Source organism: Arvicola amphibius, chromosome 7 (genome assembly GCF_903992535.2).
Source record: "Arvicola amphibius chromosome 7, mArvAmp1.2, whole genome shotgun sequence".
Taxonomy (NCBI): Eukaryota; Metazoa; Chordata; class Mammalia; order Rodentia; family Cricetidae; genus Arvicola; species Arvicola amphibius.
Window position 1 is genome coordinate 67,959,193 of NC_052053.1, and position 142,528 is coordinate 68,101,720.

Genomic DNA, 142,528 nt, shown 5'->3' on the forward strand with positions numbered 1-142,528 from the left:
TACATGGCATCCTCCAGTATCTCTAACGTCCATGAATCTTGGAGCTCAGGACCCATTGAGTGGTCCTCCTGAGCCCCATGCCCACCTAACCTTCAGTATCCCTCCAGAGAACACCCGCCCGACTGGCCCTCAGCTTACCTGGGTGACCTGTCGAGGTGGGCCCTCCTAAGGCTCCCTGGGAGTTTCAAAGAGCCTTTGGGTCCTTTTGTGTGAGTCCTTCCCTGCATCCCTCATAGGGATACTCCGATTCCTATGGGGGGGGGGGTCTTTAGTTTGGCCATCTTTGTACATCCTAACTATCCTCCCATGAGGCAGGCATGTTCCTGAACTGCCAAGACCTTGGTGGGCCTCCCTTCTCCCTTCAGCTGAAATTGGGATCACATAAGCCTCCAGCCACAGACATACCTCCACTCCCCACCCCACCCCCACACCAGGCATGCTAAGAAGGAGGCCTCTGTGGAGGAAGCCACCTCTTTGTAGCATCCAGAAGCATTTATGACTATGGGTTTGCCTTTGTGCTCACCTAAGGTCTGTGGAGAGTGGGATACTTAGACAAAACCCCAAGGGTAGAGGATAAAAGGTGGTGGTGCCCCTGATGGAACCCTGTCACTGCCATAGTTCGGGAGGTGAGGAAGAGCTGATTGGGGCTCTGGTTGAGTCTGAGCACTGTGGGTTACTTTAACAGAGAAAGTCAATGGCTGTCAAAAGTTGGTGTCCTGTTTAGGTGCATCCTCGTGGAACATGGCAAATGGAGCTCAGGAAAGCACTGTAGACCCTTCTGTGAGGTTTAGGTGGTAAGAAGGTCAGGGCTGACACACCACTGTACATTACTAGGCAAGAAATCTGCATGACACTTGGACCCAAGCGAGGAAGGGTGTCAAGGCCTATGCCACCTCCTGTGTGCTGAGAGGAAACACGGGAAAGAAGCAGATATGGGTCAGGAACTAGAACCACACAAACCTGCTGACAAGGACCTGGGAGAAGGTGGGCGGGGGACAGATAAGCCAGGTGCTTGCATTCTGTATGTCACTGGAAAGGTTTAGAGAGAAGGGGAATAGAGAACAGATAATAAGGGAAGGTGAGAGGCTGGTCTCCTATGGGCCTACCTCTAGTGTACAGCCTGGGGGCTCTGTACCACTACCTGACAAACTGGCCAACAGAACTACCATAGGGCCTGGCATGGTGGCACATGGCTTTGACCAAAGCACTCAAGAGACAGAGGTAGGCAGATCTCTAAGTTCAAAGCCAGCCTCATCTACATAGTGAATTCAAGGACGGCCAGGTCTATATGGACCCTGTCTCAAAAAAAAAAAAAAAAAAAAAAAAAAAAACCCGGGCAATGGTAGCACATGCCTTTAATCCCAGCACCTGGGAGGTAGAGACAGGTGGATCTCTGAGGCCAGCCTGGTGTACAGAATGAGTTCCAGGACAGTAGGACTACACAGAAAAGTCCTGTCTTGAAACACCAGGAAAGGGGCTGGAGAGATGGCTCAGAGGTTAAGAGCACCAGCTGCTCTTCCAAAGGTCCTGAGTTCAATTCCCGGCAACCACATGGTGGCTCACAACCATCTGTAATGGGGTCTGGTCCCCTCTTCTGGCCTGCAGGCATATACACAGACAGACTATTATATACATAATAAATATTTAAAAAAATAAATTAAAAAAAAAGAAACACCAGGGAAAAAAAACACCAAACAAGCAAACAAAAAAACCCAACAACAAAAAATTGCTGCCAAGTGGTGGTGGCAGTGCACCCCTTTAATTCCAGCACTAGGGAGGCAGAGGCAGGCAAAGCTCTGAGTTCAGGACTACACAGATAATCTCTTTCTTGGAAAACCAGGCAACAAAAGAAAAAGAAAAAAAAACTAGAAATGAAAAAGTCAGGCAGTGGCTCATGCCTTTAATCCTAGTACTTGGAGGCAGAGACGGGGATCTGAGTCCAAGGCCAGCCTGGTCTACAGAGCAAGTTCTAGGACAGCCAGGGCTACACAGAGAAACCCTCTCTGAAAAAAAAAATAACAAAAAATATGAAAACTCACAAAACTATCAAATAACATCCCAGTCGTAGTTCCGAGGGCATAGGACTGGCATACTCTGAAGCATCTCCACTTGCCTCTGCTCCAGAGGTAGATAACCAGAGCATAGGTGGTCACGGATGACTTCTCTGCTCTCCAGAGCTAAGGATATTCCTTCCGAGTGGAGTGCTATGTGCCTCAGAAGGCAGCTCAACTCACTGCCTTTCTACAGGCCAGAGAAGGTAAATGACCTAGCTCAGAGGCCAGCGGAGGATCTCAGTGGCAAAAGGGACTCAGGAGAATGGATCCAGTTAGTAGCAGAGCCGCTAGACAGGAGTGTTGCCTGTACAGTGAGGAAGGCTGGCTTAGGAAGTGGCGAGGTGAGCACATCGGGTAATTTGATAGGAATACCTTTCACAAGGGAGGCACAGAGCAGGTGAGAATCCAGCAGAAAAGAAAGTGCAATAGGAACAACAGAAGAATCCCTCACAGGAGTGTTCTGCCTTCTAGGTCCTAGCAATGTGGAGGCAATGGAGGCATCAGATGCTTGGTGACAGAATGAGGGGAAGACTGTAAGTGTCACAGCATGCCTCAGAGGCAAACTGTTGAACTAGTAAGAGGAGTAGGTCCACATTGCTAGGACCTAGAAGGCAGAACACTCCTGTGAGGGATTCTTCTGTTGTTCCTATTGCACTTTCTTTTCTGCTGGATTCTCACCTGCTCTGTGCCTCCCTTGTGAAAGATATTCCTATCAAATTACCCGATGTGCTCACCTCGCCACTTCCTAAGCCAGCCTTCCTCACTGTACAGGCAACACTCCTGTCACATCACTTCAGGAGAAGACAAAACTATCAAAACCATCAATGGAACCCATTCAACTGACTTTCTTAGTACCTCTTTGATGCTATAAACAATATCAGACACTAGTGGTTCACACAGTCTCTCTGCCTTGGGGAGTGGAGAGAGAAGCAGAAGGTAATGCCATGTGATAAGTGGTCTCAAAGCAGTAGAGGAACATTAGTGAGAAGGCACCATTATCTCATGAGCGGTCAGGGAAAGAGGCATGTGAGGGTCCTCTGCCGGTGAGCAAAGGTCCAGAGATGGGTACCCGGGGCCACATCCCATTTCAGGACTTTCTTGTGTTGTGAGATTTGGGTTTTGCCTCAGGGTGCTCTGATGACCTGCGCTGATCTGTTAAAAGCAATGCCTAAAGTTGCTGCCGATGAAGGCTAGTAAAGCTCAGCCTATGGCACCTAGTCCTAGAGGCAGGAAACTAGAAGTGTTCCTAGAACACCTAGAAACTAGAGTTAGGTAAGCTGCAAGAAAGTCCTCCCGAAGCCTGATCGGGAGAGGTCCGTGGCACGCTCCAGCACATCAGTGCAGCCCCAGTCATCTGAGGCCTGTCTTACGTGTTATTGAACTTTAAAGATTACTGAACCACTTTTCAGAAAAAAATATCACAAACAAGGACAAAAAGCAAAGCAAACAAAAGAGGAGCACTATGCGTGGTGGCGCTCACCTATGATCCCAGCGCTCTGTGAGTTTAAAGCCAGTCGCAGCCAGTGCTCTGTACAGAGACAGAGACTCTAGCTCAAACTCCCTCCTCCCTCCGTGGTCTTAGCTGACTTGAGCCTCCTGGACAAGCTGTGTTTGCTGGAGAGGTGGGCTTCACAAGCTTTCTGGAACCCAGAGAATCCGGAGTAAGTTCCAGATGTCAGATTTGCACACTGTTTGGTTTTGGTTTCCCTTTATTATGGTTATACTTATGCCCTGGTTCTTCACTATTGGAATAAGAAAGTATTTAACATAACAGGAGCCCACAATTAAGAAACTTTGGATTTTTAAAGAGAACTTTGATTTTAAAGTGCTGAAAATTTTAAAGATTGTGGGACTTTCAAAGTTATATGTATAGTAACATGATCTTGAGGACAAACAAGAAAGATGTTTTGTGTTGTATTTGTGTGTCAACTTGACAAGGGGTCATTTGTGGGATTTTTGGGTTTTTTTTTTTGTTTTCAACTTGACCCAAACAACTAGGGTCATCTGGGAAGAACCTCCATTGAGGAATTGCTTCATCAGATTAGCCTGTGGGCATGTCATTAATGAGTGATGTGTGAGGACCCAGCTCACTCTGGGTAGGGTCATCCCTGGAGGTGATCCTGGCTTGTACAAGAAAACAAAGAGCAAGCTAGTAAGCAGCATCCCACCATAGTCTCTGTTTCAGCTCATGCCTTCAGGTTCCTGCTTTGAGTTCCTGCCCTGGCTTTCTGTGGTGATGGACTGAAGGATGATGTAAACCCTTCTTCCTCCCTCCTCCCCCACAAAAAATAGAAAATTGACCTTTCTCTTTCCTAGCAGCACTCAAAGCATAGAGAAATAGTTCTTAAGAAGAAAATATAACTCACAGTTTTTTACCCAGACAGATTTTCTTGCATATATAAAGCTCTCAAGAAAACATTTCCAGACATACAAGAATAGGAAAAAGCAGGGCTGGAGAGATGGCTCAGAGGTTAAGAGCATTGCCTGCTCTTCCAAAGTTCCTGAGTTCAATTCCCAGCAACCACATGGTGGCTCACAACCATCTGTAATGGGGTCTGGTGCCCTCTTCTGGCCTGCAAGCATACACACAGACAGAATATTGTATACAAAATAAATAAATAAATAAATATTTAAAAAAAAAAGAATAGGAAAAAGTTCTTTAAAAACTCAAGCGGCCAAAAGTGGGCAGAGGAAAGACCAGGGGAATCTCAACCCTACACAAAGAACTAAAGGCAACTACGGAATGCTGAGAGTAAGAGGCATACTCTTCCCCAGGGAGGGGCACACTATTTGGTTATCTGATACCAAATAGCCAGTCCTGAAAATACAGATACAAGTCACATTATACAGACTGAGTAGGTTATACTTAGAAATATGTATGTGTGTGTATACATATATATGCATGTAACAACAATCAATGCAAAAAGAGGTAATGAATCTGAGAGAAAATAAGGTGGGATATGGGAGGGTTTGGAGGGAGGAAAGGGGAGGAGGAAATGATGCAATTATAATATAAAAAAGAAAACAACTGGATAGGCATGGTGATACACACTGTAATCCCAGCACTTGAGAGGTAGAGACAGGACAGAACACCAGCTACGTAGTTTAAGGCCAGCCTGGGTTATATGAGACCCTATCTGAAAGAAAGAATTTAGTAGGGCAGTGGTGGCGCACACCTTTGATCCCAGCACACAGGAGGCAGAGGCAGATGGATCTCTGTGAGTTCAAGGCCAGCCTGATCTACAGAGTGAGTTCCAGGAAAGCCAGGGCTACAAAGAGAAACCTTGCCTCAAAAAACCAAAAAATAAAATACAAATAAAAACTCAGGGACCTGGAGATATGGCTCAGCACTTGCTGCTGTTTCAGGAGACCATGGCTCAGTTCCTAGCACCCATGTGGCTGTTACAGCTGTCTGCTCCGGGAATCTGGTGCTCCCTTCTGGCCGCCTTGGCCACTTCAGTCCACGGTACACACATATGCAGGCACTGTACACATAGCATAAAAGAAATAAAACTTAGAAGCTGACCTTAATTTCGGCTAATTAAAAAATACAAAACAAAGAATGCAGATGGCCCAAGTTCTGGAGTAAGCTGATTATAGGAGGGCAGGGCAAGGGCTGGGGAGTTGGAATGGGAGGTAAATATAATGGGTCTTGCTTGCATGAACTGGCCGAGGAAAAGCCAGGACAGAGGAGAGAAAGACCATGGCACTCATTACCAAAATGAAATATCAGTGCTTTCTACATTGAAAAACAAGTGGTACTCATCCCCTATTGTATGGTTTCTAAAATTAATCTTACATTTTTTTGAGACAGGGTCTCACTGTGTAGCTCAGGCTAGCCTCAAATGTGCACCCGTCTTCCTGCTGCCGCCTTGCGTGCTTGGGTTACAAGCACTCACCATCACACCTGCCATCTTACCGTCTTTCCACTGAGCTTTTCCAGCTTAGTGGTTTCACTTTTCTCTTTAGCACAATGTTTTTCATGTATGAGCAGAAGCTGCATGCTTCAGAACCCCATCATTTCACTCCCTCAGATGCCCCAGAAATAGCTGGGACGACCTGATGTGAACAGTCCTTACTTTAGCAATCAAAGTGCTTTGTTTTAAAAGAAAACCTTGGTTAATTCTGAGCAAGTGTTTTTGTAAACCAATGAAGAAATCTCTTACGTAGGGCATAGATGGCTGTGAAGGACAGCTTCAAAGGGCCCCAGCAGCCCTGCACTGAAAGTCAGCTGCTGTAGGCCTCTGTCTGTTCCAGGTATCCAGGCTGTGCTGCTTGGTTGTGTGTGTCAGTTTGACACAAGCTAGAGTCACCAGAGAGGAAGGAGCCTCAGATGAGGAAAGGCCTCCATGAGATCCAGCTGTAAGGCATTTTCTCATTTAGTGATCAATGCGGGAGGGCCCAGCCCGTGGTCCTAGGTTCTAGAAGAATAAGAAGGCTGAGCAAGCCATGAAGAGCAAACCAGTAGGCAACCCTCCTCCATGGCCTCTGCCTCCAGGATCCTGCCCTGTTTAATTCCTGTCCTGACTTCCTTCAGTGATGAACAGCAATGCTGAAGTATAAGCCAAACAAACCCTTTCCTCCCCAGTTTGCTCTTCGGTCATGTTTTGTCACAGCATTAGAAACCCTAAGACACAGAGTGTCCTCTGCCACCGACTCAGAGCCAGAGTATCAAGCTGAGACAGGTGCTGAGTGTCCAGTGAGATCCCGTGGCTGTGGCTAGCTCAAGAAAACTTGAGGCTGCTCTGTTGCGGGAGGATTTGCCCAACCTGACCTGCGTCCCCTTGACTAAGGTGCTAGGGACCTTTCCCCGCAAGACCTTTCTGCTCCTTCTAAGATTAGCCAACCTGTCTGTGCAAACCCCTAATCACCCCATCTCCTCAGAGCTCCTCACCACCTATACCCTTCTCTGGTGCAAGTTTTTCCCAGTAGAGTACCTGGACCCGGAACCTGGTCACTTGATTGTGGGGAGCTGTCCTATAGACCTTAGCAGCACCTAGCCCTCTCTACCCATAGGGGCCAACGGCATCGAGAGAAGATGCCATGCTCCCCTCCCAACAGGGGGATCCTTGGGCATATGCTGATGGAGCAAAGGAAATCAAGTTTACGAAGTCTGACCTTAAAACTGGGAGGTTTTCCAGGTCCTCTGGGTGGGCCCAGAGTAGTCTTAAGGGTCCTTAGCCATAGGAGCTGAAAGAGGCGGCAAGAGGGGTGAACACAGAGCCAGTGCTGTGCCTGGCTTACCCCTGGCAGCTGGGAAAGGTGAGCTGCGGCTCCTTGGAGCCGCCATCCCGCTCCTCCATCCTGCTCCTCGTGTACTGAGGCCCTCTGCAGAGACTACAGAACTTAGTGCATCTGTTCTCTTAGAGCACTGAACCTGTGACCATCAGCTGTAGCAGCCCCTGGAAACTATGCACTGCCCCAGTGTTTGGGCAGCAGTGCTCTCACGGGCACTGCCAGGCTGCATTCCTTGCTGAGCCGCATTAACTGTCACAAGCGGCCAGTGTGTGGGGGCCAGCTCTGGGCCTCAGCCCTGGTGCTCTAAATGACGTGGCTTGTGTTGTTGTGATGGGAAAGATTCTAAGAGGAGCTGACCATCTCAGATTCCATCTGACTACAGACTTAGGTGCCCAGGCAAGCGCACAAGACCTGGAGAAGCCCTGCCAACCCTCAGCCATGAGCGGAAGTCAAGTAACATGGAGTCCTTTAAAGCCACTCAGAGCTGAATGCACATAGCACCAGGCACTGGTGTGGTGACCTTTGGCCCTAGCCCGCCACATGCTGTGCTCCAAGTCAAGGTGGTGGAAGGGTTACAATATGCCCAGGGCCCTGTCCAGACTCCTCCGCACTATCCTTGCCCTAGTCCATGTGGCACCATGTCCTGCCTTCTCTTTAGCCTTTGTACCCTGAAAAATGTAGAGACCTCCTAGGATGGACAAAAATTACATCAAGGGTCAACTGGGAAGGGATACCCAGTAGGGTGATGAAGGCAGACTTCCTGGAGGAGAAGGGATTTCATGGAGTCTTAGGAAGGGAGGGAAGCAAGGGCAGGGACTTCAAGTCAGCAGGTAGGGACCCAGTGTTGAGCCTGGGTAAGTCTGTGTTTCAGCAATGGACTCTGGCCAGGGGCAGCTGGTGCTGCACTAGCAAGCGGGCTGATTCCCTCGTGGTTAGTGCACAGTTCTGACTCATGCCCATACTCGAACCCAGGATTTATCACTTCCTCTTGACTCAAAATTCCTTGTGCCCAGCCTTATGCACATAGAAGCCCAGGCCACCGCTACCAGTCTCAGAGTCTGTGGTGCCCCCCCTATAAACACTCTGATAGACTGGGGTTACCACACTTTTACTGCCACTCCTCCAGCTTGATGTCCCCCAAATGTGTCTTGTGTTACCACCCCAGTCCTAAGCCCTCTTCAAGGCTTCCAACCTCAAGACAGAGTGAGATACAGGGCTCCTTATATTACCTCAAACCTACTGTATGGTGCACACTGCCTTCCTAGCCTGTCCAACTCCAGTTGGAATGATCAGTTACCTGGAAGTCTGCCTATGTCTAGAACCTCACTAGGTCCCTCTCCTTGAGCTGTCCCCATAAGCCTCATAGTATCTCCCAGGTCATATATCCCTTTTGATCTTGAAGCTAGATCCCAGAGTCCCAAATGGTTCATGACATGAAAACCCTACTGGCGGAACTGGACATGGCAGGGATCTTACACCTCCTCGGGCAGCTGCTCAGTAATGAGGCTAGCAAAGCAGTCGGTGGTCTGTGTAGCAATCGAACCTCCTCAGAGGCCCACAAATGCTGGTCACCATTATGCCCCACAGAGCATGGGCTCTTTTGGAAAGTTACTCTATCCGACTCTCCCTTCCATGGCTCTCCTGTAGTTAGTTCCCAACCAGGTTCCCAAGAGGAGCCGCTCTCCTGAGTCCTGAGACCTTTGTCCTGATCTGTTTGTCCTTTGTGGGTGGGTCACGCCCAAAGAGGGCACAAGGGGTATGGAAGTTGTGTTCTGCCACAAACAAAGGCACTGAACAACACACACTGGGCTAAGCAGGGATCCTTCTTAGGAGGGTGGTGACCTCGAGGTCTGGGCCTCGTAATTCTCACTCTGCCAGAGAGGAGTGCCCCGGGCCAAGAAGTTCTGGAAGGTGTTGTGGTACACAGTGGAATGTTGCGGATGAAGGAAGAGCACATCCCTCTCCACACCCTCAGACACCAGCTCGGCCACCATCTGCTCAAGATCCTGCGGGTGACCAACCATGGCTTCAGGGACCTGGCTGTGCGAGGTTGGGGTTGATCGAACCGGGAGTTGCAGGCCCAGAATGTCTCTAGATGGGGCCCTGGCCGTGTTTGTTCTGCCCTGCGCATGCAGCATGGCCAGACGTCTGCGCTCGTCGATGCTGACACTCCAGCGATTACCCGGGCTCCTGCGCTCTGGAGGCTCACACACCTGTGGGGACAGAGCGCACAGTCACCTCCAAACTCGGTTTCTTACGTCTGAGCTAGGTCTCCAGCTCCTGTTGTCTCACTCTGAAACCCAGGCTGGCCTGATCCCCTCACTGTGCTTCAGGGAGAGCTGCTGTGGGGAAGGCAGTGCGCTCTTACACACCCACACTGGCTTACCTGAGCACTTCATGGACCCCCCAGGTGTTCATGGGTACTGTTATATCTGTCCATGGACTATGCAGACATTACAGTGGTTCTGACAAAGTACTCCAAAGTGGAGGGTGGGGTTGGGCCAGAGGCCCCCCAAAAATCAGCTCTCAAAGATCAACCCTGGGCATCCTTCCTCCCTAAGAGCCCTAGAAAGTGATCTTAAAGGCTGGGTTCAGTTACAAACTAACAAAAAATAACAGTGTCTATAAAGAGATTTAGGAGGAAAACTAACACTCTGAACACACATGAACAAAGTTTTAAAAACAGGTATAAACTGAAGAGGGTCATCAATCACACCACACAGGAGATTGGAAGGGGGTGACTTGCAAGAAAGCTGGCATAGGCTGTAAGTAAAGCCCACACATAACAGCCACAGGATGCCCCTGCCATGGTGGGTGGTCTGTGGAAGTCCCTCCAGATTGCCCACTTAGGGGACACACCTAGCTACCATCTGGATGGAAAAGCAGGATGAGACACCAAGTGAAGGACCTCCTTACTCCAGAAACCTTGAAAGAATTAATGCATAACAATCCAATGGTTCCATTTCTGGGGACAGACCCAGACGAATTTAAAGCCAGGACTTGGAAAGGTGTGAGAACACCCATGTCCACAGCAGCTTCATTCTCTCAGTCAAAACGTGGATGCACGCAGGGTCCCAAGCCAGCCATGAGGAAAGCTGCCCATATTCAATAGCATGCCTCCTATTCTGAATACTAGGTATTTGGGAGGCAATGAAATAAAATCACTCTGCATTTGGAGAAAAAAAAAATGTGGATGCAATTCGAGTGCGGGTGGAGGGTGGATCTACCCAGACAACGGAACATGACTGACTCAACAGAAATAAAAGAAAGAAAGAAAGAGAGAAAGAAAGAAAGAAAAAGGGAGGGAAGGAAGGAGGGAAGGAGGGAGGGCGGGCACTTGGGGCTAGATAGCTAGCTCAGCAGTTAAGAGTGTGTTCTGCTCTTGCAGAGGACCTGAGTTCAGTTCTAGCACTCACGTCAGGCAGCTCACAACTGCCTGTAATGGCAATTCAAAGAGATCACACACCATTCAGCTTCTGTGGGTACCTGCATGCACATGGTGCACATAAATTCACACATATATACACACACTTTTTTTTTGGTTTATCAAGACAGGGTTTCTCTGTGAAACAGCCCTGGCTGTTCTGGAACTCACTCTGTAGAGCAGGCTGGCCTCAAACTCACAGAGATTTACTTGCCTCTGTCTTCTGAGTTCTGTGATTAAAGGCATGCACCACCGCCTGGCATAAATTTTTTAAAAATTAAAAAAATTAAAAATTTTTCAATTAAAAAGTTTGACACTCGGGGGCTGGAGAGATGGCTCAGTGGTTAAGAGCATGGCCTGCTCTTCGAAAGGTCCTGAGTTCAGTTCCCAGCAACTACATGGTGGGCTCACAACCATCTGTAATGAGATCTCGTGCCCTCTTCTGGCCTGCAGGCAGACACGATATTGTATATATAATAAATAAATTAAAAAAATTTGATACATGCTGTTGTGTGGTTGACTGTGAAACAGCAGCCACCAAAGCACACATTCCATAACTTCTATGACCCTGCTGGTCTAGGAATAGTCGAACTCACACTCACTGAGACAGAAAGTAGAGCAGAGCCTCTGGGGACTGGGGATGGGACAGGAGATACTTAATGGAGATAATGCAGATTCTGACAGTGGAAGAGACCTGGAAATCTGTTTCACAACAAGGGTATATTCAGTAAGAGGCTGGATGGGCTCCATGATAGAATGCACCATTAGCATGTGCATGACCAAGGTCATGTTCATGTCCTTGGATCCATCTCTAGAATCCGCATCAACACACACGCACACACACACACACACACACACAGTAGCTTTGATGACAAAAATATGAAGGAAAAAAGTGAACATTTGACTCCAAGGCATGTACTGGGAGAAGGTTCAGAGAAACACAGGAGATGATGGTCTATAAGTCAAGTAGGGTCCCCCTGAAGGTCCTCCTGCAACCCTCAGAAGCCAGGCATCCAGATGTGTGTCCCACAAAATCCACAGGCCAAGGTCTTCCCTTCAAGGTGCTGGACAAGGAGGAAGACTTCAGGGGAGGGGTTAGGTGCTAGCGCATCAGAAAGAGATCCACAGAGCTCACTCACGCCCCACACATTCAAACACAGGGAAAGGCAACTTCTGTGAACCAAGGGGTGGGCCCTCTCCAGACCTGAATCTGTGAGAGACTTGGCCTTGGCCTGGACCTGCCAGCCCCTAGAATTGAGAAGCACCACTCTATACTGCTTAAGCTACTGTGGTTTGTTATGGAAGCCCCCAACTGATGGCAGTCCAAGAAGGATAACATCAACGTTTCTGATTCCTCCTCTTTAGAGACCTCTGTATTCAGAAGTGTAAGACGATACATTCCTGCTGTTTACATGGGGGGGGAAGGGTGGAAGTGCACAGGCCCTCATCCCATCCTGCAGCCTATTTACTCTATTTTCCCTAGCCTACTCCATACAAGTTCCTTTCTGTTGAAAAGCAGGGGCCTGCAGTCACTGAAAGCCAGATGCCTACCTGACCATGCCACAGCAAAGTCACCCGCTAACAAAGGCTATCTGAACACCTACACATGCAAAGCCGCCAGTATCACAAGCCCATGGTGAGAGCAGGACGGAGCTGCTAGCTAGCTGAGAAACAGCAGAGTCACCTGCTAACAAAGGCTATCTACACATGCAAAGCCGCCAGTATCACAAGCCCACGGTGAAGAGCAGGACGGAGATGCTAGCTGGCTGAGAAACAAGAGAGATCCCAGGTCTCCACTCTCACTGTGGCCTCTGGATGCAGGATACAGCAATGAATGAAGCGAGCAGAAGCACGTGGAGAGGGGTCATCCAGAGGACAAGAATGACCCTGGGTATGGAGAGTATGACTTGGCGAGACGGATATTCAGTGGGAAACTGGCTACAGCTGTTTCTGTTCTTAAGCCACTTTGTGGGGGCTGCACACCTCCTGTAGCACTATGCCGGCGCAGTACTTCTTGCTGGAGTAGCTCTTGTTCTGCTGGAGACACTGGCTGAGGACCTATGCGCTCTACACGTGACACGTAGACATGACACCACATGCTAGGCTCATTGTATTTATGCGGCAACCTCAGGAAAGGGAGGATCAGAAGACCTTAGAGAGTGAGAGGCACGCACTGGACTATCAACCCACGTCTGACCAAGAAATGAGAAAACATGAGTTCAGGGTTCATTTGGAAAGACTCATTACATCGCCGCCACAGTACTAACTGATAGAGGACCAAAAGCAAAGCACAAACATGCACACACTCTGTCCCCAGAGATGGAGCAGACAGCCTTAGCAGAATATACTATGCTGACATTTCAGAACACTGGCAAGAAGAAAAAGATCTTCAGTTTTTTTTTTTTTAAATGAAGCTAGAGAGATGGCTCAGTGGTGAAGAGCACTTGGGTTCAGTTCCCAGGACCCGCATAGCGACTCACACCTGTCTCTTAATTCCAGTTCCCAGAGATCCAAAGCTTTCTTCTGGCTTCCACAGGCACCAGGCATGCACATGGTGCACAGACATATATGCAGGTAAAATATTCATACATATAAAATACATAAATCTTAACAAAAAGCTTTCAAAAATAAAAATGACACAGGGGTGGTGCTATATAGAGATGCCTGGCAATGCACAGGAAAACCAGAGCAAGTACAGAGAATCAGATATCTACGTGATCTCTGGTGTTACACAGTAGCACCGGAAGCTGGCAGGGAGACAACGGCAAAGGCCTGGAAAAAAATTCTCTCCTAGAATTTTTACCTAACCAAAGTGCTATTCAAGGGTGCAAAGTCATTTCCACACCTTTGAGGTTTTGGTTGTTTTTTGTTTGTTTGGTTTTTGGTTTTTCAAGACAGGGTTTCTCTGTAGCTTTGGAGCCTGTCCTGGAACTAGCTCTTGTAGACCAGGCTGACCTCAAACCACCTTTGAGTCTTTAAAGCCCCAAAACTTCAACAGGCACCCACAGACACATGCATACATACATAAACATGAGCACATGCAGGCACACAGACAAACAGGCACACAATAGGCAAAACCAGTATAATATACCTCTCCGGGAATATGGGGAAAGAGAACAGGTGGGAGGTAGAGCACCAGGCCCCAATTTATATGACAGAACAGCAGCAAACTCTGGAGTGCAGGAGGGGGAGGAGCAGTATTAACTTCATGTGTACACGTGTACATATGAACACATGTACACGTGTACAGTATTAACTTCGCGCGTACATGTGAACATGTGTGCAGTATTAACTTCATGTGTACATGTGAACACATGTACATGTGTACTGCATTAACTTCATGTGTACATGTGAGCACGTGTACATGTGTACAGTATTAACTTCATGTGTACATGTGAACACATGTACATGTGTACAGTATTAACTTCATGTGTACATTCTGCAAACGCTGTTGGCGAGACCATCAGCAAGAGAGCTGACAGCAAGGCTTTAGGTCACCGCCCAACAGCACACATGAATGTTTTATGGACAGTAACGCAAAAATTTAAAGCTAAAGATTAAAGTAACTAACATAGGAGAATATGCTCAGAGCTCTTACCCACCTTCTCACCAAACAGGTGGAACATTCACACAAGTTGGCCACAATCTAGGCCCACAAACAAATGGATCTGCACCAGACCCCCGGAATTCATAACTATGAGGCCACAGAACAATACGATTGAAAGTACCGCCCAGAGATAACATACTCCTATCGAAATGGGCATCCCTTTCTAAGTCAACATGTGCGGACAAAGAAAGTTGAGATTGAAATGTGTATCTATTTAGACAGAACATGAGAGCAAGATCCACCAGCATGCCAGAGTGTGACCAGAACTGCCCTCTGAGGACAATGTGCAGTTTAAATCCACCATTGGAAGAAAGCTCCTTAATCCCAATACTGTGAGTTCCAGGCGAGCCTAGTCTACAGAACAAATTTCAGGACAGCCAGGAAGCTAGGGCTACATAGCTTCTGTCTCAAAAGTCAAAGAAGAAAAGGAGGAGAAGGAAAACATTCTAAACTCATATACTCTGGCTAAACAATTACATAAGAATTTAACCAGAGTCAGGCTTGACAGTACACACCTTTAACGCAGCACTAAGGAGGCAGAGGCATGTGGAACTCTGAGTTCCAGGACAGCTAGGACTACACAGAGAAACTCTATTTCAGAAACTAAACAAAACAAAAAACAAAACCAAAGCAACAAAACAAAATAACCCAAGAATTTAACCTAGGAGCTAGAGAGATGGCTCAGCAATTAAGAGCATTGCTGTTCTTGCAGAGAACTCAGGTTCCGTTCCCAGCACCCTTACCTTGTTCACACTGTCTGTAACTAACTACAATTCCAGGGGATCCATGCCCTCCTCTGGTCTTGAGGGCACCAGACATACATGTGGTGCACAGACATACATGCAGTCAAAACATCCAAACACATAAGATAAAAATAAAAAATGATTAAAAATGATATTAGGAAAGACAAGTAAATGAAGTTAAAAGAAGAAAATAGTGGACAATATTCACAAACGGGTCCTTGGAAAAACCAACTGACAGAAACACTCTCCATATGCGTTCATTGGTCCCAGGCACAGCCACTGACATCACTTCTCCCAGTGTATTCACGCTCAGTGTTCACTTAGGTGGGTCTTGTTTGTTTGGGGACTAAAAGCCAGACTTCACTCACCTTTTTTTATCTCCATGTTTGATGTGTGGTGCTTGGGATCAAACACAGGACCTTGTGTGTACAAGGCAAATGTTCTACCAGTGGCTACATCTTCAGGCCACTACTCCATGTAAAAATAAAAGGGGGGGGGTGCTGGAGAGACAGCTCAGTGGTTAAGAGCACTGGCTGCTCTTCCAGAGGTCCTGAGTTCAACTCCCAGCAGCCACATGGTGGCTCACAACCATCTGTAATGAGATCTGGTGCCCTCTTCTGGCATGCGGGCATACATGGAGACAGAATGCTGTGTACATAATAAATAAATCTAGAAAACAAAAAAAGAAAAGAGTGTCTGCTTGCCTGTGTGTATGTCTGTGCTGGTGGATGCCAGAGAGGATATCAAAACTCTTGGAACTGGAGTTATAAAAGGTACATGTGGTTGCTGGGAACTAAACCCAGGTCCACTGCAACAGCAGCAAGTGCTCTTAACTACCAAGCCATCTCTCCAGACCCGTACCATGCAACTTTTAAGATAGTTTTCTCGTTGCTGTTGTTTTGTGGATAGAATTTTTTGGCGCGTAGCCCAGGCTGGTCCTGAACTCACAATCCTGCCTCAGCTGGGATTACAGGTAAGGGCCGCTATGTTGGCTCCTCAGTTTTAGCATCTCTTCATAGATTCTAGCTAGTAAATACTTCAGTGATGTAAATATTATAAACATTTCTTCCCGGCTGTCATTTAACATTTCCACCTCTGCTTACACGATACTTTCTAAATCTGTTGGGTTTTTCCTTCAGGATGTTTGAATTGAGAAAAGCATTTCTCATTTGGGATTCTAAATACAGATTCTTCCAAAGCAGTTTTCAGTTTAAGTTCAGTGTGTGCACATGTGTGCTCAAAGGCAGGGCTGCATTCTACTGCCCTAGAAATGGCCAGCAACCACTCCAAAACCGCCTGTTGAAACACTTACTTCTGCTTTGAAATTCCATGGTAAGCAGAAAGTAAGCCCCTAGAGTTACTCTGAGGTCAACTTCTCAGCATTTGTCCTGGGTGGCAGGTACGTCTATCCAACTCCTGATTCCATATCACCTTTTTGTGTTAGGGTTTAGGGCCAATAAAGCCCTGTTCTTTTCTTTTTAAGTGATGCACAGCTTCTTTTCAATGTAAAGCTTTGAAATACCTTTGTGTTTCAAACTTTATGTTAATGAACATATCAGCAACAGATTGCCCTGGAACTAGCTCTTGTAGACCAGGCTGGCCTCAAACTCGCTGGCCTCGAACTTGCAGAGATCCACCTGCCTCTGCCTGGGTTTAAAGGCGTGCGCCACCACAGCCCGGTTTTTTTTGTTTTGTTTTGTTTTGTTTTTTTGAGACAGAGTCTCACTGAGTAGCCCTAGGTAGCCTAGAACCAACCTTATACTTACGTGTTGAAGCAGTGCCGTGAGCCTGCCTTGGATTCTGACGGCCTCCCCTGCAGTTTACCTGTCCACTTGCTTCCTTCTCATGTGTTCTGAGATACTTCCTGGCTCTGAGGTGTGTTCTCAGAATTGAGGTGAGAGATGGGATTTTTTTTTCTGTTTATTATTTTATTTTTCTTCATGCCACAGATTTTTTTTTTAAACTGGGCATAAAATTAGAAGTAGACTGCTGGGCTGGAAAGGTGGCTCAGTAGTTAAGAATGTTTACTGCTCTCCCAGAGGACCTGCGTTAGGTTCTGAGTACCTATATGGCAGCTCACAACTCCCTGCACTTCCAGTTCCAGGGAAATATAACACCTTCTCTGGCCTCTATGGGCTCCTGCATGCATGTGGTACACGGACTCATACAGGCTCACATACATTCACTTAAAAATAATTTTTTTAAAGTTGACTGTTGATTTATTCCTATCAATACATCTGAGCTACTCTTCTCTATAACGATCAGCAGCAGCAATGGGTAAGGTGGCTTCTGTTGTGTCTGCCTCATTGCTTCTCAGATCATCTCTGGCATTCTGTACTTCCACCATGATAATACAAGGTAGATGGTCCTTCTGTTCATCCTGCTTGGGCCATACTTACAGGGTTGCTCTGTAGCTTTGGAGCCTGTCCTGGAACTGGCTCTTGTAGACCAGGCTGGCCTCGACTCACAGAGATCCACCTGCCTCTGCCTCCCAAGTGCTGGGATTAAAGGTATGTGCCACCACTGCCTGGCCAAGGGCCCTACAGACATTTAAATTAGTGTACATGACAGTCAGCCTCTAGAATGGTCATACCCAGTGACAACCAGCAGCTCCTGGTGATCATACATACTCCTATTACCCGCAACTCTCTCTCTCACACAAAGTAGAAATGACTAATGCAGCCTCCTCCACAAAAACAAACAAAAACAGAGAAACTGGGACGTGACTCTCAGGCTAGAATGTAAACATCTTAGCAGCTTCTACCCTGTTCCCTTTCCACCCTCTCACTGGGAAGCCAGTGCTGGCTGCCTTCCTGAGGCTACTCAGCTACCCTGTGGAGATCTCATCCTGTGGCAAGGGTCTACAGGCTCCCAACAACCCCCTTTACTGTGTACCACTGACTTCTGTGGATGGGAGCCACTGTACAAACAGTTTCCATTTTGCTTTCAGAGGACTGTGGTTGACTGAACCCTTGACCGTACCTCCTAAGACCAAGTCAGAGTCACCTAAGCAAAGCACCTACCTTACAGGCATGGTGGTACAGTTATAATTCCTGCACTTACAAGGTAGAGGCAGGAGGACCAAGAGTTCAAGATTATCATTGGCTTAAATGGCAAGTTCAAAACCAGCCTGGGCTACATGAGACCTTGTTTCAAAAACCCCAAACCAATGACTCTCCCCATAGGAATACCACTTAATTATTTTGGGGCAGACTGGCAGATTTAAAACATTATATGTGAGTCAGCAGTGGTGACCCACGCCTTTAATCCCTTTAATCACAAGCGGATCTCTGTGAGTTCGAAGCCAGCCTGATCTACAGAGTGAGTTCCAGGACAGTCAGGGCTACACAACACAGTGAAACATTGTCTTGAAAAACCAAAGCCAACCAAACAAACGAAAATCATCTATGTCCACACAGTAATAGGATCTGGTTCCACAGGAGATCTTGGTATTATCTGGCAAAACTTTTCAGTATTCCTTGAAACGGATAATCTGAAGGACCTTGTAATTTGTTGCTACAGTGAATGGCAACTTTTCATGATATTTCCTGGTTCAGTGTATTGAAACAAGGAAATTATAATAGTCATATAACCAACCTTCATCTTTTATTTTTTAAGCTGGTGTATGTAGATTTTCCAGACAAACAATATATTGTTGCCAATAATGATTGTTTTCTTCCTACTTGGCTATTTAAGCTACCTTTTCATCTTCACTATGGCAAAGCCTTATGAATCTCCTAGGTTAAACCTAGCCCAGCTATTCTTAATTTTTTCATATGCGCTTAGCTGCAAGACAAGAGAAATGTAGGGATGATGATGATGATGATGATGATGATGATGATGATTTTGCTTTGTTTTGACTGGCCTGGAAGTCTCCATGTAGAGCAGCCTGGCCTTGGACTCAAGGCATATCTGCCTACCTCTCTATGTGTTACTTTCATTATTAATAAAGATACTGCCTTGGCCCTTTAAGAGACAGAAAATTAGGTAGGCGGAGTAGACAGAACAGAATTGTGGGAACAAGGAAGCAGAGTTGGGGAGACGCTTCAGGCAGTCACCATAGTGAGTCTCCATGCTTTTCCTCTCCGAGATGGACGCAGATTAAGATCTCTCCTGGTAAGCCACACCTCGTGGTGCTACACGGATTACTAAATATGGGTTAAAGGAAGATGTGAAAATTAGCCAATAAGAGGCTGAAACTATGGGCCAGGCAGTGTTTAAAAGAATACAGTTTCCGTGTAATTATTTTGGGCAAAGCTAGCCGGGTGGCAGGAAACAGCTCCGCCGTTCTTTCTACAGATTGGCGCTCCAACGTGGTGACTAAATCCACTTAAAAACCTAAGAGGGCTTGAAATAAAGGAGAGAGAGAGTTTAACACAGCTTTTTGCTGTTTGCTAGGACTGCTGTAGAGATTTCCTGTTTCGGCAATAGCGACAGAGAAAAAGCTGAGTCATTTTAAAACACAGCTTCCTGCGGTTTTCAGACTGCGGTGCTCTGCGTGTTAGATTTTATTGTAACTTGGATGAAAAGAATTTCTGTGCTGCACGCTCAGTCTCAGAATTAAACTGCTGATTGTGGCTCCAATGTGGACTGCTGAGTGCCTGGAACTGTGTGCGGCTCAGGGGCACCAAATGACTGAGGCAGGAGCGGCTTTGGCTCTGCTCTGCCATGCTGAACTGTGCTGATCTCAGGCAGGACCTATCGTAATTACCATGATAATAGCGCAGTTAAGGTTTAGACTTGGCTGGAAACAGGCAGGTACCGTATTACCTCTACATGGCGCAACTTAAGTTTTTAAGAAGTGCTTAACCTTTTAAGAAGTGCTCCTGGATAGTAAAAAAATTACAGATTCACAATAGGACAGATTCAGACAGAAAAGACTTTTAAATGAGTCACAATGTTGGATGAACATATGTATGCTTGAGAGAGAGAAAAAAAATATAAAAAGTAAAGTTAATGTCTTAAAAAAGGGTAAAGTCTTTAAAGAGACAGAGTACAGATAGTTATAGATTAAAAGAAGTAAAGTGATAGAGTAAAAATAAGCCACGTAAAAATGGAAAATTCACAGAGAGTCTGGATTATGTATTTTGTTGTGTTTTCTTTGATTTTTTTTGACTGTAAAGGAGCTAAGTACAGAGAGACATTTCATTATATGGGCTGCCAGGTTAGACCAGAATGGACATCTTAATGGTATGACTTCAGAATTTGGATCTAAGAACATGATGCTTTGGAAAAGAGTTTCTTCTTTTGTTTTCACAGAGGATGAGACTCTGTGGATTGCTTCTATTCCAATATGGTATGATAGACCACGCCCTCCTGAAAGGTTGCTGTGAACACCCTCAAAAAATTACTTCACTCAACTGCCGACTGAGAGGAACCTGGCACACAGGTTACATCATAAAAGATCTGATTAACAGCGCCCCCATTCAGCAGGAAGCAGTTTGGAGAGAAATAACTGCGCCCATTTTCCCGAATATTGTTTATAAATGTTCTTTTACATTTAAAGGGGGATATGATATAGAGATGAATAATTTGTATTGGTATGGATTTTAAGGTCAATTTGTTATATGTATATGTATTTCTGATCTTGATTAAGGTATTGTAATTGTGTAGTTCATTTAAAAATGTAATGTATAATTAGGAAATATAAGTTGTTAATGAATAATCATTGATAATAGTTAAGCTTGTAGTCATGTTATTAGATTTTCTAGATATGTAGAGATATATTTCAGTTAGATAGACATTCTTCATATCTTTCAAAGACTGCAGAATATGGCATTTAATGTTTTAATAACTTAGGGTTTTTCATGACAATGAGACACGTCTGCTCCTGGAAGCACCAATCTACTTCGAGAGGAAGATGGGCATCGAAGAGGCTACTTATGGAGTTTGATAGCCATTTGGGCAAGAAACTGCTCTTGCCTGGACTGTTGCATAAACTGGACACAAAGAACCTGCAGAGAGAGGACTGCTAAACTTGCCTAAAGGTGAGATGGTCTTTCTGGGTTCCTAATTCGTGAAAGAGTCTGTGAGACGTTCTGCAGGACACAGCAGAAAGTGACTGAACTGTCTTTGGAATTTCCTGCTTCATGGAAATGTCTGCTGAATACTATGGGCCTGAAGCCCGAAGATGGATGCCCCAACGGTACAGAGGAACTTTGGGTGACTGTCCAGGCAGTGAGTTGTCTCTGTCATTTCTAGAGTTTGAAAGTTGCATATGACTTGTTTACTTAGGTAATATTATATCCTTCTGGAGTCTTTGATGGAGTTGAAGAATAAATAGATAGTTATAGCTTTCCTTAGTTATGATAAAAGATAAAATAGATTTAAATATTGTAACTGTAATTCTTGCTTGATAACTCTTTTGTTACATGTAATTTTACTATGTTAAAGTTAAAGCCTTTCTTTTTTTGTTTAAACAGAAAAAGGGGAAATGATGGAGGAGTGTCTATGTGTTACTTTCATTATTAATAAAGATACTGCCTTGGCCCTTTAAGAGACAGAAAATTAGGTAGGCGGAGTAGACAGAACAGAATTGTGGGAACAAGGAAGCAGAGTTGGGGAGACGCTTCAGGCAGTCGCCATAGTGAGTCTCCATCCTTCTCCTCTCCGAGATGGACGTAGGTTAAGATCTCTCCTGGTAAGCCACACCTCGTGGTGCTACACAGATTACTAAATATGGGTTAAAGGAAGATGTGAAAATTAGCCAATAAGAGGCTGAAACTATGGGCCAGGCAGTGTTTAAAAGAATACAGTTTCCGTGTAATTATTTTGGGCAAAGCTAGCCAGGTGGCGGGACACAGCCTGCCACTTCCTTTAACACCCACGTGCTGGGAAGTTGTGCACCACCATGCCTACCAACATGTAGCATTCATTGTTAGTGACATGCTGGATGATGAAAGCCTTGGAGAGAACCCACCAAATCTGACATTGTTCTCCAGGAACACACTTTTTGAAATCCTTTGGGGGAGGGATGGGTAAAATTCATCTCAAGCAGGTTTTGCATATTTCCTGAGTTTACTGCTGTCATAAAAAGTGAGAACTATCTTCACTTGCTGATCCTGTCAGCTGTTGTGGCTACAGAGGCTACTGACTTCTGAACACCAGGCTGTGTAAGATTCCAGAAGACTCTTTTTCACTAACTAGGACAATCACAGGGTCTCAGCATGAGGCTGACTTTGCATGTCTGGTGCTCCTTAGCTGGCCACTCACAGTTTCAGAGTGGGGTGGGGTAGGGAAGGTGTCCTCCTGCCGGCTCCTCTCCAATGTTCAGAGCACACTGATCATCAGAAAGTACTGCGCTGTGGCTGGATGCCTGAGGACCCCTCTGCCAGGAAGGCTTTCTCCAACCCTTGCCTCAGGCCAAAGGTCCCTGAGTTCTATGAGGTATCATGTGTGGCACTGTGGGCTGAAGACAACTTGCAGAGAAAATGACTCGAAGGTCTGGGAAGCGAGGAACAAAGGACTTTTGTTAGCCAGGTCAGGAGCTCTGTGGGAGGTAACATGAGACACAGCCAGCGAGGGAAGAACCAGGGAAAGCATAATCTATACCAAGGGAGAGAACCTGACACGGGACAGGGTTAGGGAATGCAGCCTGGGCATCCTTCAAGGTCACTAGCAGGGCCTGAGAACTGTGGAAGGAAGAGGCAGAGGAACTTCAAATTGGAGCTGATCCCAAAAGGAGCCAAGGTGCAGCAGACATTGAAGGGACTCACTGTCCCTAACCTGGATCCTGGAGTCCCGTCAGCCACAGGATTCTGTCCTTCCCCATTACCTCACCATATAGAATCCCTACAGCTGGCCCTCTTCCTGTGCAAACCTCACCCAACAGACACTTCAGTGGCTTTACAATCTAGCGTGCCCTATGGAGACGCTGGCCTCACGAGAGCTGAGGGTCTGTTGGTTAGCATTGTAAAGGTCAGGTCTTAGCACCTGTCACCTTTGTAGGGGCCTCAAAGCACTGGGTCCTGGAGGACATGCTGAGGAAGTCAAAAGGTAGTCATGCTGGTGACTTTGGGACCCCTCTTTTTCATTGTTGCTAGTTTTTTGAAACAGTGTTTTGCTATATAGCTCAACCAGGCCTTCTACTTGTGATCCTCCTCAGTGTGTCAACCATGACACCAAGCTTGGGAGCCTACGTTCCTTATCTGACTGACCTTTTATCTCAGCGCATACACAAGTAGACAGACACACTTCAGCGCCTGGCTCTGTGGCTGGCTATACAACCCACACACTGCTTGAGCTTGAGCTTGGCCACAGTCTTGCCTGATGTGGTCTGGCTTTGAATTCTTTCTCAGCAGAAACTATACCCACAGATAGTATGACACCCTCTGCTCAGAGAGTGTCCTAGGGGTCCGTACAGTTAGGCCTATTTCTTCTACTCACAATTCAGTGCTTGCTATCTGGTGACAGTTAATCAGGGTTTGCATACTGTTTGAGGCTGTCACAAATACAGCCGTCATGTACATTTCAGTGATGACCAATGTCTATCCAGAGAGGACCCTTCCTTGCTGTGGGGACCTCATTCTCCCTCCCACTTAGTGATACTCCCTTGTCCAGGGTTGAGGGACGCTGGGGAGGGTTGAGATGGGTACGTGTGGCACCCTCTTCCTGACCTCAGGCAATCCCTTGTTGGTGTTCACCAGAGGAAGCTAATGGGTTTCAAGTCTACCCCCAAGCCTAGCCAGAGTGATTGGAAAAAGAGAGCCCTGGAAATTGAAATTGCATGTTTCTGTCAGTCCCATTCAGTCCTCTCCTCTTGTCCCAGAGGTCTCCATGGCCCTTCCCAATCAGTTCATCTTAAAGCCTGGGTTTTCGGAAGAGCCTCCTACTGCTTACCCAGTCTTGGGTTTGTAGGTCCTCCTGAAGATTGTTCTTGGTGTCTGGCTGGCTGGAAGTTGATGAAGACCCGTGTGGAGGAGACTGGTGCCCATGCTCTTGAGCGAGCTGCCACTGTAGCGTCTTCCTCTGGGGGCGCTGCTGCCTGTCCATCTCTACCAACAGCTGGCTGCAGTGCGCACTTCTAGGGTTCTGGCTGCCACAAGCTCTCCCAGGGCCACCTTGTAGCCAGTGACTACTCTTGCCAAATAGCGGGGCCCCTCACGTGAGTTTCTCAGCTCCTGCGGCCACTGCCTTCCAGGCCAGCAGTCCCCCCAGAGACATCAGTAGCTCCGTAGAAGTACATGCTTTTCTTTTCTGCTCTCACTGGACCGTCTGGTAGTGATTGACTGTCTGCTGTCCTGACAAGCTCTCAATCCTGCCCTCAGCCCGCCTCCCTTCTGTCACTTTGATGACCCGACCACACAGGGCCCAGCCTGAACTCGGTTTCTCTCCCTCTCCGCGGGCTTAAACCGTGGAATTCAGTTGAGGGACAGGGGTAAGATGTGGCTAATTGGGTAGCCCGTTCCCACGCAGGAGCAGAGCTCGTCCAGAGGGGTCCTGAGTGGGCTCAGTGGGCACCAGGAAAGGAAAGGTCCGGAGGATCCCGGACAAATGAGGCAGGCTTAATGGGATCCAGTTGACAACGAATCAGCTGGTGGTTGGTTCGGGCTCAGAAGGGTCTGCATCGGGAGTGGAGGGTTGCGGGCTGCGAGATCTCAATTGGGTCCAGATAAATGGAGCAGCCAACTAGTAGAGTGGCAGTGACCTCGGACTAAAGAGACACCGACTCTGGAACCTACTCGACTACAAAAACCTAAGAAGAGGAGCGGAAAGGATCTGGAGCTTCCGTTCTACAGAGCCCGCCCTCCGCTGCCGTTTCCGCCCCTCGTTGCTTGAGCCCCAGCGCGCTCCAGTCGCGTGGCCCCAATACATTGAAAGAAATCACACCAGTGGGCGGCCTGAGCGCCGTCAGTTTATTAGTGTCGCTTCAGCACCTTGAAATCGTCCACATGGTCGCATGGGACAGATCAGCATCTGCTCCCAAAAAGCTATTTACATGAATCCTTTCCATTAAAAACAACAAACTAGCAACACATACACACACCCTAGAAATCAGTCACAACGCGCTGGACCGTCTTCAAAAGTGGACGGAGTCATCCTCACGCAAGGCCGTCAGCCTCTGCTGACCCCTCTCCAGGACACAGCAGTCTCCGGAGGCGTGGGGGTTTGGAGAGCAAGTGAGGGTCCAGTACCCTGGCTCAGGGAAGAAGTGCTGGGACATTTTTATAAGGAATTCATTTGAGATGGAGGCTAGAGGCAGAAGTGAGGCCTTCAGGGTAAGGCTAGGACAAGCCATTGCACAGGAACCAAGGGCCAGCCCCTCCTTTCCCAGCTCTGGTATACAGTGATACCCAGCTGCATACTCAGAGGGTAGTGGCACAGACTAACTTGAAGGTAGAGGCAGCGTCCCCAACTGACAGGAATGAGACCTTCCCATCCACACAGGCTGTGTGGCCAGGCCTAAGAGGAACCAGTGCTGACAGACAGTGACCTAAGACTGGGAGGCTCTAAGGGCCTCAGGGCTAAGGCCTGTGGGATATACACACACACACTGCTGTCCTCACCTGACACCTGTCAGGGGGCTTTGGTGTCTAGTCATCCTTCAAAGGGACAAAGTACTTCTCTATGAATCCTCATTACAGCTCCACGAGGTAGGCAAGGAAAATGGACATGTCTCTTTAACCAAAGGGGAAACTGAGGCTCAGGGGATCACTGCTATAGTGGTGGGTGCATGGTACTCAGGAACGAGGCTTTACTGACTTGGACTTGTATAAAGTCAGACCTCTGGAACCAATCAAGAATGCATGTAAAGAGGAAGAGTTCTCCAGAAAGGGGCTGCCCCAGGCATGAGCTTGAAACCCTGGCCCCAAGGCCTCTAGGCAAATCTTTTCTAGCAAGGTTGACCTTTGGGAAGAAACTCAAGGGGTCGGTAAGCCAGGCTCTGCTCTTAAGCTCTAAGGATCACAGTGGCCTGACTCTAACAGAATCTTTCCAGAGCACTCTTCACCAGGGGCTCCACTGTCACTGAGCCCTGAACCCAAGGATCTAGCGCCCAACCCAGATCCCAGCAGCAGTACAGGGCCTCACCCTGGACAAATGGACTCTTTTCAGCAAGGTGAGGCGGGGAAGTAAGTAAATAGAAAATGGGCTGTTTTTTCATCCCAGGGAAGGTGAGGAGCCCTCAAACTCAGCCTGCCCTATTCTTGGTAATTTTCTGAGCATTTTCTTAGAAGTTCTCAAGGTTAAGACACCACCAGGATGCCTGGGAGTGCCAGTTTCCAAGGGGGGCAGGCACTCTTCCATCTGACACTTCAGGGAGAAAGGTTTCTTGAGAAAATTAGGACTGAGGCTGTGAACCCCTTCATGAATCTGGTGGGGCATGTAGTCAGGATGATCCTTGCTGCAGGCCAGAACATCCCTCTCCTGCTGAGCAGGAAAATGGTGGAGGATAGAGCTGCCACCAAGAATGGATCCATGTGGCTTTGAGGAGCATGGTTTGGATAGATCCTTGGACAGCCTTTGTAGTTAGACCAGCTGCTGGAGCCTTCACTGGCTACACTGCGCGCGTGCGCATGTGTACACACGTACACACACGTACACACACACACCCCTCCAGCTGCCTGTTTCCAGTTCACAACCTTGATTTTCAACTCAGACCCCAAATAACCAGTCCTAGATGTTCCTGTCCAACAGGCAGAATAGAGGTGTAAGGGCATGGTAGCCAGGTCTCAGACCCCAGCAGTGTCTCTCATTCCAAGATAGACACTGGGAAATTTGCAAGGACCACCTATCTGATCAGCAGAATCTGCAGATGCCTAGCAGTGCCTCTGGAACTGCAGCCAGAGGGGCAGGGGTAGGTATGTAGCTCCTGTTGGCTCTCCACCCAAGGGGACTTCACAAGAAAACATCTGCTTGGCAGCTACATCGTCAAATGTATAAGAGCATCAGAAAGATCTGCTACTATAAAACCTCCGCCATAAGGCTGGAGTTTTTTGGGAACCACACATGGAGTGCCAGGGGCCACCATCCCATGCTAGGAGACCAAATATGCTCTTTACCCTCAGCTTTTGGCCACTAAACTCCAAAGACTGTACCCTGCTCCCTGCTCCCCAGGAAAGCAGAATCCTGACTTCAGGAACAGACAGAACACAAAGGCAAAAACACTTCTCACGTGTAGTTCTGGGGTTTCATAAGACCAGAGCTCACCTCTCTTCTTACCAGCCTTTCCACTGCCCACATATTCTGGTTAATAAGCGGAACAAAGTTACTCGGTGGCCCACAGGGAGCTAGCTAGCTTCCCCTTAGTGTCTGGGCTATGAGCACATTCATACTTAAGACTGTTTCTTTGTGTTTTTAAGAGTCTGTCTCTCTAGTAACCACATGTTAACAGAAACACAGCTGTCCCTCTATCAATGGCTGACACAGAGCAGGACATGGGCCCTGACATGGGCCCCTTCATCATCCTGTGCCAGCCCTTCCATGGGTGGGGCTAGAAGGTGGCCTTGGAGTGTCCAAAGATGCAGATGGGGAAGTGCTTCACGTGGGAAGACCACTGGGCAGCCAGCTGGAAGAACTTGACATCGCTGCATTCCACGCCATCGATGAGAACTGTGGGAGAGGACCACCTCACCATCTGCCTGCCTGGTGAGGCAACCACCTAGGATGGTGGGCTGCTACCAGGGGTAGGGTAATCCTGAAGCTGGAGGAAGCCATGCTTACCAGGCCCTTTCTACCACCTGCCCTCACAAGACTCATTGCCATAGTGAGTCCACTTCCCAAGGGACTAGTGGCAAAGACAGTCTAAGCCATATTTCAGCCAGGCATGACTCATTTATGCCACCTCCACCTCACAGGGTCTTACTTAAAATAGCTGCATTTCCAGAGAGCCTGAGGAAGACTCAAGGCTCAAGAGTCCTACACTCTGAGTGCACTACTTACAGAACAGCCTCTGTAAGACACTGATATACAAACTATCTTTAAAATGAAGAAAGGAAGGGCCGAGAATATAGCTCAGTGGTAGAATATCTGCCTAGTATGTATGAGACCCTAGGTTCACTCTCTAACAACCCTCTACCAAATCTTCATCAATAAAAACACAGAAAAGGTTGAAAAATTATTTGAACTTAAAGGCTGTCAGATGTATGCAAGTCCCTTATCAAAATGTGTTTCAAGTATGAATCTGTAAGCATGCCTTTCATAGAAAAACATCGGGTTTCTGTGCTGGGTTTGAGAAGCCACCCATCTGTTTTGCTCTGCATTCCCATTTTACAGGAAGAACCTAAAAGGATCTGGGCCATGGACTGATTCCCCCAGCACCCTGTGGAGTCCCCTGGCCCATGCTCACCCCGAAGCATGTTCTGTTGGTGTTTAGCTGTGCAGATCAGCCGACTGATGCCTTCGATGCACTGGCTTTTAGATTCCACATCTTTGTCCTTAGTTTTCTTGGGCAAAAACATCACTGGAAAGAAAAGAGCCCTGCTGTTGATTCACTGCTCCTTCAGGGCCAAGCTGGTCAGAGCCCCAGCAGCAGGCAGGATGGGAGAATAGTAGCCATGGGGACTTGGCTGGCCCCTGCTCACCTGGGATTCAGTTTCTTGCTGTGACCACATACAGCACCCTCCTTCCTGATATTCCACCTGAAGCCAGAAGCTACCCAGAACCTCAGTATCCTCACGGCTCAGGGGCCACAGCTGTCAAAGCATGTCTGACTGCCGACCCCTTCTGAGGTGAGGTGTGTGCTCATGACAATGAATTTACCGGAAACTTGCTAAGGGGTGGGAATATCCCCATCACCAATAGTTACCACAGAGACCCCTCTCCCATTGTCCCTGCTCAGTACATTCCCACCTCACCCTTCTTGTTCTTCTCCTTGGTGACCACGGTCATGGACATGGTGGGTGTGGCTGCAGCCTCGCCACTGCTGGGCAACCTGCTGACCTGGAGGGACCGGAAAGTGCACTTGAGCGTGTTTTTGGTGGTGGGCAGGTCCTTCTTCTCGGCATCTCTCTTCCTGTCCGCAGGCTGTGCTGCTGTCCAGTAGTCCACCTGCAGCCCCATGAGCTCAGCGCCGGTGCCCTGGCTGTGGAAGGCAGAGGGAAGTGCTCACACTCATGATGTCACTGTGCCACTGTAGGCAAGGAGGTGTGGCCAGTGCCAGGGAACTATGAGAAGCTCTGCAGAGCTGACTGCCCACTTGTCTTCCGGGATAATACTGTTAGTGCCTGTGGCCCTGGCAAAATTGCCATGCAACCTGTACACCCACTCTCCTAGGGCCTATATAAATAGCTTCATCAGAGGTGGAGTGGCTGGTGATATCAGGTGGCTAGACGAGCTCTGACAAAGAGCCAGCAATCTCAGTGAACCTTAAGGCCATGCTCACCATGGACCCAAAACTCCCCAGTTTCAACTTGGTTGTCTGAGTTCTGCTCAAGACTCAGATGGCTTGGTAGGACTCAGTTTACTTGTGTGGGGCCTAAGGAGCTGTCGCCTGCATTTCCTCTTTTAACAGCCCACCCTGTGCTAAGGTACTTTCAGGCTCAGTGACTCCCGTCCTTAGGAGTAGTCACTGAAAACATCAATTACCTCCTACACTGCTCCCGCAGTTGCTCTACAGCAAACTGGACCCAGCCCAAAGGGTCCCTCACAGGATCTCTACCACTCCTTCACCAAGTCTGCCCATATTGCTGACAAGACAGTAACACGAAGGTTGGATGTCATGACAGAGAGCCATGTTGTTTACCTTGGGGAGGAAAGGCCTCCGCTTACTGAAGGGGAGGAGGGTGGAGTAGGTGAGGCCTCCTTGGCCGCAGGAGATGTAGACACAGACGGTGGGGTAGAAGAGAGCACACTGGAGCCTGAGGGGGCTGCATCATCCGAGTCTCCTTTAGGGAGGAGTCACAGGTCAGTAGTCAGACCGCCTTCTGGTCGGGCCCCACAGCTAGCTGGAGCCTGGACCAGAGCTAGAGAGGCAGCTCTTGGGGCAAGCAGAGTAGGCAGAGTACTTATGTGGAAGGCAGACTATTATCTCTATTGGCTGGGAGAACTGCCTAGTTTGCCTTGTTCTGAGGCTTTGTTATAGGAAACTCAGTAGAAATGTGCTGGTCCTTAAGACCAGAGGGACCACCAATTCAGAGGGCTACCTGAACAGTTCTCAGAGAGGGGTGAAATTACCTGATGTGGCTGAAGATGGTTCCACAATTCCAACCTTCACAACCTGGGAAGTAACAGATGCTGGCTAGAGGCAGGTGGGGAGGTCGAGTGTCCTACAGCTCTGCTTAGACACCACCTTGGAGCTCATCTAAGAGGTTTCTACGTCCCTGCTGCTGCCCAGAACGGGAAACAGGTCCCAGCATCCTCCCATCTATGGAGCATGGCCTAGCTCTGGGCAGTGGCAAATCCCATGTGCATGTGACTGGCCAGTTCAGACACCCATCAGAGTCAGGTGCTGGCAGGAGAAATACAGATGCAGAAGCAGGAGCTGCTTCACAGTACTGTATGGGGCAAGGGGAAGAGTGCTTCAGGCTTGAACTGTCCAGTACAGTGGCCATTAGCCATATGATGCTGTGTCAATTCAGAGTGAATTACAATGTCAGGTACCCATAGGCACTTCTGTCACTACAGAAAGCGCCCTGAACAGAATGCTACGGAGATAGCTATGGCTGCCTGGAATCAAGGTTCGTGTTGTCTAGCAAGGAAAACCTTGCTAGAGATGAAAAAAGGCTGTGCAAACAGAACTGGGGATAAGTCTGAAACTCCATATTTGGTTATGCCTAGCCTATGCCAGGAGGCTCATCCTTATCTTGCAGACAGGGCTGAGCCTCCTCGTCTGTGTGTTAAGTTGACAGCCTGATACATCTCTCCCAGAAAAGGAACTTATACTCCCATGTATTCACTATGGGAACCAAAAGCTCCCAGACCAAAAAATGCAGGAAGGAAGCAAGGGGGTTATATGGCAAGGAATTAAGCAGCCCTCGCTGGTTCACACGGTGAGGAAGGTTCTTGTGTGTGTAAGCTAATATAAAAGCACTCTGTTTTGACAGGAGCCTTGGCAGGCTCAGGTTTCCAGTGAATGAAGCTGATGATACTCACCCCAACAAAGGGAATGAACCTCTGAGAGGATTCTTCATCAGGGCTGGGAGCAAAAACAGACTGTTAGACTCCCTGCTGGAATACCCCAATCTCGGCTGTCCTTAAGCCCAGGGGCCCAGCCGACTCATCCCTAACCCCTACCCACCATGGCCCTCAGCCATATCGCCTGCCCACAGGTACTTTGTCACTACAGAAAGGTCCCTGGATGACTTGGCTAATACTTGGACTCTTTTTCCATATGTCAATATAATGATAAGCAGAGGATTCCTGCACCCCTGCAAGGAAGTTGGTGTGTAGTCTTGCAACTGGGGAGAGACCACTAGAGCTTGTGACCCTTGAGAGAAATTGTTTTTATCACAGGTGCCTGCTCAGTCCTGTCCATCTGCCTGTTTCCAGGCCTACCAAGCCAATTCCCTGCTCCATGTGCATGCCCCATGGAACTGGGCCTTCTCCAGAGACTGGGTTGCTCTTCCCAAAACCAGTACATGAAGGTTTCCTCCTGAGTCTAGGTGAAGTTACTGCCATCTCTAGAGGCTACAGCTTTGACCAAGGTGCTCAAGTGGAGAACTAGGTTCTAATAGTAACATCTAAGTGTAGCCTGAGGCTTGAGCAGGGTTCTTGGAACAAGTCTGAGTAGCTGATTGGATGACATATTGTCTGGACTTAACTCTGTATAGCATTTGGCAAAACAGTGGCTTGTCCTGGAAGTCTTGGCCCATGCGCCATTAAGATACCAAGGGTCTGAGGTCAGGAGCTGAGATGAAGAATGCTGTCCTCCTTCCATGCACTGCCCACTAGGGGAGGCATGTGGTGCTTCTCTGAGGAGGCTCAGCTTGGAGCACATGGTTCCACTAGCAGTCAGAGTGTGTACTGCATTTTTGGAAGGCCTGATGGCAGGGCTAGTCCTATTTCTTCCATGACCTTCCTGCCTGCCTTCCCACAGTGATTCCCTGATCTGAAGAGCATTTTAGCAACTGAAGTTACTTCTGCATGGTTCTCTCAACTCTACCTTGATTCCTCATACTGGTATTGGATGGGCTTCTCCCTGTGTCTAGGCTTCAGGGTGTCCCTCAGGTGTTGCACTGCAGCAGGTACTGCCTAACACAGTTTTCAGTGACAAATCTTGGTGGGAAACAGAACTTGGGTGGTGTCTAGGGCAGTGATCTGTAGTTTTCCCCTTAAACAAATAACGCTTTTATTATTGGTAATTCTGAACTGGTGTGGGATTGTTTTGTGACTTACATCATCAAAGGAGGGCAGTTTTGACAAGAGAAACCTCTTCACCCTTGTTTATTCCAAATGACTTGACTCCTAACCCCAATCTGTCATACTCTTCTTTGTCCACTTCATATAACACCTCAGGCCCCAAAGCTCTAAAAAGCAGACAAGCACAACGGTTCCCAGTGTGGAGGGCTGTAACCCACTGGCTACCCGTACTCTGTGGGCCCTCTAGGACCATGGCAGAGCAGCCTCTTATCTATGGTCTACCCTAAGATATTTGAGGACAGAGCAGGGCTGACAAGGCCATGTGTGACAAGACACAAGAGACACTGCAACATGGAGAAGCTACCAGAATTCAAAGCCAAGCTGTATCTGGGACCATGCAGACAGAACCAGCATAGGTACAGCAATTATGACACCAGCGCCATATTGCATCCTGGGCCATGCAGACAGCACCAGCATGGGTGCAACAGCAGTGACACTAGCTGGCTAACCAAGAGCCTGGATGCAGAGGCAGCCAGGGCCTGCAGCACAGGTACACAAGGAAGTCAAGTGGTTGGCAGTCTAAGAACCATGCCCTTGATCTGTTCCCAAGATTGCCATGATGCCAAAGACAGAGTGTAGGCCCAAGGACCATTCCATTCATATACACCAGAACAGGGGCCTGGAGCATGTGTCGTCCCAGTATGACCCGAGGACTCAGCTGCCATCAGAGGACAGGCTCCATCCCAGTTTCGGGTAAGAGGCAGGCAAGAGCAGGTATACCCTGCCAGAGTTCAACATGGAAGGCCAAGCAACATTGGGTCTTCACTGGTTCCTGGCTGGTACCCGTGCCTACCTAGTGCTGGTGTCACTACTGTATTATAGGCAGAGGAAGGTCTGGGGGAGAGAGAGCGTCTCCTCAAGCCTGGTTTTTTACTAGATATAAGTACAGCACAGGAGAGCATGCTGCAGGCTCCTCCTGTCACAGCTGGTGGCACAGGCCAAGCCTCAAGGCAGGAGAGAGGATGAAGGCTGGTCTTTCTCTAACTTGGGGGGTGAGCTTGTTTAGCAGGGCAAACTGGTATTCAAGGACCCTCCTTTTGTGTTCTGCTGGTTTGGATAAAGGGTAGCACTACCAGCAATGAAGACCCTGGACCCATGACTCTGTCCTGAGCACTTTTCCCAGGACAGACACCTTGAGGCAAGTGTGGCAGACAGAGGGTAGGACACTCTCTGCAACAAAAAGGGTAGCTCTGAGGGTACCTGAGAGTAGTCAAGTTTTCAGAGTGTGAAACCTTCTTAGGGAAGAAAAGCACTTTATCCATACTTGGGGTCCTCAAAAGCCTGGCTACCTTCCCAAAGAAACTAGAAAAACCCTCTCTGTGGCTCTGGCGTCCCTGGGAGCTGATTTTATAGTGCAGAAAGTGGCTAAGGCACCTGCCATACTATGCCAGCTCCTTGACCTCCTACCTCCACACTCTTAAATTTAGGACCAACACTGGTAGTGCCACACCCTTCTGAGGCTGTATGTGGTCAGATCACTGCTACTGTTAAGTGTGAGGAGCAAAGCCAGCATGGGGAGTCCGGGTGCCAGCACCATGAAGGTTTAACAGAAGCACAAACTCCTTGAGGTTGGTTCTGTGGGCTAAGGGTTCATTCCTGCTCCAGGAACAGGAATGCTGCCTGGGTCATCAGAGGGGAGGCACTTGGACGATGATCCTGCTAAACAAGCCCTAAAGACCAGCCTAGAGACAGATAAGGGTATAGGCCAGAGAGATGTACCTCAGGGTAAAGTCAAAGTGAAAGTGTTTTTTCCTTTTTGGGAAGGCCACCAAGAGAGAAAACACACATTAGGACTCCCTGGAGCAGCAACAAGTCCTCTGCGCATTGAGGCAGGAGCAGACTGGCTCCTGGTGGTCTGGCTGAATCTTCACCCACCTGGATCTGGAGCAGCAGCTGAGAGGGGATGAGGTTCCTAGAGGATCTGGCCCTGCTACCAGGCAGTCAGCAAGCAAGGCTGGAATTCTTTGCTGACCTACTACATTGGATTAGCCTTCAACTGTCTTTGAGTTTGGGGAAGGTATTGTGTGGCATATACAAGAGATTTGTTGTCATTGGCTGCAGGGTCTACCCCTCCTGAGCAGGGTGCTGGGCTCACCTTAGACACCAAAGAGGAGGTTTCCTTAGGCTCTGTGCACTTAACTCTTCTAGAAGGGTAGTGTGGTAGTTTGAAAGAAAATGGACGCCAAAGAAAGTGGCATTATTAGGAGGTGTGGCCTTATTAGAAGAAATGTGTCAATGTAGAGGCAGGCTTATAGGTCTCATACATGCTCAAGCCACACCCAATGCCTCAGACCACTTCCTATGGCCTCTGGATCAAGATGTAGAACTCTCAGCTACTCCTCCAGCCCTATGTCTGCCTGTACACTGCCATGTTCCACCATGATGATAATGGACTGAACCTCTGAACTATAAGCCACCCAATTAAATGTTTTCTTTATAAGAGTTGTCATGGTCACAGTGTCTTTTCATAGCAAAAGAAACCCTAACTAAGACAGACAGATTTTTCAGAGGTCTGAGCCAAGAAAGGTGTGTTCAGTTCCCTAAGATCCAGTGTTGAGGAGGCCCTGCCCAGGGCCCCTCAGCTTCTTGGGAGGAAGGATCTAGGTCCAGGCCGAGACCCATTCTGTTCAGTCCTTCACACACAACTCCTGAGCGCTGCGCAACTCTGGGCAGATGGGAACATGATCTGAGTGTTCACTCAAAAGCCAAAGTAGGGTCAGGGGACCTGTGGGGAAGGAGCCATGTGACCAGAACATAACCAGATATGAGGACTATAGGAACAAGTGCCTTCCAGTACATCATTGAGGATATTAACAAGCACAAAAGTAAAAGCTCTGAAAATCCAACCAGGCATTCTGACCCGATACGAATTTACTGTAGGTTCATTCTAAGCAAGCACACTCAGGTTTTTTTATTCTGGCCCCTTGAGTCTATCCCATAGGCTATAAGAAGCAGAGGGGCCATATACCTGCTCCAGGGCCCCAGCCCTGGTCCACCATGTTACCTCTTCTGCTTGTAGGTCAGCATGGCCTCGGCGATGGGGAGCTGGTGAGCACAGTTGGCTCCCGAGATGTACTGGGTGATGCGTGACACGATGTCTGGTGTGTCCTGCACTGCACAAGGCAGAGGCGGCAAAGAGTCAGCATGGTGAATAGGTGGGATCTGCTGGGGCCTGGGCTGTGTCCCAGGCACTATACTCTAGCTCTTCTCTATCTCTGCTTTCTGCTAGCTGCCTCTGGCTCAAGTGCCCACCCACAATGGTCCCAGGTTGGGTCATCATGGTTTCTTCTCAAATCCTGAGGCCGGTTCTGGAGTTTGTGTATGCCCCGTCCCAATGTCAGGCTGGGTGAGGGAAGCCCTATAACATCCCCTCCTGTCCCACAGCGGACCCTGAGAAATATGGTCTCTGTGATGGGAAGTCCCCAGGAGAAGGGGCCTTTTCTCCAATGCAAGGACTGTAGATGCATGGGGCAGCTCCCCTCACCAACACAGTACCCAGGCCTCACCACTGCTCTGGGCTTCCAGCTTGTTGAACAGGTCTCTCCAGGCCAGATCCTGGAAGAAGTTGTTGTAGCGGTAGTCCACAGAGCCCAGGTACCTGGCCACAGGGTGGGAGCCTAGAAACCCCAGGAAATCCATCACCACATGGAGTTGCTCAGCCCTAGACAACCCAGGTGTCCTGAGCCCTCTGCTGTAAGCCTGCAAGGGAGCTATGACAAAGTCCCTATTGACTGTTGCTCTACCAGGGAAGGCAAATGAGATGGACAAACGCCAGCCGAGACAAGGGCCCCAGGTGAGGCGCTGCCTTTAAATTTCACTACTGGTGAACAAATGTGTTTTATAGAACTCCAAATGGCTACTGGAATTCAAGTGCACAGGGTCATAACCTATAAAGACTGCTTTGTATTTCTGGTGACAGAAACCAAAGCTGATGGAGTGGTCTGTGGTAGACCACTAGTTTGCCAGGTAACACATTCTACACAACTAGGACATTTGTCAAAGAGAAGAACAGAAAGTGACAGTAGACTTAGGTCTTACTATATAACCTGGCTCCAGGCTGATTTGAACTTGTGATCCTTAGCTTCCAAGTGCTAGGGTAATAGGCATAATACTATGTCTGACACACATGACTTTTCAATATAGTGAGAATAACTGTGAATTTTTAAACAAAAGAAGTATGTCATATTGGTACCTCTACCCTAACCAGGCTGTGTCCCTGTCTCTGAAGTCTCTCAGGGTTAGTCACAGGTGGCCAGTAGTCCAAGGTCCCTCACCCAGTGGGATGATGAGGAAGCGCATGTAGCCAAGCCAGTCAGGCGTCTTGTGAGACAGCTGCTCCACGAAGAGCCGCAGGATGGCGCTGAGGTAATGCTGTGCTCCCGCCACAGCGATCTTCACAGGGGTTGGTGGCTGAGAATTGCAGTTGCAGCTGCGATCCCAAGAGGGTGGGGCAGAGAGGGACAGATGCCTCACTGTCTCTGGCCCAGGATCACCCTGGATAGTTCCTAAAGTGCAGGAACTATCAAACCCAGGATGCCCCACCAAAAGGGAGATGGGAAGCTAAATGTCTGCCTGGATCTGCCTGGGCCAGGAAACTGTGCTCAAGACCTCTGCTGGCATCACTGTAAATGGAAGCTGTCCACCAGAGAAGGCCAAATGAGCTTCAAGATACCCACTGGGGATCAGAACAGAGCTGTGGGGAGTTTATGGGCAGCACATCTGGAACCATCATGATTCTCAGGATCAAATATCCCTTGTCTCTAAGTAGCAGGCAGGGTTGGGATACAAGGCCCCAGTAAAAACCCAGGCAGAGAAGCCAAAAGGTGGTACCCGGGTAAGGAAGGAAGGATGGTGGACTCACTATCGCTGTATCCGAGAGACAATGGTGCTGAAGGCAGCTTGCACGTCAGCAGCAGAGCATGTGCATACCACAGGAAGGGTATGCTTCTGTAGGACATCCGAGAGGAACTAAAAGGGACAAGCTGATAATGACCTTGGCGTAGCACCTGGTAGTCCCTATCCAACCCTCACCACAGGTCCCAAAGGGTCCACAGGAACAGCTGATCATCAGCTTCCCCACTGCCCCAGCATGACTGGTGTTCTTCAAGGTCATATGAAGCCTCGATTTCACAGAAGGGCACACAGCTATACCCCTTACCTGTCCCTGCCAGTCAGAGGTGTTGACAAGAATAATATTCTCAGGGAGTTGGTCATCAGAGATGAGGATGTGGTTCAGTTGGTCGTACACAGTTTTCCTGGGAATCTAGAGACAGTGAGGTGTCCACACAAGGAGATGCAGTACCCAGGCCTTTCAACTTCCAGCCCTGGGCCTCAATATTCCATACCCTAAAGCAGGCATGGACACTGGAAGCAAGTAAGGAAATACCTAATATGGAGGTTCCTTAGTCTGGAGTGGCAACACTTTCGGTGGCTCTGATTCAGAGAGATCAATAAGATGGCTAAAACCAGCTCCAGGGTAAACAGGCTTCCTGACAAGAAGACTTATGACTGTCTTCCTGTCTGCATGGAATTTCATAGTAAACCTTCCAGGTTTGCCAGTTCTCAGGGCCCCTAGGCTTCTCTATTCTGCCTGTTACTTGGCGCATCCTTCCTCAGCTCCCACCCTAACCTGCAGCTGGCTCCTCGTGTCTGGACAGCGCTCATTGTCCAGGCTGTTGGCCCGCTCATTCTGTGGTCGAGCTGGCTGCCGTTCCTTCAGGGATGTGCTCCGGCCCCGGCGGCCTGCTGGCTTTGCCTCTGACCTGCTAGAGACCAGGAAAGGCATAGAACATCTGGAGTGGTAGGCCAAATGCTCACTGCAGGCTGCAAACTGAACTGTCCCACAACAGCTGTCACACTTCCACCCAGCAGACCCTGGGATACGATACTGCAATTGTCCCAGCACCATGAACCCTCAGCAGTCTCTGGGCACACTGGGTTGCAAGCCAGCAGATGGCCAGAGACAGACTGGGTAGGGGACCCACATGCAGTTCCTGGAGTTGGCCCACAGGCCCCCCAAAGGGGTACACACTCCCTCAGCACAGGCCCACACCTGGTGGAAGGGATGACAAGTGACTCAGTCTTGGTGATTCTCCCACTGGGTGGCAGCTTCTCAGTGAAGACATCCAGGAGAGAGGTCTCAGTCTCTGGACTGTCATCAGGTTGCCCTGATGGCTCTCGGGGGGCTGGTGAACTCTGATGGATTGAGAAGGAGCCATATGCACTCACCCTGCCAGAAACATTTACCACGCCTCTCCTATGTATGTGCTCTTGGTTTAAGGTAAGGCTCTGGGCTTCCTCTGACCTAAGGTCTTGCTGAGGCTCAGGCACATGGAGGCAAGAGGAGAGGTGCTTCTCTCCCACAAGTAGCTCCTGGTCCAACTACTACTAAGAGATCAGGACCAAACCTGCTGGAAACCATATCTGAGAGACTCCATGAGGGCCTGGGTCTGATAGCAAGGCTAGGAACACAGCCATCCACCTGAGCTACAGGTCATCCCTGAGGGTGGTGCACACACTTTCAGAGTATATGAACACAAAGACCTCCATGTGGTGTTCACTGTACACTTGAGTTCGGCTGCACATGGATGCTCCCATGACTGCTTACAAGAGCTACCGTGTCAGAGATGCTGTCACTTGGCTGCGGGCCTCCCAGAGATCTCATCTTCTCAGGTACATCAGCCTGCAGGTGACGAGACAGGAATTGGGCTGTGCTGCAGAACAAAGATGTCTACTTCTGGACAGGAGGAAGCCTAGAGAGACTAGTTGGGAATTTCACAGACTTTTAGCTCAGGATTACATTAGAAGAGTCATCTTTTACTGGGTGGAACTCTGAGCCCAGGACACATCACAGCCCACAGTACATGCTGGCTAGGCATTCAGGACTCACAGGGGCAGGAAGGAAGAAAAGGCCCAGACGGGTCTAAGGGTCTCACCACTGCACAGCATGGCCCTACTCACCGGGCTTGGAGGCTCTCTGTGGCTCCGGGCACTGTGGATGCTCCCTATCTCTGTCTGTGAGCTGGAGTGTGACAGGCCTTCAAAATATGGCCTGGATAAAGAAGGAACAGATGTTATTTCCCACGATCCCCAATACACTGAAAATGAGGTTCAACCCACTGCACACAGAAGGGAAGGCAGCACAGAACTCAACAGCAGAGAGAGCTACATCCAAAGAAGCTCCACGTGTGGAAGACGTGTGACTAGACATCCACTGCTGAGGGGACCTTACACACATGGTAGGATGCTGGAGCGATTAAACTCCAGGTGGGCACAGCTCCTGCACTGGCTATGAAGTCAGTTGCAGAAAATGTGTGTTCCAGGGCTGGCGAGATGGCTCCTTGGGTAAAGGCACCTGCTGTCAAGCCTAAACACCTGAGTTTGATCCTTGGGACACACATAGTGGGAACCCTAGCAATTTGTCCTCTGACCTCCACCCTCATGCTGTGGCACACATGCCCCCTCCCATAATAAAATTTAAATTAAAAAAAGAAAACCCTATCTGCTCGTGTTCACCCAAGTTGGGGCTGCCAAAAACACAAGGAGATTGGGTGTCAGCACAGAATATCTCATGTTCTTAATGGGGGCTGGGCGTGATGAGAACCTTGATATCTGTAGTCAGGTAACAGAAATCAGAAGAACATTCTCAACAGCATAAGGTACCATGGGCAAGTCCAGAACATCTAAAGCCATTCTAGACACAGTCTGACTATTCCAGACCAACACAGATGACTTGACACCCCCTAGGCCATAAGAGACCAAGCCTGACAAAGCCATTTCAAACCAATCCAGCATAGCCATTAGACCACTAGCCACTCCAGACCAGCCAGGCCAACTCCTGCCAATCCAGACCAACCTGGACCAATGTATCTGACTTCAGCAGGTCAAGTGTGAGTGAAGAAATAGGAGACAAGGAGGTAGAAAACCAAGAGATGTTAAAGAAGTCAAGCATAAATACCGGACAGGATACCTGCATGGCCATGTGGGTGATGAAGCTATACAGAAATCTTGAGATGCAGGGTGTCAATTATGCATGGCCACCCGGGATCACAGCCCCAAAGTAATCACATATCACCCCAAAACTACAGGTATGAGCTGGCTTGGGACTATGCCATCATAGTTAATGTCATGAGGCTCAAGAAGATCCAGACTCTCTGGGTAGACCCAGAAGTCACTACAGACATGAGGCAGAGGACCAGTGTTGAGCACAAGGGGAACTGAAGTGGAAGAGAACAAGGAACACTAGTTTGCTTGACCTAAAGGGCATTCCCCATGCGAGCAGTTCGACATGCTGACCTGAGCCCAGCAAGACGTAGGCAGAAAAAGAAGCCAAGGCCTGAGGATGCCACCTCAGAATGGGGAGCATAATAGATGTTGGAGTTTATTTATTTAATGAACAATGTCTCACTCTATAGCCCAAGCTGCCCTTAAACTCAGTAATCCTCCTGCCTCAGTCTCCCAAATGCCAAGACTACAGGCATAAGCAATCGAGCCCAGCAGTAATGAATGATTATTCATTACTGAGAATTATGGTTAATTAATTACAAGACACAAGAAACCCAATTTTTTTGTGTGTTTCTCTCTACTGTCCAGATCAGAAACTTAAAAAGTGAAGGGTCTTTAACTTTTTAGAACTTCCTGAGTCTCCCTGTTCTTAGTTACTATACCAAGACCTAAGTCTATAAACTACCTGTCCTGAGGGCTAAGCCTCTCCAGGTCCCACCAGTCCACAGCACATGTGTGTGTACTGGCCTGCTTTCCTTCTTTTCTTTCTGCCCTAGGCCAGGCTGGTCAGCTGTCCTCCCAGCGAAACCAAGGAGAGGCACTCTGTTGCCTATACAGTAGACTCCTGCAGTTTCCAGTATACCTCAAACTTGAGGACAGTGGGGACACCTTGGGGCCATTCATTCTTCTGCAGCCTGCCTCAAGGACCAAGCTGTGGCATCACAAAAAACCTTCCAGCTTAAATTCTTTCCCAGATGCTTCCCTTCCCACGTCCAGATGGTTCTGCCTGTCTGTAGTTCCCAATGCACATGCAAGCATAGTGGTCTATTTACATGGTTACTACTCACCCTGAGAAATACTCCGCCCAAGCTCCAATGGGTCAGGAGCAGTTACACCCTCCCACACAGAAGTTTTCTTTTCTTCTGGTCATCAGGAGAAAGCTACCTGGCTTTGTTCCCCACTATAACCTTGGACTCACCCCATATTGTCTCCTCTCAGGATGTCTCTGCTGGTCTACCCTAAGAGAACCATGGAAGCCTATGGTGCCCCAGGGTTAAATATGGGTCACAATCACAGGGCAACTCAAACCAACCGAGATCACTCCAGAACAATAATGTCAGGCCATTTGGAATTCCTTCTAGGCTCAAGCTTATTAGAAGTAACAATTTCAACCTGGCGTGGCTTACCTAAGCTTGGGCTTGGGGGTGCTAAGGACACTGTCATCATCGTCCATGTCAGGGCCACTGTCGCTGGGGTTCTCCACGTCCAGCGTGTCATAGAGAAGATCGAGGTCCTCCTCCACCTCTGGAACATGTTCTGCAGGGTCTTGCTCCGAATCTAAGACCTACAGCAATGCTGACATGTATGAGAGCCCCACAGGGCCTGTGCCACTGCTTGGCTAGTAGTTGAAGGCTAACAAAGGGGGATGTGCAGCGACAAGACGAGGAGGACAAACAGTGACACAAAAGAACACTTGACTGCCAAAACATCCTATTTTGTTAGCTTTCTTCTCTCTCTCTCTCCCTCCCTCTCTCTCCTCTCTGTGTGTGGTGTGTGTGTGTGTTCACAGGACAGAAGCTGATGTCAAATATCTTTCTCTTAAGTTGGGCATAGTGGCGCATGTCTTTGATCCGAGCACCCAGGAGGTGAAAGTAAGAATCTCTGAGTTCGAGGCCAGCCTGATTTGCAGAGTGAATTCCAGGAGGGCCAGGGCTCTACAGAGAAACTCTGACTTAAAAGAAAAAAAAACAAAACAATGCACACAAATAAACAAAAAAAAACCCCTCTATCTCTTTGTGCCTTATTTTTGAGATTGAGTTTCCCACTGAACCTGCAGCTTACTACTGTTGGTTACACTAGCTGGACAACCAGCGCCAACGGCAATTCTCCAGTCTCTACTTACCCAAGCACTTGTGGTTACAGGTGTACATAACCATATCAACTTTAAGAAATGCTGGTGAAACCAGGTGGTGGTCATGCACTCCTCTTGATCCCAGCACTCAGGAGGCAGACAGGAGAATCTGTGTGAGTTCAAGGCCAGCCTAGTCTAAAGAGCCAGGGTGGAGCCAACAGGCAAGGCTACAGAGTTGGTTCTAGCCATGCCCACTTAGCGTTTTTTTTTTTGTTTGTTTTTTGTTTTAAAAAGTGCTCTTGGTCAGAAAATGATACAAATACACAATAAAAAAACGGATTCAGATGAAAAGAACTCTAAAAGGCTCACATTGTTAGATAAACGTATATGGGTTTATGACAAGAATACAGAAAGCCATAGATTAAAGGAGTAAAGATAGTAAAAAAAAATTAAAAAGTAATAGAGTAAAAAAAATAAGCCATGTAAAGATGGAATATACACAGAGAGTCTGGATTATGTATTTTTTAAATTTTAATTGCTGAAAAAACATTTGATTCTGGGGGCTGCCAAGCTAAACCAACATAAATATTTTAAAGATATCTTCACTTCAAAAAAAAATTTGAGTAGTATAAGGATATGCTACTTTGGATAAGAGGTTTTGCTTTTGTTTCTACAGAGAATAGGAACCTGTGGATTCCAGGCTAATGTGGTTTGATGAAACAAACCCCCCCACCCTGAAAGGTCTCCAAGAACCCTAAAAATATTCCATCCAACAAACATCAGGAAGCAGTTTGGAGAAAACTATGCCTAAATTCCCAAATGATTGCTTATAAATGTTTGTTTTCATTTAAAGGAAGATATGATATAGAAATGAATACTTTGCATTGGTATGGATCTCTTGTCTATTGATACAAACTTAAGGTAGATTTATTACACTGTGTATATGTATTTCTGTTCTTGTTTAAGGTATTACGTGCAGCTCATTTAAAAATATATAATGTATAATTAAGAAATACAGATTAATAGTCATCTGTAACAATCAAACTTTTAAATACGTTAGTTAGGTTTTCTAGAAATAGAGATATATTTTAAGTTAGATAGATAATCTTCAACACTTCAAAGACCTACAGAATATGGCATTTAAAAGGTTTTAAGAACTTAGACTTTTCTCAACAACATGTCTGCTTCTGGTTACACCAATTACTTCAGAGAGGTTGGTGGGCATTGAAGAAACGCATTATGGAATTTGCCTTAATATGATAAGGCTAGCCATTTTGGGCAAGAAACTGTTCTTGCCTGGACTGCTTGATGGTACGCTGTATGAATTGGACATGCAGGACCCACAGAAAAGTGTCTGTTGGACTTTCCAAAAGATGGGTGGTCCTTCAGGGTTCCTGCTATATAGAAGAAACTGCTAGACATTCTGTAGTACACAGGAGACAGCAACTGATGATGTTCTGCCATTACAAGGCAGAAGAGATCTTCAAATTTCCTGTTCATGGAAAAGTCTGCAAGATACTATGGACCTACACGCTGAAGATGGATGCCCTAACGTTAGAGAAGAACTGGTTTGGGTGGACGTCCAGACAGTGAGATGTCTCTGTCAATTCTAGAGTTTTGGAAGTTGCTTATAATGCACTTCTGTTAAGTTAGGTAATATTATATCCTTCTGGATCTTTGATGGAGTTGAATGAGAGCAGGCTGTAGTTTTGCTTAGTTAAAAAGATAAATTAGATATAAAACTTTAGACTCACAAAAGAAATAGTGTTAACTGTAATTCTTACTTGATAACTGTTTTGCTAAATATAATTTTACTATGTTAAAATTAAAAACCTTCCTTCTTAATTAGATAGAAAAGGGGAGATGATATGGGATGTCCTTCTGTGTATGTGTTGCTTTTATTGGCTAATGAGTAAAGCTATTTAGACCAATGGCTTAGTAGAGTAAAGCCAGGTGGAAAATCTGAACAGAGATAGAAAGAAAAAGTAGGCGAAGTCAAAAAGACACCATGTAGCTGCCGAAGAAGAAAGACGCCTGCCAGAATCTTACCAGTAGGTCACAGCTCATGGTAATGCACAGATGAATAGAAATAGGTTAATTTAAGATGTAAAAGCTAGCTAGGAATACGCCTGAGATATCAGCCCAACAGTGTTGTAATTAACATAGTTAACATGAGATGATCCAAGGATGCTTCCATGCTGAGGTCCTGAGGGCAGTATGGTTTCAAGTGGTTGCTCCTGAGGCACAGAGCTGTGTCTTCATGGGGTCCATGTGTGGTCAGGTTGCAGGAATGGCCCCTTAGACAGCATAGGAAGCCAATGTGTATGGTAACTATAGGTGCTAACTCTTCAAAGTTTGTAGAAATATGGCCATTTCAAATTGGTTGCTACAGGATGTGCTGTCCCAGGCAGAGGCCTGAGATGGAAGCAGGGCCATGTCTAAAAGAACCCTCTCCCAGGAAATACAGAGAAGTGATGGCAGTGGGGTGCTCTGAGAGGCAGAACTGAAGTTTCTGGTCATAGTGCCTGCTCAAGTGCTATAAGGCACATAGCTGCTATCTGAGACACTGTAGGGTGCAATGCCAGGTCCTAAAGCCCTGGCTCCAAATCAATGTGTCCTGAGAGCAGAGTACTGAACCAAAGAAGGGTTTTCTAGCCTTAAGACTCAATGTTTGGGAAATGGGAAGACGAAAGTTCAGCAGTTCAGAGCACTGGCTGCCCTTAAAGAGGAAGGGAGTTTAGTTCCCACATGGCGGTTCACAACCATCTATAACTCCAGTTTCCCAGGGGATCTAATGCCCTCTTCTGACCTCTGTGGGCACCAGATATGCACATAGTGCACAAATGTACATACAGTCCAAAACACTCATATCTATAAAAATACATCAACTTTTTTTTTTTTTAAATTTAAGATTCAATGCTTGAGGCAAGTTAGAATAAAGGAAATTTCTACCAAGTCTAAGGACCCAAGTTTGATTCCCGAGTCCTCATATGGTGGAATGAGAGAAAACAGACTCCAGGAAGTTATCTTCGTGATCTCTACACCCACACAGGCACACACCCACCAGGCACACGCACACACACACACACACACACACACACACACCACCACACACACACACACAGTACAAGAAACTGTGCCCTGCTGGGTTGTGGACTTACTTGGGAGCAGTTACCTACTCCCCCCTTTCTCCTTTTAGAACAAAGTGCCTGCCTTGTGCTGGTCTCATAATTTCCTTTGAAAGCACATCCTTTGGTTTCATGCTCACGCCTGGACAAGTACTGGTGCAGACAGCAGTCAGACACCAAGAGTCTGAGTTTACGTAGAGTGTACTCAGATTTTAAGGACTGTTGTGACAGAATGAAAGTATTTTCTGAGAGAAGAAAATGAATTTTGAGGTCTAGAGGCAGAATGTTTGCTCTGAAACTTTTTTCTGTGTAGACCAGGCTGTCCTCCTGAGAGCTGGGATTAAAGGGCATGTGCCACCACTGCCTAGCTTCCCTAAAATCTTATGTGTGAAACCTAATCCACAAGGTGGTCAGTAAGAGGCCTTGGTCTTGTGCTGCTGCCATCCACTGTGTGAGGATGTGAAGATGCAGCACTGTCTATGAAGATCTAGCCCTCTCCAGATATGAATTTGCCAGCACCTTTGGCCTTTTAATCTCCAACTATGAACAGCATCCTTGGGATGTACACACATGCAACTCACCTGCCATTTCTTTTTGGTTTTTCAAGACAGGGTTTCTCTGTCTATCTCTGACTAGTCCTGGAACTCACTCTATAGACCAGGCTGGCCTTGAACTCATAGAACGCACCCGCCTTGCCTTACTGAGTGCTGGCATTTAAAGGCGAGCACCACTAACGCTCCGCACCATTTTCTTTTTAATTATTATTATTCTATTTTATGTGTATAGGTGTTTTGCCTGTATGTATGTCTGTGAATCACATGTAGTCTGGTGTTGGTAGAGGCCAAAAGGGGGCACTGGATCCTATGGAGCTGAAGTTACAGATGGTTTTAAGTTGTCATGTGTGTACTAGAAGTTGAACTGAGATCTTCGAGAAGAGCAATAAGCCAGCACTCTTTTCTGCTGGACTGTCTCTCCAGCCCCTGTATTTGGTTATAAAGATCAGCGAGTTTAGTTCTAGCATAATAATGACAGTTTAAGATAATCGACAGCACCACACTGGTGCGGGCACATTCTAGGACTGCTATGTGGTCTGTGAGTTGGACAGGGCCTGTGCATAGTTTCTAGTAACTGGGGGTACGAAGACAAGAGATGGAGTTCTGGCTAGATGGTCTTCTCCTCATGTTTAAGGGAACAGCACAGAACAGATTAGGAACAGATCACAGGCTTGATAACTTTGTAAGAATTCTATACAATGTGGGAGATTATTCCTATGAAAAAAAAAAGTTCTTTTCCTGACCAGTGTCCATGATATTGAACTAAACTTTCCAGTTTAGGCTGAGTCTCGAAGCAAGACAGAAGTTGAGTATGACAGGTTTATTTTGAGACTAAGCCCTGTTGCTTGGTGAACATGAAACTCAATGGTCAAGATCCAACTTCCTCCACCTGTAAGCCTGCATGGTCCTAGAACAGGTAGCTTCCTTGTAATATGCACACTTTCAGCTGGCTGTGCTTGTCTCACTATGAGTTGCAAGCTTCAGGATTTAGGGCCTAGAGGCTATTCCACTGAAACAGGCCAGTGATGTTTTAGAGTGGATGTTGGCCCTACAGAAAACTCTATGGCTAAGAAGAGCCACCTTCAATACCTGCACATATGAAGAGCACCTGTTAGATGTTGGTGCTAGAGCTGAATTGGGACCCTGCTGCTAGTAAGTGTTGGACCCTTGCACACATGGATGTAGAGGGATCAAACATTCAAGTGCCCTCTCTCCTACTGTGGGGCCAGAATCTTGATTCTGTTTTTATGATTTTTCTTTTGATGTGACAAACTCAATACCTAAGACTGGGGGGGATAGAGAAAAACTAAGAAACCAAAGATTTGTGACATGTTGAACTACAGAACATGCTGTACACGGCAGAACTAGGGGTAGGGAAACTACTGCACCTTCCATTTACTTTTTCTATGAACCTGAAACTGCTCCCCCAAATAGTCTATTTATAAGAACCATGATAGACCTCTGCTAGTCTTCCTACAGGTGCGCCATGACTTGGGAGTTCAACAGAAACCAGTAGGCAAGCCTGGTTCTTTGGCTGGCCTCTCACAGCTGCCATCCAGGCTGGCAGGCAGAGGGCATACCACACAGATGGTAAGTACAGAGCCAAGATCTGGTCTAGAGCTTCACTGGAGCACATTTTGCCCAGCATGACACGGGTGCAGTTCAGCAGCTATGCAAAGAAAAGTCCTGACCCACTCACCTCCTCTGACACTTTAAACCTGCGCAGTAGCGCCACCACTTTCTGCTTGAAGTTCTGTTGCTGAAAAGACAAGAAGTACAAGAATCCCACATTAGGAATGATAGGGGAGGGAGGCTACATTCCTGAGACATAGCAAGGAATTGCACTCTGGACTCAATAATGAGGGACAGGAGAGATACAGCTCATAGCTATGAAAGTGGTGAACTGGGTATAAAATACAGCCATGAGCCCAATTTTAGTGTTTGAAAGCACAAACTGATGGTCAGACTGAGAAACATGGGTGGAAGGGGGTAATCCACACCCACTGAGGGGGCAACCAGGAAGGGCACAGGGTGGCTCTTGCAGTTCTAGAAAGTTTCTGCAGGTCTATTCGGGCTCTCTCTAACACTTCCACAGCTCCAACACTCAGAAAGGGCCCTGACCTCATCTTCAGAAGGAGAATGCCACCCTGTGGGAGGTACTCAGGAGGCACAGGGTTGATGAGACAATGGGACCTGTACACTATGAGTTCAGTGAAGCTGCTCACGCTGTGGCTGCAGTGCCTCTGCTCCAGCCTTTGTCCTCCAGGTACTCAGTCACCCTTATAGAGCTGACCCTAACAGGAGGATGCTTCCTGCACGGTCCCTCAGGCTGGCCCATGAGCTCCAGATGGTGCTGCCTGTATTCAGGGGAGATCCAGTTTGTATCCAGAGCGGCTTCTGTACTGTGGCTACTGTCTGCCCACAACCTCTTTTCACATCTATCAAGGCTGACAGTGCTCTACCTGGTCATGACTGGTAAGAGGCTACCAATCCAGCCAGTCTTACAGGCTAGTTCTGAACTCTAAGGTGTTCCAGGGGCCCATGGATGGTCACTGTACAGGCTGAGAATGGGCTGAAGCCTATCCCAAGTTTTCTCCCTGGAAGAAGCCTAACACCAAGTCTCTGTGCTGGCAGACAGCCCCTGCCCCACCCCCAAAAAGAAACTGATCCCACTCATGGTGAGTCTGAGTACTGTGTGGTGGGGAAAATAGATCTCCAGGGCTCCACAGCCATGTAAAGTTGGCGTGGGGCATGAGAGGAGGGCAGCCCGAGGACACCCCAACTGGCTTAACGTTCATTTGGACTGACGAACAGTCAGGCACTAGCTGACAGAATTCTGGCCTGAGGGCAAGTGGAAACTAAGAATCTCTTTGGGTCATGTGTCATGTGAAGCTAATGCCTCAGGAGAGCTGTCTGCCCTCTTGCTCACAGTCACCCGTGAGCCTTCCAGCCATTGCCCACCCTCCTCACCCTTCCCCAGTGTTAGTAAAACTAGTTTCCACCGACCCTGGTCATGGACGTCGTTCTTACTATCGAGCGCACGCTGCTTCTTGGGTTTTCCCACATCAAAGTCATCCTCATCAAGATTCCTGTGTAGACATGCACAGTGCCTGAGGCCACAGCGCCTGCACTGCAGGCCCACCCCATGAGAGTGCCGACTGAGGCCATCACTTGCAGTCAGTTCCTAACACTACGAAGCCCTTCAGGGCTGCCTACAGACATATCCTAGCCCCAGGGAGGAAGCAATCAGGTGCCACACATCAGTTCCCTGCCCTTCTCATCCCTTACGGCACTTGAGACCCACAGACCTCATACGGCCTAGCATAGGGAAGTCCCCTTCAGTCCCAAGTCTCTTATCTACAGAAGTAGAAGGGGGTTGTCAGGTGCCTCTCCCACCTCAGGCTCAAACTGTTACCTGCCCTTGTACAGCATCATCACTGGCTTCCTGCTCAGAGGAAAAGCTCTCATACTCCTCCTCAGAGTAGTTAATCTGTGGAATGAGCACACAGAAGGAAGAGTACCTTTAGATTCCACCTGATGTCATGGCAATGAGTTGGCAACAGAATGTCCCCCGGGAGCAGAGGGGAGCTATAAAGAGACAGTTCCTGGTAGACCAGGGAAACTTGGGACACCAGAACTGTAGCCCTGGGCACCAAAGAGCCTAAGGACAGGCATGCCACATGGCTATGGGGTTGGTGAGCAAGAGAGCAGGGCAAATACAGTGACCCCAGTAGTGATGGCAGCAAGAGATAATGGCTGCTGAGCACCTGCCCCACACCAGATCCCAGGTGTTCAGAGCACCAAAGGTACTGCACAACAAACCCCACGACACCTACATATTGTAGGCACACAGAACTTGTGATTTGAACTTTAACAGCACACATGACTTTCCCCAAAGGTTCAACTAGAGAGAAATTCAAGAGATACTGCCAGGCGGTGGTGGCGCACGCCTTTAATCCCAGCAATCCCAGCACTCAGGAGGCAGAGGCAGGTGGATCTCTGTGAGTTCGAGGCCAGCCTGGTCTATAAAAGCTAGTTCCAGGACAGGCTCCAAAGCTACAGAGAAACCTTGTCTTGGAAAACAAAACAAAAGAGAGAGAGAGAGAGAGAGAGAGAGAGAGAGAGAGAGAGAGAGAGATCACATCCTATCCTAGAACTGGGACAGCCCTCCTACACATGTGGGCAGGAAGTGGCATGAGCAGAACAAGGCAGAGGAAAAAGGTACAGTGACTTACCTGTGGACTTGGCCTTGGGGCCAGCCTGCATTGCACTATCCTCATGGTCGATGGGCTGGCTGGACAGGGAGATGATCCAGATCTCAGCCACCTTGACAGAGGCCTCTTTGATGCTGCTGCAGAGGCTCAGCACCTGGCCACCCTCAGAAGGGTGCTGCATCACCTGGGGGCATGGTTCTAGACATCAGGAGGGCTACCACCCCAGAAAGCTCCAATACTCAGGAGCAGCACACACCTAGAAGAAGGCTGAGCAGGAAACCAGAGGAAGCCCAGGGACCAAGAAGATTGGCTGAGTGGGAAGGTCAGTGGCAGGCTTGGTATTTCTCTGACTACAGCAGACATAGGAGTGTATCTTTAGACCACCCAATTCTGGCACCCCTGCTGCCCCTTGAAAGTCACTCAAATAGTTCCGGGCTCCCACTCACCTCTATCTAATGTAGCCTGGGAACCTCAGTAGCAGGTACAGTGTGAGACTAGGGGTCACCCAACACTGGAAAACTAGATGTCTAAGTTGTATTTATAGAAGCCAAGAAAGAATATATACAAACATGGACCATGTCTGTAATGGCATAAGAAGCCCACTAGGCTTGCCTCACTGGAGTGCCAAGACACTGGATAACTGCTGTAACAAAGTCGGGAACCTAGCAAGGATAGGTGGCAGACCTGTCCCTGAAGGGCCTTTGCATGTGCAAAGCTGCTTTGGGGTCATTTGATCAGACCCAAATGTTAAAATTTTATAAATTTTAAAAAATTAGTACCTGGAGCCAGCAAGATGTCTCAGCAGATAAAGGTATCGCTGCCATACAATGACCTGAGTTCAATCTCTAGTAACCACATGGTAGGAGAAAATCTATTGCCACAAATTGTCCTCTGACCTCCACACTCATCTCTCTCCCCCCCCTCTCTCTCATACACACACACACACACACAAACATATAGTAAATCTTTAAAATTGGAAACTAATTTAGGATGACAATCAGGGAAGAAAATAAATTTGAAGGACACTTACATTTATTTTTACCAACATTTCAGAAACCAGGAAGGCAGGCCAACAGCTCCATGCCAAATACTGGGGCCTTCATGTGCCGAGTGCACATAGGAGATACATGGAAGAAAACCTCTCTTACCCGATTCTATAGATGCATTAAGTGCTTGCCCCTCCCCTAAGAGTGCCCTCAGATTTGAGAACAGCAATCTGTTCAGAAACTAGTATCTAGTTAGGAAGCTGACCCCTTGCAGCACCAGTCAGTGTTGGAACACAGGACACAGGGGTTGAGGGACACCCAGGCTTGTGTAAAATGGGATGGGGGGCAGGGAGAGTTCATGAGCGTGAGTGAACCAGGATAAAGGTGGATTCTCTTTACCTAGAAAGCCTGCTCTCTGGCCTCCTCTACTGGGAGGGAAGGGAACAAAAAGGACTTCTGCTAAAATCAGGCCTGTTTGCCTGCTCTGATCACAGCAGACTACTGCTCTCTGGGACATCCTGAGAAAGGCTGGCCCCGCCTAGAAATTCAGAAGCATATTCTGTACCAGTTCCTTCACCTACAAAGTACCTTTTGGACCAAGTAGGACCCCAGGTAGATGGGCACAGACAAGGCCCTGCCAGGAGGCTTGTGCCTAGCTCAACCCTGTTCTGCTGCCAGCCCTTTTCTTCATGCTCCCTTAGCTTCCCTGGCCCAGAACTCCTGGCCCCTGGCTACAGTTGGGCTTCTGGGAACATCCTGAATTGGTACTGGCTGGCTAGGCGCAGTCCTGGATAGTAGCAGCTGCCATTTCAGCACCTCTGTAGCTCAGCACTCAGGAACTCTGACCACCAGGAGCTGGTGACAATGAGTTACCACAACAAAGGGCTGAAGCCAGATCAACCTGGGGGCAGCCTCTTCCTCTTAATTCCCCATAGCCTCTTCGTTTTCAAAGTTAAGGTAGCTGGAGAGGGTAAGAAACAGAAGAGGGCAGTATGAAAGGATGAAAAGTGGGCTTTGGGAACTACAGCTACTGAGTGAGCGGAGCCTTAGGAGTGACAGGATACAAGAGGCATGCCATTCTTAAAACCATAGGTGCTACAGCAAGTATACCTTTGGGATGGTCATTTTGTCACAGCCTAGGAAACTGAAGGAAAAGCCTTTGGCCAAGAGGATAAGGAAGTTCCAAGTGACTGGGTTGGGTGCTTAGGCCAGAGCAGAGGAAGAAGAGGAAGGGGGACATGAATGCACAAGTGGCTGAGTAGACGCTGGTAGCCCAAACACCTTGGGTAGTTCAGGTTGGGGACAGTGCCAACCTCAGGTGGCCACCAACACAGCTGCACTTGCCCCAGACACTAAAAGGAAATCCAAAAGATGAAAGCTCTATGACCTAGGGATAGAGTGGCCAATGCTGAGCTGCCCCTTCTCCCAGGCCATTCTTGTAGCTAATGAGAGTCCAGCTGCTCAGCTTGGCGGCTTCATCTGCCTAGGAGCCCATGTCCTCTCCTCGGTCTCCCCAGAACACAGGGCCTCCAAGAGACATGCGAATCTGCAGCTGTTGTCCTTCTGAGGTACTTTCCTGCTGCTTATCTGAGCTGCTAGGGCGGAGTGAAGGCTAAGGGGGCACCAGGAGGAGTCCAAGCACTCTTCTGGGAAGCGGAGTACACCTAGCTACAGGTACAGGAGTAGCCACACTGTGCAGCCTGTGCAGCATAGGGCTGGGGACTTGGGAGGTATCCAGAGTGGCGCTCTCCCATTACAATGGAGCCCAAACGTGGTGGATTCTCATGACGACTTGGAAAATGGTCTATTCAGATACATAAAAGAAATCTGTTCAGAGTTCTGGAGCCCTGGACACCAGCCCAGAAACCTACCTCAGCCATGTTGATAGAGCCTGCAGCCAATGTTTTATAGCCGAGGATTGTTCTGTTCTTGTATCGCTTTCTGCGCTGCAGCATGATCTGGAGCTTGTTGCCTTCTCTCTTCAGGAAGTGTGGGTACTACAAACACAGGTAAGCTTGTTTGAGGCCCGGTGCAGCATAGCACAATAGACCACCCTGAGGAACACCTGCTGACACTGTTAAGGCCTTGCAGTGTCTTGGTCCTTACAGCCCTTCAGCAGCCCACGCTCAGGAATCTGCAGTATCAGTGAGGCCACCTTCTGCTTAGTGTCAGGGGGTCCATTTCCACACTAATGGAACTTATCTGCTAAACTATTTGGGATGGGTTTACATGTTTAGGGACATTTGAAGAGATCCTGGCAGCCTGTCAGTACACAATTTCCCACATGGTCCTAAGCCTCTGGTACCCTACCATATGTGGGAGTAGCTGGGTGCCTTCTGCAGCTGACCCTGTGTACCCCTTGGCTAAACTGCCAGGCAACATTCCCGTCTGCTGTAGGTTACCCATGCCTAGGACCCGCACTTGTGAGAAGGGGCTTCACTCGGAGAAAGCAGTTCCCACAGGATTCTCAGAGCTCACAACCAGAGCCTGGTGTACATTCTGGAGGCAGGGTCTCCAAGCAGGCTGGTCATCCATACACATTTCTCAGAAGCCATGGGGGCCATGTATTTGACACAGGTGTGTTTGGTGAATTATATTTCAATAATCTGGACTCCTTGCAGCTGTGCACAATACCCAGAAGCAGATGGTCTGGGCTGACAGTCTACATTCCCCACAAGGCACTCAAAGGACTCTGAATTTAAGACACTGAGTTTTCTGAGTTTCCACATAGTCCTGCCAATCTTTGCTAAGCAAGGAAATAAAATAACCCTACTTGATAATTTATTTGATCCTTGTCATGCTTACTATTGATTGTGACCTTGAAGAATCTAGAATTGTCAGAGAAGGCAGTCCTTAGGGTGTTCCAGTCAGGAGTATCTATATTAGCCTATCCTTTGAAGTGCACTATGAGGGATTATCTAGGTTAGGTTAACTGAAGTGGAAAAACCCACTCTAAACATAGGTAGTTCCTCGGGTTCTAGGATGCAGGAAGGGAGCTGAGTATTAGCAATCACTGCTCCCTGATTCCTGACTGTGGGTGCAATGTTACCAGCTACCTCAAGCTCCTGCACAGCCTGGACTTTTCCCCCATGATGAACTGCACCTGAAACCATGAGCCAACAGAAACCGTCCTTAAGTTTATGTCTTACCAGGTATTTTGTCACAGCCATGAAACAAGCACTAACACAGACCTCATTATCCATTTTTCCGTATTATAAGCGGGGGTGGGGAGAGAATCAGTAAGATTTTCTAATGTTTTTTTCCTTTTTATTGATATTTATTGAGCTCTGCTCCCCTCCCTGCCTCTCCCCCTCCCCCAAGGTCCCCCATGCTCCCAATTTATCAGGAGATCTTGTCTTTTTCTACTTTCTACTTCCCATGTAGATTAGATCTATGTTGTCTAAGTTCTCTGGGATTGTGGTTTGTAGGCTCGCTTTCTTGCTTTATGTTTAAAAACCACCGATGAGTGAGTACATGTGATAATTGTCTTTCGGTGTCTGGGTTACCTCACTCAAAATAATGTTTTCTAGTTCATTTTCCTGCAAATTCAAGCTGTCGTTATTATTTTCTGCCGTGTAGTACTTCATTGTGTAAATGTACCACATTTTTCTTATCCAGTCTTCAATCAAGGGGCATTTAGGTTGTTTCCAGGTTCTGGCTATGACAAACAAAGCTGCTATGAACATGGTTGAGCACATGTCCTTGTGGCATGATTGAGCATCCTTTGGATGTATACTCAAAAGTGGTATTATTGGATTTTCTAATTGTTTTAAGAATAAACCTTGGCCAGGCGATGGTGACACAAGCCTTTAATCCCAGCACTTGGGAGGCAAAGAAATGTAAATCTCAGTGAGTTGGAGGCCAGCCTGGTCTATAGAACGAGTTCTAGGACAGCCAGGGCTGTTATACAGAGAAACGCTGTCTTGAGGGAGGAGGGGCAAAAAGAATAAACCTTGATCAAGAGAAGATTAAAGTAAGAAAGGACACAGGTAACTCTGACAAGGGTATAGCCAACATTCAGGACACTGAGAAGGGTGTATCTCTCACTCAGAGAACTGATGAGGAAACATGCCCCTCACCCCCAAGGAATTAACCAGGGTGGGTCCTATCACTCTGAGCTCTGCCAGGAACTGAGTCCATCACCTCCTGGGCACTGAACAGAGTGTTGCTGTCACCCTGCGCACCAAGGAGAAAGAGTTCATTATCAAAAGCACTGACAAGTGAGGGTCCTCATTATGGAGGTGTCAGACTCACCTGGAGAGAGAAGGTTAGCGCCAGGTCTGTTTCCACCTGTCCACTGGGAGGCAGCACAATCTCATGCGATCTCAAGACACGTTTGGAGCCCTGGAAGGAAACACCCTTCTGATCTAGGGCATGTTAAAGAGAACTAGCTTAGAGCATCCTCACACCAGCACTCTGAACTAGCCTCAATGCGTGGGGATGGGCTGTGTGGGTGTGAGCAGGAATATTTGTCTTGACCCTGAAAACCTGATTCCACTGCTGGGTTCTTCCCAGGAGATGGAAGGGAAAAATCAAGAACAGCTACTGCCTAAGGAACAGTCACCAAAGCTCAGCACAGGACGCTGATGGCTTCTGTAAGGACAAGGCACAGCTATGGGTGTGTGGGCCAACTAGGTACGCCACTTTAAACACATACTGTCACAGGGACAGGAAGGACAGCAGATGTTTAAGACATATTCAGACTGCGCAGGTGAAATAAGGGTAAAGGCGCACAAAGCCAAACGAGTGGAGACTTGCCTGCCTCCTTAGATGCCAAGATCCCATAGCACCTCAAGGGAGAAGTGGTCTCCTACACCTTTACCATAAACAGAAGCCAGACCTCCTTGAACTCCAAGCACACATCCCAGGGGAAAATGGAAGAGTCCTGCATGGATGGGAGGGTTCTGTGTGACAGAGGAGACCCTGAGTGACAGATGAAAGTCTTACCGAGGACCAAGGCTCAGCACAACTGTTACAACAGGTCTAGGATGTGTCCAATGCCACAGTAGTGTGGGTGGGGTCAAACATGAGCTACTTTATCTGGGCGGTGATGGCACATGCCTTTAATCCCAGCACTTGGGAGGCAGAGACAGGCGGATCTCTGTGAGTTCAAAGCCAGCCTGGTCTACAGAGTGAGTTCTAGAACAGGCCCAAAAAGTACAGAGAAACCCTCTCTTGAAAAACCAGACAACAAACAACCAAGCCCCTGCAATAAGAACAAGATATGGGCTACTTCAGCAGGACCCAGGTACTCCCTGGAGGAGGGTCACAGGTCAGTAGCACACTGGTGTCCCCCTCACCCAGGCACATACAGGCATGCTTGGTATGAGGCTGCCTGACACCTGCCCTGCATATGCCACACAGCTGTGAAGGATCATCAGTAGACGGCCACCAGGAGCTCCATCTGAGCAGCCAGGAGTCAAAATCCACATTCTGCCTCCTGAGAGTGGATCTGGAACCTGGCAGTCCTCAACACAGCAAAGGCAGCCAAAGGGCCAGTGCACGCATCTGGAGGGCCAGTGCTGCTCTCCCCAAGAAGGGTGGGATCTAAGCCTATCCAGTTACAGGCTGCTCAAGGAACTCGTGAGGAGTGGGCAAAACACTGGGGTAGGTTCTAGTCCAGAAAGCCCCTTGTCCTGTCTCCTCTTCCTCTTCCTGTTCAAGCCTGTCACCCTGGGAGAGGCATGAAAGAAAGCTCTGGGTGGGTGGCTCAGTGTAGGGAAAGGGTCTTTGAGAATAGTCCAGGGACCACGTGAGAGTGAGGCTGGCCACACTTGTGGGTGAGTGCTGAGGGCTTACCTGCATCTTGACAGCGATCACCACGGACAGGAGCTCCTTCTCCAGCTCCCGGAGCACTGCCAGTTTCTTTAGGCGTCAGGCCTACACAACCTGCAAGACACAGGGCTCAGCCTTGTAGCATGCTTCCTATTATGCTGGCCAGTTGCCCAGAAAGCTGCAGGTCTGGCCCTGGTTATTCATCTACCTTTGGGCATCCCTGTGAGGGGCACGAACCAGGAGGGCTGGATGAAAAGGTAAGGGAAAATACATCTGAATGCCAAGCATGTGAAACTGAAGAACAGGGAGTTTTCTAAAGGCCAGGGTGCTGGCACCAATGGGACAGCTCTTAGCTGTGGGAAGACAGTTTCCCATCCCAGGATGGCTGCCCATCCCATGCTGTCACCTCCATGAAGCAGGCGTGAACTCACCTCGACATTCTGCTCTAAGGCTTCTGACCTACATGGAGACAAGTGCTACCTACTAAGGGGAGTCTGCTGACATGCCCAGGATCCACTGCAGCTGTGCAAGCATTTGCCAACCAGTGAGCACATGGTCTCTGGGTCACCTTCTGCAGAACTCTTTGTCTGACTCCTTCCCAAGTAAGTGCACACCTTCCCAGAGTTACCTGTGTCACCCACACCTGTGCACACATTCTAACACACACATACATACATGAGCCCCTGAAACAACTTCTTGAAGACAAATAGGCCCACCAAAGGTGTGGGAACTGCACACCTGCCCTGGCACTTTCCAGAAACCTCCATAGCAATTTATAAATACTGATAGCTTTTCTACCTAAATCCTGCTCTTGATATTTGTCCAATGGGGCAGCATAATAAACATGCAGCTATCTAAATTAAAATGGCACTGATACCAGGTATGGTAGCTCATGCCTTTAATCCCAGCACTTGGGAGGCAGAGGCAGGCGGAACTCTTTGAGTTTAGCTTGATCCACACATCAAGTTCCAGACCAGTCAGGTATACACAGAGAGACCCTGTCTCAATCAAACCAAAAGCACTGCTTCACATTCAAGACAAACACGTCCTTAGAAGTCTAGGTTGGGCCCCAAATGGTAGGTCTGAAATTCTGCTTCCACACTTGAGCTACCACAGGTCCTCAACGTGACAATGAAGTAGCAAGAAGACAGGAGGCACAGCGCTGGAGCTTGGCTTCCTCTCACATGAAAGCAACACGCTTCTCTCCTGGTGCCTGAAAACTATGTGTGGGTAAAGTGCTCCCTCAGCTGCCCTTCCTACCCTGGCCACAAGAGATGTCAAAAAGCTATCTGTGTCACAGGAAGTGTCGATCACTTTCATGGAAAAAAAAAAACAGTGACCCACTTAAGAAAGAACCCTCTCTATCTGGGCTTTATGACTAGGACCCTATTCTACTCTATGTTTAAGATAGGGATTCCATGTTGTTCTGTGTCCTCACTGACAGGGTGACTAAGACGAGGCTGTCTGCACTGTACCACGTTCAGATTAAGAGAAGGAACAGGCAAGGGTCTCCCTCACAGGATGTGCCCTGACTCAACACCAGGAGCTGCAACCTGGAGGCAAACGCAAGTATCCCAGACAGTCTGATGCCAGAAAGCCATGGGAAGCTCAGCCATAGGTGGGTGGGAGTGTATTTCAACACCTATGGTCACCAGACAGAGCTACACACAAGAGCAGCTCCTAATGGGCCACCAAGGTCATCAGCTAAGCTGTGTATGCAAGTCTGGGAACTTGCAGGACTTCGACTCACTATTTGGGAAACCATACAACTGAAAACTTACAAGCTATCTCTTTCTGGAATTTTCTATGTAACATTTTCATACCACAGCAGAACTTGGAAAAGTGAACTATGGGAAATAAAACTGCAGTTGAGAGGCAGCTGATCTCGCGCCTTCTTTCCTCCTCTCTCTCTCTCTGTCCACCCTTCTTCTGAAGAGGTAACTACTGCTTCCCCCGTTCTCTTCCCCCCATCTATCTCTATCTCTTCACTTCATAATCCCCCTACCCATTAAATAACCTCTATACCCAAGCTCTCTCCACATGGCGTATGTCTATCTCCCACCCACCAGGGTCACACCACCGAGTATCTTTCAACTGTGATAGCAAGGCAACTGGAAAGCACACAGTTACCTGGGAAATGGCTCCAAGGAGACAGAGTCTCTCAAAGGGAACTAGGAAGTATCAGGAATGGAATAAAAATGAAGACAACATGTCACAATTTGTATAAGCATCAATGTTTCTGTTGTAAGAAAAATTCCAGAAGTACACTAAGCTGCACAAAAAACAAAGAACCAGGAGAGAAAGAGAGAGAGAGAGAGAGAGAGAGAGAGAGAGAGAGAGAGAGAGAGAGAGCGCACAAACTAAACACAGAAAGCATTAGGAAGGAAACAATAAAGATAAAATCAAAAACAACTTGAAAATAGAGAAAATAAAAACCAGATGCTAGTCCTTTAAGAAGACTGAAAAAATTCATAAGACCTCCAGTCAAACAACGGATAAAAAGAAGACAGAAAATTCTCTTTATCGGCCGATAAAAGTGCACTAGTGATCTCAGACTCACTCCACAGCAGACAAATAAAACAATCCTTACTGCCGCCATCCTCCAAGCTTATTGAGCTGAAACTGGTACTGTTAGTAAAGCCAATGAAACACAAATGCTCTGAAGAGAAAAACACTGGCAATTCAGAGGCGTGGAGCAGCGCTTGCCAAGCATGCAGGAGGCCTGGGATTCCATCCAGAACACAGGAAATGCAAGCGGAAGACAGGGAAACAAATCTACATACGTCTCTAGAAACACAGCGAGAAAGAAATGCCTCAACTCAAGATCATCATTGCCTTCTATCAACAGCAGACAAAAACAGCTCAAAAATAAATTTACAAAAGCTAGGTTTTGGTCGCTGGCACTCACCCACAGTCCCACCACCCAGGAGGCTGAGATAAGGTGATCTGGGCCACACAGTCAGACCTTGTGTGAAAGAAGATCCAGGGTGAGGAACAGGAAGAGGAAGGGACTAGGGAAAGAATACTACAGTCTTGTCATGAAGATAGATGGAAGGCTCTTCTGGCAGGTTATTTGCAAGCTAAATCTAGCAAAACATAAAGATACTCATTATTATACACGCCAAGTGGAGATTTGTTCTAGGAATAAAATGCCAATTCAGCATTTGAAAACAATTTTAATTGACTATTTCAGCAAGCTAAATAAGGGGAAAAAAACAACAAAACAAACCCACATGTACTCTCAATCAAAATACTGTGGTTTGGTTCAGTTTCCTCCTGGAGTCATGCAGGCTTGGTGCCTGTGCCACTATTGGGTGGTAGAACGTTTAAGGAGGAGGACTCAGTGGAGGAAGACACACCCTTAAAAGGGACCACGGGATCCAGACTCCTGGGTTTGTTTGATTTTGTTGCTGGCTGTCATGTGAGTAGCTTCATTACACTCCACCACAGACTAAAAGCAATCTCTGTAAACTTGGAGCCCTCTAAGTTGGTTCCTTGGATGTTTGCTATCATGCCAGAAGTAAACTGACACAGAAAGCTGGCACCAAGTGAGGTTGCTGTGGCAACAACTGAGGATGCGGGGAGTCCCTTGGGCTGTGCAGGAGGAATGTGGTAGTTTACAGAAGGCTGGAAAAACTCCAGCTCACTGGGCAATTCTGACATTAACCCTAAAAACTCCCAGAAGGCCAGTTAGAGAGGGAACCCGTTGGTCTGCACCGTCACAGCAGAAGCAGAGCATGTTCCCCTTAAAACAGATGGAGGCTGGCCTGGCTGCTCTCACCTGTGTTTCGCGAAGCCGGCTCCTGCCCAGGTCAACATACAAAGCAAGATGACCGAAGACACAGGGTCAGAAAAGTAAAAAAACAAAACCACCACTGTCTGCAGACAGCAGGACTGTGAATGAAGAAATCAAGGAACGTAGGAAGAGTGAGGACAAGCTCCTAGGGCACAGGCTTACCAGGGAGACTATAAAAAGCACCCACAAGCCACAACCTGCTCCCAGTAGACAATTGGAAGTCAAGTATTCCAAACATTCATTTATACTACTTCCAAGTAAAGAAAATATTTAAATCTAAAGTAATGCAGGCCTATGCTAGAAACTCCAAATGCTGGGCTGACACGATGTCTCAGTGGTAAAGGCACTCGCTGCACAAATCTGGCAACTGAGTATGATCTCTGGAACCCACATAAAAGCAGCAGGAAAGAACTGACTTCAACAAAATTGTCCTCTGACCTCAATGCATGCGTCTGGCCCAGTTATTTACATAAACACATTAATATAATAAATAAAATTAAAGGAAGCTTTGATGCTGATGAAAAGAGATCAACAATATTAGGAAATTGAGAGCCAGGCAACGGGCTATGTCTTCCCAAAAATAGCCTATCGATTTAGTACTAATCCAGTGAGACCACAAGAAGGGTTGTGTGACTCTTGTCAAGATCAACACACTAAGCTAATTTTAACTCTCACATGTGAAGGAGCTAGTACATCTAGAACACCTCTGAAGAAAGGGAAATAGAGGCTAGTTCTCCTGCCCTAAAATCAAACCTGCACACAATGTGATGTCCACAGAAGGGAAAGCAGAGGTGAGTGGTCAGAGAAAGGATTATGAATTGGAATCCACCAAAATTTAGGACTTTGGGCCCACACTTTAATCCCAGCACTTTGGAGACAAAAGCAAGCATCTCTCTATGAATCTGAGTCCAGCCTGGTCTACACACTGAATTTCAGGCTAGTTAAAGCTACATAGTGAGAACCTGTCTGAAACAAAAAAGACTTTCTTGGGGCTGGAGAAATGGCTCAGAGGGTTAAGAGCATTGCCTGCTCTTCTAAAGGTCCTGAGTTCAATTCCCCAGCAACCACATGGTGGCTCACAATCATCTGTAATAGGGGTCTGGTGCCCTCTTCTGGCCTGCAGGCATACACACAGACAGAATATTGCATACATAATAAATAAATAAGTAAATATTTTTTTTAAAAAAGACTTTTTTCTGCAAAAATCACTGTTACAAGACAGACTTTGGAAATGGAGAGCTGGCTCAGCTGGCAAAGTCCTTGCCATGCAAACATGGGCATCTGAGTTCCATCCTCAAACTCCATGTAAAATGTAATGCCTATAATCTCAGCACTGTAGAGGCATAGAAGAATTTCAGGGGTTCTGTAGAAAAGGCAGTCCCAGAACAACTGGTATATACGCCAGGATCAGTGAGAAATTAATCACACACACACACACACACACCACATACACACCACACACACACACACCACACATACACACACGTATGTATGTACGTATGTATGTATGTATGTATGTATGTATTTAGATAGAGAGAGAGACTGGGGAGATGGCTCAGTGATAGCTTCACTAGCTTCTCTGATACCCTCTTTGGCATCTGTGGCAAGGCACACATGTGGTACACAGACACACATACAGGCAAAACATCATAATACATAAAATAAAACATAAACAAAAAAAAAAAAGAATGAGCAAAGTGTTTGAACAGGACCCTCCGCTGGGATGCAGCCCAGGACGATTGCCCAGCATCACTAGGCACTGGTGAGACTAGAGCAGAGCTGCTCACAAAGAGAACAAACGCCAGCGTCCCGCACCGGTCAGAAGGAAGAGCAACTGGAACTCTGGAATCATTCTGTAAGTTTCCATGAAGCCACACACAGCTCTCAGCACAGCACACGCCCTTGGAATTTAGCCAGGGAAAATGAGTCTATTCACACCAAGATCTACACATGACCACTCACAATGGCTCTTGTTCGCAACCCGGATGTCCTTCCTACAAATATTCAAACCACAGTCAAAGGTCACAGTTAAGAGCAGTTGTTTGCTTCCAGAGGACCCAGACTTGATTCCCAGCATCTACAAAATGGCTTACAATCATCTGTAACTCCACTCTAGAGGGCGTAAGAGAAGCTAGTTCCATTTCCAACTGATACCCTCTGTGGCCTCTCTGGGTGACAAGCAAACATGCAAACAAAACACCATAACATAAATGAAAACAAAAATAACTTTAAAGTATGTTTTTAAGCTGGGCAGTGGTGACACATTCCTTTAATTCCAGCCTTTAATTCCAGAAGCAGAGGTAGGAGGATCTCTGTGAATACAAAGTGAGTTCCACGACAGTCAAGGCTACACAGAGAAGCCTTGTCTCAAAAAACAAACAAACAAACAAAAAATATGTATGTTTAAAGAAGGAGATTGCAAAATCAGTTATGGTTAACTATAGGGGGCAGGGCACCTTTGGGTCATCATGATGGAGAGCTCAGTGTGAGGAAGGTAGCACTGTATCCATCCATTCTGAAAAGAATACAACTGAAAAGAGAGAGACTGGTGGCATAGGTGGGCCTATGGTCCATTCTAAAAGGCATCGGGATTCAACTAGACAGGGGGAACAAGATGCTAACACGTGGCACTTAGGAATAAAGACAATCCTGAGAGAAGACGTGTCAGTGAAGAGATATGCATTAAAGGCAATGCAGTTCCCCTGACAGGTGGCACACGTTCACATCTGAAAGTGATCTGCCAAGTATCGAGTTTACCATCTCCTCTTTTACTGCATCCATTCAATGTGTGTGAGTAAAGAAGCAGCTTAGGGGCTGGAGAGATGCTGGAGAACCCACGCAATGCTAGTGAGAGTGACAGGCACCCAGTGTCCTGGAGGCAGAGACTGAGGATCCCTGGAACAAATGGGATAGCTGCAGTAGTTAAAGTGGTGAGTTCTGGGTTCAAATGAGACACTCTGCCTGAATATGTAAGATGAAGAGTGATCATGGGGACACCAACATAACCTCTGGCTTCCACATGCATTTGCACAAACATACATGCAAAAACCACATGTGAGAGGAAGGTGGCAGAGGTAGCAGGGTGGAGGCGGTGGTGGCGGTGGTGGCAGCAGCAGTAGCCAGAACAGAGTTCAAGGTCAAACTGGACCACAGTGTGAGATCCTGTCTAAAAGAACTAAACCAAAACAAAAGAATCAGCATGGTGCCCAATCCTACAGAGCTTTCTTTGGTTTCGGGAATAGTGTGAGGTAGCAGGAGTCAGAGCAGCATGCACCAACATGAGCTAGCAGGTATTCTCTGCAAAAGAGTAGGGGGTTTTCTCAGAGACAAAGCTCATACTAGCCCTGCGCTCATTACAGCTTTTCCTGTTGTCCTGAGGAGGTGGTGCATATGCCAAAAAGCTACTCTATTCTTACTATGAGGGTTGACTCCCATGCTAGCTAGATGATGGCTTCCCTCTTGTGGGAAGCTAGTTAAAGGTATGAACAGGTCAGCTCTGGGGAAACCTACGCATGGGTGTCATGTCAGGTGGCAAGTCCCTTGCTTACTTCCTCCCTATCCAAGGACAGAAGCCAATTTAAACCTAGAAGAGGAAGTCAGCACCAAGAATGAAGTACCACATGGCCATCCCTGCAACAGAGACACCTGCCACGCCACATATCAAAGAAGGAAGCACAGCTAACTCAGCACTTCATCTTTGGCTTCCAGTTACCACCAAGGTTGGCCTGGGTAGGCATGCTACCTAGAGCATGAGACACAGTCCACTGTTGGTTGGGCTGGATCTTGATCTAATCTGACCATCTCATGAAGTCAATGCTGGCTAGGGAGGCTGTGGGGTAGTTAAGTAAGGGATGTTTGTTGTCTCCTCTCACTCCCAAGATGAAAGACCTAGGAGTCAAGGAGGTGGAGACCTGTGCGGGGCGGGGGGGCTCTTAAGGAACCTGGCTGTAGCACTGTTCTTTCTGCCAGGTGAAGATACAAAAAGATGGCTAGTGATCCAGGAAGTGACCCCAATGACACTGAGTTTGCCAAATCCCCGATCTTGGATATGTAAGTCTAGGAGGGAGAGGACTGATTCTAAGCCTCCACCTATAGCGATCCTCTAACATTAAAAACACTGACAGTCCCTCAGCCGACACAGACCAATTTGTCTTCAAAGCAGCATATTTATTTCATACACATTCTAGAACTAGCTTGCCAGAACTTAAAAGAAATATGAATAATTTTATGAGAACAAATTTCATGTAGGGACAAGTGACACTTACTGACCCTGAGTCTTTGCTTCTCTGCTTCAGGCCTCAGATGTCTCCCCTAAGTCTTTTTTCTTCTGTGTGCATCCCAACCGAGGCATGCTCTGTAAACTGGTCTACCACTGAACTCTGCCCTCAGACCTTTTTATTTTATATTAAGGCAAAACCTCACTAAGTTGCCTGGGCAGGCTTTGAACTTTCAATCCTCCTGCTTCAGCCTCCTGAGTACCTGGGTTTACAGACATGCTTCATCCTGCTTTCTTGTCAGCAGGTAAATCTCTTGAGTTTGAGGCCAGACAGGGATACACAGAGAAACTCTGTCTTGAAAAACTAAATAAATAAACCAATGAGGTTGCCTGATTTTGTGTCTCACTGCACTGTCCCATATTTCCAGAGTAGTTTTGATAAGAACTGGAGAGATAACTTGGTGGTTAAGAATATGTCCTGCATAATCCTAAGGACTAGAGTTCAGATCCTGGCATGTGTATAAACAAGCTGGGCATACACGTGGATATAATATAAATAGCATGTGTGTAAACATTTTATGCACATGGGTATAACAGTGTGTATATATATAAATGTTATATACATGTATAAACAAGCTGAGCGTACACATGGGTATAAACATGTGTATAAACATGTTATATACATGTGTATAAACAAGCCTGTAATCCTAGCCTCGAAAAGCTGATGCTTTCTTCAGGCCTCCACAATGCAAAGGCACGTGCACCCACACAAACATGTGCACACACTGAGACACACATGAAGGAAGGAGGGAAGGAAGGAGGGAGAGAGGAAGGAAGGGCTTCAAACTACAACTTCTAAAGCCTGCATTGAGACTGTGTGCTGATGCTACACTACCTGGAATTTTCTGCAGGGGGACTAAAAACTTTGTTAGGAATTGGAAAACAAATTATATGAGTTTCTTCACAGACAGACACACAGACACACATGTATACACACACAAACACACACACACCAAGAGCTGGGGAGATGTTTCAGTCTTTAAGAGAACATACTGCTTTTGTAGAGTTCCCAGCACCCACACAGTTTGACTTACAACTGCTCATAACTTGAGCTCCATGAGACCCGATAATAACTTCTGGCTTTTGTAGGAACTTGCACTCACATGCACATACCCACACAGAAATAAGACAAATACACATAATTTAAAACCAAATTTAAAATTTTTATTTATATATAGGGCAAACATCCATATGCCACAAAGTGCATGTGGATGGGTCAAAGGAAGCCTCCAGGAGTTGGTTCTCTTTCCATCAAAGAAGTCCCAGGGATTAAGCTGGGGTCGGCAGGTGGTAGCAGGTCCTGTGCCCGCTCAGCCATCTCACTGGCCCTATTTCTTTGGCCTTAAAGACACATTCAAAGCTCAGCAGATGCTTTTCCTCAAACTATAATTGACTAAAAGACCTATGGCCAGTGTTCCAGATTATTTTATACACACACACACACACACACACGCACGCACGCACGCACGCACGCACGCACGCACCCATCTTGAGGATGGCACTCAGGATCTTATAACACATACACTGAAGATAATGTGTACTGCATTTTTACTGAGACCTACCACATAAGGTTAAGAGTGGAATTTTCCACCTGAGGCATCAGGATGTTCAAAATACTTTGGACTCTGGAATATTTTGGACTTTGGATTATAAATTTTTCAACGGATAATTCACATTTTTTCTGAAAAATTATCAAATTTTCATACTTACTGACAATGCTATGCTTGATATTTTGGTTTTTGCTTTTAGTCAGGGTCTCACTATGCCAACTGGCTGGCCTGGAACTCTCTGGCCTGGAACTCTCTCTGTAGACCTGCTTCTATCTCCCAAGTGTTGGGATTAAAGGTATGTTACATTACATTCAGCTAGTACTGTTGTTTTTGTTTATTGTGTATGGTGTATGTGTATATATGTTTATGAGTGTGCACACATACACAGGGAGGCCATAGATCAAACACCAGCTATCTTTAATTGTCTTCGCTTCATTTTTACAAAAGATTGTATTTATTTATTATGTATACAGTGTTCCACCTGCATGTATGTCTGCAAGCCAGAAGAGGGCATCAGACCTCATTATAGATGGTTGTGATCCACCATGTGGTAGCTGGGAATTGAACTCAGGACCTCTGGAAGGGCAGTCAATACGCTTAACCACTGAGCCATCTCTCCAGCCCCCCTCACCTTTTATTTTGAGTCATTGCATCTGGAGCTCATCAGTTCTTCAGGTTCATGCAACTATGTGTCAGAAGCTCTATGAATAGTGTAGATATCTATCTAGATTGTTATCTGTCATCTGTCTGTGGCATGTGAGACCTCTAGCTGCTGTGAATGTCATGGTTATGCTTTAATTTTTTAAGAAATGGAACTGCTAGATCACAGAGTAATTACAGGCTTAATTCTAAGCCATCTGCATACTATCTTCCACAGCGCTTCCCCTGCCTGTTTATATCCCCCCAACAACTACGTACACAAGGGCTGAATAGAACATCAATGAATATCTCTGTGGGGCTGGAGAAACAGCTCAGCTGGTTAAGAACATGAGCTGCACAGGGTAGTGGTGCACACCTTTAATCCCAGCACTAGGGAAGCACAAGCAGGAAGATCTCTGTGTGTTCAAGGCTAGCCTGGTCTACAAGCAAGTTCCACTAAACCAGGGCTATTATACAGAGAAATTCTGTCCCCCAAAAATAGAAAAATAGAATAGAATGGGAGAGCATGAGTTGTTCTACTGTGCCAATTTTGGTTGCCCATATCAAGATGTTCACACTTGCCTGGAACGCCTGTTCCAGAGGATCTGATGCTCTCTTCTAGCCTTCATGAGCACCTGTGTGCACACGCTTACACAGATGCACACAAATGCATATAAATGAAAGTAAAAGCTATTAAAAAAAGAAAGAAAGAAAGCCTCCTGTGTTTTTTTTTTTTTTGTTTTTGGTTTTTGGTTTTTGGGGTTTTTTTTTTTGCTTTCTGAGACAGAGTTCTCTGTAGCTTTGGACCCTGTCCTGGAAACTAGCTCTTGTAGACCAGGCTGGCCTCAACACTCACCAAAGATCCACCTGCCTATGCCTCCCGAGTGCTGGCGTGCGGTCACCACTGCCCGGCCAGAAAGCCTCTTGTGAAAGCCTCTCAGCAGCCCCTCTGTCACCCTCCTTCTGTGTACCTCTGACTAGCCAGTCTTCCTCAGCCCTCATTCCCTACAGCCCGAACTCTCACCAGTGAGTACTTTACAGAATATACAGACCAGGATCTCCTTTAATCGAAGTATACTCAGGACAATGTCACTACCAGAGAATGTCCTGGCCCAGAGCAGGTGACAACTGGCTACTTTGCACCACCCTACTAGCACTATGGAAACTAAAGGCATAAATGTACTTTATGGATTCCTGAAACCACACTAGCATCTTGGCTGGACTTCTAAAAACACTGATTTCCACCCTTTTCCTTCAGGCATGTGATGGCACACAAAAGGTTATGACCTCTGCCTAACAACAGGACTAAATCTGGGGGCCCCCAAACCTGCCTGACCATATTGTTTGTTGGAGGGAAAAAATTGAAGGACCTTTGTTCCAGGCACAGCCCCCTCTCACATGCCTGTCCACGTGGGAGCCGGGCCAGGGGTGGATGGCTGGCCATTTGTCTCTCATGCCCTGCAGGCAGAGGAAATACACATGCCAGAACCCTGGAGGCCAGGCAGGGTGGTGCCTACTCCTGCTCAGGTCCAAGTGTCAAGGCGCATATGCAACTCTGCCAGTTCTCACTGCAGTGAGCATCTGAGGAGAGACTTGTTGGAAGGCATACTGTGCACAGTCTTGGAGGAGCAGGGTCTACGAGAGGCTCCAGGTTCATTCAGTGCACCATGAGTATCTGCTAACCGCTTTGAACCAGAAATGTAACTATGTGGCCGAGAGCAGCTGCCAGTCCTCACTGGCTGAGCTCAGTTTTCTCCAGTGCCTAGCCCTTATCTGGACATGGGTGCTCCTGGTAATGAGGAGAGAAGTCCTGGGGTGCCTTCTCAATGTCCCCACTGGCCAGCACTCAGGACTAGGACAGCTACTATAGAAGGCAAGGTCAATGGACTGATACCCTTCAACCACTGGACCTCTACAGTATCTCCACCTCCCCATCCCCTCAGTGGTCAGCCCCATCAAAAAAAGGGTAATAGAAAGGGAGGCCACTCAGTCCTGGGACCAGGGAAAAGAAGACAGCACAGTCAACAGAGAGGACCCATTTGTGTAATGTCTGCTTGGGGGTGCAGGGAATCCTCCAAAGGGGGTCTGTGAGAGAGTCTAGGAACACGCACACAACTTAACTTGGGGATGCACTCACCATGCGCTCCATCATCCCACCCAGGAGCCGGCATCACCTATTCTGGAACCTGCCACGGGAAGAGTCTATCCGCAGATCTACATGGCCTGATCTTCCAGCCCTATGACCCAAAGGCCCCAAAGGAACACCCCCTCCATTCTCCCATTATAGCCCAAGAGTCCCAGGTACACATGTGTGCTATGTACCCGACAGATGAGAGAAGGGGAGTCCTTCTCTACTCTACTCCTGCCTCCTGTGTCACACACGAGCATGCAGCTGTGAGGGTGTGACAGGTGATGGAGCTGCTAACCTGACTGGACTGAGACGCCTAGGAAATCACCAGAGCAGAGCTCCGGTGTGTCTGTGACGTCATTTCCAGGGATAGCTAAATCATGAGCTCTCTGACCTAAGCAATGAACCACTGGCAGGTTCAAACCTGCAACAGATTATTGGAAGATGATGGGGCTCTGGAAGTTGAGGCATGGTTGATGTTTCGAAAGCGGTCACCCCGGAGAATCTATCTTGATTCTGGCCCTTTCTTGTTTACCATGAGGTGAATAATTTTCTTCCACCATGCTTTTCTGTCTTTATGTTCTGCTTCCCCACAGGTTTAAAAGTCAGCAACCATGAACTGAAACATCCGAAACTTGAAAACAAGTTTCCTCCTTAAAAATGTTTTTGTCGGCCAGGCTGTGGTGGTGCACACCTTTAATCCCAGCACTCGGGAGGCAGAAGCAGGTGAATCCCTGTGAGTTCGAGGCCAGCCTGGTCTACAAGAGCTAGTTCCAGGGAAGCTAGGATTGTTACACAGGGAAACCCTGTCTCGAAAAACAAAAGGTAAATAAATAAATAAATAAATAGTTTCTGTCTTGGGACATTGGTGGTGCACTCCTTTAATTCTAGCACTTAGGAGGCAGAGACAAGAGGATCTTTGTGAGTTCAAAGCCAGCCTGATCTACAGAGCGAGTTCTAGGTCATCCAGAGCTACATAGAGAAACCCTGTATTGAAAAACCAAAGAAAAAATGTTTCTGTCAATTATCTGCCACAGTGGCACAGTTAACACAGGCAAAGCCACCTGTGCTCAACTTCAACTAAGAAAATGAGAGTCTGGAGCCACCAGCCCTGGGAATATCTAGGCCTCTAGACTTAAATGCCAACACCTTTTACCTCCTGTCCCTCACATAGTGGTTCACAGGACAGAGGGTGAAGCCAGGTCCCAGTACTAAGGACTATTAGGAGTTCAAGGCCAAGCTCAACTACATATTCAGTTTCAGGCCAGACTTAACTAAGTGACAGCCTGTCTCAAAATCAAACAAAAAGAGTGGGACATACTCTGGGTAGGTGCCGATGTATTCACTTTTCCTGTGCCTTCAACCTTGTGACAGATAATCTCCATTATCAACTTGACTGACTTTGAAAAACACCTAAAGAACCAGTATCCTTCTAGAATATGAGGGTGTTGAGAGCAGAAAGACACACCCAGAGTGCGGGGGCACCATACACAGCTGGAAGCAGATGGAATAAAGAAGGAAAAGGAGATAGCCTGTAGCCAAGGCAAGGCATGCTCTTTGTTTCCTGCTGAGGTAAACAGCTGTGCTCTACCAAGGATTGGAACCTCTGAAACTGTGAGTAAAATAAACCCCTCGTCCCTTAAACTGCTGCTCTCAGGTTTTGACTAATTCAAATGATCAGCTCTCTAAGGAGAACCCAGGTGTGTCCCGGGCTGTTTTGCCAATCCCTCCACAGTTGGCTGGCACTAGTAGAGGCAGGGCACAATGATAGTTTCCACAGGGCCTGACCAGCCCTCTCAGCTGACTACAGTGCATTGTTCCACACTGTAACTACCAATGCGGTGCCAAATGGGAACACCACCAATGAGGCAGGATCCTTACCTAAGACAGACCCAACACCTACTGGATATACAACACCTCTAGAGGACACAGTGGGGGGCATCTCCAGTTATCTGATGACACAAGTAAGGGTAAGAGGCAAGCCTCAAAGGTACAAGTAGGGAGGGCAAGAAGCAAACTAAGCTTTAAGAACAGGGAAGGCTGTGCATGCGCATGTGTGTGTGTGTGTGCATGTGTGTCTTCCAGTCATTTTCTAGGAGTCATGGATCAACAGAGGGAAGGAACTGCAATGCTGCCCTGCCCACAGGTGTGGGGTGTGGCACTGGACCAGAAGGCAACAGAACAGTGCATACTCCAGGCATCCCATCCCCTGAAGATAAGGGGAATGGTGGAGTGGAACCATGAGATTGCCTTGGATCTCTTCCTGATTCTATAGCAGAAAAGACATTTAGAACAGACATTGTTATGACTTAGAACTGCTTCTAATTAGAACCCCTGGGAAAGGAGTAAGCTGTTGGATGGGGTGAATCACTATGCAGTAGAGGACTCACACACTAGAATTCACCCAACATGCTCAGACTCCAGGACCACCTGGGAGAAAAACGCTGGGCCATAACTTCCCATGTGTCTGTCCTAGGCTGAGCCATGAGGCCACATGTGGAGGGAAGTACTGGAGACCCTTACAATCAACCAGGGTTCAGCTAGGCCCTATACCCCCCTGCACCTCTAGCCTCAGCTGTTATAGCCACAACGCAGGGTCCATACAGTAAGAGCTTCACAGCAAATGAAGCCCTGGGCTTCCTTTTAGGGAGACTCCAATGCCCAGCTGCCTCCTCATAACCTCTACTCAGGCCACACAGGCAAATCCTAAATGTGGTAGAATTAGGGCACATTAGGGCCTCCCACTAGCCATGCCCATAGAGCCAAGAGTCTCACATCACAGAGCCAGCTAGCAAAGCCACCTGTGCTAAGGATGTGGAGAACAATGACCACGCTTATAAAGCACAGCCCATGGGGACAGATAAAACAACTGCACATAACAGCTGGACACCAGGGCTCAGAGGGTGAAATATGCAGCCTCATAGACAGATGGTCTGACTGGGATCGATGCTGGTGCAGCCCTCGAAGCAGCCCAGAAACCGGAGGGAGGACCAAGCAGTCTCCATCCAGGAGGAGACTAAGCAGCAAAGGGAAAATGTCTGAACCAGAACAAGGAAAACCATGTTCATATGCCGCAGAGTCCCAAGGAGAATAAAAATATTATCAGTAATAAATCCTATCTATTCAGACTGAAAGGAAAGCTCTTTAGAATAACAGAGACGATACATTAGCCACACGGAACAAGGGGCAAATTTATTACAAGTGTCTCAAAACCATAAAAAGGTAAGTCGGAAGGCCAAGTACAAGAGGAAAACAGACACACAGCCTCCACTCACAAGACGAAAGGATATGCTCCAGGAAAATAAAGTCACTCCAGCAGGCAGGAGTGGGAGGCACCAGCGAGCAAAGTCAGGGAGCTGTTCTGTGCAGTGGCTGCGGCACAAAGACCTGCTGAGGAGACATGAAGGCAGCTGAGCCCACACAAGGAGTCTGCCTGTCAGGGTTCACTCTGTGTAGAGAAAAGGAAGGGGTGCTGGTCCTTAAGAGCTAAGCTTCATATTTTAATGAAATTTTAAAAAGATAAGTGACTCAGAAACCCAATTTCTTTTTATCTTTTAAGATTTATTTATTTTTATTTCATGTCTGATTGTTCTGCCTGCATATGTGTGTGTACCGCATGCACGCCCAGTACTTCAGCGTCTAGAAGAGGATGTCAGATCCCCTGTGATGGAGTTACAGAGGGTTCTGAGGTGCCATGTGGGTGCTGGGAACTGAGCGTGAGTCCTCTGTAAGTACTCTTAACCACTGAGCCACCTTTCCAGTTCCTAGAAACCTAATTTTTTAAAACAAATCGATTTTGGTAAACTTTCAATTATTTTTCAGAAGAAAATGAGAAAAAACTATCAAGGAAAAACAAAGTATAAAATAACAAAAAATAAATGCAAGTATATCAGTGACCATACATACAGGCTATTCATGTCAGTTAAAATCTAGTCCATGGACTGTGAAATAGTTCAGTGAGTAAAGACCCTGCCACCAAGTCTACTACTTGAGTTCCATCTGCAAGGATGATATGGTAGACAGAACCAACTCTTTCAAGTTGTGCTCTGACCTCACACATACTACAGTACATACATACAAATAAATAAATGTGACTCAGCAATTAGGAGCACTGGTTGCTCTTCCAGAGGACCCAGGTTCAATTCCCAGCACCCTAATGGTAGCTCACAGCTGTCTGTAATTACAGTTCCAGGTGATCTGACACATTCACACAGACATACGCAGACAAAACACAAATGCACATGAAATTTAAAAAAATTGCAGAGGGGGCTGAACCAGTAGTTTAACAGTTAACAGCATATACTACTCTCGCAGAGGACCAAAGTTTGGTTCCAGCTCACAGTCTCCTAGACCTCCAGTTTCAAGGGGCTGACAGCCTCTTCTGGCCCCTGCTGGCACCCATACTCACAAACACATAGACATAGACACACGGGGGGTGGGGAATGTACACAGACACACAGAATTATTTTAAAATCTTTTTTTTTTTTTTTTGCTTTTTCGAGACAGGGTTTCCCTGTAGTTTCTAGAGCCTGTCCTGGAACTAGCTCTTGTAGACCAGGCTGGCCTCGAACTCAGAGATCCGCCTGCCTCTGCCTCCCGAGTGCTGGGATTAAAGGCGTGCACCACCACCGCCCGTCTTATTTTAAAATCTTAAAAAACAAACAAACAAAAAAAAAAACCTGCCTAGGTGTCTGAGAATTTAAGAGCACAGCCTAAACCCCATGCGCAGATGACAGCAGAGTTTAGCTGTAAGGTGAAGAGTGGTAGTCCAAGTAAAGAACACGAGAAGCGATAAAGAAAGGACTTCAGGAAACTGAGGCAAGGTCGGCCCTGCATCTTGAAGACTGGATATGTGAGGTTTGAGTGGGCCCAACTACATCCCAAGGTAGGCCTGGGACACATGCACAAGATGTCCAGAGGAAGAGAGCTGAGCCTGGAGAGCCCTGGGCCCGGTGCTGCTGTGCAGCCTGTCGCAGTAGCATACGCAAATGCCCGGAAGGAACAAGTGTGGAATGGTGATGCCTTACCTGTGCGATACCGCTGTAGCAACAGTTCCCAAATCTCATTGCCCTTCACAGTGTCCTATCTTTGTTCCTTCCCACAAATCTCCTGGGCATCTCTAGGCTCCAGCTAGCCTCCCAATTCTCTATTGAAATCACCCTGCAGGTGTGACTGCACCCTTGATGGAGAGCTTAGCAGTCTCCCTTCCATGGGACAAGGTACAACACGGTAATGTTAGACATGGAACATCAGGGTGATTTTATCTTCAAATGATTTTGTTCAGTTTTAATTCTCTGCATTTTCTCCCTTAATTACCACTGTTTTCTTGTATCCCACTTTTCCTTCACAGGCTGGGAATGAACCAATCTCAGGTATACTAGGCAAGTGCTCTACACCTGAGCCACACCTCGGAGCCCCAAAAGATGACTTTTAGAGAAAGGAATCTCTGCACTTGGTGAGCTCGGTTAACAGAACTGCAGCTCTGGAGTGAACTTCCCAAGTGTTAATCCTGTTGTCCCCAAGACTGCCCTGACTCAGCTCTTGTGAGAAGCCCTGTGGATGGTTGTACGTCATTTGGCTAACAACACAGCAACCCCTCAAAATGCCCAGGACTCTAGCCCCTGACTTTACCATTGTAAGCTAGGAGACTGAGCTCAAATGTTGGACAGCTTGGTACCCAGGATAGAGGCAGTAGGCAGGTAAATGTATGTAGTCTGGCCTTGGTTCTGGGGCTTTTGTCCAGGTGTTATGCTGGACACACAGGACCTGAGAGAGCCAGAAGAGGACAAGGCTGAAGGTCATGCCATAGTGACAGAGACATCTGTACACAATATGGTCAGCTATATCCAGGAACCCCATAAACTACAAGCTTATCCCAATCTAGTCCTCCGCTTGGGCTACTTGCTCTTGCACAGTGATGTATTGTGCCCAACAGCTGACACGTCGATTGAACATCTTGCTGAGCACCAGTTACAGCCAACCCTGGCTACTGATGGCCCAGATGCAGTTTTCCACCTTATTGTCTCCTTCTGTCACATGAGAATGCAGGTGGAGAAAATTGAAGTGATACCTGAGGCTCCCAACTGCATGCCTGTGGATCCAACTATGCCTGAAGCCAGTCAGCTCTGTATCAACAGAAGCAATGATGCCTATCTCTATTCATTATCCTTAAAGCAACTAGAAGATGCTAAAAAAGAAATTCATAAGGAACTTTTGTATCCAATCAGACATACTTCTTTAAAAAAATTCTGAACAAAGTCAACTTTATTGGGACATCTGGTTACGTTGTCTTCCCTGCGCTGAGGGCAATCCATCTTCCACAGAAAGGTATGGAGGAATCCCAGTCACTGTCCTAACAGGGAGCCTCCAAGCACATCCCACATAGCAAGGCAGCCTGGGCTCCTATTTTAAGTGCAGAACATGTGTGATTTTGATGACCCAGGAGCAGCACCCCTCCACATATCCTTGAGCAGTGTCAGAGCACAGCATTCCCCAGTTGGTGGTGCAGCTGTTCCTGTTGGCCTGCCAGACCCCTGCCTCAGGCCTCTGTGTAGTGTTGATCACATGGGCTGGTAACAAGGTCAAGGCAGTGTTCCATAAGGGCAGCTGGAATGTCTACATTGAGTGGGGGTGTCCACACCCAGGTCTGGGAAGGACTTGGGAGGTAGTGAGTGTTTTCCAGGAGTTACTACTACCCTTTCTTAGGGAAAAGGTATTTTCCAGGAGACAAAACAGGAATTAGTGAAAGAAAAGTGAGAATGACTATAAGGCTGCATCTCAAGTCATAGAAGGCCAGACGCCTGGAGAAGGGCTGGGCCCCCTTCATCCTCCAGGACTTTGGCCTCAAAGACCAGTTTATGGGCCATGGGAAGAGGTTCCTTCATCTTCTTGTATACATGACTCTGTGGGCAGACTCTCCATCATCCAGAGCCACTCTTCCTCAGTGCAGGGCGTTCCCCCAAAGCAGCCTTCAGAATACCTCCCAGGTCCTGGTTATCTGGAAGTCAGGGTCCTGACAAGAAACTTTTACAAGTCAGAGGCCTGAGCCTGTAAGGGCCCAACTTTCCATCTCCAGATGTCCCACTGGCAATTAAAGAAGTATCTAAATGCTCCCGTGACATTCCAGAGATGAGCCAAAGAGTATAGGGCAGCTGTCCAGTCTCCCATGCTCTCTGGGTGTGTGCATCAACTCCTCATACCCCAGCAGATAGTCTCAGATCCCACCTAAGGCATAACTACGCAGGAGACTGTCAGTGGGCAGATGCCAGCTCTGGTCTCTACACCATCACCAGGAATTGAACTCAGGATGCCTGGAAGAGCAGCCAGTGCTCTTAACCTCTGAGCCATCTCTCCAGTCTCCTCTTTTTTTTTCCAAAGGGTAAAAATCCATCAGTCGTGCTGAAGGGAGGCATTTGGTGGTCCAAACAGTAAGTTCAGGGGCTGAAGCAATGTCTTCATCAGTTAAGAGCACTGGCTGCTTCTTCCAGAAGACCCAGGTTCCATCCCTAGCACCCACAAGATGGCTGACAACTGTTTTTAACTCCAGTTCCAGGGGATATGATGCCCTCTTCTGGTTCACAGCAATACTGCATGCATGTGGTACACAGACATTTAGGCAAAGCGCGCACACACACACACACAAACCAAAAAAACAAACAAACAAACAAAAAAAAAAAACAGGCAGTTTAGGGAAGCTAGAGAGCTCAGTGGATAAGGGCACCTCCTGCCAAGCCTCATGGCCTGAGTTTGATTGCCTGCATAGTAGAGAGAACTGATTTCCAAAACTGTCACATAAGCACCCACATACATATGTGTATATATATACATATATATATATATATATATATACACATGTATACACACAATAAATAAATATAAAAAATTATATTTTATTCAACAAGGTCTCTGTATGTAGCTCTGGTTATCCTGGGATTCCCTATGTAGACCAGGCTGGTTTTGAATCTACAGAGACCTGCCTGCCTCTACTTCTCCAGTACTGGGATTAAAGTGCTACCATGCCCATAAAGTGTGAAGGAAAAAAAATAAAACAAAAGGAGTCTAGAGTCAAGCCTGAAACCAGCAGAGCTGAGGGAATGGCAGACCCACCACAGTGTAAGGAAGCACAGGGTCAGAGCAGCATGCAAGCAAGCATGAGGGGGCCATAGCTGATTATGACCAATGCCAGATGGGTGAAAAAGAGTCCAAGTCAGTCCACCTGGACACTCAATTCATGGAAGCCTAAACCAAAGCTCCCCTGCCAGGCTTAGCAAGAGCCTACCCCAGTCTCAGTCAAGTCTCTCCCCAGCACAAGAGAGCCTCTGGCCTCCAGGCACTCACCTGCCAGCAAGACACCTTCCAAAGGCACTGGCCAGCTTTATACTGTCCTGGCAAAGGCTGAAGGTGTCCACTGTACTGCTCACCTTGGTGGCCAACTCAGCATATGTGCACAACCTTGCCAAAAGCTGTTGCAGGAAGTGGATGCCGGATAGACAGAATTATGGACCTTTCAGAAAGATGGACAAGGGATCTAACAGTTGTCTGGGGACTGTCAGACTCAGATTCTCCTGCTTTGATACTATGGTTTCTTCTGCCTAAGGTAAGATGTCAAAGTAGAAGGTGTTGCAGAGAGAAGTACATGGGGATCCAAGCCTATCCTGCCTAGACACTCCATCCTAATGAGTAGGAGTTCACTGTGGCCTGTGTGCATCCATGCCAGACATAAATGCAGGAAGAACCTGACACCTTGGAGACAGGATCCATTCTGAAAATGGCGCCTTTGGGGCTGGGCCACAGGGTGAGTTCTACTTCAAGACCTTGGTACTTGACAAGGAGTGTATGTTATAGGGGAGTACCCTCAATCCTGACAGGGTGGTGAGGAGAGGCTAGTGGGATAGTAGGAACAAACCACCACATCTGTGAGCATCAGAAGGGAGAAGACCAGCATGGTCTCTGGTATCTTGCACTGCCCATCTCTACCTCTTACAGATTTAGACACCTCTGCTCAGCAGACATCTGCACCTCAAGAGACAACTCAGGAGACTCAGCGCCACAGCCTCAGTCCTAGGGCTCCTGCCTCCCTGCACAGGCTCTTGAGACACTGGGAGCATTGCCTGAAAGTCCCAGGACTGCTGCTTGGAGTTCTATTCTCAGAGACCATGTGCGGTACTTGCCATCCCTAGAAGCCTACACAAAGCCCATCTTTGCTCTAGAATACCCACCTTCAAAGCAGAGAGAACTCAGCCCTAGATACATTCAGATACTATGTTTAGGTCACTGTAGGTGACCAGGTACTCATGGAGAAGAGCCAGCAGCTCACACACATTATTAGTGGAAACACCTTGTGTGGAGAGCTGTGTCTCCTGAGCACCAGTAGTACCGCAGTGGTTCCCAAAGAAATTGGCAGCCCTGGAGTTTGAGTCTAGAATGAGCAAGGCAGACTCTGAGCACAGGCCCTAGGCCTTCCTACCCGTGTCCCCTCTCATCTGCACTTGAGGGCATACACACAAACACACAGCCACTTCTATTGTTCTAGGTATGCCACCTGAAGTCAGGGCCCTAAAGATTCCCTCCACATGATGAAGTTCTGCCACCTACATAAATCCACCATGGCATCAAATGAGACCCCAGCTGCTGTGAATGAAGCAGCAGACCTCACTCTAGAATGTCCTCCCACTCTCCACCCTGCCTCATGACACCCTGCTCCACCAAACCTTCCTGAGACCCAAGAAAAGAGTAGATGGATATGTGACAATAGCAAGGACCTTGAATTGCAAAGCACCTTGGCCCTGCCTAGTTCTCAGGTCATGAGTAGTCAATGATGCCCAGCATCCAAGGCAGTGCAGGCCACAGCTTTTGCATGAAGCCACTCGAGGGAAATGAAGATGTCACAGCACTAAGTTCCACAGGGAGAGTCAGCCTGTTTGGGTAAGAGCATTCCACACAATATCCCACACCAGGACAGAGAAGTGGCCACAGACAACTTTGCCTGCCTATGTCCTAAATGCAGTGCCTGAGTAGGGTGGGCAGATCAGAGCCATGCAGACTCCAGCCATGTGCCACGCCTATTCTGAATCCACAGGGCCTCTCCAAGGGGCAGTCTTCTCCATCTTCCCACTGAGCTATGTTATGGAGATGCCAAGCCCACAGCCTTTCCAACTCAAGCCAGCCTCTCCAGTGCCTTCCTCCTCCAAAAGAGTCCACTCTCGAACCTCACACACTCCTCTGCCCACTTCACCCTCCTCAAATCCATCTCCAGCTAAACTAACATCAATTCAGGCTTCCAAGCAGCACTACTTTCCCAAGCAAACCTTCAAAATAATCTAGAGTCTTCCCCTTACTCAAAGAAAAGTCCACATTCTTTAGCATGCCATCTTGGTCAATTACAACACTCAATAAGTTACTTACTTGAAACAGACCTGGACTGGACTGAGGAAGACAGACATGATGCCGATAAAAAGAGCTAAGCCTGCAGCAAGGAGGGAGAAGAGGTCTAGAAGGACTATACGAGCACATGAACACATCAGGCAATTGCCAGAGGTACACGGCTTGCTAGCCATCATACCTCCTTACTCATCTGCTGGCATGAAAGACTGACATGTCCACACGTCCACCCAGTACTGCAGAAGTGGGGAGCACATTGAGGGGGCAACAATCAAAGAGAAAAGGGCTGAGAACCTCCTAGAACTAAAGAAAACCACCAATCCACAAGTCCTTCAACCTTAATAGGGGTCAGCATAAAAGAATACATGCCATAGCATATCATCAGATAAGCTGTCACAACAAGAAGGTGACCACAAAGCCACTCAACACACTGCCCTCCAGTGAGTCATGGCTGCCTGACAGCTGCCTCCTGAACAGCCAGAACAGAGGCTACAGTCAGCGACCACCCTGAGGGAGATGCTACCACTGGAGTCAGCACCAGGCTCTAAGGGACAATAAAGAGACAAGACACCATTGGCTAAAAGAGCACTTCATAGTTATCATATCCTCCCCTGGAGGAAAGCCTTGGGACGTCTTTCCAGAGCAGGGAGGAGGATCCCAAGTCCTGAGGTGCAAGACACAGAGGGCAGCTACAGCAGTCTAAAGTTACCAGGTAGGCAACACAGATAGCATCACCAGGCTTAAGGGGACTGGAAGTTCACTGCGGTGGCAGCACGTGCAAATGAAGGGCTGGGACTAAAGAGCTCTGCAAGTTGTATCACTTCAGAGAAAGGCACAAATGACTAAAATATAACACAAGGATGCAGCTCAAGTTCACAGGAAAAAAGTAACAGCAAATTTTACTATTAATGAGGGAGGAAACTTCAGCGCCAAAACAAGGTGAAGCAAAAGAGAAAAGAAGTGCAGGATGATACAAAGCACAAAATAAAATAGATGTGAATACAGTATTGCCAACTTAGATAAATAAAAATAGACTAGATGGTTCATTTAAATGAAGGAATATCAGAATGTCAGATTGAGGGAATACTAAATTTAAATATGCACTGAATAACCAGTTATACCTCATACATAAGGCTTTGTGACAGTTTAAAGAAAAAGGGGGTGGTTACCCGCTGGGGATGTAACTGAGTTGGCAATGTGTGCCTAACATACATAAAACCCTGAGTTTGGTCACTAGCCAACACAGAAACCAGGCGTGGTGGACATGCCTGTAATCCCAGCACTTGGGATGTGAAGGTAGGAGGCTCACCCACCGCTACATTCTGAGTTTTAGATACATGAAGACCTGTCTCAAAAAGAAAGAGAAAAAAGAAAGGAAAAGAGAAGAAGAAAGCTTGGCTTTGTGGGTTTGGTTTTGTTTTCCAAGACAGGGTTTCTCTGTAGCTTTGGAGCCTGTGCTGGAACTAGCTCTTGTAGACCACGCTGGCCTAGAACTCTGATATCCGCCTGATTCTGCCTCCGAGCCTCCAAGTGCTGGGATTAAAAGCATGTGCCACCACCACCTGGTTTGGCTTTTGTTTTGTTTTGAAAGTAGAGCTATTGAGATACATCAATGGGTAAAGGTGCTTGCCTCAAAGTCTGATGACCCAAGTCACTCCCTGAGTCCCATAGGATGGAAGGAGAAAACTGACTCCTGCGAGTCCTAGATCTCTGAGTTTGAGGCCAGCCTGGTCTACAGAGCAAATTTCAGGACAGCTAGGGGTAGAGTAAAACCCTGTCTCAAAAACCAAACAAAAAAAAAACTTAAAATGGCAGTTTAGGACCCACAGTCCATGTCAGCTGGGTGCCAGATAAAGAGCTCAGTGGTAGAGCACTAAGTTCTTCATATCTGAACAGCAAGCACATGGGAAACCCTCGACAAAATCCCAAAGGAGAGTCTAAGAGAAAGTTACCGCTCTGTCCAGGACCACTGGGAGTATGGAAGCTGTGCCCTCACCTTAAACTGGAGCAACAAAAGATGAGTTTCATTGAGATGTCCACAATATGAACATTAAGGAACGAGTCTGACGCAGACACACATGACTTGTCAGCAGAACCCACACATTCCTCAGGATGCATCACAGACCTCAGCCAATACAATGCACATGCCTGAGAAGCAGCTCGGGCCATTCTCTGACAACCACATGCAGCTCAGAAGATCACATGGGCATTTCAGAGCCTTTCGTCATCACAGTCACAACCCAGTCGGTGGCAAAGCCAGATTTAACACACATTCATAACCTGGAGATTTCTAAGACAGAACAGAGAACAGTGGGCTTTACCAAAATCAAAACTCCTGCTCATCCAAAAACACCAGAGCTGAGCACGCAGACTTATCTGTGGTCCTGACCACTCAGGAGGCTCACCTGAGCACCGTAGTTTGGAGGTCAGTTTGGGCAGAGTGTGAAACCATTCTCCAGCAAAATCACAAAGCACACCAGTTAAGAAGAGTGGCAAACCCCAGAGCAGAAACACTGGCAAAGAGCATCCACCTCCACTGCATGAAGGACTCCTCAACTCAATAAGGAAAACAGATCCTTCCCAGTAAAACCAGGACACAACCTCCACTTCAGACACGTGACAACAGATGGGGAAAACCTTGACACTATCCATCTCCGAGGAGAGTCTAAGGAAAATTTACCACACTGTCCAGGACCACTGGGAGAATGGGAGATTGTGCACTCCCTCCCCATACCTTAAACTGAAGGCTTTTCTTTCTTCCTTCCTTCCTTTCTTTCTTTTTTTTTTTAATCTTTGTTTTTTTGAGATGGGTTTCTCTGTAGCTCTGGAGCCTGTCTTGTAACTAGTTCTGCAGACCAGGCTGGCCTCAAACTCACAGAGATCCGCCTGTCCCTGCCTCCCGAGTGCTGGGATTAAAAGTATGTGCCACCACTGCCCAGCAAACTGAAGGTTTCTTAAACTAAAGCTCTATGACAATAATCACCAAATTGATAGCCTCAAACTCCAAAGAAGCCAATGTCTAAAATGGGGGTTCATTCTTACAAGGGAGTATTATGTACCAACAGAAAGGAAAGTCGGCTGACAAAAAAGCATGGATGCATTAAAGAGTCTCACTCTATCCACATAGCCCTCTGGGGAGATGGTACTGCCTGGGAATGCAGAGCTGGCAGCATCAGGGATGACAAAGGATGGATGCTCCACTCCTTGCTGGAAGGATAGAGATGTCTGTGCCTTCCACAAACATACATATACAATGGTGTGCACTCTGAACAGCAACTGTTGTCCAGACACCAAGTGAGCCAGCACATGGCCTAGAAGTCAGTGGAGGTAAGAAAAAGATGCAGGCACACAAAGCTTAGAAATGAACTAATAATGTCAAAAAGAAAAGAATTGGAGTGAAAGTACAAAGGTTCAAAGACCTTTGGTAAAGGTAAAGACCCTGCTGAACAGTGGAAGGAGAACAGGCCTAGGAACGGAGAACTCTGGTATCCCAGCAGTATGGTAGGGCAGACACTGACTGTCCCTAGCAGCATGGTGTACCAGGCTGCTGAGGCAAGGTGAACTTGGCAACATGGCTGGGACAGCACTGAGTATCAGGAGTTGGATCCTCCCTCCCATCAGCTGCAGGAGGCCTAGCACCCAGCTTCCCCCAGGACAGAGAGCTATCTCACTACCTCCCAGGGAAGGAGAATTGAAACTCCACCCATGTCAAAGTAAGGGGGATGGATTCTACCCCCACCCCACCACCCCACACTCCAGGCCAACTCTGAGGGACACACACAATTAAAAGAGGATTTCAACAGTCTTAGGTGGGTAAAGATTATTATCCCCCACAGAAACTGCTGAGACTCAAGTAGGGGGAAAATGAGAAAGAAAAATTGGCAAAACACATGAATAGGAATTTCTCTAACAGGGAAGTACAAATGGTCTAGATTCATAATCAGAGAAATTCAAACTAAAACCACAACACTGTTTCACACCCACCAGCTTGGCAAGAATGTAAGGCAGTGAGGATTCTCGCCATAGCACTGGAGCTGGAGTTGGCACAGCTGCTTTAGGAAGCAACTGAATAGTAACACTGAGCGCACACACACCCACACCTCTAAAAGTCCTCCTACTTGGTAAAACACATTCAAGTAGGTCCTGGCTGCCACAGGGACAGGCATGCACGCAGGCGATAGGTAAGAAAACCTCCTCTGCAGTGGCAATGGCAGATTTGTAACCGGGCAAAAACCTGGCAATAGCCCTTAGCAGAAGCCCAGGTTTCATCATTCCAAGGGAATACTTCAGCAGCCACAAGCACAGATGCAGCTCCCAGAACTGGAGACTTGACCAAAGCCAGGGCGAAGAGTGAGAAGAACTCAGAGAACACAATCCCGTCCTGTTTGCAGTACCCAGAAGGGCAGCACTGCACAAAGGTGACATGAGGGTATGTGCTGAGGGTGCATGCACAGGAGGTATATGCATCAGCAGAGCAGAGGTCAAACAGCACATAGGACAGAGATCAGGCAGCACTGAGACTACATGCTTTTTACACACATGGAGTGGTTCTCAGCACTTCAGAGAAACCTCTCATCTCTGACGGGGCCAAAACCCAGAATACCCCAACATCTGCTGCTGCTCACCCAAGATGTCCCATCCTTCCCTGTGTGCAAGCCTGTCCTTTCCTGACGCTGCTATCCCCTACAGAAATGGGGTATTCTAGGGGTATGCAAGAAAAGAGAACAGAGAAGGCATGAAAGAGCATGCCTATAATCCCTGTACACAGAAGGCAGGACAGAGAGTTCAAGGCCACCTAGGCTACAAAACAAAGTTAAGGCCATTTATGACTTCAAAGCAAAACCCTGTCTCAAAAAACAGTCCACCTGACCAGACTCTGGTGGCACATTATCTTTAATCTCAGCACTTGGGAGGTAGAGGCAGGTGGATCTTTGAGTTCGAGGCCAGTCTGGTACACAGAGTGAGCTCTAGGACATCCAGAGCTACACACAGAGAAACCCTATCTCGAAAAACAAAAAGCAAAGCAAGCAAACAAACAAAAAATACCAGCCACCTTTAGAGGAATAATGAAATGGCCTCTGTCCTTACCAGAGTTAGACATCTGTCTTAGGTGAGTGTGGACATGTACCTGTAACCGTAGTTCTAACTATAAAATAAGCTGAGGGATGTGTGTGGGGGAGGTGGATCAGAAGAGCTTAAGAGTTCAAGAACAGCCTCAGCAACATAATGAGATTCAGTGGCAGAAAAAGGAAGAAAAGGGGAAGTGAGGAGGGAATGAGAGAGAGAGAGAGAGAGAGAGAGAGAGAGAGAGAGAGAGACCCCCTTGGCTCTCATTTAAGGAACTCAGGGGCTGCTAAAAGGGCCAGTGTGAAGTGGGGTGCTCAGGATAATGATATAAAGAAGCAGAACTAGAGCGGGAGGGTCCAGCTCACCCCACCACTCCCGGCTTTGATAGTTTGGGAGATGCTCCCAGTGAGGCAAATGCTGACCCTCAGGTCTCAGCACTCCAGAAGCAACACTGGTCTAGGAATTGCGTTCAGCATCCATCCTTTCTTTCCCAAAGGCACAGCCAAAAGGGAAAAGTCATTGTCTGAACCCCAACACCACACTCAGGGGCCTGCTGAAAGATCTCTGCAGAGTGAGAGTCACAGGCCAACCTGAAGCTCACCTGCAAGTGAAGTACCTTCTCTCCACAGGGTTTCTCTACTCAGGAGCACACCGTCCAGGTTCTGTACCTGGAAGGCTCTTTGGGGACAAGCCACTTTCCCTGTCTCCCCCGAGGGAAGCCTGTAGCGCCTTCAGCCTGGTGTCTGGATTTCCTTTTCCCTCACTAACTGAGGCTCCTGAGTAGGATCCAAGTCAAGAAGAAATCACCAAAAGTTTCAAGCTGGGCAGTAGAATGAGAAGCTGTAGGTCCACATAAAGATAGGTGTCCACAGCGCCCGCCCGGTGGGTAAATCTTGCCTAGTCCTTTCCACGGAGCGAGTGGAAGGTCGCCTACCCAAGGGAGGGAGGCCAGGCTTCGGCAAGCGTAAAATTAACAGCTCCAAGCAAAGAGTAGAAAGGACTCCGGAGCTCTCTCCACAGCTCCCGGCACAAGGCCGACAGGTGAAGAGAGAGCAGACCCGACCCGCAGGGCACAGGGGAGGCAACCGTGGAGTGAGCCTCAGGCCCAGGCCTCAGGGGTGTGACAGTGCCGCTGCACACGGGAGGAGAGCGGTAGCACTAGCCGAGAGCTCGACCGCCCGAGGTGCCTGCGGTCCGCTGTGCGCAGCCCCGCCCGGGACGCAGGTGTCAAGGTGCGGGCAGAGCACTGGCCCCCGAGCCGCAGGCCCGCTGCCCCGCCCCGGCCCTTGCCTTGCTGTGGCCCGCGCGCGCTCGGGGGCGCGGGGTCCTGGCCCGCGGGCAGGTGCGCGCGGACAAAGCGCAGCGCGGGGGCGTACCTGGGCACGCAGCTGGGGCTGGAGCCGTCCACCTCCCAGGTGGCGAACAGGTTCATGGGCACCGGGGTGTTGAGCGCTCCGGGCGCGCCGGGCAGGCCGAGTCGGCCCCGCTCGGCCATGGCGCCGGCCCCGCCGTCCCTCGGCGGCCTGGGGCTGCGCCGGGCCGCGGGAGCGCGGCGGGCGGGCGGGCCGGGCGCGCGGAGGGCGGCGGCGCGGTCACATGGCGCCGGCGGCCGGGCGGGAGTCGGGCAGGCCCGCGGGCGGTGTCCGGACTGTGCCCGTGCCCCGCCCCCTACCGCTTTGCGCTGCCTATTGGCCGGCAGGGCAGGGCTCGCGCGGCACACCCAATCACTGCCTACCGGAAGTGAGGCGCGCGCCTAAGGGCGTCTCTGGCGCCCAGCCGCGGGAGCGAGCGCGCGCGCGCCTGCGCAAAGGCTCTGCCCTCCCTGGGACCCAGGCAATCGATGCGATGGCTACCAGAGCGGCCAGGTCAGTGAGCCCTCAGGCTCTCTGCCGCGGGCCGTGGGCCCGGGCACATGCCCATGTACCCTGGTGTCTTCTGTCTCTTACCATCCTGTGTGTCCCCGTGTAGGACCCCAAGGCCTCGGGGCTCCTCTAGTACTCTGTAGGCCCCACCCACTCTTATCCCTTGAGGAGTTTCAGCCACCATCAGTCCTCCCTCGCTGCCCCCCTGCAGCAAACTCCTCCCATCCAGCCTCCTCCTACATTTAGCAGTGCTTATTTACTGACTTTTAAGTTTTTCTCAAGAACATCAGAACAAATATTTGAGACAGGGTACTTTCTGCCTTGTTCACAGTGATGTGGTAACTCGAGCCAATAGGAGCTGTGTGTAAGGGGGCGATCAGACTGCCCCCAGGGCAGGGAACACCAGCAGGCATGGGCATGGCTTTGGGAAGGCTGACTAGGTTCTGGGGCTCAGAGGCTCCGTCCCTCCCTCTTTTTTTTTTTTTTTTTTTTTTTTTGGCTGTCTTTGGTCAAAGTCAACAAATTTAAGAAAAAGCTTTTCTGGCATGTCTTGTTTCTTTGTATCCACAGCTTTACACAATTGCCTTTCTCCTTCTGGGTTCCATGTCTTATTATCTACAAGTAATTTTATTGAAACAATTCTAACCCAAGCCAATGTGACCTGGCTGTCCCTCCTTGCCCTTCAGTTTTACCCCAGCAACACGGCTTTCTGCTTTTCTTCCCTGGAAGGCCCTGTGGGGGTGGTCCTTCCCTTGCTGTGACACCCCACCCGCTGCCGGCAACATTTGGTGCTCCTCTGCCAGAGGCAGCCTTCTGCTGAAACTCCTCCAGGATGGGAGCTGCAGACAGCTGCAACTGCTTAAAGCCAGAGTCCCACTTTGAAGAGAACAAGGGGACCTGTGTTTTCCTCATGTTCCCCACTCATTGGGGTGGTGAAACAAAGTCCAGAGGGTCTGTCAGTCTGTGGCCAGCTGAGATGAATATTGTCTGACATTGCAGCCCAACTGGGGCCAGTAGTGAGGCTTGTACCTAGGAAACCAGAGGCTGTGTTCACTGAGCTTCAGCAGCCTTGGTGGACAGGCTGCCTTTGATTGGAAGCAAAGGACAAGCATCCACTGACCTCAGCAATTGGCATACATTGCTGGGCACAGACCAAGGGTGCATTTGAAGGCAGAAGAATGGGCTGCCTGATGAGTTGTGTCTGTGTGCACCAGGCAGGCATTGCAGCCAGGGTCAAGGGAGGAAATGAGGGTGACCAAGCTGTGCTTGGGGCCTGGCACCAGTGGCCTTGGTTGAGCTGTGCCATCTTGTACTAGACACTATTGTAGGTACTCAATGAATGTGACATATCTGCCCATTCTCATTTTAAAGGGGAGGAAAGTGAGATGCATGCAACTCTATACTTTCTGAGGGGAAGCATCAAAGTGTGTGTGTGTGTGTGTGTGTGTGTGTTGGCTGTCTGTTAAGGTCATGGGGACATGTTAGTAATGACCAGTGTATGTTTTCCCAGTGAATAGATAGCAGTTTGAATCTGTTCCACCAAACCTCTGCATCTGAAAGTAACGCTGTGTCCGTCCTCCTTTTGTAAACTGTAGGTCCCAAGACAAGTTTCTTGAAAGCTGGAAGGTACCTACCTCTTCCTGTAAACTAGGTATGAAGTGGTTCCCGCCCTTCCACATTTGGAGTGTTTTCCTACAATTTTTTCTTGAAAATGGTAACCTGATTCAGGATGAACTTCTGTGGACAACTGAGGTGGCTGGTCATGGGGAGAAAGACCAAGGAGAGTGTCCTTCAGTGCCCTGTAGCCCTAAACGAGCACACATAACCCACTGTTAAGGCCAGACAACATATTGCCTGCTTGCCAGAAAATCATTTGTTTGTCAATAGTGAAATAAATTTTGGGGTTCTTTAAAGGACCTTGGGCAGTGGCAGGAGGTAGAGGTTCCTACAGGCCCACAGATTGTCACTGGGTTTCCCTCAGCCTGCACATTGAGCCTCACAACCTCATAGCTGGTGCCCTGGACCATGGATTCCTTGGAAACTGCTCATCTGTTTAGCGTGGGTTAAAATGATGTAAACCTGGCATGAGGATGGGATACAACGTGAAGAACTGCAGACATGGCACGGCACATGCCCAAAGAAGTTCCTTCAGAGTCTAGAGACCTTGGGATGTGTCTAAGGCACAGGAACCACAGGAACCCTGACCATACCAGGCGTGCACCAGACTCATGTCCATGTATTTAGTGAGCACTGGTGGGCACTGAGCCTTCTGCTGTCTTCTGGTCCACCCTCCTTTACACTGTTAACTTTGGGCTCCAGTGTTGTAGAAGATTATTTTAAGATGTGTTACATTTGTTTATGCTGTGGATATTTGTTTTAATGATGCAAAGATGTTTTACATTCTTTTCTGTTGCATTTGTTTAACTCTGTGAAGCTGTGTTACTTTGCAAGTTTAAAACACCTGATGGTCTAATAAAGAGCTGCATGACTAATAGCAAGACGAGAGAGAATAAATAGAAGGAAAAAAGAGAGAAGAAGGAGCAGGGTAGAAAAGGATGAGGGGGGCATTAGGGGCCAGCCACCCAGCTACATAGCACACTACAGAGAAAGAAGTAAAGAAAGGTATATAGAAATAGAGAAAGAGTTGGGCAGTGGTGGCACACGCCTTTAATCCCAGCACTCAGGAGGCAGAGTCAGGTGGATCTCTGTGAGTTTGAGGCCAGCCTGGTTTACAAGAGCTAGTTCCAGGACAGGCTCCAAAACTACAGAGAAACCCTGTCTCAAAAAAATGAAAAAAAAAAGAAATAGAGAAAGATAAAAGCCCGGACGCAAAAGGTAGACAGAGATAATTTAAGAAAAACTGACAAGAAACAAGTCAACCTAAGGCTGACCATTTAAAAGAAAGAAGATTCCATGTGTGATTTATTTGGGAACTGGGTGGTGGGTCTCCCCAAAAAGCCAAAAGAGCAAAAAGAGTAAGACAACAAACAACACTTCAGTCCATCAGGTGAGTTCCAAAGGCCTGGGGAGCTCGTGTTTCTGTGACAACTTAGTTCATATTCTGCATCCCTGCATGGTTAAGTCCCTGTCAGCCTTGCTTTGTCAGGAACAGGGCTACAAACTCGGCCAAGCTACTATCCAGGAGGCAGGGACAGAAACTTCACACACAGAAGACACCCTGGTCACGTGGGGTGTGGGTCATGGAAACCTTCTTTGGGGAAAGGAATGTTCTGTCTGGGAACCTAGGTAGCCTTCAGAAGCCAAGTGGGGTGTTAGGAGAGGCCGTGGGCAGGAAGGCTCGTGGCAGAGCACCAGAAACTGGTCATTCCGAGCCGAGCAGTGTTGCAGACATGATCCGTAGGAGTGGAACAGAACCACAGATGTTATCGAGGAAACTGAGATTCTCCTGTAGTATTCCTAGTCTTAATAATAAAAGACTTCAAAAGGAAACTCAAACAATTTTATTAGCATTTAAGAGAAAACACGGTACAGGTTGAGTAAAAATCCTGACAGCCACCAGGAAAAGGTGAGAAAACATGCCTTCTAAGTTAGACATGGAGTAGAAATAGCTTACTAAGAAAGGAACAATGGAGGCTGAAGGACGGGCTCAGCTGGAAGAGCATTTGCTGTTCTTGCAGAGAACAGGAGTTCAGTTCCCAACATCGATGTCCAGCTCCATGGAGATACAACACAGTTCACTTGCCTCTGCACACCACACAAAATAAAATTAATCTCAAAAGAAGAACTTCCAAGAATGGAAATGAGCTAATGAGCAAAAATCTGGCCACTCACTGTATGGCCTCTTATAGTACCCACCTCTTGCTGGTTGTATTTCCTGAATTTGTCTTCAACATGCTTTATTCCTTACATGATGCCAGGTAAAGAAAGGTTCCTAGCCTTCCTCTGTGACTTCTGTGTTTTTGTTGTTATTGGTGTTTGTTTTTGAGACAGGGTTTCTCTATGTAGCCTTGGCTGGTCTGAACTCTCTATGTAGAACCAGCTGGCCTTGAAGTAACTCATAGAGATCTGTCTGCATTTGCCTCCTCAGTGCTGGGATTAAAGGCCTGTGCCTCCATGCCTAGCCAATCTGTTAATCTTGATGTAGCTCTTTAGTGCCTATTTGTAGTGTGGGGCTGCGGGCAGGCCTGCTTTTCAACCTGCCCAGCTCCTGGCCGCCCGCTAGCTTTACCCAAAATAATTACACGGAAACTGTATTCTTTTATATACTGCCTGGCTCATTAGTTCCAGCCTCTTATTAGCTAATTCTCACATCTCTTGCTTTAACCCATATCTAATAATCTGTGTAGCACCACAAAGTGGTGCCTTACCAGGTAGATTCTAGCGTGCGTCCATCTTGGGCTGGAGCTTCATTGCGTCTGGCATCTCTCTGAGGCACGGCGGTCTGACTAACTTAGGAGAGGCGTGGCATCTGACTGAGCCATCTACCTCACTTCCTTCTTCCTGTTCTGTCTACTCCACCCACCTAAGGGCTGGCCAAGGCAGTTTCTTTATTAAAACAGAAGACCCTCCCATATCATTTCCCCTTTTTCTGTTTAAACAAAAAAGAAGGCTTTAACTTTAACAGCAGAATTACATATAACAAAACAGTTATCAAGTAAGAATTACAGTTACAATATTTATATCTATTTTATTTTTATGATAAAAGGAAAACAACTATAACTATCTATTCTTCAACTCTATCAAAGACTCCAGACGGATATAACATTACCTAGGTGAACAAGAAGTAAGCTACTTCCAAAACTCTAGAAATCACAGAGACATCTTGCTACCTGGACAGTCACCCAAAGTTCTTTTGTACTGTTGGGACATCCATCTTCAGCCTCAAGCCCACAGTATCCAGCAGACTTTTCCATGAAGCAGGAAATTTCAAAGGCAGTTCACTCAGTATCTGTTGTGTCCTGCAGAATGTCTCACAGACTCTTTCATGAAGCAGGAACCCCAAAAGATCATCTCACATTTAGGAAAGTTCAGCAGTCCTCTCTCTGAGGGTTCTCTGTGTCCAGTTTATGCAACAGTCAAGACAAGAGCAGTTTCTTGCCCAAATGGCTATCAAACTCCATAAGGAGCCTCTTCGATGTCCATCTTCCTCTTGAAGTAGATTGGTGCTGCCAGGAGCAGATGTGTCTCTCATTGTCATGAAAAGCCCTAAGTTATTAAAACATTTAAAATGCCATATTCTATAGTCTTTGAAAGATATTAGGAATGCCTAACTGAAATATATCTCTATATATCTAGAAAATCTAACTAACATGACTACAAGCTTGACTATTATTGATGACTATCCATTAACAACTGATATACATTTCATTTTTAAATGAACTACACAATCACAATACCTTAATCAGTATCAGAAATACATATACATATAACAAAATTGACCTTAAATTTAAATCACTGAAGCAAAATCCATATCAATGCAAATTATCCATATCTATATCATATCCCCCTTTAAATGTAGAAGAACATTTATAAACAATATTTGGGAACATGGGCGCAGTTATTTCTCTCCAAACTGCTTCCTGCTGAATGGGGACACTGTTAATCAGATCTTTCATGGTGTAACCTGTGTGCCAGGTTCATCTCAGTCATCAGTTGAGCGAAGTAATTTTTTGAGGGTGTTCACAGCAACCTTTCAGGAGGGCGTGGTCTATCATACCATATTGGGATAGAAGCAATCCATAGGGTCTCATTTTCTGTAAAAACAAAAGAAAAATCTCTTTTCCAAAGTATCATATCCTTAGATCCAAATTCTGAAGTCAAGGTATTTTCAAAATGTCTATTTTGGATTAGTTCAGCAGCATTTATAAACAAGTATCTTTTAGCAGCTGTTGCTCCTTCCTCAGCATTCAAACAATTCAAAGAGAGCATAATAGTATATAGTATCAAGATTCTCTGTGTATTTTCCATCTTTGTGCAGCTTTATTTTAACCTCTATTTTGTTTATTTTTTACTTTTACTTTTTGAGACAGGTTCTCTCTATAGCTTTGTCCTGGAATAACTCTGTAGACCAGGTTGTCCTTGAACTCTTAGAGATCCATCTGCCTCTGCCTCCCCAGTACAGGGATTAAAGGTATGTTCTACAACACCTTGAACTCACATAGATCTGTCTGTCTCTGCCTCCCAGGCACTGGGATTAAAGGTGTGTCCTGCCACACCTTGAAGTCACAGAGGTCAATCTACCTCTACCTCACAAGTGTTGGGATTAAAGGTGTGTACTACCACACCCAACTACTCTATCTTTTTTTACTTTTAAGGACTTTCACCTTTAGCCTACATATATTTTCAACACATTGTAAACCATTTTGACGTTTTCTTCGACTTTGAATCTTTCTTTTACTGTATCTCTCTCTCTTTGTGACCACATGAGCCTTTAAATTACTGAGCAATATGGGTAGGATTCAAGCCGCAGCTTTGCCAGCTAGATCCATCCCATTCCTTAGCTTTCCAGCCTCATGGCAGAGGTACTTGCTAGAGCCATTTTTATTACCACAACTCTGTGGCATTTCAAGGTCCCTTCCAGCAAGCAAGCTGCAACAGTGTTAAACAACAATCAAAAGTTCCATAGTCAGGACCGCCTGCTTGAGTCAGAGTTTGTCCTGGCAGTACAAAAACGCCAGCATTTTAAAATAGCACAACTTTTTTCCTGCTACGGCTGAAAACAAACAAGCATGCAGTCAGCTTTTATCAACGCCATTTAAGTGTTTCGTAGCAGGACCTCTTAAAAGAGCTGCAATGTTTTGCAGCTGAAGCTGAGTCAGGAAGCCTCTCTTAGATGAGAGCGCTTGCTTGCCAGACCCGAAAAATAGAGCTTTACTCTATTCTTTCCCAAGCTTTCTCAAGCTTTCTGTGGATCCAGTTATCCACGTGGGCGCCATTCTGTAGTGTGGAGCTGCGGGCCGGCTTTTCGTCCTGCCTGGATCCCACATGGTTAGCTTATGCCCCGAAATAACAACACACAAACTGTATTCTTTTAAATACTGCCTGGCCCATTATTTTCAGCCTCTTACATCTTGACTAAACCATATCGAATAATCTGTGTAACACCACAAAGTGGTGTCTTACCAGGTAGATTCTAGCGTACGTCCATCTTGGGCTGGAGCTTCATCGTCTGGCATCTCTCTGAGGAGAGGCACGGTGGTCTGACTAATTTAGGAGAGGCGTGGCATCTGACTGAGCCATCTACCTCACTTCCTTCTTCCTGTTCTGTCTACTCCACCCACCTAAGGGCTGGCCAAGGCAGTTTCTTTATTAAAACAGAAGACCCTCCCATATCACCTATTCCACCAAATAACAGTTGGAACAAGAGCTGTTTGTAGTTGGAGAAGTGTCCTTGGGAAACTACCAAAAAGTTCAAAGTTTCAGGCCCCTGCTGTAACTCCATTTTCTGATTTATCTTATGTCTTACCTAGTTAGGCAAGAGCCTGAGCTTTATGCATCAATATGGCCTGTGGGTCTTCTATGTCAATGCCCTGCTAGGTAGTTGGCATGGAGCAGAACATAAACCACTAATGCTGACAGCAGTCAGAACTGCTACTGGAAGCTGCCATTGAAATCGTCTCCAAGACCTCACAGGGCCACAGAGTTGGAAAGCTCAGAAATGCTCTCATTGCCGGGCAGTGGTGGTACACACCTTTTATCCCAGCACTCGGGAGGCAGAGGCAGGCAGACCTCTGTGAGTTCAAGGCCAGCCTGGTCTACAAGAGCCAGTTCCAGGACAGGCACCAAAGCTACAGAGAAACCCCATCTGGAAAAACCAAAACAGAAAAAAAAAGAAATGCTCTCATCAACTCATTCAATAAGTTATTACCAAGTTGGTGTCAAGTCTTAGAGATGCAAGAATGGACTTCCTTCCTGAGCTAGGACACAGTCTGGATATGAAAAGGTTATGGTCTCAGATACTGTGCTGATGTGGGATTCCCCTCTGTATTCTGTGAATATGTTTTATTGTCATTGGCTAATAAAGAAGCTGCTTTCGGCCAATGGCTTAACAGAGTAAAACCAGGTGGGAAATTCAAACAGATGTAGAGCGAGTAGGTGAAGTCAAGGAGATGCCATGTAGTCTCTGAAGGAGACAAACACCTGGAAACCTTACCGGTAAACCACGAGCCTCTTGGTAATATACAAAATAATAGAAACTGGTTAATTTAAGATGTAAGAGCTAGCTAGGAATATGCTAGAGTCATTGACCAAGCAGTGTTGCAATTAATATAGTTTCTGTGTGATTATTTCAGGTCTGGCTGGCGGGAATGAGTCAGAAGCAGGAGAGTGGGAGGTCATGGATGAGTTTGGATTGAGGGCTGAGGACTGTATGGAATTCCACAGGGAAGGGCAGTATCAGCTAGGCTCTAGAAGGTCTAGTGTCCCTGAAGATTTACATCAGGCCTCCCTCTGCCATAGCAGCTCTAAAGCCACATTAACCAAAAGTAGCTGCAGTCCAAGAGCACAAACGTTCCCAGCCTGGCCACCCTTGGCCACAGTGCCCCAGCAGGGGTGGCGTGCGCTTCTAATCCCAGCACTCAGGAGGCAGAGTCAGGCAGTAGAGGCCAGCCCAATCTACAGAGCAAGTTCCAGGACAGCAGAGAAACCCTGTCTCAGAAAAAAAGAAAAAAGAAAATGAAAAGAAAAAGAAAAAACAGAAAAATAAAGCGCCAGCAGAAGACAGTTATTTCACAGTATGGGACTGACAGGTTCTCCCCCCAGTTTATAGCTGCTTGCTACTTCCTTCATTTTCTTTCTTTTTTTGGAAAGCCTGGTTCTGCATTCTGCTAGTTCTGCTCACCAGCTCATGTCTTTACAAACTGCATTTATCTCTGAGCTCTCGGCCAGACCCAAGGTCATCTTGAGCATGATGGTTCTAGTGTTTGTATGTGGGGTTTTTGGGAATTCCTGCATTTAGATCACATGGTCTTTATGTGTTGCCTTTTTTGTTGGTTTTGATTTTGGTTTTACTTTTTAAAAAAAATATATTATGTATAGTGTTCTGCTTGCATGTGTGCCTATACACCAGAAGAGGGCACCAGTTCTCATTACAGATGGTTGTAAGCCACCATGCGGTTGCTGGGAATTGAACTCAGGACCTCCAGAAGAGCAGGCAATGCTCTTAACCTCTGAGCCATCTCTCCAGCCCCCTTGATTTTGGTTTTTCAAAATGTATTTTTTTTTTTTGTATAGCACTGGCTATCCTGGAACTCTGTACACCAAGCTGGCCTTGAACTCATTGAGATCTGCCTGCCTCTGCCTCCCAAGTACTAGGATTAACGGCATGGCCACCATCACCTAGTGTGTCGCCTTGTTTTGTGGGAGTTTGTTGGTAAACAATAGATAAGTTTCTGAACACCACACATGAAGAGAGAGGCAAATGCAGTTTGCCCTAGGTATCTGAGGCCCACAGTGAAATGAAAGGAACAGTTCTTCAGGAGGCTCCCTAATTGGTGGAAGTTGACAGTAAAGCTAACCATAACATTCCCACTTCCCTTCATCATGAACTAAGATGAGAGATGTGAAACCAGCCATGGGTGCTCACAGAGAGGCCAGCAGCAGTACTGCTGTCACTTGGAAGAAAAAGGCATATTCCAATGTGTCTGATAGAATGTCAGTAACTAAAACTTCAAAGTCTGAAAATAGACATTGTACGAACCTGCTGACTGAGCAGCGCATGGTTGTTGTATAGTGAGACCCAACAACAAAAACTGAAAATAAAAAGTTTGATCCTACTTGGCAAGAGTGCAAAAACTGCCGTGTATACATGACAATATCAATCCATGATTATGCATGATTGATTATGCATGTCAAATACATCTTTCAAAAATATTGGTGCACAGAAATTTAAGCTACAATAAAAAAAATAGCCGGGTGGTGGTGGCTCCCAGCACTCAGGAGGCAGAAGCAGGCAGATCTTTGTGAGTTCAAGGTCAGCCTGGTCTACAAGAGCTAGTTCCAGGACACAGGACAGGCTCCAAAGTCACAGAGAAACACTGTCTCCAAAAAAAAAAAAAAAAAAAAAAAGAACGAAAAGAAAAAGAAAAAAAAGAAAAAAAGCCATAAACTGCTAAGCACTATGCGATTACCTCTGTGTATTGGGAATTCAGTCGATTCCTATGTTTTCCTTTCTGTTTATCTGTCTTTCATGGGTTTTTTTTTTTACTACAGTAAAGTATATTAATTGAGAAGGGAAATAAAAATGTTCTGTGTCAAACCAGTTGTGGATTTTGGTGGTGCACACCTTTAATTCCATCACTGCAGAGCCAGTGGAGGTCAGATCCCTGTGATTTCGAGACCAGCCTGGTCTATATATATAGAAAGCTCCAAGCTAACCAGAGTTACATCATGAGACCCTATCTCAGAAAAATAAAAATATGTTTAGTGTCAGATAAATCAAGACAGATTGTGGCTGACTGACCCAGGGGCGCCAGGCGCCCTTTGGCTAGAGTTGCATGAGTTTTGGAAAAATAAGTAAAGGGCAACCTCTGCACTTCCCCCTTTACAACCTAAGGATCATCTTTATAGGGATAGATATTTGGTAGGTAATATCCTTACAGCCATGGGAAACCATACAAGTCCATAGGTCAAAGTTTAAAAAAGTGTTAAAATATTCATAAAGAATAAAATAGGTTTTTGTTTCTTTTGTAAAGGGAGATGCACATTTTGATTGCCTGCTTGATACAGGTGAATGCTGACCAAAGGCTATCCTGCTGGTTCCTTGATCTCAATTCACTGAGAAGCAGGCACCCCCTTCTGGCCTACTCTGCTCAGGAGTGTGGGCTCCCTCACCTTGCACCTGAGGATGGAGTCTAGAGCTGCCCTCTTCTGGTTGGCAGTGGTCTTGGGAGTTTGCCTGGGCACGTGTTGTGTGGTATTTCAGAGGGAGAGCTGGTGGGAAGGAATGTCTGTTAACAGGGAATGTCAGGCTGGCTATGACATGTACCCACCCTGAGCATGAGGTGTCCAGCAAAGGGGAGTGCTCAGTGTTGCTCTACAGGGACAGTCATGATATGTGATAGTGTGAAAAATCAGGGATTAAATAAAGCTCATGAGCTTTTTATTTTTTATTTTTTTTTTTGAGACAGGATTTCTGTTTAGTCCTAGCTGTCCTGGAACTCACTCTGTAGATCAGGCTGGCCTTGAACTCACAGAGATCCACCTGCCTCTGCCTCCAGCAAGCTGGGATTAAAGATGTGAAACACCATGTCTGTTAACCTACTGACCACAGTTAATTTAGGCTTATGACTCAGGGTCGGGGGGAATTGGAGGGTCCTTTGTGTCTAAATTTTAATGCTCCTCAGTGTTTCTTGCAATAGATATAATGATGCTATAATCAGGTACATAGATGAAATATGGAAAAATACCATACAGAGAACAGTCAATGACGTTAACAAAAGACTTAATACCATTGACAACACACGGTGTTCAATCCCTGTCACCAGAATAGGTGGAAGTATAGCTTCTTTTCTGCAGGGTGATTTTATTTTTCTAAAGTTTTATGGTTAACATACAATGATCCTGGCAATCTGAAAGCAACAATTTTAACAGGGTCTCAAGTACCTTAGGTCTCAAACTCTGTATGTAACTGAGGCTGACCCATGGTCCTCCATCCCCACCTTCTCAGTGACTGGGATTGCAGTTCTGAGCCAGTATTTTTACTTAACACTTTTACATTGAGCACTGGGATTTAACATGAATTTGGGGCCTTCAGATTTCCATAGGCCAGATGGAGTAGGTTGTATCCCGGAGCAAGCAGAAATGTGGGAGAAACTCTGGAGTAAAAGCATCCAGACTATTTTTAGAAGGGAATCAGATAGTGTCAGCCCCATTTACCGCAGAGTGTGCCAGGTGGGCAAGAGCCATCAGAAAGACAGACTTGGCAGGGACGTGGTATATTGGGGAGAGGGAAGAAAGACCAGCAAAAAGTAAAACAGTTCAGGTTTGGAAACTGAGAACCATCAAGTGAAAGAGAGGCAGATAAATCTGCCTGTGAATTTGGAATTTAGGAAAACTCATTTTAATTATGTTGTTGCCAGGATCCAATCACACCGTGTAATCTTTCCTGGGCAGTGTGATTAATGCAGCTCACTCACATAGGTCCAGGGCAAGCACTGGAGGGACATGAGGGCCAGCCCCTTCCTCACTGAAAGCCTCAGGTGCCCTCTCCCAGGGGGAATGACCACTCCATCTACGGTAACCTACTGTTTGTGTCCCATTTAAAACCTGCAATTGGCTGGATGTTTGAAAAACAGGTTCACCTGGTGCACTGATGCCCCTAGAATATTGAAGCATGAAGTACCAAGCACATCACCTTGAGAGGCTTTGTCAGAACTCATTGCACAGTCCTGGAAGATCTGAGCATTTCACTATGAATTGCCCCCACACCATTCATGTTTGGAGCTGTGATCTTTAGGTCAAAGAACAACTTTGCGGAGTCAGTTATCTCCGTCCATCTTTACCTGAGTTCCTGGGATGGAACTCATACAGTCAGACAGACTTGTCTGCAAGCGCCTTTTCTTGCCTAGCTAACCCTTTTTTTGCGGTTTCTCAAGGAGATTCTCTTTCAAGTTCTTTAAAAAATTCTGTTGAAGCTGGGCCATGGTGGCGAGTACCAGGACAGCCTGGGCGTTACACTGAGAAACCCTGTTTCGAAAAACAATCTTGTTGCTATTTCATTTGGGATTATACTGGTTTTGCAAACTGGTAAGAAGTTTACGTGTTTGCATGCTTTTTCTTAATCCAAAAAGGGCGCTTTCTAATTTAATCTGAGTCCTGTGACGTTCGGCAGCCTAACTTTGGAGTTTCCTGACTGTGGCAGAGGATTTTGGCAAGTTTGGCACAAGATTTGCTAAACTCCCAAGGACTGCTGGGTATGGCCGAGATAGTGAGCCGCACCTGCAGATCCAGAGGGCTGTGCATAAGTTCCACTCCGGCAGAGCTCACCACCCTACCCAAAGCTGTCGTTGTCAGGAACAGGGAATGCTAGAGAGAACTTAGCGCTGAGGAAACCAAGCGTCCACCTTACCAGGGTGCAGCAGAGTCAGAGAGAACATTCCCTGGGACCTCTCATAACTCGGCCCCGCCCGCAGTTCTTGGTCCTGCCTTAGGGCGTGCTTACGCCCCAGGCTCCTCCCATGACGTCGGTCCTCCCGACCCCTCCCACAGTCCATTGTCCCCACCAAAGCAGCCCCACCACGACCCTGGGCCGGGCCTTGGACGCTCTCAAGCACCGCCCACAAGCCCTTCCCACTACTTTGTTTCCAGATTCCCTCTTTTCAGTCTGTTCGCTCCCCTTAGGCCCCGCCCACGGCCCTCTTGACCGCGGCCCCGCCTTCGGGCTCCTCCCATACCTCTTGGGACTCTTCCCAGGCTCCGCCCACAGTGCTATCCGGGCCTCGTCACGCTAAGCCCCGCCCCTGCTCCAGGCTCCTCCCACAGATCTGACTCTTCTCAGGCTCCTCCCACGGCCCTTGTCTGCTCCTGGGCGGCGCTAACCGAGTCCGTCCCGCCCTCCTCGCCGAACCGCAAGTCCCCTCTGCTGGCTGGTGGCCCGCCAGGCCTGTAAGGGCTCCGGACTTGGACTTTCCCTTCAGACGGGCCGTGAGGTTGGCGGTTCGGCCCCACTGTCCCGACGCGTTCCGAGTTCCTTTCTTGGTCCCGCGGCTCAGCCGTTGGAGGCAGCGCGGCTGAGACGCGCGTGGCGAATCTGCCACGACGAATCGGCGGGCGTGGCGCCGGCGACCTCGCGAGAGTGCGGCTCAGACGGAGGCAGCGCGACGGTGCTTGCGGGCTGAGGGCCGCAGGCGAAGAGCGGGCTGCGGAGCGTCGGGGGGCCGGCAGGGCCCCGCAGCTCCACCATGACTGGCCGAGTATGCCGCAGTTGCGGCGGCACGGATATCGAGTTTGACGCGGCGCGCGGCGATGCAGTGTGCACGGGCTGCGGCTCTGTGCTCGAGGACAACATCATCGTGTCCGAGGTGCAGTTCGTAGAGAACAGTGGAGGCGGCTCGTCGGCGGTCGGCCAGTTCGTGTCGCTGGACGGTAGGTCCTGCCGCGCGGGGAAACGGGAGCGGGCAGGGCTGACTGTGCGAAATGAGTGGGAAGTCGAGGCAAGCGGAGAAACTGAAGCAGATCGTCCTGCCAAGGGCGGTCAGACAGGGAAACTAAGGCAGGGTCCAGCCAGGAACTTGCAGGCAACCTCCCGCTGTATCCCGTACACTGACGTGAGTTCTGTGATCCTCCCGGTCCAAGCGTAGCGGTCTGGTTCAACCGAGGCCGTCAGGCAGGGTACCGGAATCTGGTAGGCTCGGTTTTCAGGCTCGCATCTGATGCACGTTCCGTTTTCCCGGTTGGCCATTCTGACAGGTGTGCATTGCCCTAAGGGCTTAGAGAAGATATGCCCTACCTCAATTCTTTGCCTAGTCCTTATTATTGTAGGGTTGTTTCCTAACCGTTGAGTGCTGACTTTGGTGAATTTTACTTCCAAGTCCTTCTTTGTATATATGATTCACCAAGCAGAAGTTACTCATCTTGACCAAAAGTTTTACATTTTGAAACACTCCAATTGGTCGTTTTCTTTGATTGTTCTTTTGAATCTAAAATGTTTTTGTTTGAGTCACTACATTTGTATTCTAAAAGTTATTGTTTACATTGTAATGTAGTTTTGTTTTTATTTTCTGTATACTGGGGATCTAATCCAGGGCCACTGGAAGCCTGGGCCACATTTTGAGTTATGCCTTGTGGAAAATGATGATGTTCCTTTCTTGAATGTGGAGGTCATTTTCCACACAATTTGCTGAAAGGCTTCCTTTTTTAAAAAAACAAACAAACAAACCTGGAATTACCGTTGTACCTTCAGCAGAGCACTGTATGCAGTCATGTGGGTCTGATTCTGGGTTCTGTTTTGCATCCATCCTTACATTCTGTTTACATTTTAATGTCTTGAGATCAGATATTGTGATCATCCAGCTTTTGTCTTCCTTTCAGAATAGTAGATTTGTAGTCACTTTCCCTTCTGTTGTAGAGTAATTGTGTGTGTGTGTATGGTTCAGGGGCTAGAACCCAGTTTTGCTCATGCTGATCAAGTGCTCTGCCATTGAACTTAATCAGTAGCGCAGGCAGGCATTGAGCTTGCAGTCCTCCTGCTTCAGCCTCCCAAGTAGTTGGAATTATGAGCCTGTACTGCCAGATCTCACTTCTTTTTGTGTTTTGAGACAAGGTGTCCCTATGTAGACTGACTGGCCTCAGACTTTGAGTATTCTCTCTGCCTCAGCCTCCCAAGTGCTGGGATTACAAGCGTGCACCACCAGGCCCTGTATGGCTGATCCTGTGTGTGTGGGTGAACATGTGTGTGTGTGTGTGTGTGTGTGTATGTACAGGCATGCATGCATGTGTGGGTGCTTGAGTGAGGAGACCCAAAGTTGGCATCAAGTACCTTCCTTGATAAGTGTACACTTTATTAAGGTAAGGTCTTTTGCTGAACTGGTTACTGTAGCTAGTTTGCCCAAGGATTCCCTCTCAGCCTCCCAAGTGCTGGGTGGTAGGTGGCTGCCATACCTGACCAACTTCTATGTGAATTCTGGGGTCTGCACTTCAGTCACGCTTGCACAGCAAGCGTTTAATCCACTGAGCAATCTCCCCAACTCCTGTGGCAGATTCTTGAGTCTGCTGTGAGTTCCAGAAGTAAGTTCACTTGGGGTATTATCCTTTGGACATGCTCGTGGATTTTATCTCTGTTTACTTGGAATATTGGTCTGTAGTTTAATGCCTTAGGTGTCCAAGTAATACACTCCTGAAACAAGTGAGCAATGTCCCGTTTCCTTCTGGAAGGGACTGTGTCCAATGCACTCTGCTTTTTTTTTTTTTTTTTTTTTTTTTTTGGTTTTTCGAGACAGGGTTTCTCTGCAGCTTTTAGAGCCTGTCCTGGAACTAGCTCTTGTAGACCAGGCTGGTCTCGAACTCACAGAGATCTGCCTGCCTCTGCCTCCCGAGTGCTGGGATTAAAGGCGTGCGCCACCACCACTCAGCCTCTGCTCTTTTTTTCTTTCCTGGTTTCACTGTGTAACTTAGGCCGGCCTCAAACTCATGATGTTCCTGCTTCTCAGCCTTGTACATAGCCAAGATTACAGGTGTGTGCCTACCACTTCTTGGTCCTGTCATTCTTAAATATATTATGTATACTTCTCCAATGTAGTCAGTTGGACTTGCGGTTTTCTCTTCGGCTTCTGTCATCGCAGTTGTTGTAGTTTTGTTTCAGATAGTTTCTGACTTGTTTTGGAATTCAGATTTGAGGAATGGGTCCATCTGATTTTGGAATTCGTGTGTGTGTGTGTGTGTGTGTGTGTGTGTGTGTGTGTGTTAAGCAAGTGGTCTACCACTGAACTTTATCCCCAGCCCATGAGCCCATCTCCTAGATGCCTGTAAGATGTCTCTTTTCCTTGGATGTTTAGTGTCGTGTCTGTGTTTCCCTTTGTCTTTCTTGCTGGTTTATCAGTTTTGTTGTTATTTCCAAAAAACGTTGACTTGGTTTTGAACTTTCCCTTCTGCCTTTTCCTGTGATATATTTCACATGCTACACAAGTTCTTCTTCTTTGTAGGTGACTTCCCAAGGGTGTCTTCAGGACTGCTGTGACAGTGGTTCTACTGCATTGTTTACACCTCCTAAATAGCTGCCAAAATGTTAATGCCTATTGGAGTGATAACAAGAGTAATAACAGATCATTGTGGGAGCAGATGTCTAGGGCTTTCCATGGGAAGGCATTTTCCTAGGTGCATCCATGGCTTGGTGATAATGTGTTATGCTAACTGTGCCCTCGTAACATTAGGAAAAATAGTGTGGAGCCGGGGTAGAGTGAGGTCTTACCATGCATCCTGGAGGTCATGCTCCAAAGTCTTAAGCGAAACTCAGTTGGGCTCTTAGGTGGTATCTCCAGGGAGAAGCACTCCAGCAACCAGCCATGAATGCCCTGGGGAATGCACTGTGGGGTCATGAATTCTTTTTTTTTTCCAAGACCGGGTTTCTCTGTAGCTTTGGAGCCTGTCCTGGAACTAGCTCTTGAGACCAGGCTGGCTTCAAACTCACAGAGATCTGCCTGCCTCTGCCTCCCGAGTGCTGGGATTAAAGGCGTGCGCCACCACCACCGGCTGGGGTCATGAATTCTTAACCTTAGTAGAAGGTGCAAGTTATACAAGAGGGAGGTGTCAACTGCTTTGAACAGCCATCTTTCACATGGCTACCTGTATTCCCCACTCCCCAAATCAGCATGATAACATAGGCAGGAAACATTTCCTGCCCTCATAGGTCCCTGGTGCTCCTTGCTCATCTTGGCCTTCCTCTAGCTTCAGTGTAAAGCTGTTTCTTCATTGGTGGCTGTCTTGTAGGTTCTAAAACATCTGTCTCTTTCCTAGATGTCTTTGCGTACAGTAAGCTAAGCTGCACACTTAACAGTTTGCTCTAGAATATGTGCTTAATACACTAAAGCGAGTGATGAGGGTCCTGCAACAGGAGGTTCCTGGTTATGGAAACTTACCACCCTATACTCGTGATTAGATTTCAGAGACTTTTTCAAGAAGCCTGTGCCAAGGGAAGTACTGGGCATCATGACTGCAGGCTCAGATCCCAAATACAAGGCAGTGGGTAGCTGGAGAAGTTGGAGAGTCTGGGCTTACCTTTAATGAGTAAGGATGATAGGGCAAAGCAGGGTTTCCCATAATACACACTTCCCAGCATGTGCCATATCCTCTGAGGCCCCTTTGTCAGTGAATGGTGACCCTTGTGCTTCTTCTCCTTCCCAACACTTGGGACTACTCTCAGAATGCTCATTGCAGAGAGGGCTCCTGCACCAAGCCACCTGTGGCTCTTGCCTCCTCAGGGTTCATCCTCTCCTATCCTGGGAGCAGCAAACCTTGTTAGTAGGCTGAATGTACTCCCTGAGGTTCCAATAATCAGACTTGCTTACAGTGTTTGGGGTAGAACCCAGGGCCTTATGTGCTGAGCAGGTACTCCCCAGCCCACTAATCAGAACTTAACATTTTTATTACATTTATTTATGTGTATATGTGCATGCCACACTGCGTGTGTGTGTAGAATTCAAAGACTGACTTATGGAAGTTGGTTCTCTTCACCATCTAGGTTCTTAGCGATCAAACTCAGGTGCTCAAGTTTGATAGCAGGCTCCTTTAGCTGCTGAGCTGTCTCACCTGCAAAGAACCTTTTCTTATTTTTGTTTTTCAAGACAGGGTTTTTCTGTGTAGCTTTCTTGGAACTTGCTCTGTGGATCAGGATGACAGATCTATTGATCTGCCTGCTTCTGCCTCCTGAGTGCTGGGATTAAAGGAGTGGGCCACCACCACTGGCTTTTTTTTTAAGGTGGGGGATATTGCTCTGTAGCCCAAGCTGGCCTCAAAGTTTCTATCTAGCCTTCTATATCAAATCAGCACAGTTGTAAAGACTTTCTGTTCTGGAAACCTAGGTCTAATCCAGCATATGAGGGTGGCATTGTCTGTTCCAAAGCACATCCAGTCTGTTTATACCCATGTTGTCTTGGGTTCAACCCTCTCTGTTCTTTGCTAAGTCAGAGGCTCTTCCCCAAGTGATCTGTGATTGTATATTTCTTCTTCATTGTCCACGAGGGGGCAGACTCTGCCAAACCCATCTATGCTGTACTTTCACCCCCTTGCTGTGTATCTCACATTGGCCTGATGTGATCCTTTTTTTTTTTTTGGTTTTTCGAGACAGGGTTTCTCTGTAGCTTTGGAGCCTGTCCTGAAACTAGCTCTTGCAGACCAGGCTGGCCTCAGACTCACAGAGATCCACCTGCCTCTGCCTCCCAAGTGCTGAGATTAATGGTGTGCATCACCACTGCCTAGAGCCACTATTCTTTTTAAATGTAATTTAAGTTTTGGTTTTTAGGATCTTATTTTTATTATTCTAAATTATGTGTGTATTTGTGTGTGGGTATGTACACATTAGTGCAGGTGCCCATAGTGGCCGGGGGTGTTTTTGTTACAGAAACGTGTAGAAAGTACCAAATGTCTGCTGGGCATGGTAGTGCACATCTGTAGTCCAAGCGCTTGGGAAGCTAAGTTCTAGATCAGCCCTTACTCTAGAGTGAAACTTTGTCTGGAAGGAAGGAAAGAAAAGCAAAATACCCAGTGTTTTTAGAAGTAGAGTACATCTGAAATTTGAAGATCTAGGCAAATTTGTAGTTGGCAGTTCCATCAAGAGGTCATATTTGGCCTTTCTTCTTTCACACATGAGGAAGCCTGAGTCAGCCAGCACCTTAACCTAATGTGACATTTGCTGAGTAAGTGCTTTTTACACCACGTTTCCTCTTGCTGCACACACGTGGAGGCGTGGCAGGAACAAGAATCAGAAGGTGACTCCTAGAGCCAATAAAAGTAGAACAGCCCAGGCAGAAGTGGGGGGGTCCCAGTGTGGGAGGTGGACTGTGCCTGTGGAAGTGGTAGTGATTGGTGACTTTGCAGTGTGCTTTGTGGAGCTGGAGTGGAGAAGTGCAAAGATTGCAGTAAGCATTCATCTCAAGTGGAAGTCTTCTCTTTGGGGATGGGGTTGGGGGAATAACGGGAATGAGGCAAGGTCAAGGTCTTGCTGTGTATCTCACATTGGCCTGATGTGATCCTTTTTTTTTTTTTTTTTTTTTTTTTTTTTTTTTTTTGGTTTTTCGAGACAGGGTTTCTCTGTAGCTTTGGAGCCTGTCCTGAAACTAGCTCTTGCAGACCAGGCTGGCCTCAGACTCACAGAGATCCACCTGCCTCTGCCTCCCAAGTGCTGAAATTAATGGTGTGCATCACCACTGCCTAGAGCCACTATTCTTTTTAAATGTAATTTAAGTTTTGGTTTTTAGGATCTTATTTTTATTATTCTAAATTATGTGTGTATTTGTGTGTGGGTATGTACACATTAGTGCAGGTGCCCATAGTGGCCGGGGGTGTTGGCTTTCCCTGGAACTGGAGTCATATAGGTGGTTGAGAACTGCCTGACTGGGAACCTGTCTTAATCCTCTTTTATAGTAGGACTTGATCTTAACTGCTGAGCTATCTCTCCAGATCCCATGATTGACTTGTATTAAAAGTACATATCTACTTTAATTAGAGCAATAGAATGTGTTTTCTTGATATTTTTTAAAATTACATTTATTTGCTGGGCGGTGGTGGAGGTGCACGCCTTTAATCCCAGCACTCAGGAGGCAGAGGCAGGTGGATCTCTGTGAGTTCGAGGCCAGCCTGGTCTACAAGAGCTAGTTCCAGGATAGTCTCCAAAGCCACAGAGAAACCTTGTCTCGAAAAACAAACAAACAAACAAAAAAAACAAAAAAAGGAAGAAAGAAATTACATTTATTTATGAGAGGTGTCTTGGTGCATGTGTGGAGAAGTCAACTTGTAGAATCAGTTCTTCCCTTCTGTGGGCCCCAGTCATCAAATGTGGAGATAAGAGTTCTTGGCTACTCAGTCATTTCATCAGTTCGTATTTTTTTCTCTTGTAAAGGTTTGGGATGCCTCTGGTCAAGGCCACATCTGTTTGCTAGGCAGAGCAAAGTCTTCTACTTAGCCTGCTGCTCTTTCTGTTAGAATGCTAGGTTCTCCTTTGTTCACAGTCAGTGAAAAGGGGCTTCGGGGCTTCTTTCTCAGGCTCTGGCTAACCTCTGTTTTTTGTTTCCAGGTGCTGGCAAAACCCCAAGCCTAGGTGGTGGCTTCCATGTGAACTTGGGAAAAGAGTCAAGAGCACAGACCCTACAGAATGGTATTGCCCGCTTCAACATTGCTGGTTATGAGTGGGACAGGAGAGGGAGGTGGAACAGGGTACTCGGGTGAGGTAAAAGCAGATGAATCCTCAGTTGTTGCTTCTGTTTTGGAGCACCCACTCTGCCCTACCCCATGTCTTACCCTGTGACATGCTACTTTTTGCTACCTTCATAGCCCAGGTCCTATAGCATTCTGATAAGTGTGCTCCCACTCCCTCTTCTAAACATTTTGCAGAACTTGCTAGTCTCCTCTAATAAAGGGCCCCCAGATGGTGCCAGCCTATAGTTGTTTGTTCCTGGTCTCCAGGAGATAGACATAGAACCAGCAAATTTATAGCCATCTGACCTGGCAGAAATGACATTTCATTGTTTTATAAAAGCATCAATTCATAAGCTGAATGGGCAGTGGTGGCGCATACCTCTAATCCTAGCACTTGGGAGGCAGAGGCAGGCGGATCTCTGTGAGTTCAAGGCCAGCCTGGTCTACAGAGCTAGTTCCAGGACAGGGTCCAAAGCTACAGACAAACCCTGTCTAGAAAAAGCAAATAAAAAAAGCATCAGTTCACAACGAAGAAGAGAAATGTTCTGATCTTTTACTTGTTTTTAATTAGGTTGTTTGCCTTTATTGAATTTAAAAAGTTCATTATATATTTTAGCTACAGTGTTTATTGTTTTGCTTTTTTTTGATACTGGAACTCTATGTAGCCATACCTGTCCTGGAACTTGCTCTGTAGACCAGGCTGGCCTTGAACTCACAGAGATTTGCCTATCTCTGCCTCCCAAATTCTGGGATTAAGGATATGCACCAATATACATGGTTTTAGCTACAAGTCTATAAAAAAAAATAAATACATACTTTCACACTTTTTTGTTATTTTGTTTTGTTTTTTTCTTTTTTTTTTTTGAGACAGGATTCCTTTGTAGCTTTGGAGCCCCCTGGAACTTGCTTTGTAGACCAGGCTGGCCTCAAACACAAAGAGATCAACCTGTCTCTGCCTTCTGAGTGCTGGGATTAAAAGTATGTGCAACCACTACCCGGTGTACACACACACACATGTACTTATTTATTTGTGTGTGTGTGTGTGTGTGTGTGTGTGTGCGCTTACCATAGCATATTTATGGACAACCTGCAGGAGATGGTTCTCTTTCTTCCACTGTGTAAGTTCTGGGGATTGAACTCAGATTTCCATTTTGGCAGCAAGTACCTTTATCCACTGAGCCATCTTATCATCTTCCTATGACTCTTACCACATAGATGTTACAGAAAAATTTCTCGTGTTCCATGAGCTATCTTTTCACTACTTTTCTTTTTCTCATTACCTGATGGTATAAAATAAAAGATTTATTTTATCTATTTATATTTTATAATTTATTTAACTTTATTTTATGTGCATTGGTGTATTGGTGTGAAGGTTTCAGATCTACTGAAACTGGACTTACAGACAGTTATGAGCTGCCATGTGGGTGCTGGGAATTGAACCCGGGTTCTCTGGAAAAGCAGCCAGTGCTCTTAACCACTGAGCCATCTCTCCAACACTAAGAAAACTGATTTTAAAATGTTTATGGGTGTGTTTTTTTGTTTTTTTTTTTTTATAAATACATTCTTTTTTCTTTTTTTAAATATTTATTTATTTATTATGTATACAATATTCTGTCTGTGTGTATGCCTACAGGCCAGAAGAGGGCACCAGACCTCATTACAGATGGTTGTGAGCCACCATGTGGTTGCTGGGAATTGAACTCAGGACCTTTGGAAGAGCAGGCAATGCTCTTAACCTCTGAGCCATCTCTCCAGCCCCTGTTTATGGGTGTTTTATCTGTATGCATGTTTGTGCACCATGCATGTGTCTGGTGCTCTGGAAGGCCAGAAGAGGGTTTCAGATCTGGAACTGGAGTTAAAGATGCTTGTGAGCCACCGTGTAGACACTAGGAACTCTGCAAGAGCATTAACCACTTTTAACAGCTGAGCCATCTTTCCAGCTCCATGGTGGTGTCGTTTGAGGCACATTTTTTTTTTTTCATTCTGATGGTGTCCAGCTTATTTTATGCCTTATCTTGTTAGTCACTGATTCTTAGGGGTCTGGGGAGACAGCTCAGTGGGTAAAGTGCTTGCTATATAAGTATAAGGTACTGACTTAGGGTCCCCAGTTGAGCATATAAAAGGCTGAGTGTGGTGATGTGAACCTGCCACCCCGGCACTGAAGAAACAGAGACAGGTAGAATCTAGGGCCTCAGTGGACTGCCGGACTAGCCAAAGTGGGAAGCTCCAGGCTTAGTGAGAGGCACCTTATCAAAAAGATAAGGAGCTGAGTGATAGAGGACTTGCCCAGTGTCTATCTCTGGCCTTCACAGGTGTTATCACCAGTGTGAATGTGCAGGCTCACACCCCAAACTATGATTATGTCTTCTGCTGTCTGGGGTTGGCCATCTGGCTTGCTGGTTGAGTTTTGAGGTTGTTCCTTGTAAGAGTCTGGGTCCAGCTTCCATTTTATGTGTGCATATCAAGTGTTTCTATGGAAAACCAGTTGGCACCCTCCTTGTTGAGAATCATTTTCAGGCCCTCTGTTCTGTTCTGCGGGGCTGTGTGGATCTTGTTTATTAGGTTTGTGGTGAATTTGAAATTGGGAGGTGTATATACCTTTTAGAATTCTTTTTTGGAAGTGCTGTGTTGATTATTCTAAGTCACTATGTTGCTTGTTTCCCTCCCCTTCCTCCCCCTCCCCCTTCCTTCCTTCTTTTTTTTGAGACAGAATCTGTCATTTTTCCTAAGTTGTTATATAAATTTATACTTATAAGTCTATAAAGACTCAGTAGTCAAATATTGGGGTGAAAACCTAATATAGATCAAAGTAGGGGTGGAGGAGTGACCAGTTGATCTTCCCTCCACACTTCCTAGACCAAAAGGGATGAAGCCATTGAATCTCCAAGTCCCTCCCCACTCCTTCTTGTACCTCTCTATCCATATCCTGGGTCCTCCATGTTCTCTATGGCCAATTTTGTCAACTAGTCACTGGCTCTGCCCACGATTCAATGTTAACTTTATCAACACAATCTTGGGTTGTCAGTGTGATCAAATATCTTGCAGTAAGAGTCTTGTATATCACAGACTGGCCTAAAGTTCACAATCCCCCCTGTCTCACCCAGTGCTGGGCTTGTAAGGCCTGTACCACCACATCCCTTGAATTTCAGTATGAATTTTAGAGTCTGTGTTCAGTTTCTGCCAGGAAATCAGCTGAGGTTTTGAGAGGATTATCTTAATCTGTAAATTGTTGTGGGGAGTATGGTTACTTGAATCGTCCTAAGTCTTCTGGGATTAACTTTTCATTGATTTGAGTTTTTAGAGTTTCAGATTTGGATTTATTTTGTTAACTTTCCAATGGAAAAACTGCCCAGATTCTGGTTGGGGTTACATTGAATCTGTAGATCAAATTATAGGAGTTTGCTATGTTGATCTTAAAATATAAACTTGTAAAGTTTCTTATTTTAGCAACCACACAAGCTATGAGCAGACATTATTGGTCCTTGCTTGCCACCTTTATTCTTACTTATTCTCAAAACTTTGCTGCATTATTTTCATATGTTGCTGGGCTCCCTAAAACTGTTGAGGCTAGGTAGGCTTGACTCATTGCTGATTTCCGTGTAAAAGGGTCATTGTTTTGCTTATAGGAATGATGTCATTATGTCATTTGTTGTTTTGTATCTACTACAGTGATCATATGGATTCTGTTTGTTTGTGGTGTGCTGGCAAACCCTGGCCTGAGAGTGTAGGGCTTGAGAATAGGTCTAACCTTGAGCAGGGGACCCTAAAGACAACTATCTTAGCTACACTGTGGAATTTTCCAAACACTAGCTAGCTAGTGGGTGGCAGGCTCAAACTCAGTGTAGTCTTCTGTTACTGTGGGTTTTTGGGCCCAGAGTAGCCTTTGCTCTGCCTCTCTCTGGTGTGCTACTACTGTATGCTGATAAGACGAGCTGATTATTGTGTAGTTGGTCAGGTGTTGGCCATGCCCTGAAATGGGCTATTGTTATTGTTGGCTGTGAGTAGTGTGCTAGCCCTCAGTCCTTATCAAAGAATCAGAGAAACCAGTATTTAACATTTTGTGGATGAATTGGAAGTTGTCTACAGTGTCAGAGGGAGGAGGAATGGGATTAGGGTCCTGAAGATGCTAGTGGGACAGTTCTTGCCATCCACCTGTCCTCTCCATATCCTAGGGTATATCTTGTGTCTGGAGGGCCCTCTCTATTCCTGGTGCCCACCTACAAGTCTGCATTGAGAGCTGGTATCAGCAGCTCTCCCACAGATCTATACCACTGGACTTTTGGGATGCCTGTGTTTACACATGTAAGTGGAGATCCTGAGTCTCCTGTCTGCAGTGCAGTGCATATACACAGACACAGCTCCTGGCTACAGGAGCTTCTGCAGTCCCTAGAAGGGCCTGGGGCCCTCAAAACCTCCTGTAGTGTGCCTGACTTTGTCATTGCTCCTCCTTTTGCTGGTGTGCAGTGGACAGATCACCAGGCTGTTAGTCTGGCCAAACAGCTGGCTCTTGGAGGGAAGCCTGACCAAGGGTTGTTCAGGGCTGGATTAGGCGGAGAGGCCATTCTGGGAAGGATCAGGCAGATGGCTTGAGTCTTGTGCTCTTAGGACAAAGGTAGTGCTTGGCACATAGTTGTGGGAGACTCATTCCTGCCAGACACTCCAGGCCTCAAGGAATCTCCAGGAGAGGCATAGCCACTGTGAATGTACTGCTCCAAAGTGAAATGTGGTGCATGAGGAACGGGTTTTTCTGTTTTGTGGGTTTTTTGTTTGTTTGTTTGTTTGGTTTGGTTTGGTTTTTGGTTTTTCAAGACAGGGTTTCTCTGTGTAACAGTTCCAGCTGTCCTGGAACTAGCTCTTGTAGACCAGTCTGGCCTCAGACTCACAGAGATTCACCTGCCTCTGCCTCCCAAGTGCTGCGATTAAAGGTGTGTGCCACACTGCCTGGCTAAGAATACATTCTGTTTTGTATCAATATTATCGCCTTGCAACAATTCTTTTTTAAAAATATTTATTTCATGTATTTTATGTATATGAGTGCTCTGCCTTCATGCACATCAGCACCCATTATAGATGGTTCTGAGCCACCTGATGTGGTTGTGGGAATTGAACTCAGGACCTCTAGAAGAGCAGTCAAGTGCTTTTGACTGCTGTACTATCTCTCCAGCCCCTTGGGTTTTTTGTTCTGTTTTTGTTTTGTTTGTTTTTTTTTTTAAGATTTATTTATATAGTGTTCTGCTTGCACACCAGAAGAGGGCATCAGATCTCATTATAGATGGTTGTGAGCCACCATGTGATTGTGGGAATTGAACTCAGGACCTCTGGAAGAGCAGCCAGTCTCTTAACCTCTGAGCCATTTCTCCAGCCTAAGGAACAGGGTTTTATGACGTGAAAAATTAGGAAACCAATATTTCGGTGTTCATAATGAAAATTGATTAGAATGTTCAAACTGAGTTAAAAAAAAACCTTAGGACAAAGGCTATCTATCTACCTATCTATCTATTTATCTATTTTTGAATTATCAAATATTGAACCTAAGGCCTTGTGTGTTCAAAGCAAGTTCTCTACCACTGAGCTCCATCTCCAACCCTCATTTTACTTAAACAAACAAACAAATTTATTTCATGTGCTTGCATGTATGTCTGTGTATCATATGTGTGCTGGAAATCAAAATTGGGTTGTATGGAAGAACAGCCAGTATTCTTAGCCACTAAACCATCTCTCCAGCCTAGTTTTACTTTTTTTTTTTTTTTTAAATCCATGACAGGGTTTCTTTGTCTTGGCTGTCCTGGAACTTGCTTTGTAGACCAGGCTGACCTCAAATTCATAGAGATCTGCCTGCCTCTACCTCCTGAGTGCTGAGATTAAAGGTATGCACCACCACTGCCCATCCATTTTTATTTTTTAAGAGAGAGTCTCACCAAGTTTCTCTGGCTGGCTTTGAACTCATTGTATAGCCTAGGCTGGTTCTTTTTGTTCGTTAGGGTCTTTAGTGCTGACTGTCCTAGAAATCACTATGTAGACCAAGCTGGCTTCAAACTCACAGAGATCTGCCTGCCTCTGCCATCATACCTGGCTCAGGCTGGTTTTGAAATCGTGATCCTCTTACCTCAATCTCTCAAGTAGGTAAAATATCGTGTCTATACTAACTGGCTTTGCTCCAGTCTTAAATTGTAAGGTGCTCTTGTGATACATGATTTTAAGTTGAAACTTGTGACTGGAGGTCATTGTGTATTCCATCCTAGGACGGCGCCACATCCACCACTTGGGGAGCCAACTGCAGCTGAACCAGCACTGCCTGGACACAGCCTTCAACTTCTTCAAGATGGCTGTAAGCAAGCATCTGACCCGAGGACGGAAAATGGCCCATGTGATTGCTGCCTGCCTTTACTTGGTTTGCCGAACTGAAGGCACACCTCATATCCTTTGTTATGGGAACCCCTCTTGGTTCTTGGGTGATGATTCAAATGTTGATTTAGAAGTTGCAGGAGTTTGGCATTGAGGTTACTATCAATTCCTTTTTGTTGTTGTTGTTGTTGTTGTTTTGATTTATTTATTTATTATGTATACAGTGTTCTGTCTGTCTGTATGCTTGCTGGCCAGAAGAGGGCACCAGATCTCAATAAAGATGGTTGTGAGCCACCATGCAGTTGCTGGGAATTGAACTCAGGATCTCTGGAAGAGCAGTCAGTGCTCTGAACCTCTGACCCATCTCTCCAGCCCCCCATCAATTCCTTTATTGGATGTCTGGTCCCAGCTGATGCAGGACTCCCTCTCTAAGCTGTTGTCTTAGTTAGGTCTTAGTGTTTCTATTGCTGTGAAGAGACCTAAAGGAAAACATTTAATTGGGGATGGCTTACAGGTTCAGAGGTTTTGTCCATTACCATCATGGTAGGAAGCTTGGTGGCAAATAGGCAGACATGGTGCTTGAAAGGTGGCTGGGAGTTGTATATCTGGATCAGTAGGCATCAGAAAGAGAGTGTGACCTGGGCCTGCTTGAGCTTCTGAAACCTCAAAGCTCACCCCCAGTGACATAGTTTCTCCGCAAGGCCACACCTATTCTGACAAGGTCACACCTCCAGAAATGCCACTCCCTGAATCTATGGGGGCCATTTTCATTCAAACCACCTCAGCTGCCAAGGTGGGTGTAGTCAGGCTAAACTGTTAAGTCCCTGCCACTTTTGGATGGCAGAGGAGGATAGCTCATGACTCTCCCCCCACCACCTTACAGCTTTGTTTCTTGAGGTTTCAAGTCTAATTCTCCTGTGCTCTTCCCAGACACCCAGCCCTGAGCTCTGTCGGCAGCACGTATGTCAGGAATTTCATCATTTGTCCTGCAGAGTCTTCCTCTAGTGCTTTCTACTATCCATTCCTGTCATAAATGTACTGCTTATAGTGTCTTCTCCCATCATTCCAGGGACCTTGGTGTGCTGCTGTCTCAATCCCTCCCCCTGGCTACCTCCCACCTTGAACTTGTTAGGTCACTTGGTTTCTATTTTGTTTACTCTGCCTGCCCCATCAGGCTTTTAAGTAATCTTTGCTTTCTGTTCATCCATCTACTCACCCTTTTGGTTAGAGACAGTTCCTAGACTTTATCTTTTAACCCAGTCCTTTTATTTTTTGATGTATGTGTGTGTCGGGGGGGTGTGGCACATGTGCTACAGTGCATATGTGGGATGAAGTGGACCATTTGTAGAATCACTTCTCTTCCTCCACCGTGTAAGTCCAAGAATCAAATTCAAGTTGTCAGGTTTGGTGGCAAGTACCTTTCCCCACTGAGTTATCTCCTTGTCCTCTTCACTTGTGTTTTGAGTCAGGATCGTTCACTGAAGCTACTTTCCTGTCATCTGCTTTGCTCTGCAGAGCAGCAGATGACCTTGGGAATAGGAGAGCAGTGGTGCCTGGCTTTCCTGCTTCCACTGGCACAGCTGTCCTTGGCAGGAGGGAGAATCTCTATCAGACTATGAGCAGGTGATTAAACTGTGCTGGGCTGCTGTCCCCAGAGCCATCAGGATTCTAGGCTGCACAAATGTACTTAGAAGCCCCAAACTTGAAGTGTGATGGTAGCTGTCTTGGCAGGTGACTGTGTCATCTTCAGGACCATCTCCACAGGTCTGAGCACAGAGTAGGCTCCTGTGGCTTCCACCTAAGTCCCGTACCCCTGTTCAATAGTTGGGAAAGGAGAGACAAGTATCAGAAGTAGATCTGAGTGGGAGCTGACTGTTTGCTGCTACACTCCTGGGAAGGCATGGGGATGGAGCAGGCAGAAGCAGGCACTTGGCATCTCTAGATCTGGTAGGTAGAGGCTCAGTCATCAAGGCAAAAGAGGTGTAGAGGAGGCATGTTGGCAGTGCCACACTATACAGAGATTCTTTTAGAATAATGTTGGTGTGTCAGTTGTCTGAGATATGCCACACATGCAGAGAAACTTACTCACAGGCACAGGTGGTTGCTGGAGTGGTGAGAGGCCAATCCTTCCATGGAGATGGACTAAGGAAGCCCATCATCAGGTCTTCTGAGTCTTTTAAACACCGTCAAGAGCATCTGTTCTGTTGGGCTTTGAAGCCAGTTAGTGTCTGTAGATAGTGTCCTGAGGACTGGCTTCTCATGGGACCTGTCCTTGGTTGCTGGAGCTGCCTAAGGCCTGGGGTAACTCAAGTCATTCCAGGCTCTGTTCAGTCCATATATTTGGCCTAGGCAACTATAAAGAATGACCTCAGCCTCTCTAGCTCCTGTTTCAGGAAGACAGATATGAGTATCCTGAGCCTGCTTCTCTTTCATGGTCCCAGTGCAGGGAGGGGCCCAGAACAGTATGCACTGAGAGCTTCTGTCAAGTCCGTGTCACCCTCTGGTGAGGGGTCTGCACTGTGCCGCACCAGGAGCTACAGGCCCTAACAGTTTGCATTTTAATTCTGCCTCTGTCCCAGAATTTGGTAACCTTGGTTCTTGGTCCATTACTTTTTCAGGGAAATGGGAAAGGAAAGAAAGGCCTTATGCTTCCATGTCATCATGTTGCCAGAGAGCAGGCCTCAGGAGTCTATAGGCAGCAGTATCAATACTTTGTAGAGAGTAGGTATCAGTTTTGTATCAGTGACAAAGTATCAGTGCTATGCAGAAAGTAGGTATCAGCATGGACAATATGCACCAGTGATAGATAGGGAACAAGACAGCAGGTAATAGTGTATAGACAGTAGGTTTCTGGGTTGTTGGGCATCAATACTGTGTAGATGGCAGACTCAGTCTTGTTAGTAGGGAGTGGGGAGTTGCTCATCCTGGTGGCAGATGGAGTTCAGGCTTGCTTGCTGCTTTCTCAGTGCCTTTGCCTGAGGGAGCATCCTGAGAGCTCCTGCTCTGGAAGTGCTGTGGTTGGGCTGAGAAGAACGTTACTGAATGGCACTGTGCAGGGAACAATCATTTAGAGCAAGAGGGCCCAGGAGATGTGAGAAGTGGACTATGGTGAGTGCTAGGCTAGTTTTTCTTCGTCATCTCTTGGGGTCCTGTAATGACAGTTTTAGTTGGGTGGTTTCCCACTGAACCATTCATCTGCTGTTATGAACACAGATCTTTTTGTCAGATTGCACATAGAGGGGCCATTTCTCTTGTTGCTGTCTTTGGATATCTATAGAAACATTTCATATGTGAGGCTGTATAAACAAATTTCATAGCTGGGCCTGGATACAGGTTTGTAATCCCAGCTTCATGAGGCTGAGGCAAGAGGATCTCAAGTTCAAGGTCAGCCTGAACTGAGCATGACTTCAAGAATAGTCTGGAGAGATGGCTCAGAGGTTAAGAACATTGCCTGCTCTTCCAAAGGTCCTGAGTTCAATTCCCAGCAACCACATGGTGGCTCACAACCATCTGTTAATGGGGTCTGGTGCCCTCTTTTGGCCTGCAGGCATACACACAGATAGAATATTGTATACGTTTTATATATATATATATACATATATACATATATACATACATACATATATACATACATACATATATATATATATAATAGTCTGGGTGTCTTAGTTAGGGTTTCTGCTACTGTGACCAAACACCATGACCAAAAAGCAAGTTGGGAGCTGGGCAATGGTGGCGCGCGCCTTTAATCCCAGCACTCGGCGGGGGGGGGGGGGGGGGGGGGGGGGGGGGAGGGGGCAGAAGCAGGCAGACCTCTGTGAGTTTGAGGCCAGTCTGTCTAAAAAGCAAGTTTCAAGGCAGCTAGGGCTATTACACAGAGAAACCCTGTCTCAAAAAACCAACAGGGGCAGGAGGGCGAGTTGGGGAGTTGGGGAGGAAAGGGTTTATTTGGCTCACACTTCCACATCACTATTCATCACTGAAGGAAGTCGGGACAGGAACTCAGCAGGGCAGGATTCTAGAGGCAGGAGCTGATGCAGAGGCTGTGGAGGGGGTGCTGCTTACTGGCTTACTTCCCATGACTTGCTTAACCTAGTTTCTTACCCAACAGCTCAAGGATGAAGGCACCACCTACCATGGGTTAGGCCTTCCCCTATTGTCACTAATTGAGAAAGTGCCTTACAGCTGGGTCTGGATTTTCACATCTGAGGCTCCTTCCTCTCTGATGACTCTAGTGTATGTCAAGTTGACACACAAAACCAGAGAGTACTCAGGGTAATTTGGACCCTGCTGTAGCTCAAATGTGAAAACATAGGGAATAGGCTAGGGCTTTAGCTTAGTGGTAGAGAGCTCTATGTGCCAGGTCCTAGATTCAAGCCTCCATGCTAAAAGGAAGAGAGCAAGGAATAGAAAGAAAATAAATTCCATTTTGCTCTAGTTCTGCTTCATTTAAATCTCTAAACTTGAAGCCTATGGAGAATCTCAGTTTAAATCAGATCTTGTCTGTTAATGTTCTTCCACTAAGCACAGCCAGTCAGAGGTCGTGGTTGGCCATTAACCTGCTCTCTTTACAGAGAAACTGATCCTGACCTCCAACACTGACTGCCTGGGCACTCTAAGACTGTCAGAACGATGGATGGCCTGAGGGAGTCTCGCAGGCCTCCCTAGCCCTCCCATAAGTCCCGCCTCTAGCAGCTTTTCATTTCCCGCTCTGCTGTGTTTATTTTTCTCCTTAACAACTGGAGCTGGGGTCTGGCTGAGCACAAGTATCACCTGTCAGGATGTGAGACCCAGATGGGGTCACAAAGTGGTCCTACCCCCTTGGAATTTGGGGTTCTGTCATGCCTTGTCCAGACCTTGACTCTTCTCTTGACTTAAGAAACTCCAGCATCCACGTTAGAAGTAGAGGGGCTAGAAGGACATAGTGCCTCTAGTCATTATTTGGAGGACCTGCATATAGACTTCCCAGCAGCTGGGTGATTTTTCCTACCAAGAAAAACAGTCACTTTGGTTGAAAGTTGAATTCTATTATCTTTAAAATTATATAAAATTTCTGCCATAACTTTATTGTGAATGATTTTCAAACACAACAGAGTTGAAGTAATTGAACTCTCCCATGAACAGGAACAGCCATCCTCTCTTCCCATCAGCTTTCTGTCCTTTAGCATCTTATTTTTGACACAGTTCAAAGCAAGCAGTAGGGCTCAGCCCACTCCACTGCCCCAGTCTTGCTGATAGACAAGATTAGATCTGGAGGTAAAATTGACATAAAGTAAAATGAGTAGATCTTCCTTTCCTAGTTGGTAAGTTCTAAGCAGTTTATACACCTTTGTCTGGCGACACCCCTTCAGTCAGACCCTGCCTCTCCAGCCCCCAAAGGCTGCCATCATTCTTCTGTCCTTCAACTGTAGACTTGCTGTCTTATTCTGGGATGTACTTTATTTGTTTGTTTGTTTGTTTGTTTGTTTGTTTAAGACTGGGTTTCTCTGTGGCTTTTGGAGCTGGGATGTACTTTAAATATAGGCACATGACCTAAGCTCTTTGCTCTAAACTTTTTGTTACTTGGCAACCTTTGTATTTGCTATGTTGCTTCCCCACTGAAGTCACTGTATTTATAAGACCGTATTTAGCCTTCTGTTGATGGATCCCTGGGTTGGTCCCAGTATGAGGCCATTTTGAATGAATTTCCTGTGAGCATGCTTATGCATGTCTTTTGTGGGTGAATGATTTTGTCTCAGGTAAATGCATCAGACTGGAATAGCTGGGTTAGAGGTGGGCCTGTACTTTGTCTTATAAGAAACCTGCAAACTGTCCCCAGTGGCTGTGCCACGTCAGTCTGTGGATAGTGTAGGGGCTAAAGGTGTCTATACCCTTGTTAACATTTGGTGTTATGAGTGCCTTGGATAGGTTTCTGTGATCCCTCGGTGCAGTAGAATTCTTTTCATGTGTACATGAGCTGTTTATCTCTCTTTATGAAGTTTTTGCTCATAAGCTTTGCCCGTGTTTTGGTTTCTATTTTATTATACTTATAAAATTATGTATATTTAAAAATCTATTATCTGTGTATCTCTGTATATGTACACAGGCATGTGTATCACATGGACATTGTGGAGTTCAGAAGACAACTTTAAGAAGTCACTTTCCTTCTTTTACCATGGGTTCCTAAGGTCACACTCAGGTTTTCAGGTTTGCATAACACTAATGTCTTTACTAGCTAAACCATCTAAACTCCTTCCCCCTTATCTTCTAGAGATGAACTGTTTCTCCCAGGCTGGCCCTGAACTAGAGTTTAAGTAATCTTGCTTCAGACCCCTAGGTGTTGGAACTATATGTGACAACTATTTTCCTTTGCTTTGTTTGTTTTTGTTTGTTTGAGATAAGGTCTCTTTGTAGCCCTGGCTGTCCTGGGTCTACTAGACCAGGCTGGCCTTGAACTCACAGAGGTCTACCTGCCTCTACCTCCCAAGTGCTAGGATTAAAGGCATGTGCTACCATGCCTGGCCTGTTTATTAATTTTTATTTTATTAAAAATTGTTTTGAGATTTATTTTCATTGTATGTGCATTCTGCCTCCCAGGTGCTGAGATTAAAGGTATGCATCACCACCGCCTGGCAACAGCAAGTGCTTTTAGCCATTGAGCCATCTCTGCAGCCTGTATAATTTTTTACTGTGTGGCACTGCGAATGGATGCAATACCTTGTACATGTTAAGCACAGTTTTCTACTGGTCTGCACCTATAACCAGTAGCTTAACTTCACTGACAAGTGACTTGTTTTTATTTTGTCTGTGTGCCATCTGAGTTTGGACTTATCTGAGATCTTAGTGCTGTTTACTCTCACACTCATGCAAGGATAGATCTCACATCAGAGTCCCACTGGCGATGCTTGGTAGGTACTCACTGCCTTGCTGTAATATCTTTGTCTGTCCTCCAGGAGTTGCCCTGCTGACTCTCAGAATGTTGATTTGGAAGTCCCCAGTCTATGCCTAAGGAATAGAGTTGAGGTGTGGTGGTCTATTTCTATGCTGTGTCTGAACACAAGATATTGTACAGTAGACATCTGAAGCCCCTGTTTCTGGTTTCCCTGACCCTTTCCCCCACTCCCTCTTGTAACTTTCTGTCCTTAAAGTAGATTCCCAGAGGTCTCCCTCAAGGACTGGTTAGTTCCATCAGGGCCTTTTCCTCCCTGGTCAGATGATGAGCTTGGATCTGACAAATGAGGACCAGCTCTCTGGGTATATAACCCTGGTAGCCTCCATGCAAACACTCCTTAACTCTGGCTGCAGACATGCTCCTTGACCTCAGCGACCTGCTCCAGGTAGATCACTTTCCTTAAGTCTTTCTGCCCTGAGGGCTTTGCAGGGTCACAGCCTGTTTCCTACACCTGCAGCCTGTGGTTATAGGTAGCCTTTGTGTTCAGGGTGGTGAAGCTTGTGTTGCCAGAGCTTGGGGCCTCAATAGGAGAAGGCAGCTCACAGCCACAGTATTATCCAGAGCCTGGTGGCTCAACCTTAAAATTATTTGAGAGCCCCTTGTGAAGCTCAGTTTAAGGCAAAGAAAGTTCTTTTCTTAAAGGGAATATTGGATCCCATTGCATGTATAACCTTCGTAAGTAGCCGGGCGGTGTTGGTGCACATCTTTAATCCCAGGCAGGCGGATCTCTGAGTTCAAGGCCAGCCTGGTCTACAAGAGCTAGTTCCAGGACAGGCTCCAAAGCTACAGAGAAACCCTGTCTCAAAACCAAAAAAAGCAAAAAACAACCTTTGTAAGTACAGTCTATTTAGGGTCATTAGCTTTCTAGATTCAGATAAAGTGTTTTTTGTTGCATTGCTTGTTTCTGTTTGTTTTTTAAGAGTAGGTCTCATGTAGCCCTACCAAGCTTGGAACTCAGAGATCTGCCTGCCTCTGCAGTACTAGGATTAAAGTCATGTGGCACAATGGTCAGTGCACTGTTCACTTCTAAGTAACTGAACATTATGAGAAGATGCACCTAGGTACCTTCAAAGGCAGTGAAGGAAAGAGGTACCTGTAGAATTGCCCTGTTGATGGCACTGTGGGCGGCAGTTGGCTAAAGACTAACTGAAGTCTCCTGATCTCTCCCTGAGGTCCACAGTGACACTATAGACCAGGAAGTAGAATGAATGACCACAAGTTCACCCTGAATGGAAACCCTGTAGAAGGAGTTGTGGGCAGGCCTGTTTTTTGTCCCGCCTGGTTTTTGTATGGCTAGCTTAGCCCCGGAAATAATAACATACAAATTGTATTTTTTTAAACATTATTTGGCCCATTAGCTTTAGTCTATTATTGGCTAACTTTTACATCTTGTTTTAACCCATATTTAGTAATCTGTGTAGCACCACAAGGTGGTGTCTTATCGGGAAGATTTTTAACCTGTGTCCATCTCGGAGAGGAGAGCTATGATGACTGTCTGAGGCGTCTGTCTGACTTTGTGGTTTGATTTTTTTTTTTTTTTTTTATAATTTTGTTCTGCCTACTCCGCCTACCTAAGTTTTTGTCCTATTAAAGGGCCAAGGCAGATTTTTTTATTAACCAATGAAAGTAACACAGACAGATGACCCTCCTCCATCAAAACCCTGATCTGGATGCCCCCAGGGGTCCTAAGAGCCCATAGGCCAGGGTACTGCTCCTGGTTGCTAATCCCTCAGTACTTCTGACTAACAGAGTTCAGTCAGATGGTGCCTTGTATTTTTGTCCTCCCAGCTGTCTTTATAAATGGCATCTCTCAGCAGCTATTACTGAAATTTTTTTTTGGTTAAGCTAAAAATAACTTTTTGGAATTGTGATAATCCATTGACTTCACCTTTGAATGCATTGTGCTCAGTTCAGAGCATGGCCACATGACTGTTTCCAGTCTCCCAGAAAAGATGGGGGCCAGGGCCAGGCAGTACCAGAAGTAGCTTGGACACCTCTTCGAGGAAAACAGGTACACCAGTCATCTTTGGCTTCACAGCTTTGGAAATGGGAAAACAGCCCAGACTGTCAGGCTAGAAGGTGGCATGCCACCAGGAAAGGCTGAGGTCCGGCCAGCTGTATAGTCTGGATGGCACAGACTACTCTTCTTGGTAGGGCCATGCTGGTTAAATGGAGTGTGAGGGGGCCTGCATGGGAGACCATACACGGCTGTCTTTGCCCCCAAGCATCCACAGTATGTTCTTTTGTTCCTCTAAGACCTCCCTGGGGCCAGGCCTCATCTGACCTTAAGACAAGATGCTTTTGCTTGTCTCTGGGTAGGGCTCATGCCTATGTCAGTAAAAGCCTCTGGTGAAACTGGCTGCTTTGAAGAGAGGAGTCAGCGTAAGCCTCACTTTTTTCTGATTCACATGCATACCAAAGGCAGATAGCCACAATAGGAGAATGAACTGTCAATGTGACGATGTCACAGTACCTATCAATATTAGTATGCCTAGAAGCCAGGTGTAGTGGTACACACTTGTAGTCCCAGATGCTTAAAAACTATCTCTAGAAAGTTCCTTAGAAGATTTTTTTTCTTTTAAATTTATTTACATGAGCATTTGCCTATATGTATGTGTGTGGACCACCTGTGTCCCTGGTACCCACAGAGGCCAGAAGAGGGTGTTGGATCCTCTGGAACCAGAGTTAGAGATAGCTGTGAGCCACCATATGGGTACTGGGAACCAAACCCAAGGCCTCTACATGGGAAGCAAGTGCTCTATATCACCGAGCCATCTCTTGGAAAGTGTGAAAACTTTGAATTTACACTTTAAGTCTATTCAGTCTCTTTTTGTAGCATTCATGTTTCATCATCAGACATATCCATCTGGAACCCAAGATTAAAATAGTGAAGGAGTTTGAGGTGGGTAGATGAAAGTCGGGGCCAGCTTTGGCCACAACACTAGAGTAGGGACCTGGATGTCCATGGGAACCTGAGAGGATGCTGCAGGAACAGAGTACTGCTATGGGAGCACACTTATTTGCATACTTGAACACAGACTATATATTATATGGCCCATGCATGTTCACATACCATATATGAATACCCTCATAGACCATATAGTCACGCATGCCATAGTTTTATAGCTGACCCTTGAAACCGCAGGAAGGTAGAATTACTTCAGAAAGTGCTCTCTGAGCCACCAGTCCTCATGAAGACCTCAGAAAGATACCTGTATCCAGCCAGGGTGGAAGGTTACCAGCCCACTGCTGATTGGCTATGGAGGCTGACCTTGGCCTTCTCAATTGGGTTGACTCACTAAGTTGACAAGTCATAAACTCTCTTCCCCCAATCCTGCATGTAATGAAGACCCCATTGTGTATCATCCCTCTTGACATATGTCAACATCTGGGGGTATCACCTTCATGCCAGGAAAAGAGGTTCAGCAGAGGGCCCACAGGCTAGGCTTGATTAGGTGAGGGAGTTCGTTCAGGAAGCCAAAGGCAGAAGGCTAGACCAGTCATATCTATAAGGCACGGCCTGGCATGAGTGCAGTGGGGCTTTCAGGGAGCCGAGGATAGGAGGAGGCTCTAGGGTTGGGAAGGCCTGAGTATCCCAGGCTAGTCCATGCAGTGCTGCGCTGATGTACTGAACTGCACATTAGGAGTCTGTACACTGGCTAAACCTTTGCTTTCCTGACAACTGATAGTGTTCCAGCCACTCAGCCTTTGGTACAGCCTTTCCAGAATGGAATTATTCCCACTGCTTACTTCCTCAGGCTACATGGCAGATAAGGACTTGAGGTGAGGGTAGTGAAGGAAACATTTGAAATTCCAGCAAGGAAACTGAGATCTCTGGGACTATAAGGTAAGAGGAAGAGTAGCTATTGTGTTGTGTACCAGTCTTGTGTTGGTTCAAAACTAAGCATAACTCTGTATTGTGTTACCTACCATACTCTAGCGGGTATCTTCAAAAAACTTTTCTAAGCCATTGACAAGATTAAGGGCAGCCAAATAGGAAGAAAGCTGGTGCTCCTGATGTGGAAACCAGCAGAGGCATGGAATGGATTTTCCACAGTCCAGCAGGGAGCTCTGGCAATGGGATCTTTGAAGACACTTTCAGAAAACAGCAGCTGAGCAGGGTGTGGTGGTGCTTGCCTTTACCCAGCATTCAGGAAGCAGAGGCAGGTGGTTCTCTGAGTTCGAGGTCTGCCTGGTCTACAGAGCAAGTTCCAGGACAGCCAGGGCTACACAGAGAAACCCTGTTTGAAAATCAGAACAAGAACCAAAACAAAACAACCCCACACAAATTATTAAAAAAGAAAAAAGCAAATGTTTTCTTGAATACCAGCGCATTCCTAGCTGTGTTCTTTTTGTCACAGGTGAATGTGTATGTGCTGGGGAAGACATTCCTGCTCTTGGCGAGGGAGCTCTGCATCAACGCACCGGCTATAGGTAGGCTGAACTCAGACAATACCACCTCTGGAAACTAACATGCTAAGGTGCTCAGAGTAGAGGGTTGTCAGACCAAAGTACAGAACCCCAAAGCTAAGGAATTTCTCCTAAAGTTTGTGGGAAATACAGGCAATAGGGTTTTATTTCTGGTGCAGACTCAAAGCTTCCCATCAATGCCTATCAGATGTGGCTCAGGACCAAAGGGAATAGTATAACACTTCACATTGGGAACCTCATGGATACCTTGAGAAAGGCAGGGGCCTCCTAACAATTGAGGGAAGAAGTTCCAGGAGCAGGTACCCTCTAGCCATGGCTCTTCTAATATGCAAGGATGGGGTTTTCATGTTTTCTTAAGTATCAACTCACAATAAAAAGGTACTACTGGGAGCTAGAGCCAGAGGGTCTGGGAGAGTAGATTTGAGGCCCAGCAGGGCCAGGCTTCTGGTGTTAGGCACACTAGCCTACGACACATATTCTCTCCCCAGATAACATTGCCCTGCTAGTGGGCCTTTGAAGATCAGGTGCTTTTTCAGGGCAAAACAACTATAAGGGAAGCCTGGACCTGGACCTAGGGATCCTTCTTACCCACATAGCACCCCACAGCAGACAGCACAGCACACAGCCTAATCCTCAAGTCTGACCTCTGCAGTAGAACCTTGAGGTACTTTAACAAACACAGTCACCCAGACATGTGGTCTTCTGCAGAATTCTAGAGACAGCCCTTGAGAGGAAGACAGCTCAGATGCCACAGAGGCATAGATGGGCTCTCCTAAGATAGGGTTTGGTTTTAACCGCTCTGCACTACAGACTTCATACAGACAGGATGTTCTTCTCAGTAGGATGAGAAAGAGAATGCCCCAGTCAATATTTCCTACAGTCACTTATTTACATGTGGCTCTTGTTCCGTGAAACCTTTATTATGAAAATTCACTTAAATAGGATGGAACTATTTTAAGTGACTTTTCAGCAACTTGTGGCTTGAATGGAAGGCCTTAAAGTAAGCTGGAGCCACTTAGAATCCAAAAGAGTGGGAAGAGAATCCAAGGGTCCTGAAGCTTGGGTGCCACTGGGACTACCTTGGACCTGCACCTGTCCTCCATCTGTGGAATATCGTCTCAGGGTCAGGGGACATGTATAATACTGTTCCTAAGATCAGTTTCTAAAGATCTGTAAAGAGAAGTCATCTGTTTCAGACTCGGGCTGATATGGTAAGCCAAACCTTTAATGGTATCAGTAAGGCAGTAGGCAGTGTCCTGCACCTCCACTGCACTTACTGGGTAGACTCCATGGAGGAAGAGCCTAATGGCAAGTCCACCCCAACCCCTACACCTCAGGCATAGAAGATGAGCTCTGGAATCTGTCCACCCTGGACTCCAGTCCCATTGGTACTGTCCGAGGAGCACTGGAACTGGAAGGCTACCTTTCCACACTGTACTTCTGTCATTCCTTCCTGCCCAAAGTAGCTGAGCTCACTGCCATCCAGGACAGCACTGGCAGTGTAGAAGGTGTCCTGCTCCACCTGGACTGGATGCTCAAACCAGACTGAGAATGTGTTGCTGGATCCATCTGAAACAAACTTGGTGAGATTCTGAGCTAGGACCATCCCTAGCCGTTTGAGTTCAATCTTCACACTGTACTCAGCCTTCCCAGAACTGGACCCATATAAGCCCAGTCCGGCAATGAACACCCTTCTGTCCACTGCAAACTGGATGCTGTCACAGCGCCCACGATATCTCCACTGGTTGCTTCGGTAGGCAGAAGACTGGAAGCGGTGACACCTCTGTGGAGCAAGGCCCTTCCTTTTGGTCAGGGGAAAGTCGAGGATTGGCTTGTTGGCAGCCGTGTACCAAAGGAAGATATTGTGGGTCTCCTCTAAGGTCAGGATATCTGACTGGGCAGCACCGTTGGCAAACTCCTCTAGAGTCATAGTTGGAATTCGGACTAGATAGAGGGCTCTTCCCAAAACATGCCTCTTGTTGTGAGGGGTGACTGGGAGGCCCTGTCTCTTGCACTCTGCCTCAGCCCAGTTCAGGACCGCCTCGAAGACCACAGCCTCTTTGGTGTTGAGGGCCTCCCTGGTCACAATGATCTCCAGGGTCTGCCGGTCAATTTCACAGAAGCCTTCAGACTTCAAAGCCATCTCAGCCTGTGCGTCAATGACTTCCCAGCAGCGCTGGGTCAGTTCAGGCTCCTCAAACAGTCGGCTCTGGGATAGCAGGACACAGGCATTTTTGGCTTCCAGGCTTGTCTCCAGAAAGTTGACACAGGCCTTGGCTAATGCAGGTACAATGTACTTCTTAGCAGCATACAGAGTGGCGAGCACTGTGTCCGCCTCCAGATCAATCTCATCACTGTACATGTACCTGGGTAAGGCAGGGACTCTTCTGGGGAGCTGCAAGGGCTGGCCTCAGAGAGGAACTCATGGGCTCCCATGCACAACCTCTTGGGTTGTAGGAAACATGTAGGGGACAACTGGAAGGTAACCACCCCATCCTTCCAGCCCCAGAGTAAAGCACTTACTTTAACAAGACCAGGAAGGCAGCAGGCTCGACGTCAGGAATGTGGATTTCTGATTTGACTTCCGCAAGGTCCCCATAGAACATGGCATAGAAGACAGAGCTGCCGACAGCCAAGACGTACTGTGAATAAAAGAAAATCACTTGAGCTACAGGGTTGTAAAGAAGGCTGGGGATATTGCGTCTAGCCAGGCCCGCCAGAGGACAGGGCTGCGCCCAAACCCACCTTGTGGGCGGGCACGCGCCTGGCTGCCCCTAAGGCCCCCACGATGAAGTGGACGTCAGCCATCAGCTCGTTGTTGAACATGAGCGCATTCCTGTAAAGGGGAGAGGCACACGGACTGGAACAGCGCGCGCCCAGGCTCCGGAGCTCCAGAGCCCGGGGGCGGGCGGCAGCTCACCTCTCTCGCAGCGTCGGGTGGAAGGACTGCCAGTTGGGGCTCTCGGGATTGTTGTTGTCTGGCGCGGGCGGCGCGGGCAAGGGCGGCAGTGGGGCGGGCGCCAGGCGGGGCGGGCAGCAAAGGCTGACCTTTCTGTCCACGGCCGCGCCCGCCGCGTTGCTGTTGGCAATGTCGGTGGCAGTAGCTGCAGAGGCGCCGGCGGGCGGGTACAGTTCTGAGGCCATCTTCGTTCCAGCCGGGGCCACCTCCACACTGGTCGGCGCTGCGCTGCGCGTCTTTGCACCGCGCCGGGGCCTGGGCAGTGGCTCTGCGAGCACCAGCAGGGAGGTTAGGCACTGTGCCACCCGCCCATGCAGGCAGGCCAGCGGCAGCAGCATGGGGCCACGCCGGCCCAGCCTGCCGCCCACTCTCCCGCACCCCTCACCCCGCACCGAGCCCGCGGCCCGGCCGCAGGGGGCGCCGTCCCGCCCCTACCCTGTGCGGCGCTGGCGTCTCTCGTCACTGTGCGTCATGACGCAGATCACGCCGAGGCCCCTCCTCTGGTAGGGTGCCGAAGCCCCGCCCGGTGCACAGGTTTGCCTGTGCTATAGTTGTTCACAGCAGCTCAACTTTTGTAAAGGAACCTGACACAGCTAGCTTTCCTCATGGAATAAATGAGTCTCCGAAACAAGGCTCGATCTCCTTTTATGTCTTGCTTCTTTAGCGGAGCATAAAATCAAAGGCAATACATATTGTTTGTAGTGTGTCAGAATTTTTCTTTTTTAATCAGGACTTTATATGGCCCAGGGTGGCCTCAAACTCCCTATGTTGGTCCTCCTTTATAAGTTATTCTACTGTGCTGCATTTTGTTTGCCAGTTCATCCAACTGATGGGTGAACACCCAAGTGGGTTACATAGCCCAACTATTGTTGGGCAATTATCCTTTCTAGATCCTAATTGTAAATCTTTGTGTCTTTACCTAGAAAAGAGATGGTTGAAACAAATGGTCATCCTCATTTACCTTTTAAAAATATTTTTATTTTATGTGTATAGATGTTTTGTTTGCATGAGTCTCTGTGCACCACATGTGTGTCCAGTGTTTGCAAAGGCCAGAAGAGGGTATTGAATCCCCTGAAACTGGAGATAGAAATGGTCGTGAGCTATGAGATATGGGTACTGGGAACTGAACCGGTCTTTTGTAAGTGCAATGAGCTCTCCTAACCATTGAGTCATAGCCAGTCCTTCAGAAGTTTTTTTGTTGTGGTGGTTAATTTTGTTTTCTTGTTTTGTTTGATTCTTTTGAGACAAAGTTGTTGTTTCTTCTTCTTCTTCTTCTTCTTCTTCTTCTTCTTCTTCTTCTTCTTCTTCTTCTTCTTCTTCTTCTTCTTCTGTTTGTTTGGGCCTTCTTCACTGCCCTCTTAAACTCTCACTAACTCCTGGGTTTTTTGTTTGTTTGTTGGTTGGTTGGTCGGTTGTTTTTTTTTCTTTTTAAGAAATGGAGTCTCTGTTGTTTAGGGTGGCCTCAAATTCTTGAACCTAAGTGTCCTCCCCATCCATCTCCCAAGTTGCTTGGGTTACGAGTATACTGAGACACTGTACTCAGCTTTCTTCTCTGAGTCTTTGTGTGAGCTGGACTGGATCCTTGTATGTATGGTCTCATGGAGTCACTTGGTAAAGGTCAGTTTGCCTGGGAGGATGGGCTAGGTATCAATCAGTAGCTGAGGCGCTTTGCCTTCCCTGTCCTTCCTGCTATTTGAATGAGGTGAACTGACTGATTCTCTCCCTCCCAGTTTCTCTAAGACCTTTGTGAGCCACCCTGGTCCTCCTCCATTATTATCTGCTAACGTTCTTTAAGCTGCCTGCTTCTCAGCCCTGAGCATAAGCAGTTCTTCCTGGACAAGTCCCAAGATCTCCCTAGGTGATCGTGTCTTTGTACTAATGGCATGGTGATAATGAACTGAATCCATCAAGTAACTTGGTTTTACTCGCTTGTCCCATTCATGGGCTCCATAAGTTTCTGACTGAAACTTCAGTACCTAGCAGAGTGCCAGGCACTTAGGAGAAGAAGCAACTGTGAACATGTGTGTACTTGTGTGCCCACTGTGTTCATTTTTCTAGATACTGAGCTGACACAGCCACTCAGGAAATTCAGAAGGTGGTATGTGTGTAAAGAGCCCACACCTGTCCTGCTCTTTGACCTCTTGTCACCCTCTGAGAGAAGGTGGAAGTTGTACCCCACCCCTATTGCCATACATGCCCAGATTTGTGCCCTGTGAAGCCAGCCGTTCTCCTCTGGCTGTAGTAAACACAGCTGCACAGCTAGGGTCAAAGAGGCTGTGCTTTAGGGGAGGGGACCTCAGAGAGCCTGTGTATATGGAGAAGTGGGTAGAGTCACCTAGTTGTAGGGTGTTGCTTAGTGCTATGTATACATATCTGCATACACACTAAGGTATTGTGTCTACTGTACAGACCCATGCTTGTACATTCCACGTTTTGCTCATCTACTGGAATTTGGAGAGAAGAACCATGAAGTATCCATGACAGCCCTGAGGCTTCTGCAGAGAATGAAGAGGGATTGGATGCACACAGGCCGGCGCCCCTCTGGCCTCTGTGGAGCAGGTACAGTATTGGCCATATGCCTCTAGGATGACAGCTTAGTCTAGCACTTGGGTAGCTTTTCTATCCTGATGCTTGATGAGCGCATGCATGCATCTGTGTGGGAGGGTGTTAGCATAGTAGGTAAGTTGAACCCTACTCATGTATTTTGAGCCTTAAACAGTCAAGCCCACGAGTTATTGCTTATGGTTCCAGAGTCCAACTTACCTAAGATCTGTGTCCTTTGACCTGACCTTCATGGTTCTTACTTCTTAGGGACTCTGGCACTTTTTCCCTTGTTGGCTTCTGCAGGTTCTGAGATGAGAGACAGGACTTCAGAAGATGAAATGACAATTGTAGCTCTTGTCCACTCTACGTTATCCACTCAGGGCACATTGTTGCCATTCTCAGCATGGTTAGTGAGATGACCTCTCGGCTGAGGCACTGAGTCTTTGCTAGCCAGCAGCATAGTTGTTCTGTTTGCACCTGTAAGATCTTCAGGTGCTGACTGTAGCCTAGACCAAGAATCCCCTGTTTGCGAAGAGCTCCAGGCCAGCAGGGGCCTGTTCCTTTTGTAGCCTCCACCTTCCTACCTCTCTGCTGTGCCAGGTACCACTTCTGCACCCATTAGGGCAATGCTGCCTGAGACTGCTTGTATCTGAAACCTGATTTTCACAGTACTCTAAAGATGCTTGGGCCCCGTGCTTAATCATTACCATAATGCACACTTGTCAGATGGTGCCTTGCGCCTCATGCCCCAGCCTTTTCCAGCTTTACTACATTCTCAGAATCCTCTATTCCCATCGTAACCAGGGGTTTCACATTCATTACCTCAAAGTTAATTTTCATGTTTTGAGGAGTTATAAGAAATTCTTGCATTTTCTGTTTTTCTTATGTTTTTCTTATTAAAAGTAGAATGTAGTACAGCTTTAACCCAAAATAAGAGTGGGACTCTTATTGCCATAGAGTGTCTGCATCATAGGTCTGTCCCACTCACAGTTGTTCAGCTGTCACTATTCAGAGTTAAGGGAGAATTTTGTTTGCTTTCATGTCTGTGTGAGTTTTCTGGTGATCTCGTTTCTTTCCTAGCACTTTTGGTTGCAGCCAGAATGCATGACTTCCGGAGAACCGTCAAAGAAGTCATCAGTGTGGTCAAAGTGTGTGAGTCCACACTACGGAAGAGGTAAGCATTCTAGTTCACAGTGTGATGGCCACTGCTCCCATCTCTGTATTGGAGATGCTACTGCCTGGGTTACTCTGCCCTTTGGAAGTACCCAGCTTCCTGTCCAAATGTCTCCTGAGATTAGCAGACTGTAATTAAAGAGGCTTCCCATCCCACTGATTAGAAGTGGATAGCAAAGCTGCTTTGGAACAGCACTACAGGCTTCCTCTTCCCATTTGGTTTGTTTCGTTCTGGGCTTTAGAGAGCCTGCTTGACTTCTTGCTGGAGTTAGTTAAACCTCACCATATCTGTCATGGGCCACAGACTCTGTGCACAGCTTTCAACAGGTTGCTCCCAGCTCATGTGGATAACCTGAGCAAGATGAACATGCCAAGGAATTGCTAGGAAGCTTGTCATTGCTGATATACATATCACAGATTTCAACACTTGTTGACCATTTCTGCTGAGAGCATCTGCTATAGTATCTTCTGGAAGCAAATTGGAAAATCATTTTAAGTATTTTGCCCTAATAACTTTAAAATTACTTTTTAAAAGTTCTTACATTTATTTATTTGTGTGTATGTGTGCACATGCATGTACACATATGCCACTGCACACAGTGGTGAGATCAGAGGACAGTGTGGGAGAGGTCAGTTCTCTCCTACTATGTGGTTCCTAGGCATTGAACTCAAGTCATCAGACTTGGCTGCAGCAATTTTATATGCTGAGCCAGGCTCACATATTTTTTTTTCTAAGACAGGTCTCTCTCTTTGTAATCTGGCCTACCAGGAACTCATGGAGATCCTTATGGCTCAGCTTCCCAACTGCTAAGATAAAGGCTTCTGCCTCCACACCCAGCATCTTTTTTTTTTTAATTAAAACATTTTAAAAATGTAGTGTGTATGTGCTCATATTCATGTGGAGGTCAGAAGACAAACCACCAGAACTGTTTCTCCTCCTTCTGTGGGGGTGCCAGGGCTCAAATCATGTCATTAGACTTGGCAGCTAATATCTTAAGTGTTGACCCATCTTATTAAGCTTATTTTATTTTATTATTTTATTAAAAATTGAGTGAAAAAAATTGAGTGACACCATCCTTCACTGGCTCTGGGAGAGATGGTCCTTCCCCTTGCTGGCCACTGTAACAGAAGAACTGTCCCCACCCCTCATGGGAGAGCTGGTCCCACACTTGTGAGAGATGGCCCCACTCCTCACCACGGTGGTGGGAGAGCTAGCCCTAATGGCATGGGCATAGAAAAGCTGACTTCACCTTGCCTAAGGTGGTGGGGGAGGTCCCAGCAGTCTGGGCTAACCAAATCAGCTAGCACCCAGACCTACAGCCAGGGATTTGAGTTGGCTACCCCAACATCTACTCCGTCTATGACCTGCCAGAGTGTGTAAAGGGACTGGTCCTGTGTGACCATAGTTCCAAGATCTCCGTGACTCGAGGCAACAGTAGGATATCAGAGAGGAATTTTGCAGGAGTCCAGTATTGATTGTGTACCAGAAGCCAGAGGCCCTAGTCAGACCAACAACTTATTGCAATAAACATTTGTGACAGAAGGGTTTGTGGTGTGACACACCACAGCTTCCAGTGCCACCAAGATGAATGAAGAGGTGCTGAAGAGTCTGGAAAGGTGAAGGAACAAAGTGGGTTTTTTGTTTGATTTGGTTTTAATTAATTTTTAAAATTTTCTTTTGGGGGGATGCAATGGAGATGAGGGACAGATATGGAGGGACTGAGAAATGAGTGGGGTTGGGATGCATGATGTGAAATTTCCAAAGAATCAATAAAAAGTTATGTTAAAAAATTGTAAGTGAGGGGGCTGGAGAGATGGCTCAGCAGTTAAGAGCATTGCTTGCTCTTCCAAAGGTCCTGAGTTCAATTCCCAGCAACTACATGGTGGCTCCCAACCATCTGTAATGAGGTCTGGTGCCCTCTTCTGGCCTGCATGCATACACACAGACAAAATATTGTATACATAATAAATAAATAAATAAATATTGAAAAAAATTGTAAGTGAATGCCTTTTATCCCAGCACTTAGGAGGCAGAGGCAGGTGATCTCTGAATTTGAGGACAGCCTGGTATATAGAGAGAGTTCCAGGACAGCCAGAGCTACACACAAATAAAAGCCCTGCCTCAAAAAACAAGCAAACAAAAAATAAAAATGTAGCCAAGCACTTCTATAACTCCAGCTCTAGGTACCTCGAGGCAGAAGGATCAAGAGTTTAAGACATTCTCAGCTACATGACAATTTCAAAGCCAGCCTGGGCTACATGAGACTCACTGTTTAAAAAAACAACAACAAAAAAAATCCCAACAAACAAACACAAAAAAAAAACAAAGTAAACAAATGTTAGCCAACAGTATGTGCTCATACTCGGTACTTGTGGAGGTGAGGCCTAAAGATGGAGAGATCAAGATGGCACAGCAAGTCAAGGCATTGCCTTTGCTGCCAAAGCTGACATCCTGAGCTCAGTCCCCAGGACTCACATAGTAGGAAAGAACTGAGCCCACAAGTTATCCCCTGACCTCCACTTGTGTGTTGTGGCATGTATACATGCTTGTATACATGAGCACCCTCCCCACGTAAATGAACTAAACATTTTTAGTTTAAGGAAATAAAGAAAAGTTGGTAAGATTTAAACTGTGTTGGCTGTCCCAGAAGAGTCGTGCTCAGCTGTTGGGTGGGTAGGCCTCCTTCCTTGGAGACTCTTCCACCAGAACAAAGGGTAGGCATGTGGAAGTAGCGAGAGTGCCATGGGCTTTTCTCTGCTTTTCTGTCTTAGGCTCACAGAATTTGAAGACACTCCAACCAGTCAGCTCACCATTGATGAGTTTATGAAGATTGACCTGGAAGAGGAATGTGACCCTCCTTCGTACACAGCTGGACAGAGGAAGCTGCGCATGAAGCAGGTGGCTCCATACCTCCCATTACACTTGAGCTTTTTAGGAAGATTTGCTCTCTAACATTCTCATATTTGTTGGACTCTTTGGGCTGCTAACTTGGTCTTCTTGGGCCTTGAGAACGAGTCTTAGGGATGCGCCATGTGTAGAGCCTCCAAGCACTGTCCACATTGGGGCTCATGATGAGCTTTTCATCCCTGGCCCATTGAGCCCGTCCCCACAGCCAAGCTTTGTTTCTGGCTTATTCCTTGTCATCTAAGGCAGCCACCACTGTAGCCAGACTTCCTTTCATTATCGCTGAGCTTGTGACTGTGCTCATACTAGGACTGCAGTCAACAGGGAGGGCAGAGGGCCAGAGCTGGGTTGCAGCTGAGTTTTGGGTAACTCAAGGATACATTCTGCACATTGAACAGACCTGACCCTTCTGGTCAAGTTAGCTTGGGTGGGATGTTGAGGTTCTATGTTTTTATGGCTGCTTTCTAAATACCTATATGCCTGTTTGAAAGGAGAGGGCAGGTCTACAGCTCCATTCTGACCATTCCGTAGCCTTGTCAACAATGAGGCCTTGAGCTTTGACTCTTTACCAAAGACCCCTTTGTCTTTCAGCTGGAACAGGTCCTGTCGAAAAAACTAGAAGAAGTCGAAGGTAACCAACCAGTTCTCATACATGTGCTTCCTTTTTGGTAGAAAATCACCCTGCTTATTTTTTGCTCTTAACTTGTTACTTTAGGTGAAATATCCAGTTACCAGGATGCTATTGAAATTGAGCTAGAAAACAGCCGGCCAAAGGCAAAAGGGGCTCTTGCCAACTTGTCAAAGGATGGTGAGTCCTCCCTGCCATTAAGGGCCTTGAGGGCCCTAGACCAGCAGCCCTGACCTGCCCTACTCACTGGTACTTGACTCCACCCCAGTCTGCTTGTCATTCCCTGCACTGAAGCACAGAATTGCAAATCAAGTTACTGCCAGGACACTCTTCTCCATCTGTCCACAGCCCTGCATGTTCGGCACTGGGAGCCCTGCTGGCCATTTGAGCTGTTTGCAAGGCCATGGCTTTTACTCATGCCCCTGTGCTGTCTGCCCCCGTTGAAACACATATCCCAGTGTGGACTTTTCAGAGCTGCTGTAACTGTTTGTGTTGCTAGATAGTTCTCTTCTAGGCTGTTCAGAATAAAGGTATATGTCTGCTTCCTTCCTTGGGATGTAGTCTGGGGAAGCTACTCTGAGCATCCCTCTGATTGCTTGGCTGTGCTCTCTGCCCATCATACTGGCACTGTGCTAACATGTTGTGCCATGCCAGGCAAGTGTGATGTCCTTTGTGCTTCCCCTCAGTGTTTGCTTATGTCCCGTGTCCACATTAGTATTACCTAGCCACCCTTCTCAACCCCCAGTCTACCTCGCTTATCAGCTTGGGGAAAGCTGCTGAGCTTGTCTTTCTGTCCTGTCTGGGCTTTGCTCCTGTGTTAGCACCACACTGGTGCCTTCTGTGTGGCTGTTACAAGCAGTCTCTTTCCTCCCTGACTTCTGTGTGCTGACTATTCCTGTGCAGTGTGAACTCTTGTCAGTCATACTAGTTTTCAGTCATTTTGTCACTGGATTTTCCAAGTACTTGGTTCTGTCATCTACACATAGTGATTCTACTGCTGTTCTCTACCAGCTCTTAATTTCTTTCTTGAGGCTGCCTGGCCCTGCAGCATCTTGCTGATCTTGGTGACAGCAGTATATCCTCACTCCAGCTCCCATGGACTAGTGTGCATGCACTGAGCAAGTTGTTCTCTTACCTGTCATGGTGAGTAAATGCCTACTCATTGCCATCAAGAGTTTTCCTAGCTCCCTGCAAATGAGAGTTCCAGAGGATTACAGTTTCTATGGAGACCACAGGAGTTCGTACAGTGGGTGAATGTCATCCAGTGTCCTGACCGTCACACCATTGGGTTCCCTGGTTTCTGGAAGGCAACATTGGGGCCTCAGTGGCTGCTGCACTCATTCCCATCCAAGGCTTTGGTCCTGTCTGTTCGCAGAGTTGTTTGCTGCTTTTGATTTCTCTGTGTAGTGATTTTCTTTATGATCTTTTCGTAACTTAGTCTCATTTTCTAGCCGTCCTTTGCATGTACGTAGTCTGCTGCCTTCTGTTTACTAGGTCACTTACTCCTGCCTGGCTTCGTCCTTCCTTCTCATTTTACTCCACCTTCCAGGTCACCTGCTTGACTTCTCTGTTCTGAGTCTGCTGACTGGGGCACTGCATTTGGGGCACTGAACTTCTGTGAGAATTGTCATGTTTGCAGTTTCTTAGCCTCAAGATAGTTCCTCTCTTCCACATGTGAGGGAGATATGGAAATTCTGGGGGTAAGGTGTGTTCTGACATGGTTACTAACTGCTGCTTGTATTGTGCAGTAACCAGGATATATTGCTAGTATGTTCCTACTTGGTACTTAGGCATGAAGTATCCATAGACACTGCAGGGAGGCACCTTGTGTCATGGGCACAGAGGTGAGATGACATGTCCCACTTTCACTATTAATAGATATTGAGAACCTGCCACATGGTGGCTCTTCTTCAGAGCTCTGGTCTTCCCTCATTGTGATTTCCCCCAGTGGCTCTCTTATATACAGAGAGATGGCTGCTGCCATGCTGTGATTCTTAAGACTTATCTTCTACCAGGGCACTTAGCCATCCTCAAGCCTAGAGGCCTGTCCCTTGGGACACACATAGGCCCTGGTATCACTAAGTCTCTGCTTGCCCTCCTCTTTCATTTTATGTCTACCTGGAGAACTTCTCCAACACAGCAGAGACTGTGTTTGGTGGCTTGATTCAATCTGGAGCATCCTTTTTCCTTTAGTGGTTTGAAGTAAGCCTTTTTGGTAGCGTTTTCTTGGTTTTAGCTGTTTTTCCTCATGTCTTTTGTGTAATTTTTTTATTACTTTTTCTCAAACTTTATCTCTTCCTTTCCCACACATCCTGGCTTTGGAGCACAGTAGAAAACAACTGGACACAGGCAGGGTATTCTGGGTCAGATTGTACAGGCTGGGGGCAGAGGTGTGACTTTCAGATCAATTATCAGAATGTATAATGCAAATGCTACAGACTGTGTTTCTAAAGTGCCTTTAGCTTTTGAGCTTTGCCTATGGACATGTGTGGTGTAGGGAGAAGCCAGCACGTCGGTCACTGAGACTCTAGACCCATCACCACTTCTGTAATTGTGTGCTTTGTAAGGCAATCCCACCCTTCTCGCGTACTTCAGGTGGCCACTGGCTGCTTTCTGTCACTGAATTAGTAGTCTTTTCTAGGCTTTTGTACATAAATCTTTTTTTATTGATTTTTATTGAGCTCTACATTTTTTTTCTGCTCCCTTCCCTGCCTCTCCCCTCCCCTTCAACCCTCCCCCAAGGTCCCCATGCTCCCAATTTACTCAGGAGTTTTGTCTTTTTCTACTACCCATGTAGATTAGATCTTAGGGTCCTCACTGTTGTCTAGGTTCTCTGGGATTGTGATTTGTGAGCTGGTTTTCTTTGCTTTATGTTTAAAAACCACTAATGAGTGAGTACATGTGATAATTATCTTTCTGTGTCTGGGTTACCTCACTCAAAATGATGTTTTCTAGCTCCACCCATTTGCCTACAAAATTCAGGATGTTGGTTTTTTTTGTGTGTGTGTGTGTAGTACTCAATTGTGTAAATGTACCACATTATTCTTATCCATTCTTTGGTCAAGGACCATTAAGGTTGTTTTCAGGTTCTGGCTATGACCAAACAATGTTGCTATGAACATAGTTAAACACATGTCCTTGTGGCACAATTGAGCATCCTTTGGATATATACCCAAAAGTGGTATTGCTGGGTCTTGATGAAGGTTGTTTCTTAATTTTCTGAGAAATCGCCACACTGACATCCAAAGGGGTTGTACCAGCTTACATTCTCACCAGCCATGCAGAAGTGTTCCCTTTACCCCACAACCTCTCCAGCATAAGTTGTCATCAGTGTTTTTGATCTTGGCCATTCTTACAGGTGTAAGATGGAATCTCAGAGTTGTTTTGATTTGCATTTCTCTCATGAGTAAGGATGTTGAATATTTCCTTAAGTGTCTTTCAGCCATTTTAGATTCCTCTGTTGAGAGTTCTCTGTTTAGGTCTGTACTCCATTTTTTTTTATTGGATTATGTAATCTTTTGGTGTCCAATTTCTTGAGCTCCTTGTATATTTTGGAGACCAGACCTCTGTCTGATGTGGGGTTAGTGAAGATCTTTTCCCATTTTCTAAGCTGTCATTTTGTCTTACTAACCATGTCCTCTGTTTTATAGAAGCTTTTCAGTTTCAGGAGGTCCCATTTATTAATTGTTTGTTTGTTTGTTTATTTATTATTATACAATATCCTGTCTGTACACACAGAATATTCTGGTGCCAGAAGAGGGCACCAGACCTCATTACAGATGGTTGTGAGCCACCATGTGGTTGCTGGGAATTGAACTCAGGACCTTTGGAATTCCGAGCAGGCAACGCTCTTAACCGCTGAGCCATCTCTCCAGCCCCCATTTATTAATTGTTTCTCTCAGTGTCTGTGCTGCTGGGGTTATATTTAGGAAGTGGTCTCCTGTGCCAATGTGTTCAAGTGTATTTCCCACTTTCTCTTCTATTATGTTCAGTGTGGCTGGCTTTATGTCGAGGTCGTTGATCCATTTGGACCTGAGTTTTGTGCATGGTGCTAGATATGGATCTATTTTCATTCTTCTACATGTTGATATCCAATTATACCAGCACCATTTGTTAAATATGCTTTCTTTTTTCCATTTGATATTTTTTGCTTCATTGTCAAAAATCAGGTGTTTGAAGGTGTGTGGATTAATAACCGGTTCTTCTTTTTCGGTTCCATTGGTTCTCCTGTCTGTTTTTATGCCAATACCAGGCTGTTTTCAGTACTGTAGCTCTGTAGTAGAGTTTGAAGCCAGGGACTGTGATGCCTCCAGAAGTTCTTTTATTATACAGGATTGTTTTGGCTATCTTGGGTTTTTTGCTTTTCCATATGAAGTTGAGTACTGTTTCTTTTCTTTTTTCTTTTTTTTCCAAACAAAACTTTTATTCAAAAATTGCAAACATTAGGGTTAAAATTCTCAGCACCCTCAACCAGGAAACACATGCTCATACTTTATTAGCTGGAGACTGGCCCCCTCAGAACAGAAGCCCGAGCTCCCACTGCAGCTTAAAGTCTTTCAGGAACCGGGAGCCTGAAGGGTGCTCACAGGGGTTGAGTACTGTTTCTTTCAAGGTCTGTGAAGAATTTTGCTGGGATTTTCCTGGGCATTGCATTGAATCTATAGATTGCTTTTGGTAAGATTGCCATTTTTACTATGTTAATTCTGTCTATCTAAGAGCCTGGGAGATCTTTCCATTTTCTGGTGTTTTCTTCAATTTCTTTCTTTAACAATTTAAAGTTCTTGCCATACAGGTCTTCCACTTGTTTGGTTAGAGTTACTCCGAGATATTTTATACTATTTGTGGCTATTGTGAAGGGTGATGTTTTTCTAGTTTCTTTGTCAGCCCATTTATCATGTTTGTACGGAGTCTTTTATAGACATGTGTGTGCCTTGTCTTTCCTCAGCATTACTTTTATGTTGCCCACTGATAGCATGGTCCTGGTATTGTGTAGTTGCTGAAAGTGCAGTGAAGTGCTTACCATTCCTGTTGAGTGCATTCGGGTTAGTTCCAGATAAACCTGTATGCAGTCCCTGTTGATACTGATCTCCCTTGTATTGGGCAGAGTGGAATTGCTGGGTCTGAGAGGTGGTGTTGGCAAACAACTTGCACAGCAGTCACCACTATTCTTGCACTGTCAACATGCATGAGGCCAGTACCTCTGTCTTCTCTCCATCCTCTCTGATGAGGTCACCAACATGAGTTTTCAGCAGACTGAAACCGTAGAGTACAGCTTTCCTGTTCTGATTGGTCTAGTTGGAGTGTCTTTCAGGACTCCATGGCTGTGCTGTCTCCTGCTGTTGTGCCCCTCATGTGTTCTCTATACTGGCAGGTCTTTTTATTTGGGTTCTGTGTTTTCTGAGCATTGGCGCTCTTTACATGTTCTAGACTGTCCTTTCAGACATTATCTAAGAAGAAGCTACGGCTCACCTTTGTCTTGACAGTGTCTTTCACAGGGCAGACATTATAATTCTTTTTTTAAAAAATCATAATTATTTCAAAATCTTTTTATTTATGTTTTATGGGTTCTGCTTTAGTGTTGTTGAAGGTATTTTTGCCTAAATCTAGATCACAAACTTTATCTTTCCTGACTGTTCTTATGCTCTCAGATACCACATTTAAGTCAGCTTTTGCACAGAGCATGAGGAATAAGCCAGGCCATTCTTGCACGTGGGCAACCAACACCATTTGCTGGCAGGACCATGCTTTCTCTGCTGCAGAAAAAGGCATGCTTTTTGGTAGTTTTTGTATTCTTGGTTATTTTGCAGCTTTGCAAAATATGTTTCTGTTACAAAAGTGGGCTCTCTCTGGCTTTCTGCCTGGTTGACAGGTGGTGTGCGAATCGTGTGTCCCTAGGCTCCGGTGAGGACGCCACATCCAGCCCATTCTGTGAGGAAGACACGGAGGATGAAGAGCTGGAGGCTGCTGCCAGCCACATGAACAAGGACTTTTATCGAGAGCTCCTGGGGGATGATGACAGCTCGGAAGCAGCACAAGGTCCTGATGGGGGCAGCAGGCCCCTCGCCCTGGAGTCCTTACTTGGCCCATTGCCCACAGCAGCCAGTCTGGGCATCTCTGATTCCATCCGAGAGTGCATCTCCTCCCCAAGTGGGGACCCCAGTGAGTGCCCTGGGACAGGGGACGTTTATAGTCTGAAGGGTCCCCCGCTGTGGATTGGACCATAATTACGGGCTTGGATGAGGCACTGCTAGGCCCCTGCACCATAGTCAACAGTCCCTGTGTGCGCTAGTTTCATTTATCTTGCTGTGATGAATATCCTGTCAAAAGCAACTGTTGGGAACCGTTGTGACTTACAATTCCAGGTTACACTTGATCATTTCAGGGAAGTCAAGGCAGGAACTCAAACAACTAACCACATCACATCCATAGTCAGTAGCAAAAAGGAAAAAAAACAAAAAACAAACACATCGTTGCTTGGTTTGCTCCTATCTAGCTTTCTCCTGTCTTTCCTAGTTTAGGACCCCCTGCCTGGGGAATGCCCCCACCACAATGAACTGTGTCTTTCTACATCAATTAACAATCAAGACAGTGCCCCACAGACTTGCCCATAGGCACACCTGATAAAGATGTTGTTTCAATTGAGACTCTCGTCCCAGGTGACTCTAAATTGTGTGACAAGTTGTCATCTAAAACTAACCATCACACAGGGTAAAGAGCTGGGGATGTGCCAGCTGGCCTTGTAATCTGGCTCTGCTCTCCTGACCTTTGCTAGAGGGTAGGGCCTCTCAAATGGGTGGAACAATTGAGAAATGGGGCTATATGAGGGGTAGACCTAAGTTGGGGAGGCAAAATGCTTCACCTGTGGACCAAGTATGTAGAGGACAGTTGAGTGTCTGCTTTGAAGGAGCAGGTAATTCAGAGCAATACAAAGGGACTTGTCAACCTGAGCTTAGGGAACCCAGAGCAGAAAAGCAAGGGAAGTGGGGCAGACTTCAGAGAGCCTCGAGGGGTGGGTG

The 142,528-nt window shown here is 47.0% G+C and overlaps 4 protein-coding genes across 10 annotated transcripts in view; 1 reads left to right on the forward strand and 3 right to left on the reverse strand.

Annotated features, from left to right (window-relative positions):
• Positions 1–9,118: 9,118 nt before the first annotated feature.
• Positions 9,119–24,057, reverse strand: Tex22 (testis expressed 22). Its single transcript, XM_038335716.1, has 2 exons — positions 23,905–24,057; positions 9,119–9,505 (listed from the first exon to the last, which is right to left on the reverse strand). Exons 1-2 carry the CDS (start codon positions 24,055–24,057, stop codon positions 9,119–9,121), a joined length of 540 nt encoding a protein of 179 aa, XP_038191644.1.
• A 1,478-nt stretch (positions 24,058–25,535) lies between these two features.
• On the reverse strand, positions 25,536–86,460 carry Pacs2 (phosphofurin acidic cluster sorting protein 2). The gene is given in 26 exon segments (XM_042055424.1): positions 25,536–27,615; positions 28,352–28,465; positions 28,860–29,086; positions 29,747–29,888; positions 30,178–30,220; positions 31,096–31,138; positions 35,366–35,474; positions 35,868–35,978; positions 36,636–36,790; positions 37,223–37,329; positions 37,520–37,624; positions 37,991–38,123; positions 38,414–38,556; positions 38,969–39,043; positions 39,322–39,412; positions 41,772–41,929; positions 47,818–47,877; positions 49,125–49,157; positions 49,159–49,205; positions 49,533–49,606; positions 50,353–50,516; positions 53,190–53,315; positions 55,573–55,662; positions 57,118–57,198; positions 72,741–72,747; positions 86,306–86,460. Coding segments are annotated over 26 exon segments (2,676 nt in total). The 5' UTR covers positions 86,425–86,460; the 3' UTR covers positions 25,536–27,496.
• Positions 86,461–100,315: 13,855 nt separating this feature from the next.
• The window catches only part of Brf1 (BRF1 RNA polymerase III transcription initiation factor subunit), a 51,403-nt gene continuing 9,190 nt past the window's right edge, over positions 100,316–142,528 (forward strand). Inside the window, exons 1-11 of one of the 5 annotated variants that reach the window (XM_038338276.1) lie at positions 100,316–100,834; positions 107,475–107,555; positions 113,839–114,012; positions 121,226–121,257; positions 125,234–125,306; positions 130,672–130,821; positions 131,887–131,980; positions 134,752–134,878; positions 135,476–135,515; positions 135,600–135,692; positions 141,408–141,671. In XM_038338276.1, the coding sequence (XP_038194204.1) occupies positions 100,651–100,834; positions 107,475–107,555; positions 113,839–114,012; positions 121,226–121,257; positions 125,234–125,306; positions 130,672–130,821; positions 131,887–131,980; positions 134,752–134,878; positions 135,476–135,515; positions 135,600–135,692; positions 141,408–141,671 (1,312 nt within the window). In that variant the 5' untranslated portion in view covers positions 100,316–100,650. Of the gene's footprint in view, positions 100,835–107,474; positions 107,556–113,838; positions 114,013–114,199; positions 115,565–117,900; positions 120,128–121,225; positions 121,258–125,233; positions 125,307–130,671; positions 130,822–131,886; positions 131,981–134,751; positions 134,879–135,475; positions 135,516–135,599; positions 135,693–141,407; positions 141,672–142,528 lie in introns of those variants that run through there. The other 4 variants (XM_038338275.1, XM_038338279.1, XM_038338280.1 and 1 more) reach the window with 4 other exon arrangements.
• Btbd6 (BTB domain containing 6) lies at positions 115,179–128,705 on the reverse strand. Of its 3 annotated transcripts, none has more exons than XM_038338283.1 (4): positions 128,224–128,705; positions 128,049–128,139; positions 127,827–127,945; positions 115,179–115,754 (listed from the first exon to the last, which is right to left on the reverse strand). In XM_038338283.1, the coding sequence occupies exons 1-4, from the start codon at positions 128,598–128,600 to the stop codon at positions 115,688–115,690; spliced, it is 654 nt and encodes a 217-aa protein (XP_038194211.1). In that variant the 5' UTR covers positions 128,601–128,705; the 3' UTR covers positions 115,179–115,687. The 3 variants fall into 3 exon arrangements, with proteins under 3 accessions (XP_038194211.1, XP_038194209.1, XP_038194210.1); XM_038338281.2 differs by lacking the exon at positions 115,179–115,754 and adding an exon at positions 126,511–127,669; XM_038338282.2 differs by lacking the exons at positions 115,179–115,754; positions 128,049–128,139 and adding an exon at positions 126,511–127,669 and having other exon boundaries at positions 128,224–128,358.

Bases quoted from the DNA above. Each gene is read 5' to 3' on its own strand.
- Tex22 (XM_038335716.1), bottom strand. From the start codon at position 24,057: ATGGACAGGCAGCAGCGCCCCCAGAGGAAGACGCTACAGTGGCAGCTC. The intron at 9,506-23,904 runs GTAAGCAGTAGG...CTGTCCCCACAG, and splicing joins ACCTACAAACCCAAGACTGG to GTGTGTGAGCCTCCAGAGCG.
- Btbd6 (XM_038338281.2), bottom strand. From the start codon at position 128,600: ATGCTGCTGCCGCTGGCCTGCCTGCATGGGCGGGTGGCACAGTGCCTA. The intron at 128,140-128,223 runs GTGAGCTGCCGC...TCCCCTTTACAG, and splicing joins CACCCGACGCTGCGAGAGAG to GAATGCGCTCATGTTCAACA. The intron at 127,946-128,048 runs GTGGGTTTGGGC...TTTTATTCACAG, and splicing joins GGCGCGTGCCCGCCCACAAG to TACGTCTTGGCTGTCGGCAG.